This window comes from Citrus sinensis, chromosome 9 (genome assembly GCF_022201045.2).
Source record: "Citrus sinensis cultivar Valencia sweet orange chromosome 9, DVS_A1.0, whole genome shotgun sequence".
Taxonomy (NCBI): domain Eukaryota; kingdom Viridiplantae; phylum Streptophyta; class Magnoliopsida; order Sapindales; family Rutaceae; genus Citrus; species Citrus sinensis.
In genome coordinates this window covers 26012647-26134542 of record NC_068564.1, presented here as the reverse complement: position 1 = coordinate 26134542, position 121896 = coordinate 26012647, and the positions used below count along the sequence as shown (strand labels likewise).

The 121896-nt window shown below is 34.2% G+C and overlaps 11 protein-coding genes, 1 long non-coding RNA gene and 1 other non-coding gene across 21 annotated transcripts in view; 4 read left to right on the top strand and 9 right to left on the bottom strand.

Annotated features, from left to right (window-relative positions):
* Positions 1-432: 432 nt before the first annotated feature.
* On the bottom strand, positions 433-3560 carry LOC102624302 (receptor-like protein EIX1). 3 transcript variants are annotated; one of them, XM_052434341.1, is made up of 2 exons: positions 3152-3553; positions 433-1201 (listed from the first exon to the last, which is right to left on the bottom strand). In XM_052434341.1, the coding sequence occupies exons 1-2, from the start codon at positions 3486-3488 to the stop codon at positions 501-503; spliced, it is 1038 nt and encodes a 345-aa protein (XP_052290301.1). In that variant the 5' UTR covers positions 3489-3553; the 3' UTR covers positions 433-500. The 3 variants fall into 3 exon arrangements, with proteins under 3 accessions (XP_052290301.1, XP_015384764.1, XP_006475195.1); XM_015529278.3 differs by having other exon boundaries at positions 433-1258; positions 3152-3552; XM_006475132.4 differs by having other exon boundaries at positions 433-3560.
* Positions 3561-11735: 8175 nt separating this feature from the next.
* LOC102625061 (receptor-like protein 12) lies at positions 11736-26959 on the bottom strand. Of its 6 annotated transcripts, none has more exons than XM_052433848.1 (2): positions 26560-26959; positions 11736-11921 (listed from the first exon to the last, which is right to left on the bottom strand). In XM_052433848.1, the coding sequence occupies exons 1-2, from the start codon at positions 26881-26883 to the stop codon at positions 11892-11894; spliced, it is 354 nt and encodes a 117-aa protein (XP_052289808.1). In that variant the 5' UTR covers positions 26884-26959; the 3' UTR covers positions 11736-11891. The 6 variants fall into 6 exon arrangements, with proteins under 6 accessions (XP_052289808.1, XP_052289807.1, XP_052289806.1 ...); XM_052433847.1 differs by lacking the exon at positions 26560-26959 and adding an exon at positions 18544-18938; XM_052433846.1 differs by lacking the exons at positions 11736-11921; positions 26560-26959 and adding exons at positions 11928-12173; positions 18544-18938.
* On the top strand, positions 15038-17842 carry LOC112496308 (uncharacterized). Its single transcript, XR_008051815.1, has 2 exons — positions 15038-15169; positions 17643-17842. It is a non-coding gene; the product is annotated as an uncharacterized LOC112496308 (long non-coding RNA).
* A 7948-nt stretch (positions 26960-34907) lies between the features above and the next one.
* Positions 34908-35014, bottom strand: LOC112498051 (small nucleolar RNA R71). The gene has a single exon (XR_003065137.1). It is a non-coding gene; the product is annotated as a small nucleolar RNA R71 (small nucleolar RNA).
* A 12380-nt stretch (positions 35015-47394) lies between these two features.
* LOC102625610 (COBRA-like protein 10) lies at positions 47395-50299 on the bottom strand. The gene is made up of 2 exons (XM_006475136.4): positions 49414-50299; positions 47395-49144 (listed from the first exon to the last, which is right to left on the bottom strand). Exons 1-2 carry the CDS (start codon positions 49985-49987, stop codon positions 47730-47732), a joined length of 1989 nt encoding a protein of 662 aa, XP_006475199.1. The 5' UTR covers positions 49988-50299; the 3' UTR covers positions 47395-47729.
* A 1283-nt stretch (positions 50300-51582) lies between these two features.
* Positions 51583-56062, bottom strand: LOC102625903 (DDRGK domain-containing protein 1). Of its 2 annotated transcripts, none has more exons than XM_006475138.4 (9): positions 55422-56062; positions 55127-55253; positions 54627-54741; positions 54082-54188; positions 53610-53711; positions 53349-53510; positions 52993-53049; positions 52640-52676; positions 51583-52200 (listed from the first exon to the last, which is right to left on the bottom strand). In XM_006475138.4, exons 2-9 carry the CDS (start codon positions 55229-55231, stop codon positions 51995-51997), a joined length of 891 nt encoding a protein of 296 aa, XP_006475201.1. In that variant the 5' UTR covers positions 55232-55253; positions 55422-56062; the 3' UTR covers positions 51583-51994. The 2 variants fall into 2 exon arrangements, with proteins under 2 accessions (XP_006475201.1, XP_006475202.1); XM_006475139.4 differs by having other exon boundaries at positions 55127-55247; positions 55422-55589.
* A 638-nt stretch (positions 56063-56700) lies between these two features.
* On the bottom strand, positions 56701-59424 carry LOC102626594 (thiamine thiazole synthase, chloroplastic-like; the record flags this gene model as incomplete). The annotated part of the gene is given in 4 exon segments (NM_001288854.1): positions 56701-57258; positions 57395-57883; positions 58816-58996; positions 59108-59424. Coding segments are annotated over 4 exon segments (1071 nt in total). The 3' UTR covers positions 56701-57096.
* A 2826-nt stretch (positions 59425-62250) lies between these two features.
* On the bottom strand, positions 62251-64834 carry LOC102626880 (protein translation factor SUI1 homolog 2). The gene is made up of 5 exons (XM_006475142.1): positions 64655-64834; positions 64097-64178; positions 62890-63095; positions 62737-62790; positions 62251-62609 (listed from the first exon to the last, which is right to left on the bottom strand). The coding sequence occupies exons 2-5, from the start codon at positions 64131-64133 to the stop codon at positions 62565-62567; spliced, it is 342 nt and encodes a 113-aa protein (XP_006475205.1). The 5' UTR covers positions 64134-64178; positions 64655-64834; the 3' UTR covers positions 62251-62564.
* A 1448-nt stretch (positions 64835-66282) lies between these two features.
* LOC102609855 (2S seed storage albumin protein-like) lies at positions 66283-67063 on the top strand. The gene has a single exon (XM_006475166.4). The coding sequence runs from the start codon at positions 66327-66329 to the stop codon at positions 66783-66785; it is 459 nt and encodes a 152-aa protein (XP_006475229.1). The 5' UTR covers positions 66283-66326; the 3' UTR covers positions 66786-67063.
* A 3213-nt stretch (positions 67064-70276) lies between these two features.
* Positions 70277-74008, top strand: LOC102627356 (G-type lectin S-receptor-like serine/threonine-protein kinase At4g27290). The gene is made up of 7 exons (XM_006475143.4): positions 70277-71703; positions 71963-72067; positions 72169-72386; positions 72460-72670; positions 72797-73034; positions 73127-73274; positions 73448-74008. Exons 1-7 carry the CDS (start codon positions 70431-70433, stop codon positions 73757-73759), a joined length of 2505 nt encoding a protein of 834 aa, XP_006475206.1. The 5' UTR covers positions 70277-70430; the 3' UTR covers positions 73760-74008.
* A 17895-nt stretch (positions 74009-91903) lies between these two features.
* On the bottom strand, positions 91904-92603 carry LOC102627650 (2S seed storage albumin protein). The gene has a single exon (XM_006475144.3). The coding sequence runs from the start codon at positions 92539-92541 to the stop codon at positions 92125-92127; it is 417 nt and encodes a 138-aa protein (XP_006475207.1). The 5' UTR covers positions 92542-92603; the 3' UTR covers positions 91904-92124.
* A 14990-nt stretch (positions 92604-107593) lies between these two features.
* On the bottom strand, positions 107594-114437 carry LOC102627936 (uncharacterized). Its single transcript, XM_015529274.3, is given in 4 exon segments — positions 107594-109408; positions 112304-113166; positions 113169-113448; positions 114329-114437. Coding segments are annotated over 3 exon segments (2745 nt in total). The 5' UTR covers positions 114329-114437; the 3' UTR covers positions 107594-107806.
* Positions 114438-121482: 7045 nt separating this feature from the next.
* Positions 121483-121896, top strand: part of LOC102628230 (uncharacterized) — a 3411-nt gene continuing 2997 nt past the window's right edge. The window contains exons 1-2 of the mRNA XM_006475145.4: positions 121483-121665; positions 121783-121880. Coding sequence (XP_006475208.1) covers positions 121609-121665; positions 121783-121880 — 155 coding nt within the window. The 5' untranslated portion in view covers positions 121483-121608. The remainder of the gene's footprint in view (positions 121666-121782; positions 121881-121896) is intronic.

Here is a 121896-nt window from a genome sequence, read left to right as displayed (position 1 = left end):
TTTTCTAATTCTCTATCAAAGTTTCATGTTGCTTGTTAATGTGACTTTGTTTGTTACGAGAATATAATATCCCCCCTTGAGTAAATTTTGGATCTGAGACTGCAGAATGGAATGATTATTCCAACAAGCAGATGCACCTGGGAAAAAAAAAAACTGTTGTGATTTATTACGAATATCTTTTTCTCTTTCCATTTTTGTTTTAAATATCGTATTACGAATGAACATTTTGATACCAATGTTGTGATTTATGATCTTTTTTAATCTAGAAATCAATGAGCTTATACGTGGTGAACTGTCCATACAATAAAATCTTTTCACTTTTGATTTATCAGGATTAATTTTTTTGAGTAGGAATGATCTCCTAGGATTTGTAATATCGTCCTGTTTGTTTAAAATTATTTCACACGAGTGTTCTCTTTCAGGCACAAAACAAATAAAAGGCCACTCGTTTATTTCAAATAATACTTGGAAGCAGAACAACTATAAGAAACAGAGAAAACCTAGCAACATTTTCTTATGGCACCAACAAATCTGTCCCCAAGACGATTCAGGGAATGATAATACTTGTACCTCCATCTTCTTCTGACAAGCAAAGGGCCCATAAAACACCAAAATCCCACCACAAATCCAAGTGCCGCGCTTACATACAACCAGTGGTCCACTTCGTCTTCATCTTCATCTCCATTCTCATCTTCAGAAATTGAAACATTCTCAGTACAATTCTTAGGAAGAGGAGCTCCACAGAGATCATTGCCAGCGAAACTAGATACATCAAAGCTCTGCAGTTGAGTGCTTGAAGGAATTTTCCCAGTCAAGTTGTTGTTGGACAAATTCAAATGATTCAAAAACGTCAAACTTGACATGCTCTCTGGAATTTCACCCGAAAGTTGGTTTGCAGAAAAATCAATGGATTCCAATGATCTCATGACACCAATACTTTCAGGAATTCTTCCGGTGAAAGAGTTGTACGAAAAATTCAATGACTGTAGTGCTTTAAGATTTGTCACTTCCAAAGGAATCTTTCCTGAGAAATTATTCCTGGAAATATCTATCATCCTTACCAAATTAAGAATATCTTCATAGTCAACCATTTCCCCTTTGCTCACAACTGAAGCCTTCTCTACAAGAATCACACCCACGTCTATAGGAAGTGGTAGATATTGCTGAACACTGCGTGTAAAAGAGCATGCTGTGACCATGCCTGTGAGATTATTAATGCAATTTGGTATAGCTCCAGAGAGATTGTTGTCCGCAATGTCTAATATTTGAAGAAAAGCTAGATCACATAATCCTGTGGGTAAAGGGCCATGAAACTTATTGGAACGAAGGATGAGTACAACCATTCTTGAAAATCTTTCTCCAATCCACGTCGGAATATTGCCCACAAACTCATTTTCACCAACATCAAGTGACTCTAATGCTGTACAATTTTTAAGAGAAACAAGTATATTCCCAGACAGTCTGTTTTCGCCAAGATGCAACCAAACAAGAGAAGTTAGACTACCCATTGAGTATGGAAGATTACCAGTAAATTTGTTGTTGCTTAGTTTGAGTGTCTTCAAATTTTGATAACTCATCCAACAATCAGGTAATTCTCCATTTAAATAATTATCATTTAGCTGAAGAGCATTTAAGCTCTTCGTCTCATTGATTCTATAACACAAGAAAGGAGAAATTGATCCAGAGAATAAGTTATTAGAAAGATCTAGGAAAACTAGATTGGATGATATGAGGGGTAATGGACCCGACATATTATTCGAATACACGGAAAGAATCAACAGTCCAGTAAACTCGGTTAGATTTGGTATTGGCCCATGAATTTGGTTTTGGCCGAGATCTAAAAACTTTAATTGGGAAGCAGATTTCAAAAATCTAATTGGAAAAATATCTGAAATACTTGAATTGACTAAATATAGAAACTGTAAATGCTTTTGTGAATAAAGCCATAGAGGAAAACGGGATCCTACATAACAATTACGCAATCCTAAGGCAACAAGTTGGAAAGGAGGAATCCAATCATGCTTCACTCCTAACGTCAATTTGTTCCCATCGACCCTGAACCATGACAGTTTTGTTAGATTGGCAAAGTGGATTGCAGAAAGCGTTCCGTTTAACTTATTATCATTTATTCGTAGAACTCTCAAGGTTGAGAGCTGACCCAATGACTCTGGAATAAGACCAACAATAGAATTATTAGCAAAATCAAGAGTGACAATATTTTTAAATTGGCCAAGCTGATCAGTCAAATGACCATATATTGAATCACTTCGTAAATCCAAACTCTCTAATCCATTGGAAACACATCCTGAGAAAATATCTAAAATCTCAGAAATTTCTTGGCTCAAATGGACACCCCGAAGGTTAAGTGACTTTAAATTACAAAGACTTGCCATGGACCTTGGAATTCTCCCTTCAATACCCATATTTAAGGAGAGATCAAGCCAACTGATGGAAGTTAAGTTTCCAAGGGCCTCTGAATCAATTGTACCTTGCAAGCTATTGTTGCTAAGACTAAGGTACTCAAGATGGATAAATCTATACAACCAGTTGGGAATTGAAGAGTTGAAGTGGTTGGAATCTAAACCCAGATGTCTAAGGGAAGTCAAGTTTTGAAGTCCCCTAGGAATCGGACCTTGAAAATTATTAAAACCTAGGTCAAGAAAGAGTAAATGACTGAGACCAAAAACCCAGCTAGGAATAAACCATTTATCAAATTGGTTATCGGAAAGGTCAAGGACTGTGAGAGACGAAAAATTTGCGGTGGCTAGTAGTGAGAAGTGATGGAGTTGACAATTTGCCAATCTCAATTCTACCAAAGAAGGGAGTTTGTTTGTCACCATCAGCCAATCAAAGGCTTTGCTTAGATTCACAGAACGCAAATCAAGGTGTTCCAAGAAAGAAAGACCAGAGAGCCACCAAAAATTATCAACGTATAATAAATAATTCGAACTAAGGTCCAGAAACTGCAGATTGGAGAGATTTCCAAGATGATGAGGTATCATTCCTCCGATTCGAGTTCTAGAAAGGTTAAGATACCGTAGATTTCCCATAGAGCCAAAAAATCTAGGAATTTGAATACCTTGAAAATCATTAAAGCTCAAGTCCAGGTAACTTAAATGCTTTAGATCAAGCAAAGAAGGATTTATCTTACCAACAAGCGCTGTCCTCCGAATAGCTTCATATTCAGACTCCTTGTGATAATTGAAAGGATTTCGAAGGTCGAGGTGAAGGACATGGCCTGTTATGTTGTCACAGAAAACACCAGCCCATGCACAACAATCTCCATTACCACTCCAAGAAGCAAGCCGATTGGAAGGGTCTTTAAGATCTCGCTTGAAACTTAGAAGTGCTTCTTTCTCACTTCCAAGGCAACCCACATGATAAGAACTTCCGTTGCAGAAGCTAATGCTAATGGTTGCTATGGCAAGTATTTCAAAGAGAAGTAAGTCAAAAACAAGGACAGCACTCGTGTTTGGTTTCATTGCCATACGCGGTAACAAAGAAAATGTGAATGAGAAAATATGTTATCAACGGTACTGCGATTTATAATGAAATGAAGGGGTGGCAATAGTCGAACTCATGTAATTATTATTAACAATGCGAATACTCTCTGTTAAGTTTATCTACATCTATTTGAAAGTGGGCCACATAATCCAATTTTAACAATACCCTACTTTCTATGGAAACGATTTTATGTCAATTGGGTAATGGTGGGGCTAATTGAATTTTGAACCCACCAATTCTCTTTCAAAAGTAGGATTATAGGATGTTATGAAAATAAAAATGGAATAGAGGGTAGATAATAATTTTAGGGAAAAATTGACATCCTCTCCATGATTATGAATGATGGTTTTAGTAGAAATGTTGATGTGTGAAAAATGGTATCATATGAGGACATTAATGAAACTTTGTTGTCAAGACGGATGTCATCTAGCAAACAATCTCAATACAGTAAAATTTCTCTATGGTAATAATGTTTGGACCAAATTAATTTTTTACCATGAGAAGGATGTAATTTCATAGAGGAGAAGTTACAAAATTATTGTTGACTTTGTTATTCTTAGTCCAAGGGTATAGAGGTAAAATATGCACTACATTAATAATTTATTAACAAAGCATATTAAATCCAATGTATCCAAAAATTGGTACATGAATCTATGTAGTACTATTATTAAAAATATGTAAAGTTATCTTAAAAATCTCTAATTGTTTGTATTCTCTTTAATAAATTTTCCTCAATCGTGTAATTGTACTATATAGGGGTTAGTTCCTTTAACCTAACATAACATATATTTTCACAATATACAGATAATAATTACTATGTAGAAACAAATTTTTTTAAGATAAAATAAAAAAATTATTACTTATTATAACGTACAATTTATTATTTTTGATAAAAAGTCTAAATTAGAACCAAAATTTTTTATTACTAGATGAAAATTCTTCATCTCTCTCCCTCTCTCTCTGTATGTGTATATATATATATATATATATATATATATATTATATAGGGAAGTTTTACTATATTTATATCTTATTCAGCAATTCAACATCCGTTTTGAATTTGAAAATTTTAATTTGAAAAAATGTAACCAGAATCTTAGCTCTCTGAATAATCGAATTTGCACATGCCCCTCAGAGTGACGTGTTAGAAATCCATGCTGGGCGCGTGTAAGTCAACCCAAATGGGTCCTCGTATTTGGTTGCGGGATTGACCCGTTTTTAGAGTTTTATTCGTTTAGCCTTTTGTCAAAAATTAGAAATTGAAGAATTTATAATGAAATGGACGCACGGCATAACCTCGGTCTGCCAACGAATACTCTTTCATTATCAATCATATTCCGCATTGATTCAATTCTAGTCCTTAGAAAGACTAGTAGATAGACAATTGTATATTATTTGTCGAACAAAAACATTTTAGAATTGAACTTATCTGAAAATATCAGATAATACCAAAAATGTTGATAGCGATGGAAGTATGAAAAATCAAAAGATCCGATAAAGAGTCATTTCAGTAATTTTGTGGGTTATATGACATGCATTTAAGCTAAAAGAGAGAAATTTTGGGGGTTAATTCATGTCATAGCATTACTTCTTCTTCACCTGGCTAATTATGCTAAAAAAATTTCCGGCTTCAAAAAAAAAAAAAAATTCAGGGCCCCAAGCAGCAGGCATAAATAATAAATTATAGCAACTGTAACTTAGTCTGACCAATCAAAACACAGCGTTTTTTGAATTTGGCACTCGGGAACATTTTTGCCACATTTTCTTAGGCAGAGTAGTTTTTTTACACATGTCATAAAGTACACTTCCAATTTCATGAATTTTCTCGTTAGCTTTCTATTCTCCTTCTCATTAGTTGTTTTTTTTTTTTTAATTGTACATCTTCACAAGCGAACGTAGACAAAAAATTGAACCATATATATCGCGGCGTGTGCTCTAGGTGATTATTGTTAATATTGTTCTCTATCTTTTTTCAATTAAATTGAATCAATTTGTCTTAAGTTCATCAGATTTAAAAAGATTTAACATATTTATAAGCTCTGCTCTGGATAGATGTTTTGGTTTTGCAATTGTGCAATTGTCTAATGAAGCAAGATACAGCTAGGATCTATTTCTGAACATTTCAGGAGTTAGGATTTAAGACCATGATACAGCTATTTTACAGTGCCATGAAGATCACCAGAGTTTGATTCACCTCCATTGCAGAGGCAGGCAGTTGATTGATTGATGATATGCAACTGCCACCTCATCTCAGGTGATTACATACTGAGTTGTGTGCAAGTCAATTGTGAACAATTAGTTGAGAAATTAGCTGAGATTAATAAAATTCTCATTTTCTCTCAAATCTCTTACACTTTCTCAGCAACCAAACAACACCAGATCAGTTATTCATTCGTTTTAACTAAGAATAATATTCATCTTTGCCAATAAAATAAGCTTAATTAGATTTAGAATTAATGCTAGCTGTTTTCAAAAGAAGTTCATGGTTAACATTTAACCTTCATAAGGCCACTTGTATGGAGAAATTTAATTTGAGTCTCACAGCAAGACATATGTCATAACTGAACTAGACGAAACAAGAATAAGTTTTACAGAAATATTTCATAGGAATCGTTATATGATTTAATTTTAACGATTTTAATTCGTTAAAAAGTTCAAATTCGTTTGATAGTTTCATGAATATTCGGCAACCTCCCAGGGTTGCTAATAATGCCATTAGTGTTATATGGCAAGGAAAAAATCATTGCATTGCCATGAAACTGCCCTGAGAAATTTCGTTTGGCTATACGCCATTCTGTCCTTCATCTCATTCATTAATTCTCTCTTCTCTTTCCTTTTGTTTCTTTTGTACCTTTTTCAGATATTGAATGACATGACTGGAAATTTGGATGCCAAAGAAGCTTGCAGTACTGGAGCTATGAGACTTCGCAAGAAATATTTCCAAAAAAAAATGTATATTCTGTTAGAAAATTGATGGGTGAAGCAGACACGCAGATAAAATAAAATTAAAAAAAAATAAAGAATAAGCACAAAGAGGAGACAAGGAAATTACGTGGTTCGGTTTTTAACTTATGTCCACGGGCGAAGATAGAAGGAAAATATTTTACTAATGAAAATGAGTTACAAGTATTGTGGTATTTTAGCTCACTACTCAAAATCTCAATACACCCAAACTCTCAAAACACTAATCACTCAAGAATTTATTAAACTCTTAATACTCTCAACTTTCTAAAGGAAGGAAATTTTTCACTCAAGAGTTTATTAAAAAATATTTGGTCATATTTAAAAATGATATTCTCTAAAAGACTCTTCAAATAAAAATAACTTAATATTATTTTAATCAAATAATTATTTTTTTTAAAGAAAAAGTCAATAGAAATTAAAACACTTCTCTCTTTTTCTCCAATGAAAAGTAATAAAATATAAATTGAAGAAGGAGAAATCAACTCTCCAAATTTGAAGAGAGGGAATTATTTTTTATATGAAAAATCTTAATTGGAGTGTCTTTTGCAGCCTTAAATATTGAGGTGGCTTTTCAAATAATTAATAAAATTTTATTTGAAGAGACTTTTGGTGATGCTCTAAGAAATCCTTGTTCTTTAAATAGGAATCCTACAAAAAGAAAAAAATATTAAGAAATTCTTATTGAAAATTAGTACATATTTCTTAACAAAATACAATGAAAATTTGAAAGAAGTCATGGCTGGGCTAGGATGGATCTAAGAAGGTGGACGGTCGAACTTTGACGCTCAAGCTACTGGGGCATGGTCATCGATCAATCTGTTGATTGCATGGCCGAAGTCAAAGAAGATATGGGTGGTGTGGTGGTGATGGAGCAGACAGGCAGTGGAGTTGTCGCAATTTCTTGGTGGTGGTGCAAGAGTGATGTCAATGCCTCAGCGGTGGTTGGTGGCTGGGTGCGGCGCTAAGTATGCATGTGTTGAGCTTGAGAGTTGAGATAAAGAGTGAGTTGTGCATGTATTGTGTTGATATCGAAGAGCTTATTATTATTATTATTATTATTATCATCATCATCATCTTTAAGTTCACTTAAGATCCGATCAGATTTAACCTATCTATAATTATTTTGAAACAATGAAGAAATAAATTACCTAATGATAATTAAGATTTTTATTATGAACGAATTATTTACAACTTAATTTATTTCTTTTCGATGATATTCAAATATAACTAAAATAGCGCGCATTTACTTTTCAGATTGGATTGGAAATCCTGCGGAGTAGAAATCTTGGAATTGGAAGTGTGGAGTGAAAGAGTAGGTTATTTACTTATACTTGAATAAGAATGTGGAATAATAATAAAAATCTCATTTATATGTTTACTTTATCTTGAATTAGAAGTAAATTATTTTAAATTATAGTTTTACCCTTATTGAAAGAATTGTAGTTTTTAATTACAAAGTGAATAAAAAACATATTTCTAAAATAAACTATTTATTTTATAATTAATTTAAATAATGTAAGTTAATAATAATTATTAATATTCTTAATTTTGTAAATCACAAACTTTTATTAATTTTAATTTTAATTATGTGAATTAAAAATTATAGATAACAGCAATACAAATGAAACATTATTATTAATAATATAGTTCAAAATTAATATTTTCTTAGATAAACTATCTATTATTATTAATTATTAATATTAAATAAATATAATACTATAAAAATTAAATAAATATAAAAATAATATATTTTCAAATAAATATATTGTATAGCAATATTATTATATTTATGTGAATATAATAATATTATTATTTTTAAGTAATTTTAATTTAGAATCAATATAAATTATTATTGTTAATAAATGTAATATTATAATAATATTACTTAAATAATATAATAATATTACTTAAATAAATGTAACATTATTTTATTTTAATAAATATAATTATATTCTATAAATATTTTACTTTAATAAGTATAATTATGTTATATTTAAAGAGAATGGTAAAAAGAAAGAGGTGAGAGTGGGAATTTCACTCTTCACTCCAAAAGTGAATGGGACTCACATAATCTCTTAAATAAGCATGTAACCATTAAAGTAGGAGAACTACATACTTCCTACTCCCATTTCAATAAGTAAATACACCCTAAAATTTTATAGTAATTTTTTATCTTTTTTTTGAATTCTTTATTTAGTAGGAAAGAGTCATAAGTACAACAAGTAGGATTTCATAAGAATTTTAAAATAGCCATAAGTATAACAAGTAGGATTTCGTAAGAATCTTTAAATAAGTATAACAAGGAGAATTTCATAAGAGTTTTAAAATGGCTTATATCGTGAAAATAATTCTTGAAAAATAACAAGCTCACGAGAGGGAATTCCACGCGCACAAGACCAAGCCCTCAATAATTCAAGTGCAGGGGCGTAAATCCTCTCAAATGGGCCACGTGTTTGTTTGCCGGATTGGCCCGTTTCTTCACTGTATTAGATTAGCCATTTTGCCAAAAATTAGAAATTGAAAAAGGATAAAAGCTCATTTAGTCCTTACATTTTGAAGTTAGTGTCCGTTTACTCCTTATATTTTTAAAAATATCTTAAATCATCCCTACCATTAAATTATTGACACTTTTACCATTATCGTTTGTTCCTTTTAACTTATTTTTATAATATTACCCTATTATAATAATTTTTTTAAAAATTATTAAAAAGAAAAAATAAATTACTAGTTTAACACCAAAAAATAAAATAAAAATATATATATTAATTTTTGTGGAACACTCTCTTGAGTTAAAATTATTAATTTTTCTAAAAAAATTGATAATGTAATTTTTTACAATATTAATTTTTTAGACATACGTGAGCTTCCACAAAAATTAATATATACCTTTTTTGTTTTTATTTTATTTTTTAGTTTAATTTGATAATCTAATTTTTTATTAATATCCAAAAAAGAAACATTATTGTAAGAGTGTTATATTGTAAAATTAAGTTAAAAGAATAAAAAATAATGGCATGAGTGTCAATATTTAGCAGTAAGGATGTTTTGAGGTGTTTTTAAAAATATAGGGATTAAATGAGCACTAACCTTATAATATAGGGATTAAACAAACTTTTACCCATTGAAAAATTCAAAGTGAAAACCAACACCTTTGTGCATGCAATTCAATTTGAATTGGACATTTACTATTCGACAGGGCCAAATTAATTTTAATATTTTCAAAGAAATGGACCCAAAGGCACAACATAGGTCTGCCAACGATTACTCTCATTATCAATATAATATGCTGCATGATTCAATTATAGTCTTTCAAGTATAAAAAAATTATAATAATAGTCTTTACAAAGATTAATAGATAAACAGTTGTACATTTGCAGAAAAAGAATATTTAAGACTATACTTGATTAAAAATATTACTAAAATATAGACAGTTGTGCAAACTGGATTACGCAGGAAAGCAAACCAGCTTCTGGTTTACCAAGTAAATTAACAATTTCATGAGCGGTTTAGCATGTATTGTAATTTTTACCTTTTTCCTGTAATTAGAATATAGATATTGATTAAAGCTAAGGTCTGTCTTCAATGATAAGAAGCATTCTTTCTAAGGCTCATATCATAATTCGAGCGTACATTTGCATATTAATATTACTTGCTCATCTATTATTAGTCAATTTTGTGGGTTACGATCTCCATTATTTAAGCCAAAAGAGGGAAATTTGGTGGGTTATTTCTGTCATAGCAATCGTTCTACCTTGCCAGGGGAACGGTGCTATAAAGTTTTCCGGGCAGACTAAAGCAAAAACAGCACAATTTTTTTTTTTTTTTACAAAAAAAGTGGCCACCGTAGGGACTTTTTTCTCGCGTTTTTCAGGAGAAAATAACTTTTTCACAAGGACTTAGAATCAGTGAGCTGATCTATGGTTAAGATTTAATTAGTTTTATATTTTTACCTAATAACTACTAATTGTGTATTTCCAAATGATTAGTAAAAAAATCAGCTCGAATTCAAATCCTTTTTACATATCATATGACACACTTTCCAATTTGATGAATTTTCTCCTTAGCCTTTGTTCTTCTTTTAATTGGTGAGAAATTGTCAATTTTCTCCCTACTAAAATCAATATATACCACGTATTTTTTTCTATTTTCATAAAAGCCAATAACTTTCCTGACACCATAATTTATAGTATAATACTTATTTTTATATATATTTTATTTATACTTATTGTTCATTAAATAAATCACTTGGACGGAGATCAAAATAAAAACAAAATTGAAGTACTAAAAATAAGTATAGGTTTGGGTATGAAAAAAAATAATAAGAAGAATTTTTCTTATACAGTTTGTTATTTTTAAATTTTGTATAATAAATATGTATTTTACATTCTTAAGATAAAATATTGAGCACATGACCCTTTTATCCTTTTTTCCTTCAAGTTCTTTATGTCAACGGAGATATTGCTTGTTATAAAATTAAAAGAGAGTAAGTGGTATATATTGATTTTAATTGGAAGGAAACGGTAATCTCTCGTGAAATATTCTCCTTCTAGACATTTTCACAGTAAACATAAGCTAAAAGCCAAACTATATATATCATGGTGTGTACTCTACATTATTATTTTCTCAATACATGAATATTTTATTCTCGTTTTCATATGCGAAATATTTCGCTTTACCCCTGGAGCAATCTTCTCTTGCTAGCTCCCATTGTGGATTTTTACCATCCATGATTTTTTTTATTAAATTGAACCAATTTGTCTTCAGTTCATCAGATTTAAAAAGATTAACATATCTATAACCGCTGTTTCGGACATATATTTTTGGTATTGCAAATATGCAATTGTCTAATTAAGCAAATATGCAATTGCAAATATCCAACATGTTAAGTCCGGGATCCTCATTTTGAACATTTTATGAGTTAGGGCCAAACAACACCAGATCTGTTAATTCATTTATTTATAGAGATATTTTTGAAAGATCTCCTGAAATATAAGGCTGAATGTCAATTATAAGTAATACTTTTATTAATGTACCTTGAACAAGATATCTAACTCCAAAAATAGAAAATCTATGTACATATTCTTACAAAACTAACAATTCTGTCCCCAACGCCATCCAAAAAATTACAATATTTGTACCTCCATCTTCTGCTGCCAAGCAAAGGGCCGATGAAGCACCAAAATCCCACCAGAAATCCAAGTGCCATACTTACAACCAGTAGTCCACATCATTTTCATCTTCGTCTTCTTCTCCATTCACATCTTCAGGAATTGAAACATTCTCATCAGTACAATTCTTTGGAAGTGGGGCTCCACAGAGATTATTGCCAAGAAAACATGATGCATTAAAGCTTTGCAATTGAGTGCTTGAAGGAATTTTTCCGGTCAAATAGTTGTTGGACAAGTTCAAATGATTCAAGAACGTCAAACTTGACATACTCTGTGGAATTTCACCTGTAAATTTGTTTACAGAAAAATCAATGGACTCCAATGATCTCATAGTACCAATAGTTTCTGGAATTCTTCCAGTGAAAATGTTGTAGGACAAATTCAACGATTGTACTGCTTTAAGATTTGTCAATCCCATCGGAAGTGTTCCTGAGAATAAATTCTTTGAAAAGTCTATGATTCTCACCAAATTAAGAATTTCATTGTAGTCGGCTGCTACCCCTTTCGTCACAACCAATTCCTGCTCAGTAACAGTTCCTGGACCAATAGTAGAATTTAAGGGAAAAGAATACTCAATAGCATTGCCTGTAAAAGGATTCACTGTCGCCATGGCAGTTAGATTATGAATACAATTTGGTATGGTTCCCGAGAGGTTGTTGTCCGCAAGGTCTAATATTTGCAGAAAAGCTAGATCACATAATTCTGTGGGTAAAGGCCCATCAAAATTATTGGAACGAAGGATAAGAAGAACCATTCTTGAAAACCTTTCTCCAAACCACGATGGAATATTTCCGAAAACCTCATTCTCGCCAACATCAAGTGTCACTAAGGATGTACAATTTTTAAGCAAAATAGGTATGGTCCCAGACAGTCTGTTTTTACGAAGGTGCAATGACACAAGACTACTTAAACTACCCAATGAGGTTGGAAGATTACCAGTGAATTTGTTGTTACTCAGGTCTAGAGCCATCAAATTTTGATAACTCATCCAACAATCAGGTAACTTTCCTTGTAAAATATTACGATCCAGAAAAAGAAATTTCAATTTCATTGTCTCATTGATTGTATAACACAAAAAATGGAAAATTGGTCCTGAGAGTGAGTTACCGGAAAGCTCTAGGACAGTTAGATTGGATGATATAAGGGGCAATGAACCGGAAAAATTGTTTGCAATCAAGCTAAGATAAGAAAGTTGAGAAGCCTTGGTTAGGTTTGTTAGCTCCCCGTGAATTTGGTTGTGACCGAGGTCTAAAAGATACAACTGGGAAGCAGATTTCAAAAGTCTGTTGGGAAAAGTACCTGAAATTCCTGAGTTGAATAAATCTAAAAATTGTAAATCCTTTTGTGAATAAAGCCATAGAGGAAATCGAGACCCTACATCACAAGAACGCAATCCTAATTCAATAAGTTGGAAAGGAGGAATCCAATCACGTTTCACTTTTAATGTCAATTTGTTTGCGCCGACCAAAAACACAGATAGTTTTGTCAAATTGGCAAAGTGAATTTCAGAAAGAGTTCCATGTAATTTATTAAGATATAATTGTAGTACTCTCTAGGATGACAGTTGACCCAATGACTCCGGAACAGGACCAACAATAGAATTATTACTCAGGTCAAGAGAGTCAAGATTTTTAAATTGGCCAAGTTGGTCGGTCAAATGACCAGAGATTGAACTACTTGCCAAAGCCAAGCTCTCTAATCCATTGGAAACACATCCTGAGAAAATCTCAAGGATCTCGGAAATTTCTTGATTCAATTTAGCACCTCCAAGATAGAGTCTCCTTAAATTACAAAGTCTGGCCATGGATCTTGGAATTCTCCCTTCAAGACTGTTGTACGAGAGACTAAGATGCTCAAGATGAGTAAGTCTATCAAACCATTTAGGGACTGAAGAGCTGAAGTGGTTGAAAGGCAGACCAAGATGTTTAAGGGAAGTCAAGTTTTGAAGCCCCTCAGGAATTGGACCCTGAAAATTATTATAACCAAGATTGAGAAAGTGTAAACGACTCAGACCAAATACCCAAGCAGGAACGAATGAGTTATCAAATTGGTTATGGGAAAGGTCAAGGGTTGTTAGAGTCGAAAAATTTGCAACGGGTAATTGAGGAAAGTGATGGAGTTGACAATTTGACAAATCTAACTCTACCAAAGAAGGAAGCATGTGTGTTACTAACAGCCAGTCAGAAGCTTTGCTAAGATTCACATAACTGCACTACTACAAAAATGACTTTTACTGACACTTGCTCAGTGACACTTTATAAAAAGTGTCAACAATTGCGTACATATGCACCATTTTCCGCTTTTGACAAATAAGTATTACAAATTACTGATACTACTGTATCAGTAAATTAAATATAAAAAATCACTGATACTGAAGTATCAAAGGTAAAAAAAAAATGTTATTATTGTTTGTTTTAATTCCAACTCGAACTTGCGACTTCTAAAACTCAAAATTTTAACGCTTAGACCACAAACCACTTAAACCCACAAAATTAACTTATAAATATATTTGGAAGTTTAAAGAACAAACATATAAAAGAAAAAAAATATAAGAGACAAAAAACCAGAACGCAATCCCTAATTCCCCTTTCTTTTTCGTGGCTTCTTCTTCTCTAATCTCTATTGTGGGTGAGAGAGAACAATACATTTACTTACACAAAGTCACACACCACGTCCACACCGCCACGCCCGCCGCCGCTAAACTACGCCCACGCCCATGCCCACGGTCTAGTTTCTCTAACCCTAAGCTAAGAAACGCCCACGCCCATGCTACTGCCGCTGTCACTTTGGTTCAAGTGTGTCGATGTTGTAGCTTCTAGTCGTTCTCAATTTGCTTCCTTGTTCCCACTACCGTCGTCATCTCTGTCGTCACTGCCTCGACTTCGTTCATGGTCGTCAGCCGCACAAGGAAAGGTTGCACATGCGAATGGTGCATAAATGGCTGTTTGTAATTCAATCTTCTAGACTCATTTTGTTCTTCTTTTTTGTCCTTCATAAACTAATTATCACAAATTAATCTCTCTGACCCCACACCTTCACTAAGATCGTGGAACCATCTAATTCCGAAGAGGTAAGTGAAAGTACTTCCAACTTTTTTTTTCTCAATTTTCCTTTCATTTCCTTCTATAATTAACACGAGACTTATAAAAAAATCCTAATTTTCTCTTAATTTATGTAAATCATCTATAACATTTGTCTTTGAACTTTTAATTTCTTGCAGTTTCATAATTCTTTCTCAAATGAAAGTATTTTCCTCATAATTTCTCTATTTTCACTCGTTAAATTTAATGCAGTCCCAAATTTTAGGTTTTGGTGTATTATTATGAAATTTTGTTTCATGTTCTGTGGATTTGTGCATTTTCCTTGGGTATTTTCTCAAATATTTGATTAACACACTTTCAATTTTAGTTAAAGCTTAACCTTGAAGACAATCAAACACAGAAGTTGATTAAGATATGAAAAGGAGTTGCTTGAAGAAAGTTAAAGTTACTGGACATGGTTAAGTTTCTTTTGTAACTAATTCTTGCTATAGGGTAAGTATATCAATATAATTGTTCTCTCTCTCTCTCTCTCTCTTTTGCTTTATGTCAATTTATGTTGGATTAAATTAAGTTTCATGTGTTTTGTTGACAGACCTAAAAGGTTCTGGTTATCTTGTTAGAAGCAAGAAATTTAGTTACTTCTTTGCCACTTTAGTCGATTTTTTTAGCAATTTTATTCGTATTTTTAATAAAACCTCAATGTGGCCAGTTTCAAAGTGAAGATCCTTTAAGGTTAGCAATTGTATTTTGTTTTTACTCTGTAATGCTCCTAGTTTGTTTTGAACACAATCAAACAATTTGTATTAATGCAAGCATTCCAATTAACTACAAGGAAGTTAAATGCAACTACCATGAGGTTAATATTTATGTTCTATGACTGAGAGCTTGATTTCCTTATTTGCTTATTTTATTTGTATTAAGATGGCATATGGCATAGTCTACGAATTATAAGTTCAATTTTGGTTTTGATTTTGTGCTTTTAGCACATCTTGATTGCTGCCTTGAGAAGATTATTGAATTGATTACACTAGTTTGTTGAACTACTCTAAATTATTATTATAATATTCTAACTTTGGTTTCCTGTAAGCGAATCTTTACTCAAGCTTGGTTATGCAATAACTTTGGATATTATGCACTATTTCAGCATGTCTCTTGAGTAATTAATTATTTGTTTATATACAGAGTTACCCTTTATTTATGACAAACTTGCTTGTCTGTGAGGTTATAGATCATAAATTTTGTAGCTTGTTCAGTTGAAAAAAATTTAGAAAAGTTGCTTGCTCTTGGGGTAGATGCTTATAGATCAGAAAAGTTTCTATTTTTGCTCTTTGAAGCAATAAATAATTTGCTATCAATTATTGAAGTGAATATTTGTGTAGACCTATCTGATTTGTAAGTTATAGGTTGATGTCGCATAAGATTCGAATGAATGAGTTCAAGCAAATCAAATTTTTAGAGTCATCTTGTACTAAGGCGGAAATCAATTGGAGAAAATAAAGAACAATAGGTGATCAATTACTATGAAGCTCTAAATTGAGAGTCTGAGTCATATACCTTGGCCAAATTAAAGTTGTCTCTTGTGTTTTTCATATGATTTTCTAGTTTGTTAGACCATCTTGTGTTTTCTTAATATGATTTTCTAGTTAATTTGTTAGGCTGTGTAATTATGACTTCGTATGTTTTAGCCAATGACTATTAATTTTGTATTGCTGAATTTATAATTTCCACATATTTCTTTCGACAATACAAAACAAGGGAATGTTAATGTATTGTGTTTATGTTTATTCAATTGAAGTATAGCACAATGTTTGATGTTGTTAATTAGACCTATTCAGTAAAGTTCCTGCCCAAAACTGTAAATCTAGAATATGATGGACAAACTGCTAGCTTAAGCCACAAACTAAAGCCACAAGTGGCTTAGTAAATTAAAAGCAGCCAGCTGATTGCTTCATTAAGGTCACATGCAAGCTTCACTTATATGCTTCTCCTGCGTGCTTGAATCGGTGCACATATATATGTTGAAAAGTGAGAGCTGCTTGCTAAAAATAAACTTTATGATTTTCGATGCAATGAATCATTGTTGAATCTGGGCACCATAAGTGCTATAGTGCTTGTTAACTTAATGTCTTTTGTCACCTAGTATAGTATTGTTCACTTTAATTAAATTTAGTTAATGAAATAGATTAAAAAATAAGTACTTGTGCTTGTCAATTTGTAGGCAGGGTGGCATTTTTATCATTACTAATATATTTATTAACTGTTTTCTTTAATATTTTTATTTTCATTAAATTTATCATTAATGATTGGAGGGTCTACCACCCAGTTTTGTTTCACAAATTGTACTATCTTTTGAAGATGAATTGAAAGGTATATCAGTATTAAGTTTAAGTTCTAATTCTCCTTATGGGAATTTTTTAATATTTATTTGACAGACTTTGTTCAATTATTTTGTTTATGATTGTCAAGGTGTATGTGTTTTGTAGTTTACATACCTATGGTAGGCATGAAAATTTGGAGTCTTCTTTTAGTTTAAACATGAAAGCAAATTTGTTGTGGCCCAACGGCATTTAGAATTGGCAATGCCTGCAGATTCATGCATGCCAGAGCAAGAACCAATTAAAATTTAATTATTTAGTTGAATTTTTCAAAATCAATGTGCATGCATTTGATTGTTTCATTATACATTATTTGCATGCAATAATGCAGAGTAGAGCATATTTATTTACAAACACACACACACATACTTAATTACATGGTATATAGCTAGCTATAAATCAAAACAAGAGAATGAGTGTTAAGTAACATTTGGACAGACTTCTTTGGGATACCTATTTGGAAGTGGAAGTGAGAGACGGCAACTAGTAGTACATGTATTACACCATGAAAGAACTTTATGAGTATTTTTGCTTCCAAATATCCAAGACTTATTTTTTGTGGTGTACTAATTGATTTTATGTACTTGTAGGTGGGAAGTAAATGAAGTCGTGGATGGATATTGAATGACCTTCTTGTGCTTCTTTCTGTTGGTTAATGCTTGTTGAAACTTAATTCAGTATTTTATTATTTAGAACTTGCCCCAAACTTAATTTGATACTTATGTTTTTCTTTTCTAAACAGTGTTTTAGTTGAATTATGTTAATTCAAGTGATGTATTTGGGATGTTTATTATGTTAATTGTGTTACGAGATTTGATATATTTAATATATTTTGAGTTTTCTTTTAATTTTAAAACAAACAAGAAAAGTATTATTAAAATAAAAATATACTATTAACCAAAAGTATCATAATATCGCTAAATACTGACATTAAATATTTAAAATGAACTCAATAATTTTTGACATTATTGAGTCAATGTGTTTCTGATACTACAGTCACATAAATTACTGTTATGTAAATAATATCATTGAATACTAATACCATGGTGTCATTATTTTGGTGATACGATAGTGACATAAATTACTGACACAAAAATCACTGACACTAAAAATTAGTGTCAGTGTGTTCTGGCTGGAGCATTATTGACACAATTAACAAGTGTCAGGAAAAGTAATTACTGACACTAATTTAGTGTCAGTAAAGCCCATTTTTCTAGTAGTGCTGAAATCAAGGTGTTCTAGAAAAGAAAGACCAGAGAGCCACCCAAAATTTACAACATACAAGAAATTCCGACTGAGGTCGAGGTATCGTAGACTAGAGAGATTTCCAAGTTGGTGGGGTATCACTCCTCCAAACTGACTTCCCAAGAGATTGAGATACTTCTGATTCCCCATAGAACCAATAAATCTAGGGATTTGGACTCCTTGAAAATCATTAAAGCTCAAGTCCAGATAACTCAAATGTTCTAAATCAAGCAAAGAAGGATTTACCTTACCAACCAGCATTGACCTTGGATTTGCTTCAAACTGATCCGGCTGAACGTAATAATTGAAAGGATTTCGAAGATTAAGCTCAAGGATATGGCCCGTCACGTTGTCACAGATAACACCAGCCCATAAACAACAGTCTCCATCTCCAATCCAAGAAGCAAGCCGATTGGAAGGGTCTTGGAGATCTTGCTTGAACCTTAAAAGTACTTCTCTCTCACTTTCAAGGCAACCCACATGATAGGAATTTCCATTGCAGAGGCTCATGCTAATGGCTGCTATGACAAGTAATTGAAAAAGAAATAAGGTAGAAACAAGGACACCCGTCATGTTTGGTTTCATTGCCATATGCAGTAGTAGTAATAAAGAAAACATGCATGAGACTTATGTTAGCAACGGCATTCCTATTTATAATGAATTGAAGTTAACAAGTCCGGTACTCATGTAAATAATCTTAACTTCTCTTTCAGCAATTACTTATGCATTTGATATTATCAATATAGTGGGCCTCGAATCTAACTAATTTGGAAAATGTAGCAATCACCTTAGAAATCTTCTGTGTCATCATCACACTGGTACCTTCTGTTGGGTCAATCAGCCATTAATTTAAGATACACGTTGGATAAGTGAAAGAAGCTAACTAATATTAACAATAATGGGTCTCATGAGAGAGAATTGCAACCATAAGCACGAGACCGAGCTCTCAAGTCAATAACTCACGGCAGGAACTGTAAGTACACCATAATAGAATATTAGCCCTTGTTGACATATATTAATGTAGCCTTTTGCCAAAAAATTAGAAATTGAAATTGAATAATTTAAAGTGAAATAAAGTCGTCATATTTTGCTAATGTCATAAATCGATCATTATAAAATAAACCAATACAAGGAACTTGAAAAGAGAAACAACAAACTTCTGGAGACCGTAATCAAAATTATATAAACAAAGGAGGCCAACGACGTAATATTTTCAAAAAATAGGTTAAATTTCAATTAATTCCCTTGTGAATTGTTTTTTACCAGAATCCGGCCCTAGCTATTTGGGAATCTATACATGCTGCATTACTCTTTCATTATTGATTGGATGTTGCCATCAATTGGCACCAAACTATAAAGACTAATAAATAGACAGTAGTGAATTTTCAGACCAAATTAAGTACTTGAAAGTGAACTCGACTAAACATATAAGAAAAGATAATGAGTTATACTTTGATGCTTGGATTGGTATGAAATTCTGAAAATCAAAATCCGCGTACACGTCAGTCATCTTTCATTGACTTAAGAGTCAGTTCCGTAAGTAGGAAGTAACAATAGTGGTGACGTGTTAACTTCTCCAAGTGAAAGCTGAATCACTAGGGTATTAATGCAGTGCAATGCAATCCTTACCTAATTCGTGATACTTAATTAGTATAGATACTTAGTGATGCATTACCAATTATTTAATGTCATGTGCATGATACTAATTAAATTTATTATTAATTATTGAAATACTAACTAGGAAACGCAAGAGGGGGGTGAATTGAAATTTTAAATTTTATGCTAAACAATCCACACAACAATTTGATCTATTGCCTTAATGAAATAAAAATAAATAAATTTAATAAAGCACAATAATAAAGAGTAAGGAAAGAGAAAACAAACACAGTGATTTTTTTGTGGTTCAGCAATCACTGCCTACATCCACGCCTCCAAGCTCACCGGGCTTGAGGATTTCACTAAGTAACCCTCCAAGGCTTCAAATGCTTACAATTGACTTCCAAGGTGTCAATGAACTTTCACAACAAAAGATTATCCTCAATCTCTTAACCCAAGTGTATCTCAACACTTACAATCTCTTAACTTAATTTTACAAAAAGGATTATAAATGAATTTCTCTCACACAATGTGTTTGATCACAAATGACAGCTCAATGTGTGAATGAATGAGATGAATACAACGATTTAAAGCTCAATGAAAGTTGTATGCTCAATATTTTGCTCAATGATAATGGTTCGAATTTTGATTGAGCTTATTTGAAGTTGGAGCTGAAATATAGCCGTTATTGACTTTTTGCTCACTATCAGATCGCCATTAACTAGATGTTGGATGGCTGTTTTGACTTTGAGCAAGTTACTGTTGGACAAAATTTCAAATTGTTGGATTACTGTTTTCAAAATTTCGGATCGCCGTTAGTGTCCAGAGGCTACTCTTCAATTCTGTTCGATGTTGGCTAGCCGTTATCAAGATGTCGGTTAGTCATTTGCTACAGTGAACTACTTTTATAAAATTATAGTTCGGCCCCAAAATGTTATAAAATTATACTGTGGCCCACATCTATATGAAACTTTTCACATAAATCCTTCTCCAAAATTCCAAGCAATACTTGTTGATTTCAAAGTTCTCAAAACTCTTTCAATTAAACCATAAACTTGAAAAACAACTAATTTCATAAAATCATTTTTCCATTAAATATAAAACCTTTATAATGTGAAAACAATGATTTTTTAAAAATGTATAAAAAATAATTTGAGCTTTTAAAAACTTAATCATTCTTAATTTTATTTGTTATCATCAAAATCAACATTATGGATATATAAATGTTAACACTCTCCCCCTTTTTGATGATGATAAACTTTTCATGTATTTAAAGAATGATTACACAAATTGCTCCCCCTAAATGTAAGCTCTAATTACAATTTGAGCTTAAAAGATTAATCATTCTTAATATTGTTTGTTATTATCAAAATCAACATTATGGAAACACATTTGTTAACAATTATTAATATACAGTTCTTGTACACTTTAAATTAACCTATATTAATTTTATAACACTGCAACATTAGTTTGTACATTAAATATGTTGCTATTAAAAGGACCTTAATTTTGTTAACAATGTCGATAACATCCTCTAGTGAAAAATATCAACTTATCTTTCAACAATTTTGATGTAAGGAATGACACGACTTAAAAGTATTTAATTTACTCTCAAGTATAAGAGTGTCTAGTTATAATATAACCCGATGAGTCTGAGGCCGATCCACAGAGAAAAGATTTAATTTGTTTATTTTAATTTATCTAAGAAATGAAAATTAGATCTAAATATATGCAACTTAAATTAATTAAAATTATGAAATTAAATTAGTTAGGGTTATGGATCCACTCTTAGTAGTAAATACAATTTAATAAATTATTTTTATTTTTATTTTATTGCCCAAAAGATTAATTATATAAGTTACAATTATTTTCCCATCAATTTTATTAGGGATTAAATATTAGTGCGCGAAAATTTAACTTGTCTATAGTAAGTCAAAAAACTATTTTATCATACTTTATACTAAGATATTAAGAATTTATTATGCCAAACTCCCATGTTTTCTACAATAAATCAAAATTTCAAAATATAAGATATGGCTAAAATTAGATAGAAAATAATTTAATTTATATAATTAAAAATCAAATTTAATTAAATCTTTTTTTTTACTAAGAGTTTCACTTACCCTAACTATTAGTAATTGAAATAAAAGTAATTTATAATTATACATAATTTAAAAAAAAGGTATTGGAGAATTAGAAATGAAACTAGTTTTATTTATTTAAAATATATTACAAAATATTAAAACATAATTAAGATAGAGAGAAGAGGAGGAGAATTTGGAGAGAAAGAAGTGAAGAAAAGTGAAGAATATATATATATATATATATATATTCATGAATTAAATTTGTGCCATGAGTTTTAAATATTAGTCTGCATGATTCGCCTCAAATCCGACATATAGGTTGGGACGGGTCGTGTCAACATTCCTTAAAAAACTATTAAAAATAATTTACATTTCAAACATCATCAATTCTCTCAAATAGTTTCCTATTTTAAATATATTTATTTTTAAAATACAAAAGGATCTATTGTTTTATCACAAAATCATGAAGAATTCTAGAATCACTCTAGACATATATAAAAATCATTCAACCAAATTTCATGATTTTTTAAGAAGTCTAGCTATTGTAAAATAATTTCGTAATCCGTGTTCTTCGCTGAAATCAGAAATTTTTAGATTTTTAGACTTGAATTAAAAATAAATAAATTGAATTCTTATCCGATTAGCTCGAAACAAGTTTCAAGACATTCTTGAACATGTCTAGTTTAACATATCCAAAATCCAGAACCAAAATCAATTTGTACAAATTATTATGATTTTCGAAATAGCTCACTGTCAGCATGTTTTGTGCAAAATCTTAAGTTTCTACTTCTACTATAATTATCTAACCATGTTTCTCCATAATAATCAACAAAAATCAAGAATTGAAATTTACGTTCAATTCTCTCTCAACACGATATCCATTTCAAATAACATAACTTGGTCTCATGTGTTGCTCATTGTCAAACTAAGAAGGAGATTTCGTTCTTCTTCTGCGCTTCTTCTTTTCTCTTTTCTCTTTTCTCACTTCTTCTTTCCTTAGCCAATCTCCCCCCCCCCCCCCCCCCCCCCGCCCCCAACTTCCCCTCTCTTATAATGGGAAAGACATCTTATTTTTTTTATACTAAGTTACAAGGACCACTGAAAAATAAGAAAATATTAAAATACATTTAGAAGATTTGGGGTATTACACCTTTGTGACGATGTTTCTATTTTTCTTATCACCCTCATTAATATTTGCCATATAATGGGGGATTGTCACAACACCAATTAATACTAACCCCACAATAATCAGGACATGGCAATGGCTTTAGAACAGGCAAGTGTTTGAGTCCAGCCCAAGCAGTTACTTCATCTGTTAGTACTGATTGTTGGTGTTATTGTACAGTTAGTCACCAGTCAGTTCTAATGTTCTATCTTGTGAATGAGGTTTGTACGATCAGACCCAGCAATAGGGGACTACACCTCTGTATCTCCTACTTGGCTCGTATCGCAGGATTTGAATTTGATCTTAGTTAGGATCTCTTCCATGTTAAAATCCTGCTCAACAAATGAAACCAAAGGCCAATGTTAATGATCTGACTCGTTAATTTCTTTTCCCTATTTCCAGTTTTGCGTCTTTTATACCTTTCCAGATATTTTGAATAACGTGAGTGAAATTTGATGCCAAAAAAGCTTGCACTGGGGTCATATATGAATCTCCACATGAAAAATAGGGGTTTGTGTCAAGAAGGCATAATTGGGAATAGTTAAGCCTTCCCGTGTTGCGATGTTGCTAGATAAACTAAGAAGCTTTTTACTGAAGGCCAAACAGACCTAGCATTTCATGCACAACATAAATTCTCAATCAAGCAGTAATCAACGTATTATAACACCCTTTCTAAAAAACAAATAAAAGGCCATTCTTTTATTTGAAGTGATACTTTTATTTCATGAGCACAGTACATTAAGCAGTTTATAACTCCAAAACAAAGAAAATCTAGCAACATTTTCTTACAACAAAAACGATTCTGTCCCCAACGCGATCCAGGAAATTATAGTATTTGTACCTCCATCTTCTACTAGCAAGCAAAGGGCCTATAAGACACCAAAACCCCCCCATAAACCCAAGTGCAATGCTTACATACAACCAGTAGTCCAGTTCATCTTCATCTCCATTTTCATCTTCAGGAGTTGAAACATGCTCAGAACAATTCCTAGGAAGAGGAGCTCCACAGAGATCATTGCCAGCGTAACTGGATGCATCAAAGCTCTGCAGTTGAGTGCTTGAAGGAATTTTCCCAGTCAAATTGTTGTTGGACAAGTTCAAATGATTCAAGTACGTCAAACTTGACATGCTCTGTGGAATTTCACCCGAAAGTTGGTTTAAAGAAAAATCTATAGACTCCAATGATCTCATAGCACCTATACTTTCAGGAATTCTTCCCGTGAAAAAATTGTTTGACAAATTGAAAGACTGCAATGCTTTAAGATTTGTCACTTCCAAAGGGATCTTTCCTGAGAAATTATTCTTGGAGAAGTCTATGATTCTCACCAAATTAAGAATGCATTTGTATTCAGCTGCTCGTCCTTTCATCACAACTAATGCATCCTCAAGAAGCATCGCGGTTGAGGGAGCACGAGAAGCATAAAGAAGAAATTGATACTGGATAGCTTTCCCTGCATGAGAGTTCAGTGTCACCATCGCACGAAGGTTATGAATACATCTTGGTACTTCTCCAGAGAGATTGTTGTCAGCAAGGTCTACGATTTGTAGAAAAGCTAGATCACACAATCCTTTAGGTAAAAGGCTATGAAACTTATTTGAACGAAGGATGAGAACAACCATTCTTGAAAATCTTTCTCCAATCCATGTCGGGATATTTTCAACGAACTCATTTTCACCAACATCGAGTGTCAATAAAGCTGTGCAATTTTTAAGTGAATGTATTGTCCCAGAGAGGTTGTTTTTACGAAGGTGCAATGACTGAAGAGAAATTAGACTGCCCAATGAGATTGGAAGATTACCAGTAAATTTGTTGTTACTTAGATCAAGTATCATCAAATTTTGATAATTCATCCAACAGTCAGTTAGCTCTCCTTGCAAAAAGTTACCTCTCAGATAAAGAAATTGTAATTTCTTTAACTCATGGGCTCTATAACAGATAAAATGAAAAATTGATCCCGAGATTGAGTTATTGGAAAAATCTAATTCAATTAGATTGGATGATATAAGAGGTAATGCACCGGAAAAACTATTTGAACCCAAGGAGAGAACTTCAAGTTGAGCAGCGTTGGTTAGATTCGGTATCTGCCCATGAATTTGGTTAAACGAGAGATCTAAAACATAAATTTGGGAAGCAGAGCTCCAAAATATATTGGGAATACTACCTGTAATTCCTGAGTAGGATAAATCTAGATAATTTAAATGCTTTTGTGAATGAAGCCACGAAGGAAATCGGGACCCTAAATGACAATGTCTTAATCCTAAAGTAGCAAGTTGAAAAGGAGGAATCCAATTATCATTCACTTTCAACGTCATTGTGTTTTCACTTATGAAAAAGTAACTTAGTCTTGTGAGATTGACAAAGTGAATTTCAGAAAGACTTCCATTTAATTCATTATAGGAAAGATCTATAAATTGCAAAGTTGATAAGTGTCCTAAAGAGAAGGGTATGGGACCAACAATAGAATTATTACTCAGATCAAGATAGTATAGATTTTTAAATTGGCCAAGTTTGTAAGTCAAATGACCAGAAACTGAACTACCACGCAAAACCAGAATCTCGAGTCCACTGGAAACACATCCTGAGAAAATATCAAAGATCTCGGAAATTTCTTGACTCAATTTGACACATGAAAGCATGACGGATCTTAAATTGCAAAGACTTGCCATGGACCTTATTACTCTCCCTTCAAGACCAATATTTAAGGAGAGATCAAGCCAACTGAGAGAAGTCAAGTTTGCTAGAGCATCTGAATTAACTAAACCTTGCAAGCTATTGTTAGAAACACCAAGGGACTCGAGACGGTTAAATCTGTACAACCAGTTGGGGATTGAAGAGTTGAAGCGGTTGGAATCTAAAAGAAGATGTTTGAGTGAAGTCAAGTTTTGAAGTCCCTCAGGAATGGGACCTTGAAAATTATTACGACGAAGATCAAGAAAGACCAATTGAATGAGACCAAAAACCCAATTAGGAACGAATGAGTTATCGAATTGGTTGTATAAAAGGTCAAGGGTTGTCAGAGTCGAAAAATTTGCAATGGCCAAGGGAGGTAAGTGATGGAGTTGACAACGTGACAACCTCAATTTTACCAAAGAAGGAAGCGTGTTTGTCACCCTCAGCCAGTCAGAGGCTTTGCTGAGATTCACATAACTCAAATCAAGGTCTTTCAAGAAAGAAAGGCCAGGGAGCCACCATAAATTTTCAACATACAAGAAATTCCAACTGAGGTCGAGGTATTGTAGATTAGAGAGATTTCCAAGTTGGGGAGGTATCATTCCTACAAATTGAGTATAAGAGAGATTGAGATACCTTAGATTTCCCATAGAACAAATAAATCTAGGAATTTGGACCCCTTGAAAATCATTATAGCTCAAGTCAAGGTAACTCAAATGCTTCAAATCAAGCAAAGAAGGATTTACCTTACCAACCAGCATTGACCTTGGATTAGCTTTAGACTGAGATAGATCGCAATAAGTGAAAGGATTTCGAAGATTAAGCTCAACGATATGGCCTGTCACGTTGTCACAGACAACACCGGCCCATGCACAACAATCTTCATATCCAATCCAAGAAGCAAGCCGATTGGAAGGATCCTGGAGATCTTGTTTGAACCTTAAAAGTGCTCTTCTCTCACTTTCAAGGCAACCCACATGATAAGAACTTCCATTGCTGAAGCTAACGCTAACGGTTGCTATGGCAAGTAATTCAAAGAGTAAAAAGGCGAAAACAAGGACGCCACTCATGTTTGGTTTCGTTAATTGCTAGCTGTAGGCGGCAGTGGTAAAGGAACTGTGGATGAGGATTATGTTAGTAACGGCATTGCTATTTATAATGAATTGGTAATTAACGAGGCCAATACTCTTTGGGAATAATCTTATCTTTCAGATATTCAGCATCCATTTAATATAATCAATCAAGTGGGCCTGGAATCTAAATTGGAAAAAGTAGCAATAGTCCATATAAATAAATCTTCCGCATAATCCAATTTTAATCCCCTTTCTACGGAAACGACTTCAAGTCTACTAATTAAAGAGGACAATTTATATAGCTAATAATTTGGTAATGTCATAAATAGATGATCGTTGTAGATAATGAACTCATATATGTTTATGACATGATTATCTTATTAACTCCATTTAATGATAAACCAGAATTTAATAAACCAATACTCGAAGGATCTTGAAGAATTAAATTAGGATAGAGATCGACGATGATGTTTTGTTCATAATTTAGTCAATGCATTAGAGTTCGGTGTTATAGCAGTACTCATGGATGGTTTTTTCAGTTTTGTATGTTTATCTATATTCGGGTCAAATGGGGTATCAAAAGTTTTTCTATTTATAAGGAGATTAATTTTGTTAACAAGGCGAATTTCCACGATCTGGCAAGCAATTTCAACTTATCTTTCAGCAATTCAGCATCCGTTTGAAATTTTTAATTTGGAAAAAGTCATCACAATCTCAGTTTTCTGCATAATCCAATTGCACATGCCCCAAAGTAACCTCCGACTTACGGAAGCGACTTTAAGTCAATTAAAGAGAAGTAATAGACACAGCATTCATCTTTTTAACTTCTCAAGTGTTCCAAATATTTTTGCTTTGCATATACGAAGATGTCGTTAATTTATGTTAGGAAATTGATGGGTGAAGAAAACGCGCAACTAAAGTGAAATTGAGAAATATTGAGACACAAAATCACACAGGACACCAGAAATTACGTGGTTCGACTTTTAGCTTACGTCAATGGGCGAAGATAGAAGGAAAATATTTTACTAGTGAAAAAAAGTTACAAGTATTGTAGTATTTTATCTCACTTCCCAAAACCTCAGTACACCCAAACTCTCAAAACACTAAAACAAGAGCTTTATTATTTAAGCTCTACAAAATCTCTCAAGCTCTCTCCTAAATGCAGGAATTGCTTCTCACAAAAACTGAATGCAAAAACCAAAATGGGGGGGGGGGGTTCCTTTATATAGCCAAAATTAGTTATTATTTTAATATTTTCTTTTTTTCTTCTTGTGGCTTTTTCAAAGCCGTGTTCTCTTTTTTTTTTTCTTTCTTTCAATTATGGACGGCACCATTTTTTTCAATATGGTTGGTGCCGCCCTTAGCAAATATCAAAAAAAGGAGATGTGAAGTTCTTGCTCTGCTAGAAAGAGTGGCCCACCTCATTTTACAATTTAGTCTTTCCCTAAGCGTGAATGATGAATTGATGGTGATATTTGATGTCTTCTTTGATTGATATACGATGAAATTATTTGTCAAGAGTAATTGATACGTTCTCAGCCAACAGCTTAATTTATAATTACTTAATCATCGGTGGTCCTTGTTTGTATTTACTTATTCAAGTATTTTGCTTTTTGTTTATACTCTACTGTCAGGCAAAATATCTCCCAAATCTTGGGATTAGTCATGAGCTAATAGTATGACTATATCACGCCAAATTCACCTAAGAATTTAAAAGAGAAATTTGGAATAAAACATTGTAATATTAATTTTATTACTATTCCCAAAAGAAACAATATTATCCACAGGCAAAATAAAATCTCTAAAACAATAAATATAACAATAATCCTTCCAAAAAAAAGAAGAAAAATAATTCAGTTCTAAACAATAACCAAAGTAGTTACAATTTTTTCATAAAAAAAAAGTTAAAGTTTTCAGCTCATAAATCCTCTCCTCCAAAACCAAAAAAGCTTATATCTCTAAAATCAATCTACAAAATGTAGGAGATGGCGGGTGAGCTATCAACTTTGTAAGCAAAATCATATATAAGGTTACCAATAACGAGAAAACACATATTATCATTATAGAGAACCATAAATTGGAAAACAATGATCATTTTACAATCTATAGTAAAGGTACAATAAAACTTATAATGAGTTAAGTCATTACGTAATAATCATTTTCAATATATAATCATTTAAGAAATTATTTAATAATAAAATTTTATTTTATTCAATTGTTCATGCCACATAGTGTCACTTGTACTTTCGTCGAAATCGATATATCACCTATAATATTGGTGATCCAGCCAATTAATCAATCAAGATATTGTACCCGCAATATTTATCAATAGGTGCGCATAATGGTTATACAACTAACTGTTCACTCGTATTAGTAAAAGTAACTACGAATAATGAGTCAAAACCTTAAACAGAGTTTTCAACCTTTCAATATCAATCATTCAATAATATATCAATAAAACACTCTTACGAGACATTTAATTGGCAAAGTTTTTCAAATAATTTTTTAAATATTTTTTCAAATATTTTTAAGTTAAACAATTTATAAAAAAAAATCAAGTATCTTTCAAAGCCACTTAGAAAATAGTTTTGGAAAAGTACAAATTTAAAAGAAGTCATTTGACTATAGAAATGTTCCAGTCCGGAATTTTAAAGTGCGGGAAAGTGTAGGAAAGGTTTAAAAGCACATGGTTTTAAAGGTTTAAAACTGTAAGCCTTTAAAGCCTTGCGGTTTTAAAGCTTTTCCGGATTTTCCCGCACTTTAAAATCCCTGACCAGAAAACTACTATATATATATATATATATATATATATATATAATATTTCACAAGTATTTCATAGTATTAAAACCAAGAATGCTAATTTATCATATAAATAATATTCTTTTCATATGCATAGAATGCTAATTTTTCATATGCTAATTTACCACACCCTTCTCTCGATCTAAAGTAACTAGGGATGGCAATTGTACCCGCAAACCCGTCCAAACCCACCCGCCAAAACCCGTCCACTGCGGGTAATTTTACCCGTTACGGGCGGGTTTAGTATTATAAACTAAAACCCGCACATGGATGCGGGTGGGTTTGGTATTAACCTTATATCCAGTGGATACCCGCATAGATATCCACCAAACCCATAATATTTTTTCCAAATATTTTTAATTTAATTTTAATCTAAAAATGTATAAAGAAAATAATGTCATTATTCAAATTACCAAATAGCCAAAGGTTCAAAGTTGTGTATGTGTGTATGTGACCCATCTCCCATTCTAAAGTCATAACCTAAAGAAAACTAAAGGCATTTCCCTTCGGATTAGTATTTGAAAATATTAATCTTAATTATTATTATAGGCATTGTGTTGGATGGATGCTTATGGTGGTGAATGAAATGAATATCTTCTCTCGGAGCTTGTTTTAAATGATAATATGAAATGTAATTATTATTTTTAGATACTAGTTTGTGTTTTTTAAATGGAATTGTGTAATTTATACTTAAATTTGAGAATTTGTGTTGGATTGATGTTGAAATTTTAATTTTTCATTTACATTGTTTAAATATAAAATTGAGTATGTTATATGGAATTTGAGGTTATTATTATAAATTTATATATTAAACATTTTTTTTATTTTAAATACGGAAACCCGTAAAAAATCCACCGGGTACCATTGCAGGTTTGGTAATTGTTAAAACCCGCTGCGGGTGGATTTTTTTAAAAAAAGTAAAACCCGCTGCGGGTTGCGGGTGGGTTTGGTAATTTAAATTTTGTGCGGGTTTGGGTTTTGGTAATGGCAAACCCGCTGCGGGCGGTGCCCATTGCCATCCCTAAAAGTAACCAAACAATATCCTCAATTACATGAGTTTAGTCTTGGTCTATAATTATCAAGACAAGATTCTTATAAATAACATTACCAATTCTGACCTTGATGGGAAACCTAAACACTTTAAAACCATTAACACTTACTTAAACTTATCAATTCACTAAACTACACAGGACCATCCTACACAAGCTAATTTCTAACAAGTTATAAACATGTTAGAAAACACACAAATACTGCAACTAGATACTATCAACATGTGACATTCAATGTAAAATGTTAGAAAATTAATCAGAGTTCAAAAACATCCCTAAAAATTGATTTTCTAGAAAAATGTCAAAACTATCTAGTGGTGATAAGAACAAATGTACGTTAATTCAAAAATTCATAACTTTAGTTACACACGTCCAAAAATAGTAATTCAAGTTTTGATAATTAGAGGAAACAATAAGAATTAGGAAAAATTTACAAGGCATTTAATGATGAAAAATTAACCCATACTGACTTTGATATCAGCCTCACCAATTTTGGAGAACAGTTTCCAAGATTGCAGCAACCCAACTCAATGATTTTTAATGATTTTTCTATAAGGTTAAAAATTATGAATTTATATGTACATAAAATAGACATATATGTACCACAATAAAAATTCCTATAATTTTCAAAAGTTATTTATGTTTCAAAATAAAATATAGAATTGAGAACTGCCACTGAAAATTGAAATTTTATGGCACTAGTGTTCTGAATTTGAAAAATCATTACAACCAATATATTTTGAATTTTTAAACAATAAATTTATCAATAGAAAGCTAATGATATCTAGTTTAATAAATTATAAAGTTTCATGCATAAGACTCAATGAAAGCAGCAGTTACATAGCACCCAATCCACAGTGTTCATAGTTTCAAAATAAGCAAAAGCATAATTTCCACACACTGACAACATAAAGTCAATACATGATCACGCTTTCACAATTTCATCAATATAACACATAAAGACATTCAGGGCCCATTTGAGATTGATTCTGGGAGGTTCAAAAGTAATTTTAAAAATCTAAAAGATAATTTCAATGTTTGGTAAATTTTTTTAAAAATCACTTTTGGCAAAATCACCCCATCCTACAACAGATTTTGAAAAGTGAGGAATGAATAGGTTTTCAAAATCTGATTTTGAAAATGTAACACCCGTTATTTTTTTATTTTTTTTATTATTGTTATTATTATTATTATTATTGTTGTTGTTGTTGTTGTTGTTGTTGTTGTTGTTGTTGTTGTTTTAGATAATATAGTATTTTAGGCTAATGATTTTAAGGGTTTATTGCTTTGTATTTATTTGATTTGCCAATTTATTAAGTACCTTAAAGAAAATAAATTCCTTAATAGGTAAGGGTATTAAAAGGCTTGGCTTTAGAAAAACTCATCTTACGTTAATTTGTTTTTTAAAACCCTAAAGGCTAATTTGGGGGGGGGGGGGAACAGTAGCACACACAAGAGAAAATTCATGTTTTTTTTTAAGAAGAGGAGAAGATTTTGATTGTATTTTTCTTTTCTATAAATGAAGTTATTGAGTTTTGATTTTGTTTTGAAGGTAGGTAAGAATTTATAATCCTTTAAACTTCTAGTTTTTATTTTTGATTCTATGTGATTGATTGAATAATTTTGCGTGTTATATTGATAAAATTTTAAAAGTATGAACATGTATTGATTTATGTTGTTATTAAATGAAAGTAGTGCTATTATGTTATCCTAAATTCTATGAATAGTATACATTCAATGTTATATGACTACTACTTTCATAAAGTTTCATACATAAAACTTTATAGTTTACTAAACTAGACATTTCATTTTTCTATCCATATGTTTATCATTCACAAACTCATTGCATATTAATTGTTTTGATTTTTTTGAAATTGGAACACTGGTGCTGGAAAATTCTAACTTTTTGCAAGAGTTCTCATTTCTATAATTTATTTGGTAACTCAAACAACTTTTGAAAGTTCTAAGAACTTTTATTATTGTACGTGTATTGATAACTCTATGAAATGAGAATTATCATGACACTTTTAAACTTAAATCAATAATACTTAGAGAGTAAATGATGTGTTTTCATTGCATTTTTGTTATATTTTGCATAAACATTCATCCTAGTTTATTCTTAATAAATTTTGTTTGATTTAAAATAATTTGTGCTTAGATTGTATGCATAATTATAGGTGTCCTGAAGCTCAAATTTCAAGGAAGGAATGCTAATGCAATAGGCTTGAAAAAATAAGGAAAGAACATGGCTACAAAAAAATTGAAACAAATCCGGAACAGTACAATTGCCGTAGTCGTTGCTGTAGCAATCCTGAAACAACGATAGAGAAAATTTCGCTTGGGATACTTGCAGAATTACGATATGCAGTTTCCTAATCTGACTTATGCGCGACCTAGGCTTCCGTTTACTCTAATTTTTAACTATAAAATGAGCACACATCATAAGGAATAAAGGGAGCCGTCACCCAAGGAGAAAAACATAAAAGAAATAAAAGAAAAACAAGATTCAAGAGAAAGATTAAGGGCTGCACAAGAGGAAAAATTGCATAGATCAATTCGGAGCTCAATCCTTCTTACCCTTATCTTGTTTTTGTGTTTTCTATTTATTCATGGGGATGTGTTTCATGGCCGAAACTTTGTTTTTTTATTTTTCTTTTGCAAACCATGAACTAAATTTATTTGTAGTTAAGTGATAAACAATCTTGATGGTTTATTGACTGAAAATATGAGTTGTTGCGTGTTTGCTGTAGCATTTTGTTTTGATAGCATTTATTTTTATTCATTATTTCAGTTGATCACCCATTTAATGATACTAGCTAAGGAAGAGCCACAAAAGGACCTATCTTAGTAGAACATATCAAAGCAATACTTGATCTTAAATTAGATTTTCCGGATTGAGTTTTACTTGAGTCCCAAAAGGCTATATTTGATTTAAGATTAATGATGAACTAGACATAGGGATTTATCTTGTAGGGTAAATAGAACAAAAGCGTCTAATGCTATATCTTATGTTGGCATAACAACTGATCACTGCTAGGTTGCAAATAGATATAAGATATCAAACATGCGATGGCTGAGGATACATAAGGATTCAAAAGGATTCTGCCCAGTGCTGTAGCAAATGTTGTAGCAACCGAGCCAAACATTAGAAAAAATAGTCAAAACTATTAAGAGAGTTTATTCACTCAACTACTCTATATTCCCATTGGTTTTATCCTTGAGCTTGACGTGATAATTTACTTTGTTGCATTTTTATTTTAATTAGTATATTAATTTCATTAATTGTTTTATCTTAATTTAAAACAAAATCTTCACTGTTAAGATTGATGTAGCAAGTCTAATAACATCAATACCTGTGGAAACGATCTTGAATACTCATTACTTTATTACTTGTTACGTACACTTGCACATTGACACTAATAGCGTTAGTATTTATACTCAACAAGTTTTTGGCGCCGTTGCCGGGGATTGATTGTTCATTGTGATTTGTGAAATTATTTTTAACGGTGCTAATTTTTTTTAATTTGTTTATTTTGTTGACACAGGTGATCTATCAACCCTTGCATGCGCAAATACAAATATGTTGAATTCCAGTTTGATCCAGAAATTGAAAGAACTGCAAGAAGATTAAGAAGAGAATATCGGGAATTACAAGTTGTTGTAGCAATGGATGATTTGCAAGATTAGATAAACTTAAACCTTAGGGAGGAGATACAACCAATCAATGTACATGAAGGTCTGAATGGACAATGTGTTCAAAGGCAACCAGGAAACAACAACATTATTCACATGGCGAACAATAGAGATAGAGTCATTCGAGACTATGCAGTGTTGACTCCTCAAGCCATATATCCTGGAATAGTTAGACCCGATGTTCAAGTTGACAATTTTGAGCTCAAACCAGTGATGTTTCAGATGCTGCAAACAGTGGGGCAATTCAATGGGCTGCCATCTGAAGATCCTCATCTACATCTTAAGCTATTTTTGGAAGTGAGTGACGCTTTCAAGATTGTTGGAGTATCGCAGGAAGCATTGAGGCTCAGACTTTTCCCATTTTCTTTGAGAGATCGAGCAAGAGCATAGTTGAATTCTCTACCACCAGATTCTATCACTACATGGAGTGACTTGGCTGACAAATTTTTGATGAAATACTTTCCGCCAACTAAGAATGCAAAATTGAGGAACGAGATCACATCTTTCCATCAACTTGAAGATGAGAGCTTGTGTGATGCATGGGAGAGATTTAAGGAGTTACTCAAAAGATGTCCTCATCATAGTATTTCTTACTGCATACAGTTGGAAACTTTTTATAATGGTCTCAACCAAAGCACTAGATTGATGGTGGACGCTTCAGCAAATGAGGCCTTGTTATCTAAGTCTTATAATGAGGCTTGTGAAATTTTGGAGAGAATAGCCAACAATAACTATCAGTGGCCATAAACCAGACAAGCTGCAGCAAGAGGAACAACAGGAGTTCATAATGTAGATACGTTGACATCATTGTCAGCCCAAGTAACTTCATTAACAAGGATGGTAAAGGCTATGACTACTGCTAACCAAATTTCTGACGTGTCTTGCATTTATTGTGAAGAAGGGCATTTATTTGACAATTGTCCTGAGAATCCAGCTTCAGTCAATTATGTGGGTAGCTTCAATAGACAGAATCAGGACAATCTGTATTCAAACACTTACAACCCTGGATGGAGATAGCATCCGAACTTTTCATGGAGTTATCAGAACCAAACTACTGCAGCACCCAATGGATTTTATCAGCAAAATCAAGAGCAAAGAAGCATCAACAATGATCAACTTAGCTCCCTTGAAGGTTTGATTAAGGATTATATTATGAAGAATGAAGCAGTTGTCCAAATTCATACTGTATCTTTGAGAAACTTGGAAAATCAAATTAGACAGTTTGCTACAACATTAAGTAACAGACCTCAGAGCAGTTTACCTAGTAACACAGAGGACCCAAGAAGAGAAGGAAAAGAGCATTGCAAAGTAATTAACTTGAGATCTGAAAAGGATGTTCATAATCTCGTTGGTGTACCAAAAAGAAGAGCTGAGTCCATTTCAATCCAGAAAGAAACTCAAATTGAAAAAGAGCCACAATCCTCCACTTCACAGCACACTGGTGAGAGCAGTCAAGCTACTACATTTGCCGAAAATGATGATCCAACACATGTGGATAACGAGGCACCAACCCAGAACATGGCAAAAGAGAAGCAGTCTGCAGAACATGTTGCAGCACAACAGTTTAGGCACCCACCACCATTTCCTCAAAGGTTCCAAAGACAACAACAAGACAAGCAATTTAGCAAAATCTTGGGAGTGCTGAAACAGCTACATATCAATATCCCTTTTGTGGAAGCTCTAGAGCAAATGCCGAATTATGTAAAAAATTTTAAGGATATTTTGACAAAGAAAAGAAGACTTGGAGAGTTTGAAATAATTGCTCTAACACAAGAGTGCAGCCGAATGCTTCAGAGTAAGATACCACAAAAGATGAAGGATCCAGAAAGCTCACAATCCCATGCTCCATAGGCACTAAATACAGTGGCAAAGCACTCTGTGATCTTGGGGCTAGCATCAATCTCATGCCTCTATCACTGTTTAAGCAATTGGGAGTTGGTGAATGTAGACCAACAACAGTGACTCTACAACTTGCTAACAAATCTCATGCCTATCCAGAATGGAAAATTGAAGATGTATTAGTAAAGGTGGATAATTTTATTTTTCCAGTAGATTTTATTGTGCTAAACTTTGAGGCAGACAAAGAAGTGTCAATCATTTTAAGGAGACATTTCTTAACCAGGAAAGACTTTAATTGATGTCAAAAGGGAGAATTAACAATGAGGGTGAATGACCAGCAAGTTACATTCAATGTGCTGGATGCCATGAAGAATCCCGATGAGATTGAATATTGTAATTTTATCAGTGTTGTGGACTTTGTTGTAGCAGAGAGATTACACAGTTGCTGCAGTAAGGAAGAAATCAATGTGGTAACATTTGAAGAACTTGATGATGAAGATCGTGGAGCAACTAACATAACATGGTCGGGGGAGAAGCAACGCTTCAGAATTGACGAGCAAATCCAACAAAGGGAACTCACTCCAGACCAACAAGAATTCAAGGTTAACGGGTTGAAAATGAAGCACTATATGGGAGATGATGTGAACAACCTAAAGACGGATTGGTTCTTGAAGGATCTAAGTTGAGCAAACAAGAAAAGTCAGGCTGAAAGACCTAAACTCAAGTGCTAATTGGGAGGCAACCTAATAAGGGAAGTTGTTTCAAGTTTTTAAGGCATTGAATTTAGCTTTTAAATTATTTAATTTGTCTTTTTGTTATTTTAAGTGTGCATCTAATTTTTTGTCTTTGTGTTAAATTACAGCAAGTAAAAAAAATGTGGGCAAAAAGAGCAAGAAGGAATTGCTGCAGCATCACTTACAGCATGACATATAACAGAAAAGTCTCAAACAACAGAGGTATTTCGTACTTTTGCAGCAGCAAATGGATTGGTCAAATTTTATGATAAGGAGCGTTTGAGAAGTGGATCAAAGAAGAAGTGACCCTTTACAACCTGTACTGCAGCAGTGCTTCCAGCAACAAGGGAGTACTCATACCCGCTAGTTTATTTTACTTCTTTCTGCAAAACTTTTCTTTCATTTAGTTTTAATTTTTTGATTCATTCTGCATGTCCTTTTATTTAGTGTATGCATGTCTGGTTTATGTGGTTTTATTTTGTGTGCTTGTGAGGACACAACACCACTCAAGTTTGAGGGGGTTGCGTTTCTGAGTGGATGTGTTTATGCTTGTGTTGTGTGTTGTATGAAGCTCTGATATCTAATATTTGCGTATAGATTTAAAAACTTAATGAAGATAAATTGAGTGTTATTCAATATTTATGAGAATGCTAAGTAGAGATAGTTATAGATGGAGGTTGAAATTCTGTCCCGACACTTAGACTTTGGTTGAGTTTTATAAGAATGCTGTAGCAGAACCAAGAAAACCAAAAAAAAGTAGAAAATATCTCAAGTTTGGAGGAATATTTTTGTTGGACTGTGCTTGTTATGAAATAAATTATGCTCCAATGGTTTAAGTTGCTGAGTAATCAGGGTTGAGTATGCACCTCATATGCAGACTTGAGTCCAAAGACAACAAAAGCCATGAGCAGTGCTGCAGCAATTATATTAAAAAAAATAGTGATGAAGGAATGAAAAATAAAGAGGTCCGCTGCCTAGGATACTGAGTAACCTGGTCTGTTCATGAGCCCCATGTTCAGCCTTGAGTTAAAGGCGTCCAAAGGGAAGACATAGATATAGCATCTTGGATGTGTTACTGCAGCAACTTTGACATGTACTTTGAGTGAGTAATTGGGTGTCATCATTACAAGTGATAGGCATTCACATGAAAGCTCAATGTTGCATTTAAGAGTTTAACTGAAAAAAAAAATTATGTTTGTTGAAGCATAGTTCGAGTTTATTTATGAATTCTGCTCCCCCATATGTGAATATATTTGTGTTCTACCTTTGAATTATAAGCAATGTCTGTGTAATGTTGTAGCACTTCTGGAATTTTATCAAAGTGGCACACACACACTCTGGACAGAATGAAGCCTAAGTCTAAAACTTGAATTGCTATGGCAATTTTGTATGATTAAAAGTGTGATATGAAGGTTGAAGAATCTTTGCAAATTTGATGACAGAGCTAAGTGTTTTCGATAGATTTTGGGGTAGGAAAAACCAAACCTATCTAGAGCAATAAATTTGTATTTTTGGGGGAGACAGGGTACCTCACTAGTTTATTGTGTGCAGTGTATCTAAAATTCGGGGGAGGTGAGAAGGGGAGATGGAGTGGTAACAATGGTGAAAGGTTAGAACCAAGAGAGATGTCCTTCAAAATGAGCTTCACGCCTGCAAAACAGTGAAATAGAGGTTAGAGGTGAAGCTGGGGTACCCCGGCGTTCACACTCCGATGCTCAAGTTAGCAAACTCAAGCTTTTATGACAAAGAGAGTTGGCTAACCCTCTGTAAATTAGGGTTTAAGGTTGAAGAAAACCTATTTTTTGGAGTGTGAGTGTTAATGGTAAGTGAGAGCGTCTCTCGTGAATGAAACCTAGGCGCCTTTATATATGGAGTACCTCAGCTGCCACGTGGCGTACCCTTTTTGGCTAACATCTTTTTACCTTCTTATGATTTTTGAGCCGTTATGTGCATGTTTGTGGCTTATCTCATCCTTTGGAAACGTGGCGCACGCTGGAGAGTGGTCTAGGGTACCTACGCGGTAGCTGTTGGGTAGGCGGCTGAGGACCACTGTCCTTGGGACAATGTCCTTCACTTTTGGCAGAGGTGACAGGCGGTTGTCCTTCATTTTAGCACAACATTTTTTATTCCTAATTCTGACAAAATCGAATAATATCTTTTAAGAAGTGGAGACGTTTCTCATGGCGGATATTTTCGGAGGATTCTCTTGCATTCGATCTGTCAGGTACCTCGAGTTACGTCGGGTACCTCAATTTATGTGGGGTTCCTCTAATTGTGCAGTGTACTTCTATTTATGTGGGGTACCTCTAATTATGCAAGGTACGTCAAATCATGTCGGGTACCTCGGATTGTGCGAGGTATCTCGTATCATGTTGGGTACCTTTATTTGTCCGAGTACCTTGAATTCTGCTAGAGTTATTCTGGGTACCTCAAGTTATTCCGGGTACCTTGAGTTATGCTGGAGTTATTCCAAGTACCTCAAATTATAAGGGGTACCTCAATCTATGCGGGATACCTCGAGTTATTCTGAAGTTATGTAGGGTACCTCGAGTTACTCTAGAGTTATGCGGGATACCTCCGGTTATGTGGGGTACCTCTAATCATGTCGGGTACTTCTAATTGTGCGGGGTACCTCGAATCATGCCGGGTACCTCAGATTACACTGAAACAATTCCACTCGTTGACACGTGGCGTTCTGCTATCTTTCTTATTTTTTCCCCAAATAACATCCTCCTAGTTTCTTTTGGCGAGAAGTTTTTGGAGGCAAAAGAAACTTACATAAAAAGTAGGAGCGACACGTGGCGATATGATGTTTAGCTCGATGGGTAACTGAATAGAGGGCGCCTCTAGGGGTACCCTAAGAACCCAAAAAGGGAAGATGGGCTCCCTTTCATTCGAAATGGCTACCAATTTGGACTTGTTGGAAAGGACAGAGCTGATTGATCAAAAAATTTTCATCTATTTCTGGGGAAGAACACCAAATACGGGTAGAGGGTACCGTTAGGGTACCCCACCATTATCCATAGTTTGTTTTCTAGTGACTGCCATGTATAAATCGCTCTGGTGAAGGCTTCAATGCATTCTTTAGGCATTTAAGAAGCAATTATTTGATTATCTCAGGATCTACCTTATTTAAGGGTACCTTTCCTTCATGTGCTTCGAAGACAAAAATAAAATCACAGGGCTTTCTTCCTTGCAACTTCAGAGGTACCCTCGACAGAAGAACATTGTCGATAATGCTTTTAAGCGCATCATGATCGAGGAATGAAGTGTTGATCTGGGGTTGGTGGTGCCAAGAGTGGAGAAGATGGTAGATGAACCGGTTATCTTGAAGGCGATTGACGATAGCGGGGCTCCCAACACATCTTGGTTTGAAAGCCCATTGAGATCAGCTGAGGTACCTCAGATGAGGTATCTATAAGGTACCCCTAATACTGACCCTTGTGTTTTTGCTACTTTTAGCACTTTTGTTGATCCCCTCATCCTAAGGGATGAAGCTGAAAATAAACATCCTGCTGTGTAACCTTGTTTGGCATTACTGACAAGGTGTATGGGGTACCTCAAGTACCCTAATGCTTGGATATCCCTTGAGCTATCTGTTACTTAATGGTGGAATAACCCAATTTAATCAAACATAAGGCGATTCCTCCAGATATGCTTGTCGCTTATCTTAAGCTTTCTTAGAGTTCCTCCTGGTGTATCTAAGGAATAGCTTTCTGGCATGGGGTACCCTTAATCAGCGTATGGCGATTTTCATAGAAATGTTTGCCGCAAATCTTCACAAAACCTGTGGCAATTCCTTTTGAGAGATGATGGAAAACCTCATGATCGACCATTCACTCTAAATCAAATATGCAAGACAAATAGTAATAAAGGTAGTTGCTCGCCTACCCTTATGCAAAATGGTCGAAAATCTCATGATCCGCCATTCACGTGAAATCAAATAGACAACATAGATTGAGATAAAGGTAGCTGCTCGCCTACCCTTATGCGAGATGGTCGAAAACCTCATGATTCACCATTCGCATGGAATCAAATAAACAATATAGATTGAGATAAAGGTGGCTGCTCGCCTACCCTTAGGCGAGATGGTCGAAACCGCATGATCCACCATTCGCATGGAACCAAATATGGCGAACAAATAATAATAAAGACGGCTACTAGAGTGCCCTTTTGCTGGGTCTACTGTTGAATAGATTATCATGATCGGAGATTGGTTAGGTACACCTCGGGTACCCTAGAATAAGGTACCTCGGGTACCCTGGAATAAGGTGATCTCTGGATACCATCATGCTTCATAATAAACAATGCTCAACGACATATATAGAATTAGTTTAATGGTGAACATATTATTATAGCATTTCAAGTTACTCATCCATACCAAAAAATCGAGAGGCAAATAAAAGAGCACACATTATCAAACTTTGTAAAGAAAATTCATTCACAAATAGTGGCGATATGGATCATTATATGACACTATTTTGTTATCTTAAGGAGAATATGAGGGATCCCGGGACCACTTGTTATTGTCATTAAAGGCTTAGGAAACTGACCAGTTTGGGGTACACTCTGGATACACCACATAGCCAAGCATATATTTCAAACATACAAGCATTAAAGGAAACAAACAAAATAAGCAGAAGGAGGTAGAGTGTTATCACTTTACTAGTAGTATGACTTTTCTTTGTTGTTCTTCTGAAAGGTTGGAGCCTATTTTGACGGTCTTTGTTGGATCGGTGGCGCAAATCGAGACTGAAATTGGGTCTTCAACTGGGGTACCCCGTTTTTCATCTTTGGGTATTCAAGGATCCAAAGGTGTCTCCAATTCACATTTGGGCTTAATCTGGTCCCCTTGGGGTATCCCTGCATAACTCCAGAGTAACTAGTTATAGGGTACTCCACCACCGAGGCCTCGGTGGTGGCTCTTGCTGCTCTGGTGGTGGCGATCTTGGAGGTTGAGGTACCTGTGAGATACCCTGAGTGTTATACCCTCGTCCCCGCGGGGCAGCCCGTAGAGGGCTCCGTGTTCGGGGTACCCTTGGTATCGGGGCTTCGACTTTCTTGGGCTTCTCCTTGTTCTTTATGACTTCGACCTTAACGTCTTGGCGCTTCAAATAGAATTTCTCATCCATCTTCACCTGCTGCAACGCCCGAGAACAGGCTTCCCTATATGAAAAGGGGCGCTTCTTTTGAAAAGAATGTCATAGCTTGCCCAACCGTAAATTTTTCTCAAAATGGGTTAATGTGTGTTAGTTTCTAAATGCTTCGGTTCGCAACATCTCTTGGTGGAAGCGGCTCACATACTCCGCCAAGGGTTCGGCTTCCCCTTGCTTGATAAAGGCAAATTTGGAGGCTGCCCTATCTTGAGTAGAAGCATAAGAAAATTCTTTAGTAAATTTGGATAACAATTGGTGTAGGGAAGATACGTTACCCGCCTTCAAAGACCGAAACCATGACTTCGCGGGGCCCGTGAGTGTGTGTGTAAACATCCTACACATGGCTTTCTCATCTACACCCTTGATAAGCATTTGGTCACGGTATAGCTTAGCATGCTCCGAGGGATCAGTGGTACCCGAATACTGGGGTATCTGAGGCATAGTGAACGCTTCGGGAAGAGCCGCCGTCCGAATCTCCATGGTGAATGGCGATTGGTAGGTTATTGGGAGCACTTGTGATGTTTTGCTTCTCGGAGAGGAGCTTCACTTGAGCTTCCAGGTTCTCCATTTTTTCCACAAAATCGAGGGGTACCCTTAGGGTACTTGACGATGTTGCCGCCATTTGAGAAGCCCTTTTGGCGTTTATCTTTTCACGGAGATCCTCGTGGGTACGTTTTACACGCCTCGTACCCTGGCTGTTGCGGGAATTGCATGAGGCGGTGGAATGCTCATCTCGGGAGCCCACGATTTGAAACTTAGAACGGGTACCCGATGGCCCATGTTTTGGCTTGCTGGCCTTGGGTACCTCTTTTCTAACCATAGCTTGTTGGTCCGTCTGAGGTGGTGGAGAACTTTCGGGTACCCGAAATCCAACCGCCCTAAGTATTGCATGGGCAAGATCCTCGAAACGCTTGTGAGAGATGGGTACGCCACGTGGCAGCTGAGGTACTCCATATATAAAGGCGCCTAGGTTTCATTCTTGAGAGACGCTCTCACTCACCATTAACACTCACACTCCAAAAAATAAGTTTTCTTCAACCTTAAACCCTAATTTACAGAGGGCTAGCCAGCTCTCTTTGCCATAAAAGCTTGAGTTTGCTAACTTGAGCGTCGGAGTGTGAACGTCGGGGTACCCCGGCTTCACCTCTAACCTCTATTTCACTGTTTTGCAGGTGTGAAGCTCATTTTGAAGGACATCTCTCTTGGTTCTGACCTTTCACCATTGTTACCACTCCATCTCCCCTTCTCACCTCCCCCGAATTTCAGATACACCGCACACAACAAACTACTGAGGTACCCCGTCTCCCCCAAAAATACAAATTCATTGCTCTAGATAGGTTTGGTTTTTCCTACCCCAAAATCTATCGAAAACACTAAGTTATTTGTTGCATGATTGTGTGATTGAAGTGTTAGTGTTGTTGTCATTACTTGAGGACAAGTAATGGTTTAAGTTTGCGGGTGTGATAACTCTGTGAAATGAAAGTTATCATGACACTTTTAGACTTAAATCAATAATACTTAGAGAGTAAATGATGTGTTTTCATTGCAGTTTTGTTATATTTTGCATAAACATTCATCCTAGTTTATTCTTAATTAATTTTGTTTGATTTAAAATAATTTGTGCTTAGATTGTATGCATAATTGTAGGTGTCCGGAAGTTCAAATTTCAAGGAAGGAATGCTAATGCAATAGGCTTGAAAAAATAAGGAAAGAACATGGCTACAAAAGAATTGAAACAAATCTAGAACAGTGCAGTTGTTGTAGCTGTTGCTGTAGCAACATTGTTGTAGCAATCCTGGAACAACGACAGAGAAAATTTCGTGTAGAATACTTGCAGAATTGCGATCTGCAGTTTCCTAATCTGACTTATGCGCGATCTAGGCTCCTGTTTACCCTAATTTTCAACTATAAAAGGAGCACACATCATAAGGAATACGGGGAGTCGTCACCCAAGGAGAAAAACATAAAAGAAACAAAAGAAAAACAAGATTCAAGAGAGAGATTAAGGGCTGCATAAGAGAAAAAATTGCAGAGATCAATTGGGAGCTCAATCATTCTTATCCTTCTCTTGTTTTTGTGTTTTCTATTTATTCATGGGGATGTGTTTCATGGCAGAAACTTTGTTCTTTATTTTTCTTTTGCAAACCATGAACTAAATTTATTTGTAGTTGAGTGATAAACAATCTTGATGGTTTATTGACTGAAAATATGAGTTGCTGTGTGTTTGCTGTAGCATTTTATTTTGATAGCATTTATTTTTATTCATTATTTCGGATGATCACTAATTTAATGATACTAGCTAAGGAAGAGCCACAAAAGGGTCTATCTTAGTGAAACATAACAAAGTAATGCTTGATCTTAAATTGGGTTTTCAGGATTGAGTTTTACTTGAGTTTTACTTTATTCACTCAACTACTCTATATTCCTATTGGTTTTATCCTTGAGCTTGACGTGATAATTTACTTTGTTGCATTTTATTTATTGCGTTTTTATTTTAATTAGTATATTAATTTCATTAATTGTTTTATCTTAATTTAAAACAAAATCTGCACTGTTAAGATTGCTGTAGCAAGTCTGATAACATCAATCCCTGTGGAGACGATTTTGAATACTCATCACTTTATTATTTGTTGTGTATACTTGTACATTGACACTAATAGCATTTGAATTCATACCAACATGTATATGTCTAGTTTTTGTATATTTAAGTTCATAATTTTTGGTTTTATATAAAAACCATTAGAAATTATAGAGTTGGGCTACCCTAATCCTTGGAATTGTTTTCCAAAATTGCGAGGGCTGATATTGAAGTCAGTTTGGGTTACATTTTCATTAGTAAATACCATATAAATTTTAGTTATGATTCCTTATTGTTTCCTCTAACTTGAATCACTATTTTTGAATATGTGCAACTAAAGTTATGAATTTTTGAATTAGCAATCTTTTGTTTCTTGTTACCATTGGATAGTTTTGACATTTTTATGAAAAATCAGTTTTCGAAGATATTTATGAACTCTAATTAATCTTGTTAACTTTTATATTGAATGCCAACATGTTCATAGTAGCCTTTTATGATATTTATGATTTTTTCGACACATATATAGCTTGTTAGGAATCAGCTCCTCTAAGATGGTCGAGTATAGTTTAGTGAATTGATATGCACTTATTGACAATTATTGCGGAGTAACCTACCCTAATTAAACTACTGACCGAGGTCATCGGGGTTACAGGTGACTTACTGAACTACCAACCGAGTCATTGGGGTTTCAGGTGACTTAATGAACTACTGGCTAAGTCATCGGGACTACATGTGACACTATGTTGCATGAGCAATTGAACAAATAAAAAAGTTGTATTGGTAAATGAGTATTTATTGACAACGATTATTCACATTATGACTTAAGTAATTATGGGTTCTACCGTACATATGTATTAGATTATCAAATAATTACTGGTTTCTAATTTATGGTACTTTAAAATGATTTTCATGTACTTTATTGTTATTCGTAATCTTATACAAAAGTTTGCTTACCGAGATAACGGCTCATCTCTTGTATCCAACATTTTACGGATTGGTTTTAGAGATGAGGCTTTTTGGTCTAGAGAAGAGGATTTGTTAGTTGAAAAACTTTGACTTTTTAGATGAATAAATTGTTGCCAGTTTGGTTATTGTTTAGAGCTGAATTTTTTGGTTTGGAGGATTATTGTTCTATTTATTATTTAGAGAATACATTTCGACTATAACTAGTATTAATTTTCTTTTGGGAATAACAATAAGAGTAATGTTATGAGGTTTCATTTTAAATTTCTCTTGAGATCCTTGGTGAATTTGGAGTGTTATAGAAAATCACTTTTATACTTGATATAATTAAATATATATATCCTCATATATATTATAAAAATCCAAAATTCTCCTTATTAATTAGGAAATAAAATCAACAACATTAAAGAGATTATTATATTACAATTATATTAAGATAACAAAATGAAAAATAAAAGTAGTATTATAAAATGTTTATTTTAGTTATCAATTACTATTATTATATATACACACAAAAAATTATATACAAGTTTACAAATTGTGTAGATAAATTTTATTTTATATTATGTCTAATTTAGTCATTTATATTCTTGCAACAGTTTGACAGTAAGATTTACTAAACACATACTACTACTTTTAAAACTCACAGTATTTTAGAAATAAATTTTACTAAATTTTTAACTTGTTCTCTTTATCGCTAATTATTTTTATAGCATAGCTAGTAACAATTATTTTAAAAATTACAGCATTACCAAACTAGCCTTCAATCTATCACATAAAATTATAAATAAACCAGAATTTCAAAAGATTATAAATACTTATTGATTTTAATCTTCTTTCTTCAAAACTATATCAAAACTCAAGAACTCTTTTTATCGAAAATAGAAACACCCTAAAATTTTTCTCCTCTGCTTTCTAAAAAGGTATGTGTTTACATTTTTGTAGACTAATGTAAGAAAAGCTTTTATAAAACCAAACTTTTGAATACTAAACTTTTCAATAAGATATTTATTTCTTTTTTTTAAAGAAAATGAATTAATAGGAAATAATATATAAGAGGGTAAAAGATTTGAAATTCAAAATTTAAAACACTTGTAAATATTGTTAACCTAAAATACCATATTTATAAAATAAGTGTAATAAAATAAAAATTAAAAGAAACAAAATACGGGTGTTACAATGACCGTCAATTCATGAGCTAACTTTTCAATATGAGTAAGGTTTATGAGAATTTACACCGACTTTCTTCTCAATAAATTGGTTGGCAGTCTTCCACGATTTCACCTTCAAAGCGCCTCCGGTGGCGTGCCCTCTGCTTGAGCCTTGAGCAATGCATTGAACGAACAGAACATTTGGTCCATTCACACTTGACGATGAGCCACAAAATCATGCCTATCACACGATTAACAGAGGGTAGAGGAAATATATTGAAATCCAAAGAATTCATATTTCATAGGCCATTTCTTTATGTAGAAATAATAAATATTAGGAATTGAAATGAGTGGAAATTTGAAGCAAGCAGAAATCGTTGACCTTGATTGCAATATGAACATACTAACCAAATTAACCCCATAAGATGTCGATTTCAATGAATAATTAACTTTGGAAAAAATTCATGTAAAGTATGCAACGTTTGCTAGCTACAATAGCTGTAAATATGTGTATACGTAACAACTACTAAGTACTTATAAAAATTCTTCTTATACAATAGTATAATTTCTGTTCCAACTTCTTGTTACAAACTTCTCACTGTCTTGAATCACATGGTTTCACCATTCATTGTTCTAAATTCTACCCAAATGCATGCGTAAATAGATGATGAATCTCTCCATTGTGCTGAAGGCAGAACAACCAACTTTGTAGCTCAGAAAAGAATAGTAATTACTTAAAAATCTCACATGAAAGAGTACTTCAAAATGCTTGATGAACAAATATAAGTAATGCAAATTCTTACCAACATAAATTTCCCTACAATAACAGAACTTTTAGAAAGATAGGAACAAAAAAAAGGATCCCCCAATGGCGTGCACTCTCAACGATCTTGGATAAGAACGAATGTCAGAACCGTGATGAAGATAATGAGGACAATGTTGACAGCAGATTTATGTGCGGCATCGCGTTTGGGAAAGTCTTTGGGAAGTGCACATTCCTCACCATTGAAGTAGACCTTTGCAGGGAAACCATCACCTCTCTGAACATCAATGTTAGGGGTCTTTTTCTTAAGGAATGAAATCACGGATTGCTGCTTTCCAGGCACTTGAGGCTCACCAGGCCGAGTGCCATTTGTCAATCCCACCAAATAATTCAAACCCTCTAATCCTTGAAAGAAAAGGGTCTTGTTTTCCTTATTAGGCAGCCTTGTTCCATTGAATGAGTACACATTTTCATACCCATCAAAAGCTTTGTCCATTTTGACGGCAAGGAACCAATCTTCAAAAGGTAAAGTATCCCAATTGAAGAGTGTAACCCTAGCTGTCCATCCATCCTTGTAATCAGTACTTACATGCCAATTAATACTAACCCCACAATTATCGGGACATGGCAATGGCTTAGGAATAGGCAAATGTTTGAGTCCAGCCCAAGCAACTACTTTATTTGTCCTGTTACTGAATGGCACAAGAAGAGCCTCTGAAGGCAGCAACATCGCTTTAGCCTTGGGGTTACATTTTTCAGGATCCGGACATCCGCAAGCACATGTTGGGCAAGGAATGATGGATTCATTGTAATAAGCAGAGAACGAAACGCAGCAACTGGATTGCTTAATCTCTGACTTGGTAATGTTGCAGACAACTTGCCAACTCGCGACAGCTGTGGTCGTAGATTGAAGTCCAGAGGGATCAGGAAATTCAGTTGGTTCTACTCTAATAGGAGGGCCACACCTGTAGTTTGGATTGAGATCACCTCTGATTTGCCATTTCATGGGTGGAACCAGAGCCGTTCTGTTATCATGAGGGGGTAATTTGAAAACAGTCAACTGAAACACTGATGTAGCCTTGCTTTCGTCCATGAGTTTTGGTAAAAGACTGCCATTTCTGCAACAATAAGGCAGCTTGCCAAGTTTTGTATCATTGAAGTAGGTTGCTGGCAGATCAGAAATGATTGGCTTTTTCTCACAATTGACGACTTGAGAGAAATCAAATTCTTTGTAGTATTTACCAGCAGGGCCATAAAGGCATCCGGAAATATCCTTCTTGTGAGTGAAGGCTCCTCTCATTTGGCTAATGAACTCATTATTCTGCCATTCCCACGTTAAATTCCAGTGATCAAGGCGCCCCAAGGGATGCTCATTTTCCATTGTTACTTGTGCGAGATAGTTGTTACCGTAGGCTTGCATCACATCATAACTTAGCAACAGATCGCCGTTCTGCCGCGGTGCGAACTTTGTGCCTTTCACTGGCGGAGCCTTGAATTTGGGATCCTTTTTACAACATGTGTACATGTAGCTTCCTGTATGTAATGTCAAACAGTGGTTAGTTTGCATTGTATATTCAGGAAAATGATCTAGTGAGAAACTTTGTCTATATTATATGGTGAGCATCTAGACATAATGGCTTAATTATGCAACTGTTTGCTAAATACTAAAGCTATAGATCCTAATAATGTACCGCTGCCCATTAGATCATTATTCTATATGCAGTTATATACATATTTTTGTGGTGCGCATATATGATCTGAGAAATAATTCATTAATATAGGAGAGAAATGTATCTAGGTACCATCATTCTTTGCCGCAGGACACAGATAGCCGTCATTGACGAGCTTGAGGGATTTGGGCATCGGAATCGTGGGCGGTTTAACGCCGAACTGAGTGCCTTTAATCTCAATCTGCGCAGAAATCTGAGGATAATCTCCGGCAGTTTCAATGGCGGTCTTCAAGTCTGCCTGTGGATTCCCTACAAACGTCGTTCCATTACCAACAGCAGCCGGAAAATCACCTCCATCGATAATGGTAGCCCCACTAGCGGACACCAAAATCTCTCTGTGACGAAATCCTACAAACAATTTCCAAGCTTTCAACTCGTCAGAGCCAGCATTCACGACTGTGGCCATCGCCTTAAACGCCCAAGCTTGGGCGCTTGCATTCTTGAGATGAGGATATAACAATTCACGTCCCATAAAGTTATACGTCAAGAAGATCCCATTGCATAAGTCTTGGCCCGGAGGAGGCGCCGGAGGAGCCGGAGGTGATTCGGCATCAGGGTAATCTTGTCCATAACAAATCTGAGTCCTTAAGCAAACAAGAATCAATACGACATGTATCAGTATACAAGGTATTTTCAATGCTTTCATGATTAATATTTCTTTTTCTTTTTTTTTTGGGTTAAGGTTGCTAGCTAGATTGGAGGACAAGAAAGAAAACTGAAAATGAAAAGGGCTTTTTGTTTATATTAATTGGGAGAGTGAAATTTTTGCAGGCGCCGCGCGAGAACGCGGCGAGGCAGAGAAGGGGAGTCTGAGGGAAACCCATGTAAGAGTGAGAGGAGAAGGTTATAAGAGGAAGCAGAAATTCGGAGACTGGGTCAAGCTGTGTTCTCTTCCTCTAGTTTTTGCTGTTTCTTCGGAGGACAGAAAGCGCGCGTTTGTTTCATTTTTTCTGTTAAAGACACTATTACGTTTGCATCCTCTTCTATTTTTGCCCAACTTCCTCTTCTAATTTAAGGCATTTTTAACCATCATTTTTTTTCATACCTGATTCTCTAAGAAAAAAAAAACTCCATCACCTTTAGTTTTTAACTTCTTTTTTATGTCCATTATCTTTTTTTTTCTTTCTTTCTTAAATTGTTCTCGTATATAATACAATCTTAACCAATTACAATTTGTAGGGAACTAAAGCAAGTTGTGAAACTATGGTTTTTTTTTTTTTTTTTTTTGCACTTCTAGCTATACTCCAACTGATGTGATGATGTCTACATATATGCTGGTTTTCAGGGCTACTGGGTTATTTTAATTTTTTTTAATTTAAAGAATTAATTTATTTTTGTTATGCCAAAGAAAGAATCAACTATACAATAATGTAATAAGGTGTTTGTATAAACTGTACTGTTAGGAGCGTTATAAATTTTAAGAATTGAATGTATGTGTTTGATAAAATTTACTAATTATTACAAACATAAAATCTTCAAATATTTTACAGCTAAAATCGATTGTTTCTTCATTGAACTTTCATTTGTATATTAATTAGAATATAATTAAATAGCTAAATTATAAACGACATGTCATACAAATCTTTCTTTAAATTTAAAAAAAAAATGTACAAACTATCATCTCTTTAATGAATTTAAAAACGACATGCCATATTTATTATGCTCTAGAATAACATAATAGGATTTGTCATCCATCAACTAACGATATAAAAGACACATTTACTATTTTAAATTACCTTTACGCCATGTCATTAATGTGATGAAATTATAAATGACAAGTCATACATCAATGGCTAAAGATTTTTTTCTCCCCTTTTTGGTCTTCCAACTTAACAAAAAAATTTTGGACCACCATCAAAAAAACCTTAATGTCTACATTTTTAAATTATAACCACTGTAATTATTAGCACAAAGGTCACGGCATTTTCAGCACCTTCATCATCAAACGGTAGAGCGTTAATAACTAATGAGAAATTCTTACAACTTAAACAGTGTGTGCTCCAATGGTAGGAGCTTTGTTTTTTACATTTTAAGTTTATTCCGTTGCATAAGCTGTCGTGGAAAATAACTGCCCTTGGTTCAATCATCAACTGCCCTGAAAAGACTTGGAAATTTTGAAGTTTTATTGTTCCAACAGTTTTTAGCTGAAGCAACCATTACTGTTATCAGTTAAAATTGCGGAAACTCACAATTTGAACAAAATAATAATAATAGTGATGATGGTAAAAATATCAACAGTACTAGAAGAACTATATACTTGTACTCATGTAAAGACAGAATTGGATCGAGTGTATTGATAGCTAATTTTAAAACACTGATCAGGAGTACAGTTAAATATATTCCAATAGATATTTATAATTAAACTAATATCAAGAGGACAAAAAAACAAAAGGAAAAAGAGAGAAATATACAATTTAACTTCCTATCATCTTTTTGTAAAAGTTTTTTAAATAGATGTTCAACACACTTCCTAGGTCAGAAGGGGTCCATGCCCCTACCAGTCTCCAGTGCCACAATGTTCAGTGCCCATGTTTTTCAGTAGCCTATCATGAGAATCTACACGTGAATTTATGGAATTTTTCCATTCTTTCCCATACTCATTTTGTGTTCAAACCCTGTACGTATGTGACATGTATTGAGGGCATACTTGAAGTCAAGCAACAGAAATCTCCTCCACACCGCTGAGATCCTCAACAAACTGTGCTTTTGTTTCCAAATCAATGAACTGGTTGGACTTACTAGCTAAGTGCGATATGCTAACTCTTCCCTGGCGCTTAATGTAGTCGGCTACAGCTTTCATCTCTTCCTGTGAGATGTATATGTATTTTCCTCTATCATCCATGACACCAGAAAGTCGCCCTATTCAAAGAGCAAATTCACAGTTAAATTCCTTAGCAAGCATTTTACAGAACATAGCTCCATATCATAAACCACAAATAGAATGAAAGAACCATTCAAGTTTATCTATGACGAGGTAAAAACATAATCAAAATTACCAAGGATCAGAGACAAAACCTAAACTAAGGTCAACCAGAAGGAAATACAATGACATTCCATTAATCAGGAAGGGCTGCTAATGGTTTCAAGGATAAGAAACTCTAAAGCAAAAAATATATATCGACATAAGACAACTTAGAAAAATTGAAAGTTGAGAGCTTAAATACAAAAGTTGCAGCAATGAGCCATCATTTAGATTTTTTTTTTTTTTGTGGTTTGAGAAGAGCCATCATTTAGTTAAAACAACATATTCATTAAAATAAATAAATAAATAAAATACAAGAAATGGAAGAACACATACCCATATTTTCAAGAGAGGTAATCCGATTGATACACTCCTGCATGGACCAAAAGTTATAACACAACATTAGGAAGCAATATATTGTACAAAACTATGAAACTATGACATGATTAACCACAGTGCATAAACACTATTTGACTGAGAGATGTGTTCATAGAACAGATACTACAAAAACATCAGCTTCTTAATCTCATTGATCAAAATAACAAATAAAGATCTATATGCACATTGGTAGTCATGATTTAAGAATACTCCTTCACTGCAACCAGCTGGGGAGATAAGAGGGAAATATTTTGTTTACGCAGAAAAAATATAACAAACAAAATAAAACAGCTCTACCAGCAAGCATTTACCTGGGTCCGCAACTTAAATTCTGCAGCAAGATCTTCTAAAGGAATACATTTGTGTTTCTGCAAGATCATATTAGGAATAAAAACAATTAGCACCAAAACCTGTACCCAGAAGCAAGAAGCTTCAGTGCCAAGCAACTGTGACTTACATATGCTTGCAAGATTACTCCTAAAGCATTACCAAGTACTTCCTAAAATACTGTTCATCTCAAACGTTCCAATTTACCACAAAGCAAATAAATTGACAATTAAATCTTATTGGAATAGCAATTGCAATTTCTCCCACTCACTAAGTACAGTCAAAACACTATTTTTCAAAGGTAAATCTCCCCGATGATAAGTAGAGAGCTGGGTAGTACCTTTATATACTCCACGAAGTCAGCCAGCAAGTCCCGATCTCCATCTTGCACTTCATTTTCTGTAGTTCCTTCAGCATCAATTGAAAATTCCCCTTTCCACTTCTCAAACTCAAACGCAGCTGCTTCCTCCTCCCTTGCTTTCTGAGCTTTAGCTTCTTCTTCCTTTTAAGTCATGGCAAGGATTTTTAGCCAGAAAATTACTACAAAAACACAACAGACATACAAAATAAAGCACCACCAAAAGAAAAGTGATCAACTCACCAGTGCACTCTCCCGTGCTTCACGCTCCTCATCCTTCCTCCTCCGCATTTCTGCATAACGGTCTTGTTTTGACTGCCTAGACTCACGAGCAGCTTCATCCGCCTTCAAATCAAACATATCAAAAAGCAATGGAAAAGAAAGAAGAAACAGAAACGATGTGCATAGACAGACCAAAATAAGCGGTAAAGAGTTTGCTCTAGTATCTTTCCTAGTTGAAGATTCGTAACCTTCTAATACTCTATGGATATCGAAGATATATGTTTTGAGAATGACTCTGTTACTAAAAATGCCCATTTAAATGAAACCTTCACTATTACATCTAAAGGAAGAAGAAAAGTTTTCTTCAAAAGTTCTAAATAATTTTGTTTAGAATTTCATTTAACTTTAAATGACATTCATTGAAAGGTGGCCTTACTCAAGACAGAAAAGGGGGAAAAAAAGCATGAAAAATAAGAAGAGATAGAAAATGTACCTGCCGTGCTGCTTCCTGCTCTTGCCGTCTTTTCTCCTTCTTCTTTGATGCTTTAGCCTCATAATGTCCACCCGCAACACCTTCATCATCACTTCCTTCAATAGTTTCTGTGTTCAGATGTGTACAACAATTAGTACATTCAATATAACCAGTTTTCAAGATTTTTCAGATTACTCAAATGTAATACATTATTATTCCATCATGACAAGGCTTATGATAGCATATGTTCACTATTCACTCAAAATTTACAAAGCTAAAAATCCAAAAACATCTCAAATACAGGATCTCAGAACAATTCCAAAACAAACCAAAAGGCAAAAATATCATCCACTATACTTGCTTCCAAAAGCTTTCCAAATTACCCTAACAGTTATTAGAAACGCTTCTTTGCATTTTAATGTAACCCATATTTGGCAGAAACCAATCCAAAAATATATATATACCACAATAGCTTGAAAACACAATAGCTTGAAAACACATGAGCAAGAGAGTGAAAAAAAATAATAATAATAATAATCGTATATGCAAAACAGAACACCAATAACCTTCTACTTCTGCAGCTCCAGCTGATGATGTGCTAGCTCCAGCAGCTGGTCTTCGACGCATCCGACGAGCACCAGTTGCACGTACCAAATTCTCCCTCTGATGTACCTGTGGAGCCTGTAATCGATACTACACATTAAGAAACATAAACCAACTCCATCGGACAATGCTCTTAGAACTCAGAACATATTCTTGCAAACCAAAACCACAAACAGCAGTAACCAAAACCATGAACAGCAGTTCATTAGCTTCAACTTAAAAAATACAATAAAAAATTAAAATCTGCTTCAAAATTAAGCATCAGGACAACAGTTACAATCATAACCAGAAAGACACACTTGACTGTCCTCAACAATGCTTTGAAAAAGCTGTTACTAGAAACAGTCTTTGAAGCTCAATCTAACAATTCTAGTTTACATGCTCGAATTCGAGTTAAAATCTTCAAAAAGTTAATCAATTATGTCTTAATCGTAAAATTAAAAAGAAATACAATCTTACAAACCTCCTGTGGCTGTTCTCGAGAATCCGAGCGACGTTTCCACAAATAAATTGGAATCAAAGCGAAAATTAGCAGCATAGACAGAACCAGAGCAAAAATTTCCTCCATCTTTCGATTTATTTAGCTGCCACTAATCACATTACAGTAACCAAAAGTCAAATTATTCAAGTACTCCTCGAATCATTATCCAATAAGAACGTTAAATTTTGAAAATTAGAATAATACAAAATCTAGACTTATAAGGAACGATTTTGGAGAAAAAGCAAAGGGTTAGGGTTTGGGTTAAGAGGAAGCAAACCTGGACAGAACGGCGACGTTTTGCTGATTCTTCAAGGCGCGTGTACGCGTGCAGGAGGTGGTTGTGGTTTTCGTTCCCGGCGTCTTACGGTGAAGGAAAAAGAACGGAGTCCCACTTCTGTCCCCTCTGGCTTTTATTTTGACCTTTTTTTTTTTAATTTGGGTAAATATATTTCCTTTTATAATTGTTAAAAAAGCGAATTGCAATTCAATAAATAACTATATACACACAGGCATAGAGGGTGAATGAACATATCAAAGTCGGTAATAAGTTATATATTAAAATACATTATATTAAAATTTATATTTTTTCCGTGTTTGCTTTTAACTTCAAATATTTTGTGCTACTTTTCGTGCTCATTAGCTATTTCTATACAAACATCATTATACCTGAAACTGACAACCTCAATAAATAAAAAGGAGATAATTTTTTTCTAATAATTTACAATAATAATCCCCTTAGGATTCTTTTACTATTTTAATATAGTTGTTGGTAAATAAAAAAATAAAGATTTTAAAATATAATAAGATAAAATATATTATATTAAATTTTTTATTTTTAATTTACTTTTATTTTAATAAAATAATAAATATTTATTAAAACTTTACTTAACGAACTTAAATAACTTTTACGTACTAATTCCTGCACTAAATGATTACTTTCTTAGGCTAGTAGCCTAATAGGCACATTTATTTACTTGGTTTTGGATTGTAGGATTTTTCCTACACATTATGAGATTTTTTCTTTTAAGAAAAAAAAAATTAGAAGCACATATCAGGATACATTGAGATAGGTCCTAATATGTAATTAAGGATACGATAACCAACGGTTATTAGGCACCAAGGTCACGAGTTATCTTATTTCTCTCTATATTAAAGATTAATCTGACACACACACCACCTATTACAGCAATAGAGCCCACATCCTCTTATTGATATGTTGGAACGTTGCATATTCCAACTCTCAAATTAGAGTTTTAACACGACAAAATAGTTTTCAAAACATTACGGGATTTCAGTAATCTACATTTATTTCCCTTGTGACAAGAAATTCTACCCAGTTTTAGGAGCCTGATTCGGTATCTCAGGCATTATGCTGGGAAATTGAACGAGCTATTGATCTCGGCTTTTCAACAGCCTAACATGGACTGAAACTGGGGTTCTTATATGTACACCATTCAATCACTTAATTTTCACCATAAAAGGTCCTTACGTAATTTCTCAATTACAGCTTATTACTCCGATCATCACAAGATCATATCGAAGTTAATACTTGCCCTAGCAACAAAAACAGAGTAAGCTCAGATCTTCATCATTGATCTTAATCACATCAGCACTTTCCCATTGGCTGATGCCTCAAGTTATAAACATACAAAGCAAAGAAAAGGGAACAGCCCAAGGGCAGTCTTACACATAACACAGATAACAAGGACTAGATACGCAACTGCAAATTCACCTCCGAAAAACTCACAACGGTTTCTTACAAGAGGAGAAAGAAATTAAAATTAAAGGTTCCATGATGGACCGGAAACAAACACTTTATTCACAAAACCTCACAACATTATCTCATTATTCGCATCAACCATCCATCACAACCACCTAAATACAACTACTTTTTTGCCAGAGTTTATTTGCATGCACACAGCTGATGAGTGATGATGCCTGTTATTACCAAATTAAGCATCAGCAGTCTCAGCAGAATCAGCTGCAGCTAAGATCAGCTCAGGGTGAACGCCTCCCACATATGTACCGTCTAATGCATTCGGCTGGCCCAGTGACTTCAACGCCAAATGCGCAGCCTTCTGCCCCGATATCATCATTGCTCCAAATGTTGGCCCCTGCATTCAGATTCTTACGTTTGTTACTTATTTGTACACATTATCAAACATTATATCAAGAAACCGTTTTAAGATTGAAGAGCAGCAACTTTCTTAATCTAAGGCTGCTAAGAAACAGAGTCGTAAGCATATGTACCATTCGAGGAGCACCATCAATCTCGGCAACTTCCATGCCGGTAACTATCATACCAGGCACAACCTCCCTGGTCAGCCTCACAATAGCATCTTCTGCAGAGTTCATGTCCAGTGCCTTCATTCCAGGCACTTCCTCAATCATTCCGATACTCTTCAACCTCTTTACTCCAGTGGCCCCAAAAGGCCCATCATGGCCACAAGAGCTCACAACCACCTTCGCTTCCATTACATTGGGATCCATGCAAGACTGTGTATCGTGATTCATTGACACCAACGCCCAGTTGGTCACCACACCACCAACTCTGCCGCCTTTGACTATCAAGTCCTCGGCTGCCACTGCATTAAAGAGCTTGACGTTGGGGCGGGCCAGGAGCTTGCTCATTATAGTGGAGGTGAACAGCGCTGCATGCTTGATCACAACATAGTTGTCTTGCTCATCGTAGTCGATGCCAAGCTCGTCAAGGAAGATGTGGGCTGGTTTGCGCACAACCTGTTCAAATTACAGGCAATTCAATTAACTCCAATTTAGACCTAGATTGTTTTGTACGAAATCTCGGATACTCTGTTGTGTGGCAGCAATTCTAATGAAGTGATAAAATCAAATCATAAAGGTTTGATTTGTATGAGACATAAATAGAATATTAAGAGTCCAAATATGATACTAATGCGTTACAGGTGACCCAAATTACAAAACTCCTCATTTAACCAAGATATTGTCCCATTTCACTCATCTCAATATTAAAGTGAAGAAATAACTCGATTCCAAATCGGAATTTCCAATAATTAGATAAATAAAAATAAACTTAATTATTTCCTTAATAATGACAAGAGGGACCATCAGACCCACCACCCTCCAGCAAGTCTCTTTTTGACACGAACTGATGTCCTTAACAGAGCTTTTTGGAGATATCTTTAACAGAGCTTTTAGCATATAATTAATTATTATCATAAGCCATATACAGAACTATAAAGCTTACTTAAATAAAATTTTTGGTAGTAGAATTTTTCTAAGTTTTTATTAAAAAAATTTAATTATTTGATTGTTAATAAAAATAATTTTTATTAAAAATTATAACTTTATTTTAATAAATAAATTTTTTACAATCATGTTACGAAAAGAAATAAAATAAAATTATGGAATAAATAAAAAAATTTAAATATATAACATTTTTTAAAAATATTTTAACCTCCAGAACAAAAACTCAAAATTTAAATTTTTACTAATAAAAAGAAAAAATTTAATTAATCTTAAAAATATTATTTAAAAAATAAACAAACAACAACTAAAAAATTTTAAAAAATTATGATATTAAATAAATATTTATGATTATTTGACAAAACATACCAAATAAAAAAATTAACGTTTATTGTTAACAACAAGCATTATGATTGATAACAAAGAAAAATTGCAATTTATTATACCATGGCAGAGAAGAGCTGTCCACCGAGCCACGCGCCACCGCCGGGGCTAACAGACTGTTCGATAATAGCAATCTGAATGTTGGGGTTTTTGCTGAGCTCATAAGCACAAGAGAGGCCAGCAGAGCCAGCACCAACCACTACCACATCAGTGTCAGCATAAGTGATCATGTCCGTCATGTACCTACAGACACATAAGTGCTTTTAAATTTAAGTGTTTCTACAAAATCACTTTTGAACAAAACCTAGCCCTAGTGATTAGTGTGTGTGCGCTTGCTTGCGTGCTTGTATATACCTGCGTGTCATTTCACGAGAAACAATGGATTCTTTGATGGGGTCAAACTTGAAAGTGTTCAAGTCATAAGGAGGAGAAGCAGAAGCAGAAATGGACAAGTTGTTGGGACGAGAAGATTTGATGGGTTGAAGACGTAGAAGAGAAGGTGACATGGGAGCCCCATGAAAGGATGAGTCAAAGAGCTTATTGGTGGTGGACGAAACTGAAGGAGCGAAAGCTGTAGAAGCCATGGCTGCCATGGTTTTTTTTTTTTACCCCTCCTTCCCCTGCTGCTTAGAAGTTTGATAATGAGAAGTAATTTGATTTGCAGCAGTGATGATGACTGGTGAGTCACGGTGGGTGGTAGTGGGATTTTATTATTATATAGAGAGGAGAAAAGCGGCGGTGAAGGAAAATATCTGGGGACACGTGGAAAGAGGATAGGGTTTGAAGGGTCTAGAAACTCGGTAGAGAGGACAAAAATTTTGCACGTTCGAACTGCAAAGCTTTTGGTTAATTGAGGCAGCACTCCCTGTTGTTTAGTAAAATATCAAAATTAGCAATGAGGTTTCAGATTTTCAAACTTGTGTTAGAAAAATGATATTTTAGATAAAAGGACGGAGTATATTTGGTTAAAAAAATTAAAATAAAATACTGATAAAAATAATAGTAAATTAGACTTAATTTACTTATTTAATTACAAACACAATAAATTAGATTCAATCTAACGTTATTTCATTAAAGTAATAAAACAAACCATCATTAATATATTATGAATAATTTTTTTGATTTATTTTTTTTTTGATACACTGATATATAATATATTACAATTAGAGTTCTACTGATATTTACAATAAGAAGTCAGTCGGGACTCTCCTGAATAATCCTATTGTGGCACAGTCTGAATATCAACCCTTCACTTAAAGCTGAAAGGAGGTATGCCCTCATTATTAATACCGGAGAAAAATAAATTCTACCCTAATGTAGGGAGACTATTCAACCCCTATTATAAATTGTTACTTATATGATATTGAGAAGTATTGGTTGATATTTTCATTAACAATCAAACAGTAATTTATACAAATTATTTTATAAAAGTTCACAACACTAAAGATTGGTTGAAGTAAAAATAATACATATTCTCCATTCTTAATCTAAAGATATGAACGGAACTAAATGGCTTGATCATATGAAGCATACTCCGGCAAAATAGTTCCTTTAATAGAAAACTAAATCAATCCTTAATTGAAACATATGATCTTTAACCCTTTTTAGATAATTTGATGCCCTGTCGGAGTGTTTCGTTTAGGCCAAGATTTTGCTTGCCGTTGATGATTCAGTTGATTTGGTGGATTTCCCTGCAGTTTATCATATAGATTTGAATCCAAAATCGGAACAAAGCGCACGAACCGGGTCACAATAAGGAAGACTTGGTTGGATATGAACGAAAACTACTAATCTTTCTTGTAATTTCACAAAAGAAACGGATTCACGTGTCAATTACCCACAGCTTTCTCTGGTTTTCGTGCAAGTGGCGTGCCGGTTCCGGTAAAGCGTAAACTGGACTCCACCGTCCAATTGCGGAGTCCTGCAATTGTCACTCGCTGTCATCTTGTCGTTGTGTTAATATTTGGCTACTTAGGCTTTTGTGATGATTTTGAGTTTTGTGATCTTGGACTGAAGCTTTTGTCGTGTAGTGATTCCGTGAGATATCTTTTGACGGGACAGGTGAATTTATTGTTGGGTAGGCAAATTATCAGCAAACATTAAGAAAAATAAGTAAATTACATATTTTAGGTACATTTTTCATTAATTAAGAAGAAATGGAAAAAAAAAAAACACATATTTCTTTGATTGATTTTGGAAAACATTACTATTTAAACTCAAATAACAGAAATTTTTTGATACATCAGGTACCAGATCCATATAAAAGTCTCAATAATATCATATAATATATGCACTAATTAATTTTAAAAATTACGAGAGCAAGCTAGCAACCACGTTCAATAAATATATGTACGGGCAAATCAGTATTTATTGAGTAATTCTTATTATTTTTCACTAATAAATATATGTACGGTACATCAATATTTTTTGGATAACTCATTTTATTTTTCAGTAATAAAAAACATTCAACGTCAACAAAATTAAGGCTAATTTGTATCCCCTTATAGAACCCCCAAATAGTAAATTTTCTTCTAAAATTATTAATCGAAGTACACATCTCTCTAATTATTAATTAAAAAAAAAGGAAAAAAGAACTATTCCAAGATCAACATGCTAAGTGTTATAAAAAAGGAATCCCACATGTCCTATGTATATATCAACTTGAGCATAAGTAATTGTGTTTGATTTGTCTATGGATGAATGATTAAGAAATGTGGGCGAAATTGGTGAGCGACGGTGGTGATGAAAATGGGGCTCAACCAATGTCCTAAAATGTTTAGTGTTTGCAAGCTAGATTTCAATAGAAATTACGTATGACATAATATTTCTAATGGAAAAAAGATAAGAGAAAACTTGCGATGGTTCTTTTTCACAGCTAATGTCCTGATAACTTCCTTAATATTATTATAAGACATCATAATCATCACCACTACATGAAATCCTTTGTTGAATAAGAAATTTTTTATTTTTTATTTTTTTGATGCATACAACTGGCGACCCAAACAATCGACATCATGTATTTATTATGAAAAGAACTGAGAAATCTGTGCCCTTTGAATGAATTCAAAGCCCTAACAGATAGAATATGAAAAGCTTTTGATGACCCACTTTCAAGAAATTGCATCTCCCATCACAACATTGTAATTGACCCAGCGCGCCCTCATAAACTACTGCAAGTGAACCAGTCGCATCAGAAAAATTAATAAAAACATTTTCCGTTCCAGAAGCCTCTCTGCCTCGTCTCTCAACGACTCTTTTCTTTCGTTCCATTTAAAAGTGTAACCAAACATTTAGATGTACGGTGAATTTACTCCATAAATAAATATCTGCGATGGTTATTTTACTTTCAATTACTCTTAACAAATGACCACTTGCGAGGGAAAAAAAAAATTTGAAGTCTAGGATCAGCTGCCACAGCGAAACCATCTCAAACTTGTACCACAGCCTGAGCAGTTACTCACAGAACATCCATAGTTTTCTATTAAGCACATCCCAACTCTCAGCAAATTATTCCTTCTAGTACCCATTAAAATTAGATGATAACTTTGGATAATAATTTGTACTTACAACATACGAGCAAACTATACTGCATCACATAACCATAATCATCCCACATTACATAAAACCGAGAACTAGGAAACATCAGTGGCACAAAAACAGATAAAACAATACTAAACCAACACAGGAGATGATATAACAGCACCAGCACATACAAATTTTTTTTTTTTTTTTAATAGTATCAATAGCATGTTCTGCACTGCACTGACGAACGCGGGTCACCAAATGTGCAGAAACGGAAGTTGCTGTTTACTTAAAAGCCATGCATTTTGATATGTTCCTTCTTCACAATCCCAGCCTGTTGCCCCAATAAATAAATAAAAAAAAATCAGGAACTTGATTTCGTACCATAACCTTTAGGAATTGGCTCTTGCCTATTGCCTTGAGAGAATATAAATAATGGTAGACTGAGAAAAGAATATTACCTGAACAAGGAACGTAGATACATTCTTCCGCTGGTCACCTTGGAGTTGAATGACCTATATACAAACAGAAGGATAAGAAATCAAATAAAAATAAATAAAATAAAACAAATAATGATAATAATTAATCGCTTAAGCTAGAGATCAAAAGTGCACCTGTCCTAGTTCAGGATCCTGGACCACTGTTCCATTGCAGCAAAATTCCTTTTTGAGGTCCTTGAGGATTTTGTTGTAACTAAATTCTTTCTTCAACCCCTGGACAGTTGTCAGGCTTTTCCTACCATTCCGTTGCTGAACACGGATATGCACATACTCTTTTGAACCAGCACCTGAGTCCTCAGCCTTTGCATCAGCAAACGGGTCTACCACCCACAAAGGAACAGAAAGTTAGATTTTATGAACAAAGGAATGAGGAATTTATAGGTAAAATCATCATCAACAAGGAGAACAACTAAAAAGGGTAAAGTGTTATTGGTCATTTCAACGACCATAAGCTAAATAAGAACCAAATGCAACAAATATCCACTATGATATGAGAAGTCAACAACTGAATACCTCACCAACTATAAATTAGAAGCAAAGGCACCTATATTTTGATTTCCATCTTTGCATATAGGTATGCTTCGAACTGTAACGCAAATTGGCTAAAATTAAGGGTCCTTATAGTTTGATTTACAACCACAAGATTTTAAAGGCAGCATGTGATTTAAGTAAGAAATGAAAAATCATGGCCATTGCCATATATAAATTCCACAACTCAAGAACAGGCAAAAAGGCATTAGAACTAACACTTTTAACCACATAACCTTTCACCAATAAGTTCAAAACTGAACCTCAAATGGAAAGCCGCTTAAGAGCAGCAACTTGCTACCACTGCATACTAGAAGTCAGCTAGGAGAAGCATGCCTGTCATTGGCCAATAGGCCTGAGCCAATAGCCTCTATATCTGGTATCACGCGAAAATACATAAAAGACATACATTGCCATACGTTTACAACCTATATCAACATATCTTTACGGCCTTTATGTTTTTCAAATTTTAATTAATTATTTTGCACATTCAATGACGCTTCATAAACCTGCCAAAATTCCATAAACCTTTCATATGGTGGATGAAGTTACTCAACTCAAAATGTTTTCACAAGTTACTTGGTGGGTCCTACTCCAATTCTATTATAATCTTGTCTGCCACCAAGTCCGATCCTACACCTCTGTTGTTTCACACCCACTAACTCAGAACTTGATTTTTAACAAACATTCGAGTTTGTGCTTGAAAAGACGCTTTCCCTCCCAATTCTCATGCAAAGAGCCAAGAATTGTGCAGACTAAAAATTAAATATGTCATAGATTTAAGCGGACTTACCAAAGGCAGCAGGAACCTGGATATCAAAATCAGACATGAACCTCAGCTGATGCAAGGGGCCCAACAACCGGAATGCTCAGACCTGGATCACAACAAAGACAAAATCAAATCAGAAACTGCTCGAATAAAAACGAATTCAATTGATTCAACACAAGAGCTAGAATCACAATTAATTCCATCCAATTGACAATTGCCTTCTACGCTAAACAACCAGATCCCAAACCTCTCAGTAAAATTTCGGCATCCCCAAATGGCAACACCAATAAAATTTCAAAAGGTAGATCAAGACTAGGCCCAAAAAAAAAAAAAAATCAACTACCCAAATAAAAAATAAAAGGAAAAAATGAGCTCAAATTACAAAACCCAGAAAGATTTGATTTTTGAATTAACCCAATAAAACAATCACCAATATCACATAAGGAAGAGATCTATTAGACTCATACAACACATAAGCAATAATTTCAAGTAATAATAATAACACAAAAACAAAAAAATAATTTAAAAAATAAAAATTCAACGAACAGAATGAAATCGTACAGAATTGGATATTGGGATTACCTGATCCGAAGATTAGGGTTTAATAATCGAGATAGTCCGATCTGATAAGATCAAAAAGAAACCCTAAATCGGATTCGTATAAGTCTGAAGCTCGTTCTTGGTGACAGAGAGTTAGGGAGAAATATCCAGAAAAAAGGAAGCAAATATGTAAATTACAAACAAAGTTCGTTTTTCAGGCTTAGGTTGGTTACTACGCTCGAGAAGGAGCGTTCCATATACGCGCATTTTTGGGAGTAAATTAGCGAAGAACAGAAAGATCACGTGGCGGTGAAACTTGAAGCGAGTGTGTTTTCGTAGTGAGGAGGGGGAGTGGGTGAGAATACTGAGATGAAGGGTAGAATTGTCAATGTAAGTTTTTTTTTTTTATTGGTACTTGGTACGTTTCCTCGTGAAAAACGTTGTGACTTTTCTTCTTCTGAGATCTTCTACGGGCTTTTTTAGCTTGAATTTCCTGAAACGTAACGCTCTCGGTTCTCACGTGTTCCAAATCCAGGTATCAAAATTGTGCACTGGCCCGATCAGGCCCAAGGTGGTGTTTTACTTCACAGCTTGTTTCCATTTTCATTTTCCGACACACAAATTGATTTCATGTATGTTTAACAAAAGTCATGAATGTGTTAAAAAAGTAAATTCATTTTTATTTTCTAACAAACTATTTTAGCCTCATAAAATAATATTTTATTAAAATATGGAATCAACATTTCTCTTAGTAAAAATATGACATTTTTATATTATGTTATCTATAGCAATAATTGGCCGGCCCAATTAGTGTGTACACACACATGCTTTTGCAACAAAATGAATGACCATTTACTTTTTTCACAGGGAATATGGTATTTTCATTTTGACGTTTTTATTTGCTTTTTCATAGGGAATATGGTATTTGGAATTACCCATCCCATATTCACAACAACATCATCTAACATGTCTAGTTTGTCTAAGGATGCCAATAGTTTCTTCCCTATAGTTTCTATTAATTTTTTCTACATTTAGTTTTAAGTTTTTGCAAAGCATATAATTATAAATTGTTTTCTTCCTGGAGATTTTAAATTAAAAAAGAATATATGTCTTGAATGATAAAGTCTCATTACGTCTTCTGACTAGACATCATTTTGTTTTTCATTTAATAAATTTTTCTCCTAATCCATATCATCAAGGAAAATAATAAATTTGTGTATAGAAATTAGGTAAAAGTATGTTACATAAATAAATCAAATCTAGATTCTTTTTTGCTCGGAAAAGAAATCTAAAAGAGTTAAATAGAAACAAATTAAATACATTGGAAATTTATACTTATGAATAAATTGTTATTACTCTCATGTTTCACTCTTGACAATATACAGTATTGGATCTATTTGAAGATTTTGATTCTGTTGCATAAAGAACAAAGCTGTATAAGAGTTCCCAAGCAATTTCCTGCAGTTACCAAAATTTTAAAATCCCAAGGCAGGCAGTTTAATTTTGCATGCATGCACAAACAAAAACCTCAATTGCCAGCAAATTGCATGAAACATCTACGTGTGACAATGAGTTGCAACCATCAAACACCTGCCCTGATTACCACTCCATCTAACACGTATCCGCCATGCATACACCTTCATTTTGCTATAAAGATCCCTTCACCACCACCCCGAACTCTCACCATCGACCTAGAAAGCCCTAACAAGCGGCAATGGCAAATAAGCTCATTCTCCTTCTATCTACTTTCGCTCTCTTCCTCCTCGTTGCCAACTCCTCGATCTACCGCACCACCATTTTCATCGACGAAGAAAACCCCTCCCAGCAGAGCTGCGAGCAGCAGATACAGCAGCAGCAGCAACTCCGCCAGTGCCAGATGCACTTGAGGCAGCAGGTCCGCGACCGGCAGCAGGAAGGGGAGGACGGCCTGTGGGGCAGCAGCCTTGGCGACAATCAACAACAGCAGTATCTTCGACAATGCTGCCAACAACTGCAGCAGCTGGACAACAGATGCCGCTGCCCGGGGCTAGAGCAAGCGTTGAGAAGCCAGCTGCAGCAAGGACAGATACAGGGCGGGATGTTGCGACAAGCTTATGAGTCGGCCAGTCAAATTCCTCGCAAGTGCAACATTTCTCCAAGGCAGGGCTGTGACTTCAGTTCACCTTACTTCTAGATACGTGTTTCTAATAATAATGGCTAGCGTGTGTGCTCTGGTGGTGCCCCCGGGGTGGGGCGGGGGGGTGGGGGGGAGTGCATGATATATGCATGCAAGTTAGTAATAAAATTAAGTTCACTGTTAAAGAGTGACTAGCTTTAGAGTATAATAAATCACGTCGCCGTGTGTCTTTAATTTGCCTGTAGGTGATGAGTAGTGTGTAATTATGTAGACTTAATAGGCTGCAGTGTGGAATCGAAGTCGCTTTATTAAGAAAAGAGTGTTATCTTTGTTAATTTCTTATAGTGTACTTTGTTTTACTCTGGTTTCTACATTTATCACCTGAGCTTGTCCAATTATACCACACTATCATGGCAATGAAAATTAATTAATCTCCTGTTTAGGGAGCTCCATTACAAATGATAATATGTAAAGACTAACATTGAAAAATAGTAATTTATAGAACAGCTGGGGGTGGGCCTTGCGAGGATTCAGTAAATATTGTTTCACCTGCTTAATAAACATAACTTGAACGACCAAAATCTTTTATCTTAATAAGAGGTTCTGGTGGAAGAGACAGTTCTATGTAGTGTTCAATACCGACCGTTACCCCTGCGGATAGTAGTGTGGCAGCGGGCATATTAATTTCTATGCACCTTTTCTTAAAGAAAGAGGAAAAAAAAAATTTACCCTCTTATTTCTAAATTCTTATATCATAGCTTTACTAAAAAGTATGTTAGTTTATCTATTATGGCCCTCCGTACTCATCATTTATCCCAGCCCTCCCAGTTTTATTGTTTGGGTGGTGATATTTTCCACCCATCCCTTTAGAAAAATAGAAAAATAATTATAAAAAAGAAAATTATCTACTGTTCACTATTTTTTTACTGTTTTTTTAAATATATAATTTTTTTTTATTATTTTTCAAAAATGTATAATTTTTTTTGCAGCGCTCCATCTGAAGTTAATATTTTTTTCATTGGTTCACTCTCGTTATAACACTGTTAGAATTTTACTAACATCATAAGGGTAAAATTATTATTTTACAATGACACAGTGGTGCAAAGGTGACAAAAATATAATTTTAAGTGGAGTTTAGAAAAAAAATTAAGAATTGTGTATTTAAAAAAAAACAAAAAAATAAGTGGTCGATGGATAATTTATCTTTTACATTTGAGGGTAAAAAAGTCATTTATATAATATTCCGTTAGTTTTCTTAACGGTCTCCAAATAAAAGTGGAAAAGTAAAAAAAATGTAATTTCAGGTGGATTCCAACAAAAAAAAATTGTGGATTTTTGAAAAAGTTAAAAAAACGGGTGGACGGTGGATAATTTTCCTTATAAAAATTAATACTAGTTTTAAAATTTTAAATAAAGAAGAAACTTGATTAATTAACTAATTAAATTCTCCTTGATTGTTTAAATTTATAACACAAAAAATAAGTGTTTTGGACATCTACAGTAAAATTTTGGAGATCTACAGTAAAGTTCCAAAAGTCTATTAATTTAAAAAATATTAATATATTGATAAATTGATAGTTATTAATTTATTAATTAATAATAAGAAATTTTTTTAAATATATATGCAGTATAATTAGAGAATGTAATGAGTTTGTCAAGAACCTGTATGATAAGATTATGATAAGATTATAGTTATTAATGTAATATTAATTACTAAATTTGAACTTATAGTATTAGAATTTTTTTAATACTTAACAACAATAATAATAATAAAAATTTCTTAAGGGTTAACTTAATTGTTAACTTAAACTTACATAGAGTTATAAATCATAGTTCACAATAATATTAATACATATTTATAAAATCACGATATTTATAATTTTATTCATTAAAATCATGATATCAATTATTTATTTAATAAATTATAAATATAAATCAATTATAGTATTTTTTTAAACTAAGAATTAAATGAATTTAAAAAATTTAATTTCAAGTTATTTGTAAAATCATAAAATTTTAAGTTTACTTTTATTAAAAAATAAAACGTGCTTATTGCAGGCTTTTTTATCGCGTCGTGCTTAGCCCATTTTTAATTATGTTGTGTTTTTAAGGCCCGCATACCTAAAATTCTAAGCCTGGCCCGACCCACATGCGTGCCGTGCCGCGTACTCTGCTGAAACGTGCTCATGTCGTACTGTGCTGTACGAACACCTGTCGTACCACGTGTCATCCGGCCCATTGGCCATCTCTACTTTTAAGTAAGTTGGGACAAAGACAAGATGAGTCAAAAAATGAGATGATGTTTTTAGCTTTGGAGTATTGCTATTGGAAACACCGAGTAAAAAGAAGAATACCCACTTCTATGATACCGATGCACTTACCCTTGGCCATGCAAGTGTCAAGATTTCTCACTTTTTTCTCTTCTTTCTTTTTTGTTCTTTAATCTAGTAAAAATCCTAATAGAAGAAAAAGCTTGATTATTGAAGTGGAAAAGTAAAGAGCTTCCTACATCAGTAGAATCAGTGCGAGAGCTGGCTTATTCATTCAGCATTTGAATGATCTGTTTTGCTTCAGGTATGGAATCTGTGGAGTGATGGTAGAGCCTGGGAACTGAAGGGTCCTATATTGGAAAATGAAGCATCTTATCCAATACTGAAGAGATACATGAACATGGTCCTTCTCTCTGTTGGAGAGAATGCAACAGATAGACCAGCCATGTCAGAACTTGTCTCAATGCATTCAAATGAGGTTGCCAACTTACTTTCTCCCAAACAGCCTGCTTTTTTTATATGTGAGAGTTATGAAATATTCAGTTCTACCCACAAATATGCAGGCTGAAGCTTCTTCAATGAATTGCTTAATCCATCCAGAGATCAAGCTCGATAGCTATTTGAACCCTGCTTTATGTGCTTTAGTTAGGAAAAAAAATCAAATGTTTGATACATTGCTTAGAATCACAGTGTTTTTTTTTTTTTTTTAAAGCTGAGAAACGGAGCTGAATTTCTTTTCTTGTAGACAACAAATGAATGTGTACTACATCACTCTTTATACAATCTTTGGACGTGATGCTTCAGCTAAATCTAATCTTGCAAGTGGTGAATCTGATAGCTTGAACTAACCATTTTATTAGTAGTGTTGTTAACAACTGAGTAACTGACGTTGCTTACACTGATTATTATAAGTTAAGTTTTATTTTTTTAATATTCAAAATAATTTAACATTGTAAATATTTATTATTTTACTGTTGTATGATCAGCAGTGAAGTTTATCTGTAACACTGATGATTATAAGTTAGGATTTTCGACCATTGGATATTGCTATAAATCGCTATCAAAATTTAGTTTAAGAGAATAATTTCTCATCAAAGAAATTTCTCATTTCTTACGTAAGTTTGAAATATCTAGCGATAAAGTCAAGTCGAGTTATGATTTTGGAACCACAAACCATTAGCCTTGAGAAATGGAAGGATACCACGCAGGAAGTCCTGAAGTAATTAAAATAACTCCTTTTTCAACAAGTGAATAATTTTTAACTATTTTACTAAAGTTTTGAAGAGTCTGCAAGACTTCAAAATTCAACACCAGGAGGTCAATTCAATAGACTTGTTCAACACCCCGTTAGGACTGATATTTTAGAAGATGAATATTAATTCTATTTCAATCAATCTCAAAACACTTTGATATTTTTCATCCAGTTTTGAGAATGGAGAACCTTTCTAGCTTCTACATCATCAGTTATTTGACCTCTTTGTTGGCCTTGCAGTTTTCGTTAGCAGCAGACTCAATAACTCCAGCAACATTCATCCGTGATGGTGAGAAGTTGGTTTCACCATCTCAAAGGTTTGAACTAGGCTTCTTCTCTCCTGGTAATTCAAAGAACAGGTACTTGGGAGTATGGTATAAGAAGAGCCCTGACACAGTTGTTTGGGTCGCTAATAGAAATTGCCCAATTCTTGATCCACATGGAATTTTAGCTATTAACAACAATGGGAACCTTGTGCTTCTCAACCAAGCAAATGGCACTATCTGGTCTTCGAACATGTCTAAAGAAGCAAAAAGTCCAGTGGCACAGCTGTTAGATACCGGAAACCTTGTTCTAAGGGAAAATTTTAGCAATAATACTTCTGAAGGTAGCTATCTGTGGCAGAGCTTTGACTTCCCATCAGACACTCTGTTACCGGGCATGAAGGTGGGTTGGGATTTAAAGACTGGTCGGGAACGATATTTAACGTCGTGGAGAACCGCTGATGATCCATCCCCAGGAAAATTCACTTACAGACTTGACATACATGTGTTACCTCAAATTTTTCTTTACAAGGGATCGCTGAAGTTAGCCCGTATTGGACCGTGGAATGGATTTATCTTTGAAGATGGTCCTACATTTATAGACTATCTTTACAAAATAATTTTGGTAGATACGGAAGATGAAATTTATTACAGGTATGAATCCTACAACAATTTAAGCATAATGATGTTAAAAATCAACCCATTAGGCAAGATCCAGCGGCTATTATGGAACGAGGGGAGTTCTGGATGGCAAGTCATGTTCTCAGCCCCCGGTGATGTTTGTCAAAATTATGGGCATTGTGGTGCTAACAGTATTTGCAATGTTGATAATCCACCTAAGTGTGAGTGCTTGAAGGGATTCAAACCCAATTCACAACACAACCAAACATGGGCTACAACATGCGTGAGAAGCCATTTGTCAGATTGCAAAACCGCAAACCAGTTTAAAAGGTTTGATGACATGAAAGTGCCTGACTTGCTAGATGTTTCGCTAAATGAGGGTATGAATCTTGAGGAATGTGGGGCTGAGTGCTTGAATAACTGCACCTGTAGAGCTTATGCCTACTTCAACCTAACCAGAGGAGGCAGTGGCTGTTTAATGTGGTTTGGGGACCTGATTGATATGAGAAAGACACTTGCAAACCTTACCGGACAGTCTATCTACTTACGAGTACCAGCTTCAGAACCAGGTACATTATTGCATTTTTGAAGTTGATATTGCAAAGCTTTCAGCTTCTTTGCTATTGCAAGGCTTCCTTCTAAAAGCTGTGCCTTCCGATTAAATCGAATTACACTTGCCTACTTGTTTCAGGAATTGAATGTTATAAACCACATGAGCCACAATAATACAGAGAGAAACTAAAACAAAGCAGGGGTTATTTGGCTATTTCCCAGTTTTTCCGGCAAAATGAAACTGGGAATTGATAGCAAATATATTTTTGGGTGTAGGAAAGAAGAGGCCACTATGGATAGTGGTACTAGCTGCTCTTCCAGTGGCAATTCTTCCCGCTTTTCTCATATTTTATCGAAGGAAGAAAAAGCTCAAAGAGAAAGGTGACATCCTTTTAAATCACTGTCTTATGTTTTGCGTCCCCATGAGTCTATGAGTGCACATGACAAAACGTATGCTCATATTTTTTATAACCAGCATACAGAAAGAAGAACCGAAGCAAGCCAAGATATGTTATTATTTGAAATAAATATGGGCAATATGAGCAGAGCAAAGGAATTCTGTGAGGGAGATAGCGCTGGAACGGGAAAGAGTAAGGAATCTTGGTTTCTCTTTTTCAGCTTGTCTAGCATATCAGCAGCTACAGATAATTTCTCGGAAGAAAATAAGCTAGGCGAAGGTGGCTTTGGGCCTGTTTATAAGGTAGCATTCTTGTGAACTTTGCTACAATAAACAGAGTATAGAGCGTTATGTTGAAATATGCAATTGGAAACAGGGTAAACTACTTAATGGAGAGGAAGTTGCAGTTAAAAGGCTCTCTAGTAAGTCAGGACAAGGACTAGAAGAGTTTAAAAATGAGATGATGCTGATAGCAAAACTTCAACACAGGAACCTTGTCAGACTCTTCGGCTGCTGTATTGAACAGGGCGAAAAGATTTCGATATATGAGTACATGGCTAACAAAAGCTTGGATTTTTTCATTTTTGGTATTTTTTTTCCATCATTCAAGAAATAAATATTTACAATTTCTCGCTGACTTTTATCTGTACCCATTGTTTTAACCTGTACCATTTCATATTATAAATATTCCTCAAGGTTTGATATTGTAACAGATCCTGCTAGGAAAGATCTATTAGATTGGACAACACGTGTTCGAATCATTGAAGGAGTTGCTCAAGGACTTCTATATCTTCACCAGTATTCAAGATTAAGAGTTATTCACAGAGATCTCAAGGCAAGTAATGTTCTCTTAGATAGTGACATGAATCCAAAAATATCTGATTTTGGCATCGCAAGAACGTTTGGTGGTGATGAGATGCAATCAAATACGAATCGGATAGTTGGAACTTAGTAAGTAAATTTGATTCCTAAGACTATTTAAATCCTCATGCAAATATCATTTGCTTTCATTGTTGAATATTTGATGAAACAATGAATTTCAGTGGTTATATGTCGCCTGAGTACGCTTTGCACGGCCTATTCTCTATCAAATCTGATGTGTTTAGCTTTGGAGTGTTACTGTTGGAAATACTGAGTAGCAAGAAGAATACACGCTTTTATAATACTGATTCCCTTACCCTTCTTGGCCATGTAAGTGAGAATATTTCTCATTTATTTCAGCATATTACAATGAATCTAGCAATAACTGTGAAGGAATAAAGTTTGATTATTGAATTGGAAATGTTAAGAATTTCCTATACGCAGAACTAAAATGATGGCTGACTTATTCATTTAGCATTTTGAATTTTTTTTTTCTACTTCAGGCTTGGAATTTGTGGAAGGATGACAAAGCCTGGAAGTTGATGGATCCGACAATGCAAAATGAAGCACTGTATTCGATGGTGACGAGATACATTAAGGTGGCCCTTTTATGTGTTCAAGAGAATGCAACAGATAGACCAACCATGTTGGAAGTTGTCGCAATGCTAAAAGACGAGATTGTTAATTTGCCTTCCCCACATCAGCCTGCTTTCTCATATGTGCAAATTGTGGAAAGGTCAGTTCTGCTAGCAAATATTAATGCTGAAGCCTCTTTAGGAAACTGCTTAACACTTTCAGTGGTAGATGCTCGATAGCCATATGAGCCTTACTCTATGTTCTCAGTTAGAAAGGAATCAAATGTTTTGATATTTTCCTTAGAACTAGAGTGTTTCTTTGTTAGAACAAGTACAAAATCTGAGAGACATTGAGCTGGACTTTTCTTTTCTTATTAAAAAGAAATGAATTTGTACTACACTATTTATACCATTTGTAATTGTGAAGATTAAGCTATAGCTAATCTTCCAAGTGGCCTAACTAATAGCATGAATTAGGCACTTTATTAACCGTTTGGTTATCAACTCTTTTAATTTACCTTCTCCCAGACAGCTGGCTTTTCTATCTATGAGAATTATAGAAAACTCAGCTATAACTAACTTGTATCATTTACAATTATAGATGTTTGGAGTTAATTTTCTTTGTAAATATTATAAATGATTTTGTGTACAGGTTTTAAGTGTGTTTTCATAATAGGTGTGTAACAGTGTGATAAGGTTTGTATCGTAATTTTTTCATTATCTATTTATTCTCTTTGGTCGTGAAATGACTAAAATATCTCTAAAATACATAAAATATTTAAATTATAATAAAACACACATAATAAAAGCTTAAAGGATTCAAACACGTAAAAATAAAAATGTTAGTGAGACTTAGAGCATAAAATGATAATTTTACCCTGTATAAATATGCATTCTCTGGTACTTTACAATGTTTCTCATGTAAGGGTTTGATATTGTAACAATTCCAAGCAAAAAAGGACTTTTATGTTGGGAAACACAAGTTAGAATCATTAAAGGAAGGGAAATTATCAGTTATATACCCTTAAATGACACCAGTATCAAACGTGCTACAGCACTTTTCAAGTGTATCACTCGTATACCCTAAGTTGACAAAACACTTCTGCCGTCCACCAATCCGTTAACTGCCGTTTGCGAGCGCGGACATCATAAGGGTAATATAGTCTTTTTAAAAAAACGACATGTCATCCCATTTACCTAGTAAAAAACGACATGTCATATGATATATTTTGATAAAAATGACATGTCATCGCATTTATCGGATAATTGTTAATAATTGCTAAAAAAAAAAACTACTTTACAACCGAATTTACTCCTCCAAAATTTAACCTAAATTATTGAAGATCTACTCCTCCAAGCTCAATTTGAATTTTTATGGTATAATATGTATAATTGTAAATAATATGTTGTTAATAATTTTTATGGTATAAGATGAATATTTTTTATGGATAATTGTTAATAATATGTACTATTAATAATTCATATTTTTTTAATAAAAAATGTATTGTTAATAAAAAAAAATTGTGTATTGAAAATTTACATTAATTTTCAAGATAAATTTATTTTTTTACCTCATTTTGAGTTTAAAGGGTAAAATAGTCATTTTGCTCAAATTCTGTTAAGTTCTTAACGGTAGTAAACGGAAAGGTGGACACCAGAACTCTTTTGTCAACTTAGGGTGTACGAGTGATATAAGCGAAAAGTGTTGTAGCACGTTTGATACTGGTGTCATTTAAGGATATATGGCTGATAATTTCCCTTAAAGGAATTGCTCAAGGACTTCTATATTTTCACCACTATCTAAATTAAGAGTTATTCACAAAAATCTCAAGGCATGTAATATTCTCTTATATAGAGAAATAAACCCTAAAATATCACATTTTGGCATGGCAAGAATGCTTGCTAGAGATGAATTGCAATCAAATGTGAAAAGGATAATTGGAACTTAGTGAGTATATTTAAATTGCAGAGATTTTTAAATCCTCATGCAAAATCACTTGCTTGGCCATGTCCATAAATCATTTCAAGATGATTACGTTTGTAATGAAACAATGAATTTCTGTGGTTCTAGGTCACCTGACTATGCTCTTCAAGGCCTCTTCTCTATCAAATTTGATGTCTTTTATGTAGAGCTTTGATTGATAATTAAAACTCTGCCCAAGATCTTTGATTAAGATCAATACAAGTTGCACACAAGCACAAAATTAAACCAAATCAAATCAATATTCTCTAAATAGACTCAACCTTTCAAGAATAGAAATCAGAACAATAGAAAAGATGAATCAGAAGCAAAATCATAGAGAACATAAGAGATAACGTGGTTCAGTCTTTTACAAGAATTACATCCACGAGTGAAACCATCAGAACTTGTTTATTGATTGATTTAATGAGGAAATTATAAGTACACAGAGTTGAGATTTCAGAGCTCAAGAAATAACTTTCCTTCTTTCTAAAGTCTTTCTCAAATACTCTTGAATCAGTTATAGAATGAGATGGAGAACCAGTAATATATTGCAGCAGAGTAATAAACAATGAACCCAGATAGCACAACTTTCTTCCACGTGTCCAAGACTGTTAAAACGAACTTGGAGGCACTTACTTAACCACATGACTTGGCATGAGCAACTCTTGAATCAGTTATGACCAAAACGCAAGCCTTAATGCCGTTTCCCGTTACCCCTTATGTGACTTTATAACTGAATTAATCAATTACTTAATACGTTGACGTTTGCTCTGGTTTGTATTTATATTCATTAACTTTACATTTCTCCACCTTGAATCAAACACTAAATCTGATTCTTTCACCACCCTTATGCAAAGTAAAGATTGCATATCCCAGTCACGTTACCCCTTATGTGACTTCATAACTGAATTAACCAATTACTTAATACGCTGACGTTTGCTCTGGTTTGTATTTATATTCATTAACTCTACATTTATCCACCTTGAATCAAACACCAAATCTGATTCTTTCACCACCCTTATGCAAATTAGAGATTGCATATCCCAGTTAAGCTCAAGCACTTCCTGAACCTTTCCAGATCTTAAGTTAATCACTTTGCAATGCTCTTTTCCTTTTCTTCTGGGATCCTCTGTGTTACTGGGTAAACTACCATGAGGTCTGTTGCTTAATGCTATAGCAAGTTGTCCAATATGATTTTCTAGATTTCTTAAGGATACAGCTTGACTTTGGACCATTGTTTCATTCTTCACAATATAATCTTTAATCAAAGCTTCGAGAGAACTAAGTTAATCATTGCTGGTGTTTCTTTGTCCTTGATTTTGCTGGTGAAATCCAGCTGATTGGGCAGGCTTGTTTTGTCCACTAGATACTGCAGCATGTTGTTTTTGATTGCTCTATAAGAAGTTTGGGTGTTGTCTTCATCCAGGGTTATAAGTGTTTGAATAAGAATTATTCTTATTTTACTTGTTAAACTTGCCCACATAGTTGATCAAAGCTAGATTTCTAGGACAATTGTCAAATAGATGCATTTCTCCACAATAAACACAAAATAAGTCAGCAATTTGGTTGCTAATTGTTGGAGCAGTGGTCATAATTTTCACCATATCTGTTAATGAAGTTACTTGGGCTAATAGAGATGTCAAGGCATTCTAGGTTCCAATTGTCCTACAAGGTAAATTCTTTTGTCTAGTTCACTAATTTTAGATCAAACATGACCCTATTCAAATTGAGATTAACTCAACTTAGGAAACCCAATCTCAAATCAAGTATTGTCTTAATTTGTTCTGCTAAATCAGACTTTTTTTATGCTATTTCTAAGCTAGTATCCACTAAATGGGTGGTCAGCAGAAATAGGAAATTGCAATTAGTAAAATTAAGAAAAATGTTATAGCATGCAATAGACATATATCAGTCAAATAATCATTAAACTTGTTTATCACTCGATCATAACAAAATTTAGTTCATGATTTGCAATACAATAATAAAAAAAATTGTTTTAACCATTAAGTACATTTCCATAAATAAATAAAAACAAGAAAATAAGAAGAAGAGTTAAGTTTCACTTAGTCTTGGTGATTTCTTTTCCATTTTCTCCTTGAATCCTCTGTTGCCGCCCTCAAGTCTCTCTTATTCTCTATTTTCTTTTTGTTTTTCTCTGTTTTTTTTCTTGAGTGACGGCTCTCCCTTTTTCTTTTCATGCATGCTCCTTTTATAACTTGAAATTAGGGCAACCAAAAGTGTGTGGTGCGTATCTTCCATTTTTGGAAACCTTGGATCACAATCTTTCATTTATCGCGCTTGAAATCTAATATGTCGTTGCTACAAGATTGCTGCAGCATCTTCACTGTTTCAGACTTGTTTTAATTCCTCTGCCGCTAAGTTCTTTTGTCATCTCTGCAAGTCTGTTGTAGCATCATTCTATCCATAAAACTTGAGCTTTTTTAGTCCCCTACAATCATGCACATAATCTGAACACAAAATGATCTAAAATAAATTAATTTATTAAAATTGAACTTGAATACATGTTTATGTTGAATGTAACTAAAATGCAATATAAACACATCATTTACTCTCTAAGCAATATTGGTTTGAGTCCAAAAGTGTCATGATAACTCTCATTTCATAGAGTTATTAATGGGCACCATCAATGAGGTCGTCTAGGTAGCGATTCCTTACCAAGTCTTCAACTTGATTTCTAAGGTCACGACACTAAGCTATGGTGTGACCATGAATGTTGTGGAACTCATAAAATCTACTTTTCTCCCATTTGTTGGCCACTTTTGCTAATAAGGTTGAGGGATATAGTAGACCTCTATTATTTATTATGTGGTATAGCTCATTCAGAGGCACTTTCAAGGGGTATATCGCTTGTAAGCCAAGCTCTGGTCGATTATCTGCGTAGTTTTGTCCTTAGCAAAATTATTACGAGTGGTGACAGGCGCTGAGGGTTTGATATGTTTACTTTGGTGTTTTGTATATGGTGATTTGTTAGGGCATCGCAATGAGGATGGTTATATGGGTAGTTGTGATCTCTTCAGTGGTCTCTGTTCGGTGAATGAGCAGAGGGGACTCTCCTGCATTGGAATTAAGGTGGCATTTAATGGGTTTGCTAATGAGTGCTCGACCATTTGCTTTTCTATTTGGAGATGGTCTGTCACTTCGCTTAACGGGCCCGCCTCTTTTCTAGATCTTTTTCTCCTTCCATCTTAAATCTTTAAGTTGCTCACTTCTGATCATCATCGTCTTTTCATCCTTAATTTTGATATCTCTCTTCGCCTATCGTACGCGATAGAGTATGATTTTACGATTGGTCTTCTCAAGTTGTACCACAGTCACCATATTCGCCCTCTCTTTCAGCTTCTTCAATGTTTGAGGATAGTTAAAGGCTCCAAGGTCGAGGACTGCGTAGTCTTATCTCTTCAAGAATTCTATGACGGGCTCATTTTCACCCCGCTTGATCCTAATCAGCTCCATTGTGTCAACCTCAAAACTGCTCTCCAAATTCCTGGCACATTTACTCGAAACTTCTTATACTTCCTCTGGGCATTTTTTGGTACCATTCTCACGCTTGTCCTTCCAAGGTTAGTGGAAATATTCTACACCTCTAGGCTTGCATCAAACCCTACACCCTATCATATTATTAAAACTTTCGATGTGCACCAAAAAGTCATTTTTTGGGTGTATTTGAGATCTAGGAATCAAAAGTCTTATGGGATCACAATGCTCATGATCTCGGGTGAAAGAGAAGACTCACTATCCAGTATAATTCTCCAACTCGGTGCCTTACCCTCACCTTGCATCTCATCTATAACCTAAGCCAGCCTCCATACCTTTCCCTTAAGCTCCATAGCGCGACCAGGGTTTCGTGCAGTGACTGATCGCGTTCCTGTTCGATGTCGCATAAGTGTTGTCTAAGTACCCTCCTTTTAGAATTCTCTTTTATTATTTGTCTAATTATGATTACTACAGAACTGACTCTTCGTTCTAAGACTCTACTCACCACGAAGTTGAATGCCATCCTCCTGATTATGTTCATCCTGAGCTACCCTAGTACTGGGTTCGAAGGTACCTTGATTCTCTGCTGGAGCTCTCCCTTCAAGCCTAACTTGTCATTCGCTTAACTTATGCAACACACTTGTGAGTTTCAATTTGTTTCTGTATTCGCTCTATTCGTTCGTGTATTGCCCTCTCTCCTTCACTTTATTTGCTCCGTAATCAATTTCATGCGCTCTGTTTCCTCATAGTCTCATTTTTCGTACCTTTTTGTCAATTTAATCCATTGGTGGGGGCTTTTCGTTTGCTCCCTACAGACGGCACCAAAAATGTTGATGCTGGAATCTAGTCGAGCTAGTTAGCGACCAGGTGATCACATCAACACTTGGATTTGTAATTTCCAGGGAATATCTCTGCACTTCAACTATATGTACACTAACAAACAACCTTGACTTTGAGTAGACAACACTCCATTAGAGGGCGCCGGATGTTTTTCCAACGATAACCCTCTGACACTCAAGTTAGTAATCAGGTTCCTTCTAGAAAAACTTGTACCACTAACTTGTGGCTTAGTTATATTAGTTCAAAATTAGAAAACATAATTTTCAAAAAGATTAGAAAAAAAAAGAATCCAGAAATAGATCAATGATAGATAATGTATGAAGTCAAAGAAAATTTTGTCTAACCCTTTAACCTTCGACTCTATGTCATTTATACCTATTCAAAATATTCGGCCCTCTCTCCACAATCATTACTGGGTCAATTACACCATCGTGGGTGAGTAGGGACGCAATTGCCTTTGAGTGGATCTCATACTTGGACTCTCAGGGGAAAACCCATGTCCTGATAACTGTCGTTGGCCAAGACTTTGATCCAACTCGACCAGAGTCTCTCGTCGCATAACCCCAACCACGTAAAGTATTTAGGCAACCAGAAGATGGCTCCTGTGAATGAGCTGCCATGATTAGTTGCTTTTGGTTGAAGAGATCATCTTTCTGCCCATGGGTACCTGATCGTCACACTTTTTACCCCAAACAATGACTCTGATTAACATTTTTCCTATAGTCACAACTGAATCTCAAGAATCATTTGGAAGTATATTCAAAGTTTCTGATAAGGAATTTTTGAAAAATTGTGCAAACCATTTGTATTGTTTTGGTTCCTTATTCTGGATATGCTTTGCCCTCTCCCATTAAGGGTTGACACAGATACAAAAGTCTCAATAGTATAAATATTTGGATCACATTGATGAAATATTTTGACAACTTATAATCACATGTAGTTTTAAGAGCGTGGATAGTTTTATGTCACAAACTGCGAAATTACATCAGAGGCAATAGATTGAGATGGTTCATCCCGAAAGATATCTGGCAATACAAGTCTACCAATTTGCATTTATCTCGCAAGTTCTTTGCAATATAGGTAAAAGTGGTCATATTTAAAAGCTACTTACTGATGCCTAACAACATGAACAAAAATAAGTATGAATGGTGTGATACATCGGTAAAGAAACTCATCTCATGGTTCAATCCTTTAACTTTTTATTCTCCCTCTAGTAGCCATTTTATCTACATACCAATAATATATTAGCCAAATCAAACCAATCCAACCTCCAATAATTTCTTTGCCATTTCCTCGAACATAACTACACAATCTTTATTGAAATAAAATCCAAAAAGTTTTTGTACTCAAATCTAGGTACCTAAGCTCTTCTATTCATCACTCTCACCACATTGTAGTTTCTGGTTAGAGATGACCAATAGGCCGTGCCAGCTGTCAAAGGAAAGCCCATGCAAGGCACAGCCCACAATGTACTTCGTGCCATGTCTCTCTCTATTTTTTTTTTTTTTTTTGCTTAAGCCTGGCACAACACATCTGGGCTTGGCATACGTGCCAAGCCCACGCGTGTGTGCCGAGCCGTACCATGGGCCGTGCTTAAGAAAAAAGCGTAACAAGTTTTTTTTTATTTTTTTCTTTTTTTAAGAGACCATGTCAAGTTGTTGGCATGCTATTTTCAATCGCATATAATTTTTTTGGGCTCACATACGTGTAGTCAAATTCAATAAAATCAAAAGTTCAAAACTCAAGACCATATTCAATAATAATGAACTAATAATAACAAAAGAATGTAATACTAATGGCTAAGTTAGAACTTACGTTATTAGGTTTCCTTTTTCATACTTAATAACAATGACTACAACAACAATAATAATTTTTTCTTCAGGGTTAACTTAATTATTAACTTGAACTTACATATATCCATAGATCACAGTCTATAATAATATTAATGCATACATTTATAAAATCATGATATCATCTATTCATTTAATAAATTATAAACATAAAACCAAGGATGGTAATTTTTCCTATTGGGACGAGATCCTTTCTAAACATAAAATTAAGGATGTCAATTTTTTTCGTTAAGATGAGATCCTTCATAATCGCGCTCCGTTTGGGATGGGATTGAAACTTTTTTTACATTCCAAATTAAAGTAGGATGGAACGATGAAAAAAAATAAGTCCTGCCTTTATTTATAGAATGAGAGGAGGACCAACTATAAAATGTCATCCCATCCTATATATCCCATTAATAATATGATTTTAAACTATTCTAGATTTTTAATTATTTTATAATTTTAACTTAAGTAATGTTCAAAGTTGAAACCTAAAGGCCAAAATTAAATAATAAAAGTAATATAATTAGAAAATGAAGTGTCAACCAAAATCCACAACTAGAATTAATAATTTGTAGCATTAGTAACCATTCAGAACTCGGTCACTTTCTTAAATTAAGGTTGCACCATTATGTTGATGTCCCTTGCTCTCACCATAAAAAAATTCATGCTGCCACAAAAGTTCCCAAGCAGCAACCTAAGACCTGCCCACTATGCCTTTACTAGCAGTTCATCCACAAGATTCTCATTTTTTTATAGGGTTGGCAAAAAAGTCTAGGCCGGCCCATCCCAAACCTAAGGGCTTTAAACCCTGCCCTCTACATGAAATCCTGGATATGGGCTCAAAAAATTGAAGCTAGCAACCAATGGGTATGGTCATGGGCTTTTACACAAAGTCTGAGCTTAAGCCTGAGCTTTAATTTAAAAATAAAAAAATCAAAATCAAATTAAAAAAATAAATTTCAAAAATCAAGTCACAAGAAAAACAAACCCTAAATTAAACAAATCAACTGAGCAAGTAAGCAAAAGCCAAATGTTTTCGACACCACCCAACAATTATGGCCATCACATAATTATATTTCACCCACCCAACAAGTGTAGCCATCGCCGATCTAGTAGCCAGCACCACCAGCGAGCGAATCCAGCAGAGCGACACAACAAGCGAAGTAGCAACAACGAACTCAGGACGCGAAGCAGTGGCAACGTGTTAAGGAAGCTCATGTGAGCAGAGTGGTCAGTGAAGCAGAAGATTGCAACACCTGCAACTTACTGTTACAAGTTGATGACATGGCTTGCCAACTGGAGCCTGGTGGTTATATAGTCTATTCCACACATGAAGATTAGTGAAGTTTGTTATAGTATTTCTTGTGCTTGTAAAATTAGTTTTAGTTAGTTATAATCAGCTGATTAGCAATTGTAATTAGTTTGAGAATTAGTTAAATCACTACTCATGTATATAAATAGAATCATGTATAGATTCAGAGTAGTTATGATTTGGAATAATAAAAACAAAATAGAGTTTCAGAATTCTCTTGTTTTTCTCTTAAGCTTCTCTGCTTCCAAACATTATTGATTTTCAACTTGGTATCAGAGCCAATAATGTCGTCTACTTTTTCTTCCTCACGTCTAACTCAGAATCCTGCTGCAAATTCATCAACTGGTTCATTTACCTTTAACACACCAGTCAAGCTTGATCAATCCAATTATCTTATATGGCGATCTCAAGTTCTAGCTTCAATTCGTGGAAATAGGCTCGAAAAGTTTATTGATGATTTAGTTACTCCACCTCCATCTCATATAGCTCAAAGAGTTGATGATGAACTCAGATCTGTGGAGAATCCAGAATTCATAACATGGAGATCTCAAGATCAGGTGCTGCTTGGATGGCTGCTCTCTTCACTTAGTGAAGGAATCATTAGTCTAGTGTTCAACCTGGAAACATCACTTGAAGTGTAGGAGCACTGAAGTACTGACTAAACTTATGCACTGAATATGCAATATCTTGTCTAGTTAGGATTAAATATTGCAACCCTCTAACAATACTTCTATAAAGGGTTGGATTCTCAAATTCTGCACCCAATGAACCTTTTGTTAATCTTTCCAACTTGTAGCCTGTGTTGAAAGGAGTGTCAGTTCCTTTGCAGTCTTGCATTGAGGCTTTAGACAGCAGATCCTTGATATATTTGGTTTCCTGAGTCTTCAAAAAAGCAAGCCATTGTAGCAAAATCTAATACTGATAGTGAATACAGAGCCTTGTTAGTAGCCAGTTCTGAACTCTCTTGGCTGCAATCGTTATTCTCTTAGCTCAACATCACAAAATTACCAACTTTTGTTCTGTGGTGTGATAACCAGAGTGATGGAGATCTAGCTAGAAATCCAGTTTTTCATTCAAAATCAAAACACATAGAGCTAGATGTTCATTATATTAGAGACAAGGTTCTTAACAAAGAATTGGAAGTGAGGTACATTCTCACTGAAGAGCAAGTTGCAAATGTCCTTACTAAGCCCCTGTCATTTCCTCAGTTTAGTTATTTTCGTTCCAAGCTCAATGTGATTAGCAGACCCTTGAGCTTGAGAGGGGATGTTAAGGAAGCTCATGTGAGCAGAGTGGTCAGTGAAGTAGAGGATTGCAACACCTGCAACTTACTGTTACAAGTTGATGACATGGCTTGCCAGCTGGAGCCTGGTGTTTATATAGTCTCTTGCACACGTGAAGATTAGTGAAGTTTGTTATAGTATTTCTTGTGCTTGTAAAATTAGTTTTAGTTAGTTATAATCAGCTGATTAGCAATTGTAATTAGTTTGAGAATTAGTTAAATCACCACTCATGTATATAAATAGAATCATGTACAGATTCAGAGTAGTTATGATTTGGAATAATAAAAACAAAAAAAAAATTTGCGACGAAGATTTATCCTACTCCCATCTCGTTAAATATCCATTCCTATCCCATTGTCATGAACAATCCCAAATGTAAATAAATAAATTTTAACTTTTTTTCTTTTAAAGATCATCATAATTCAATATAACAAAAATCTTGAATAAATACAAAATAGAATAATCAAATCATAGTTTTATTTTGACTACATGCATGTTTGAATACAATTTTATACTAACATTTTTTAATTGCCTATTTGCTTCTACTACACATTAATGTTAAGATTTATTGTGTGGAGGCTAAAAAGTAGGGTTGGCAAATTATGGGCTTGGGCCGGGCTTTTTGAAGCCCAAGCCCAAACACATGTTGTTGTTAACAAGCCCATGCCCTTTAAAAGTCCGTCCAATCTTAGACGGGCTGAGCCTAAATGGACCTAGGTCAGGCTTGGGCTTCTAGTAATTATTTTTAATAAAGTAAAAAAATGCAAATAAAAAAGGATTATCTAATATATAATAGGATAGCTACTGTTAATGTCATATAAAAATAATAAAAAATTAATTTAATTATAAAAATTAAAGCATGTAACACAATACAGTAATGTAACACAACATATAATAACTTAATAACCAAAACCAAAAGTCTTCAAAGAGGAGTGATTGTAATTCAATTGTCCTATATTTTGTTTTTTTAATTGGTGACGGATGCATATGGCATCTTTATTTGTACATGGAAGCTTCTTCCACACCATAATCAATTATCCACCAAATCTCAACAACCAATTGTTTGTCAACTAGCAACATTTTGACTAAACAATCTCAGAATTTCTACAAAAAGGGAAAAAGAAAATAAAGCTCACTTGAGTTGAGGTGGAGTTGGTGATGATTTGCTGCTAGTCATGGGTGTTGGTTCGAGTTGCGTGGATTCGTTGCTGCTTCTGGTGGGTTCATTGCAGTGGTGTCCTGATTTCGCTGCTGTTGTTTCGCGTTCTGATTTCGTTGAGTTGAAAATCAATAATGTTTGGAAGCAGAGAAACTTAAGAGAAAAACAAGAGAATTCTGAACTCATCCCATCTCATTGTCAACCCTACAGAAAATAATTTCGAGTTTTATATCTAAAACTAAGAATTAAATGAATTTAAAAAAAAGAATTAAATGAATTTTAAAAACTTACACTCATAAAATACATTAAAAGATTTTATTTCAAATTATTTATAAAATCATAAAATGTTAAGTTTACTTTCAAGTTTTATTTTAATACTTCGGATCATGTGCTATTGATGGCTCATAGGCCACATGCTAACCCACTAGTAAAACTTATTTATTGCGGGTCTTTTTCATGTGTTGTGCTTTAACTCATCTTTAATTGTGTTGTGCTTTTAAGGCCATGTGTCTAAAATTCTCAGCCCAACCCAATTCAGCCTGCATACATGCCGTGTTGTGCTATATACTCTACAAACATGTGCTTGTACCATGCCACCTAACCCGTTAGCCATCTCTACTTCTAATTATGTCGCTGCAAGCATGGTCTCAAAGTTCACAGGTGGGTCAATTACTTTCTTCTATTTATTATGTCTATGAATATTTGTGTTGCTTCCTTGCCATTGTCAACCTTAAAAGCCCCTTTGTCAATCCATAATACTGACTAACATCTGGCTTTTCAATCTTTTCCAAAACCTCGTCAGTCGCTCACACTCTACCCCTTGCCAAAAGCTCGTAGAATATGGATAATAAGGCTAAATTATTAGCTTCAATCCCTCACTTGAGCATTTCCTGGAACATCATGTATGTTTGAGAGACCATAAAGAATAGTTTATAGTACTATAACAAACCATAGCTAAATTTACATAATTGAAAAAATTTAATGAAAAATCAGCATTTCATCTATAGTAAATTCAACTGATAGTTAGAAATTAACATTTATGTAGAAGTTCATGAAGAGCCTTTTTATTGTCTCTCCAAAACCCTTCTATAATTGCAAGCACACGTAAACCAATTAACATTGAGTCATCAACGATGAAAAGGAAACATAAAGATAGAAAAGATAGAGAAACATAAGTTTCTGTAAATCTGGATATTATTAATGAAAGTTTGAATGACAAAAATAGGTTTTATGACCCTTTTATATTAACCCTAAATAACACGAATTTATCAAAATAGGCTAACCCAAATTATAATTATGTAATAAAATTCTAATAATGGAATAACGAAAATAAAACATATGACACTTAAATCTAATATCTAATTAAAAAGATAAAAATCTTAAAAGCAATAGGAAAAATAGAAAAATAATAAAACTTGCAAAATAACCCTGAAATAAATGGAATTTTCAAAGACCAATACGGCAAAATGGTATTGGATTAGATTGTCTAGTCACAGGCTTCAAAAATGTATGGTATATATGTCAAGAAGACATTTGTGGCTAAAATTATGTCCCTAGAAAAATAATCTACCTATCCTACACAATCATCTTGCATCAACCTAGGTCAAACTAAAAGGTGAAAATTAACATTTATCTCATTTTCCATTAATCTCATTTCATTGTATTCCAAAAATTGCATATAGTCACATGACAAAGGACACGAAACTGTAGTATAACTCAAGAATCCTAAAGTCAATATAGATTTTCAAAATCCTAAATGCAAAGCCATATGAGATCCACAAATCACGATCATATACAACAGACGATCCCTAATTCAATATCAAACCCCCATAGTTATCATAAAATCCAAACATTAATGATTGAAATCTACAGTCACCTATCCAGGCCATAATTGATTAGCAAATGGGAGTTGGTTATCCAAAGGCCTAATCTCGAAATAATAGGACCTAGTAATTCACTTAAAATCGAGAAGTGTAGATAGAATTAAAGCTCAATTACATTGATTATATAATCACACCATTGTTTAAGTTCCCAATTAGCAATCAAGCAGCTAAACTCAAGCCAACTCAAGTGAAAAGTAATGTAATCAAAAGTTTTTTAGTGTTGAATGTACGTTTCAAGTCAAACACTGTGGGCAGCAAGTTAAAATAAACCATCTCTATAATCAAGGTTCCTTTGGTTTCGATGTAAAATTAATTTTCGAAATAATCCCTTTCTCCAGATTCAAGTAGCAGCCTTGAATAAAAAGAAAAAGGAAAAAAAATTACTTCAAATTTGAATTAGTTTGTTCACATAATTTTAGCCAAAGAATAGTTTCTGATGATAATGCTACTGTGCTCAGTGGATCGTCACCATCAACGAGGACGATGTCGGCAATTGACACTCAATTATTGATAAGTTGGTTTTATACCAACTTATTGAATGGTTAAGACTTGATAATTTGTTAGTATATGAGCAATTTTGCAGCTTTTGTTGTGTTTTGTGCGCTATTTGCAGTTGTAGGCAAATTCAGGATATATGATGATACGAGTGCGTAATTGGGCATAAAAAAAGAGATCAAAATATGCAAGAGACACTTCTAGCACTGTGGCTTAATGCCACGGCCTTGGTCCGAAAATTTTGGTAGAAACTTGGTGCCATGGTGCTAGGATCGAGATCGATATTGTGCCACGTAATTGAGCCAATATTCAGCAGTATGAAAGGAAAAGAAACCTGGGATAAGGGGAACTTTCGACATAAAGATTTTGGCGATAGAAAGGATGGAAAACCAAGGGAGAAAAGGGACAAAAGTACCATGATTCAATCAAGAGAAGGAGACGCAAGGATTTAATTATCTAAATTGGTTCTATTTCTCAACTCTATCATTATGTTTAAGACAGTTGTTAGGGTTTATTTCCATTTTATCATGAACTAGACTTTTCATTCTAGGGCTACGATGTAGCTGGATTATGAACATTTGAAATTTCAGTTATTCCAATTATATTAAGGTCTATTCACTCATGTTGTGTTGAGTATTGCAGTATGTTTTAATGCTTGTGATTGCTTGATCAACAATTACATGAGTAGGTTTTGATTTGAGACTAAGAAGTGAGAATCGAATAAGCCATTGTATTGCAATGGCATGAGATTATCATAGGATAGAGATATCTATGAAACTTGTGCAATTGTGGCAGAGTTCTTGAATGTGAATAATTTCAATAGGGTAGAATTTTCATAAAGATATAGAAAGTTTGTTCATTGGAATATATTGTTAACGCTTGAGAGAGGTTACAATGACTTTAGAGAATTCTACTGTCAACAAAGGATGGACAACAATGGGTTAAAATTGAGAATTTGTGTGGGATTAATCTTGGTAAATCGGAAACCCTAGAGTCTTAAATTATTGATTGTTTCTTAGATAAAACCTCCATAGTGATTAAGTGCATTGTGTTATTTTAGTTTTATTTTCATTTCAATTTTGACTCTTGTTTCAACTAATTTAAATTAAATTAAAGTTAGATTAATTTTGGTAGTTAATACAGTATGGGAACAATACTCTACTTATCACTTTATTACTTGTTAACGATACGTGCACTTGCATTACCTTTTCGTACAACAAATATTCTCTTGGGTTCATTTTTTATTATTATTTAAAACTAAAGCCATAAAAGAAATACTAATACCGAATCATGTATAATGATTTTTAACATTGGGGTTATCACCATCGCAGGAGCTGTCGTATAAGACCTCTTTCTTGCATTCAAAGTTCCAACCAGTGAGAAACAGAGACTAGTTAGAACGCCAAATATCTTAATTAATATATATACACACAGAATGGTGCTCATGTACAAACGTATGAATTCTACAAATTTGAATTAGAGTTGAGTTGTTTAGGTAATCAACCATCCATCACTGAAAGTGTTAAGCAATTCCCCAAATAAATTTCAATCTTAACTGAATTTTTCAGCTTGAAAAGCATGCTGATAGGGAGAAGTAAATTAACAATCTCGTTGTCAGCATTGAGACGACTTCTGATATTGTTGGCCTATATACTGCTTTTTCTTGAACACAAAGAATGGCCAAGTAAATGTATCTTTTCACTATTGAATAAGATGTTTGACATTGTAATATCGTATCCATGAGTTCCCAAGCTCTATCATCTTTCTACACATCCCAAGCCTGGAGAACACAAAAAAATAATATTCAAATGCTTGTCCAATACAATGATTAAAAGTAAACTTAGTTCATTTAGGAGTATTACTAGACTTAGTTCATCTAGTGTTATTTCTAGTTCATTTAGGAGTATGACATATAACCACCAAAATTTATTGTTTCACCACATAGTTAACCATCTTGCAAGAATTTATGATCAAGAGCAACCAAGTGAGATTTGCATGAGGATTTAAATAACCTGTGCAATTCAAATATACTTACTAAGTTCCAACTATTTGTTTTGTATTTGACTGCAATTCATCACCAGCAAACATTCTTTCCATGCCAAAATCTAATGTTTTGAGGTTCATGTCTTTATCAAAGACATTATTACTTCTTTGAGATCTCTGTGAATAATTCTTAATCTAAAATACTAGTAAAGACATAGAAGTCCTTGGACAATTCCTTTAATGATTCTAACACGTAGTCCTCAATTTGAGAGGCCATTTCTGGCAGGATCTGTTATAATATTAAACCTTGAGGAATATCTTTAATCTGAAGTGGTAAAAGTTAAAAGAAAGGCTACTGGTAAAAGGTAGTGAAAATGTTTTTTTTATTTTCTGAAATGATGGAAAAAGAAACACAAACACACGAAAAAGGAAAATGCCCAAGATTTTGTTAGGCATATACTCATATATGCCAAGGAAAAAGGAAAATGTTTTTTTCTGAAATGATGGAAAAAAAAAAAAACACAAACACACGAAAGAGGAAAATGTCCAAGCTTTTGTTAGGCATATACTCATATATCAAAATATTTTCGCCTTATTCAATACAGCAACCATAGAGTCTGACAGGGTTTGTGTTGAATTTTTGCTATAAGCATTATCTCAATTTTAAACTTTCATGTCCTTGTTAACTGCAAATTCCTCTCCATTAATTAGTTTTTCCTACTTTCAATTTAGTTTCAATAGTTTTAAATAAAGAACAATCTTGATTAATTCACTAATAAAATTCTCCTTGATTGTTTAAATTTATGACACAAGAAGTACGTGTTTTGGAGATCTACAGTAAAATTTCGGATATCTACAGTAAAGTTCCAATAAAGATCATGAAAAGTCTATTAATTTAATGAATATTAATAAATTGATAGTTATTAATTTATTAATTCATAATAGAAATTTTTCTAAAATATATATCTAGTATAATTAGAGAATGTAATGAGTCTGTCAAGAAGCTATGTGATAAGATTATGATTTGATTTTTGATTTAAGAATCAGTCACTTATCAATTGGTTGGTGAGATAATACAATTAATTCATTTGGATCTTGTAAAGAATTATCAACTACTCAATTAATGACACATCATTTGAGATAACTTTTTGGGATAAAAAATTTGGGATGTTTAGCACTACTGATAATCTTTTGGTTGGAGTGAATAGGTAGATCACGATCACATGGTACCCGATAGAGAAAACTTTTTAAGATAATATATTAAGTAAATTTCTTTTTATTTCTCTTAACATAAAACATAGAATAAAACAATGACTTCACATCTAAAATGTATAAAGAAAGAAAATCATAAACATATCATATATATTTAGTTTTAAATTAATTAATTATTAACTTACGTATTAATTATTTTCCAATATTATTATCTAATGAATTATCAAAATTTTAAATTATCACATTGACTTTAAATTGGGATAGACAAAAATTAATATTTAATAAAAGTCATCAACTCATCGAGCACTAATTTTATTAATCTAACGACATAAAAATTAATATTTAATTAAAATTATTAATTCATCGAGTATTAATTTTATTAATTTAATGAAATTCTACTGTAGATAACAAAAGAATATATATAAAAAAATTAATAAAATATTTATTTAAAATTTTCTTTTATTCTAAATTTTAAAAAATAATATAAATTTTTTAGTAACATTTGAGTTTAAAAAATTATATGAATTTTTTTTAAGAAAATACATTTTTATAATGGGGTGAAGTTATAATGTGGAAGCTCATAATTTTTGCATTATAACCCCAAAACTAAAATCTTGTTCCGTCAGTAATGTGTATCGAGAATCAACCTAACAAAAATGGTGTACTGAATTCTTTCCATGTGCATCAAAGTAGATTTTTTTTTTTTAAGTTTAATGGAGAATTACTGCAGTACAAGCAAAAAAATGCATGGACGTTCTAGTCAAAACAAGAAAATACACTCAATCTTAAAGTTCCTTATTTTTTTTCTTTAAAAAACTTGCATCTATTGCTCACGAAACGCACACAAGTTGATAATGATATTTTAACCATGAAGGAAATGTAAGTACACCAAAATTAACCAGAAGCAAGCTTGAAGACATGTAATTAGAAAACTAGAAACTTTTATTAAAGATGCTTAGATTATTACATACATTCACTCACCAAATCTTGTTATTAGATACTGGCCAGCTAATCACGCAAATCTCCAGCCAAAATGCTAGAGCACAAGTGATCAGCTTTATTGCTATCTACACATAAGACTCTATACACCTCTTCATCATCTCTAAGCGCCGGCCATCACACGATCACCTTATAATTAATCTACTTCAAAAGGACGTGTAAAGTGAGCGGAAGTCACAACCCCTCAAGGGCTGCATTTGGCACATGCGAGGGATTTCACTTGCCGTTTCAAACATTTCCTGCTGTTCGCCGAACGGTCCCTGTTGCTGCTGGCGTCTCACGGCTTGCTCAAGTCCCGGGCAGCGGCATCTGGTTTCCAATTGCTGCAACTGCCTGCAGCATTCACGAAGGTGTTGCTGCTGGTTGTCCCATGCTCCCCCCTGGCTCTGCTGCCTCAAGAACATTTGGCAGTGCCTAAGCTGCTGCTGCTGCTGGAACTGCTCCTGGCAGCTCTGTCCCCGAGGGTTTTCTTCGTCGACTTCGACGGTGGTGCGATAAATGGAGGCGCTGGCAATGAGGAAGAGGAGTGTAAAGGTAGCTAGAAGGAGAGCGAGCTTTGCCATTGCTTACTATTAGGGTTTTTTATTTTCTTTTTGCTGATTGATGGTGAGAATTGGTGTGGTGATAGGGTATTTTTATAGTAAAATTTGGGCATGCATGGCTTAAACGTGTAAGATGGCTTGGTGAGGGTTAGGTGTTCGATGCTTGTGATTCATGATCACACGTAGGCTTTACATGCAATTTGCTGGCATAAATTGTTTTTGTTTGTTTACGGAATTTTCTTTATATAACTCGAGTAAAAAATATCCCCTTAGGAGATCATGAGAGGATAGATTTTATGGCGCAATCAATTTACTAGAATAATCTAAGTTAGATAGTATTGCTTTTTCTAAAAAAATTTGACGTTTGATTATAGGTAGTAAGTTGTTTGTTAAACTCAAAACATCTTAAATTTAACATTTTAACACTTATGACGTTGAAAGTTTTATATATGCCTGAAGTTTAAATAGATATATATTTACAATGTTATCTAGTACAATAGTTTACATAAGTATTTATAAGGTAAGCATTTGATATATAATTGATGAAAAATAATTTTGAAAACATTATTCTTTACAATTCAACATAAAATTTATGCATAAAAAAGTTGTTATCTAATAATAAAAGAATTTATTTAGAAATCAAATTAAATGTATGTTAAGTATTTAATACCAAGTAAAAATGGAGATTAAAAGAAATTCTAATACGACATCTAATAGTTAAGTAGGAAATAAATACATTTAATGAGGGTATTTTTGAGAGAAAAAATTGATTTTCCGTTTAAACATTTTATCATTTAGATAAAAGTAAGGAAATTTTATTTTTTTTCATTCAGATAAAAATGTCTTATTATAAAACTTCAGATAAAAAAAAAACAAGATAAAATATCAAAACATCTTAAACTAAATTAGGATATCAGACATTAAAACAAACAACCCCTTAGTTTTATGATGGAATAGTTCAATTCTAATTGGACCCACGACAAGCCGTATTTATTTTTCTATATGTTGTGTTGTGAAGCAAATCAGGATGTTTGAAACGACCAGCTGGTATTGCGTTTTGAAGAGTAGCATTCTCTTGTCTCTGGAACGACTAATCCGAATGTCGTTTTGGTTTAAGTAAAGCACGAGAGAATCACGTGCTTGAATAAGCTGCTTCAAGATCGTTATGAATCTATTATAGCGCATGCCAATCACGTGAGTTTTTAGGTTCATCCTAGTTCGTTAAAGAAGTTGTTATAAACAGCTGGTTCTGGTTGCAACAGAAAGGCGTGTATGAGAGCTAATGTGGGTTTAGAAGTTTTAGGAGAAAGCTTCTTGAAAAGCTCTGTTATTAGCTCTTGAGGTTCTCTGTAATCGTCTTTGATAAATCAATAAACTTGGTCCTATTTTTCCCGTGGATGTAAGCTAGTGGAAGCTAGCTGAACCACGTTAATTTCTTTTGTCTTGCTTCTAGGTTCTTTAAGTTCTTATAGTTCTAGTTCCTTTGTGATTAGTTCTGGATTGATTCTTTTTGCATCTTGGTTGTTTGATTTGCGATCTTGACAAGTGTTTTGAGTTGATCACTAACTAATCTGTCACTCCAAAACACTACAATTGATATCAGAGCCTGGACTACAAACTAGACACAAGTATGGCTGGTTCAAAGATCGATCTGGAAAAGTTCACAGGGAAGAATGACTTCAACATGTAGAAGGTCAAGATGGAGGCATTACTGATCACTCAGCGGCTGGGTGATGCTTTGGAACCAATCACCAAGAAAGAAGGAATAGAAGCCTCATCATCATCATCATCACTAACGATACAGCAAGTTGTTGAAATTGACAAGAAATGAAGGAGTACCATAATCTTGAGTCTTGGGGACTCTATGATCAGGGAAGTTGCCAAAGAAAAAACAATTGCTGATCTGTGGGCAAAGCTTAAAAGGGTGTATATGACTAAATCTCTAACCAATAGGCTTTACATCAAGAAAATGATGTTTACGCTAAAAATGGCTGAGGGATCATCTCTTGAAAACCACATAGATGAATTGAACAAAGTCAGTGATACACTGGAAATCATTGATGAAGGTTTAGATGATGAAGGTAAAGCATTGCTTCTAATGAGTTCTCTTCCATCATCATATTCAAACTTTGTTGATGCACTCATGTATGGGAGACAAACTTTGTCATTGAATGAAGTTAAGGCTACTCTAAATACTAGAGGGCTGCAAGAAAAGTCAGGGAATATGAACTATGGAGAAGTGTTGGCTGTTAAAGCAAAAACTGATAAGAATGATGGAAAGAAAAAAAAGCAAGGGAATAACAAATAAAAGACTAAAAGCAAAAAGTGCTTTCAGTGTTAGAAAGAAGGGCATTTCAAGAAAGATTGCCCAAAAATAAAGAATAAGAAAATGGAGCAAAATGGAGATGCAACTACTGCTGTGGAAGAGAGGTATGAGTCAGCAAGAGTATGTGTGGCTATAGAGCATGTGCAAAAAGGTACCTTGATTCTAGACTCAGGTTGTACATTTCATATGTGTCCTTTTAAAAATTACGTATTAAACTATCATGAGACTGATGGAAGAAGGGTAATGACGGGTAACAATGTTGTTTGTAAAATTGTTGGGATAAGAAATGTAAACCTAAAGTTGCATGATGGTACAATAAGGGAATTAAGGGAAGTTAGATATGTTCCTGAACTCAAAAGAAACTTAATATATTTAGGTATGCTTGACCAGATGGGGCTTAGCATTTAGCTTGAATCTAGTGAGCTGAGGATTTCAAATGGTGATGGGGTTGTTATGATAGGTTACAAATGAAATAGGGTATATGTCTTGGATGGTGAGGCCATAACTGGTTTGTCAGGAGTGTCAATTAGCTCAAGTAATGATAATACTTTGTTGTGGCACCTTAGATTAGGACATATGAGTTTAAAAGAACTGAAAGAATTTCAAAAGCAAGGGGTTCTGGGCACTAGTCAAATCTCAGAATTGGATTTTTGTGAAGACTGTGTATTAGGCAAAGCAACTAGAAATAACTTTAACAAATCAGTTCATTCAACCAAATGCATCCTTGAATGCATACACTCAAACCTATGGGGACCTACACAGAAAATGTCACTAGGTGGTAACACCTATTTTTTTGTCTCTAATTGATTATTATTCAAGGAGAGTATGGGTTTATGTCTTAAAGCATAAGGATCAAGTATTTGGAAAGTTCAGAGAGTGGAAATCCCTAATTGAAAATCAAACTGGACTGAAGGTAAAGAAACTCAGGGCTGACAATGGCCTTGAGTTTTGCAATCATGAGTTTGATAGCTATTGTGCAGATCATGGCATTGCAAGGCATAGAACTGTGAGGTTGACACCTCAACAAAATGGTTTAGCCGAAAAAATGAACAGAACCCTGATGGACAAAGTAAAGAGCATGCTAATTCAGTCACAATTTCCAAAAGGGTTGTGGGCTGAGATTCTGTTAACAACAAGCTACCTAGTAAATCTGAGTCCTTCTGTACCACTTGATTTCAAAACCCCATTTAAAAAATGGCATGGGAAACCAGTAAATTATGACAGCCTCAAAGTATTTGGATGTCCAGCATATGCACATGTAAGCCAAGGGAAGTTGGCTCCAAGAGCTGTCAAAGGAAAATTAATTTGGTATCCTGAAGGTGTTAAGGCGTTCAAACTGTGGTGTACAGACCTTAATCCTCCTAGGTACATAATCAGTAGGGATGTAGTATTTAATAAAAAAGTTGTACTGGATGTGAAGAAACCTACAAATACAGATGCACTAAAGGATAAGGATAAGACCAAAGTTCAGTTTGAGGTGGAGCCTTACAACAAAGAAGCTTTAGGAGATGAAAATGACATTAATCAAGGATTTGATGACCATGAAAATGATTGAGTAAGGCAGATTGAAGCTCAGTATCATGAATACCAACTGACAAGAGACAAAGAAAAAAGAAAAATAAAAGCACCACTCAAATATGGATATGCAGATCTGATAGCATATGCACTAACAGCATCTCATCAAATTGATGATGATAAACCCAAGAACTACAAGGAGGCTATCCAAGGTCTATACAAAGATGAATGGCAAATGGCTATGGATAAAGAAATCTCCTCACTGAAGAAAAACAATACATGGGAGCTTGTTAAAAGGCCTGCAAACAGCAGAACAATAAGATGTAAATGGATTTACAGAGTCAAAGATGGATTAACAACTACTGAACCTAAAAGATTCAAAGCGAGGTTAGTAGCTAAGGGGTATACTCAGAGGGCTGGAGTGGATTTTTCAAGGAGGTTTTCCCACCAGTAATCAGGCATGCATCAATTAGAGTATTACTAACTTTAACAGATGTAAAAGACATTAAGCTTGATCAACTTGATGTCAAGACAACCTTTCTGCATGTAAGACTACATGAGGATATCCTGATGACACATCATGAAGGGTATATTAATCCAGAGTCTGTTGATTGTGTGTGTCTGCTAAAGAAGTCATTGTATGGGCTGAAGCAATCACCCAAGCAGTGGTACCTTAGATTTAATGAGTTTATGGTTACTCATGGATATCTAAGGTATAGCTATGATGTATGTGTTTGCTACAAGATGATAAAATCAGTCAACTACATATATCTACTGTTATATGTAGATTATATACTGATTGCTTGTAGTGAAAGATGAGAGATTGAGGCCTTGAAGTAGCTGCTCAATTCAGAATTTGATATGAAGGATTTGAGTCCAGCAAAGAAGATTTTGGGCATAGAAATAATAAGGAACAGAAAGAAGGGTACTATGATTCTTTCCCAAAGGAAGTATCTGGAGAAGGTACTTGAAAGTTTTGGGATGTCAAGCAGCAAATCAGTAGTAACCCCTCTAGCATCTCACTTTAAGTTGTCTTGTTCACAATATCCCAGAACAGATGAAGAAAAAGGTGAAATGACAAAAGTCCCTTATGTAAATGTTATTGGTTGCATGATGTATGCAAAGGAACACTGGAAGGCTGTAAAATGGGTGTTGAGGTATTTGAAAGATACACAATGGTATGGTCTGGTATATGGAAAATCAGCTGGAAATGATGCAAGACTCTGTGGTTATGTTGATTCAGACTTTGCTGGGGACTTAGACAGGAGAAGATCTCTAACAGGTTATCTGTTTTTCTTGGATGGTTGCCTTATTAACTGGAAGGCAAGTTTGCAGTATGTTGTTGCCTTGTCAACAACAGAGGTAAAATACATTGCTGCAACAGAAGCTGTCAGAGAGTCTTTATGGCTGAGAGGGTTGATAGCAGAACTGGGAATAAACTGGAGATTGTTGAAGTTCATTGTGACAGCTCAAGTGCAATTTACTTGAGTAAGAACTCAGCACACCATGAGAAAACTAAACACATAGATATCAAGTTACATTTCATCAGAAATGCAATATCGAAAGGTGTGATTAGTATGGAGAAAGTGCACACTGAAAATAACCCTGCTGACATGCTTACTAGGGTCGTTCCTACAGTTAAGTTCAAGAGTTGCTTGGACAAAGCTGGGTTTAGAAGTTTTAGGAGAAAGCTTCTTGAAAAGCTCTGTTATTAGCTCTTGAGGTTCTTTGTAATCGTCTTTGATAAATCAATAAACTTGGTCCAGTTTTTCTTGTGAATGTAAGCTAGTGGAAGCTAGCTGAACCACGTTAATTTCTTTTGTTTTGCTGCTAGGTTCTTTAAGTTCTTATAGTTCTAGTTCTTTTGTGATTTGTTCTGGATTGATTCTTTTTGCATCTTGGTTGTCTGATTTGCGATCTTGGCAAGTGTTTCGAGTTGATCATTAACTAATCTGTCACTCCAAAACACTGCACTATATTTTAAAAAAATCAAATTTCCATCATATATACACTTTAATGTGGCAAAATTATCGGTAACATAATGGGCGAATGATGATTTTGAGTAATTTTCGAATCATTGTTTGTTCTTCATATAGTGATAGTCACATAAATTGATTTGCCTTTTTTGACATAAATTCTAAGTAACATCGAGGAGTTAAGATATACTTTGCCGCTCACAGTCACATCCAATAATTAAGGATGCATTTGGAATTAAGGTACTGTAACTTTTAAGCTGCAGCTGTTGTGGAAAAAAAACTGTAACTATGAAATATAAATTAATAATATATAGTAAATATAAATTTTAAATAATAATTTTGACAAAATTATTAAAAATATAATAGATTATCCATTATACAAGTGAAAAATTATGTCGACATAGCTTTCAAGCTATAGTTGTTAGTGTTTACTAAGCACTTTACTGATGGAGCTTAAAAGTTACAGCTGTTTAACCTCAATTTCAAACACATCTTAAGATTAGTATGTATAAAAATCAATGCGGAAATATTATCTCATTACTACACATATTTAGGACATTTTTAATAAATAACAAAAATAAATAATATTAAGACATTAATTATCATGATACAAAACTGCGTACGATAATAAGAAGTAAAAAATAAACAAGTACTTTGATATAAACAGTGTTATTATTTTATATGTAACAATAATATAATAAGGGAAATTATCACCGGTATACCCTTAAATGTCACCGATATCAAACGTGCTACAACACTTTTCACTTATATCACTCGTATACCCTAAGTTGACAAAAGAGTTCTGGCGTCCACCTTTCCGTTTACTACCGTTAAGACATGCTGACGTCATAGGGGTAATATAGTCTTTTAATAAAGAAGAGGCTGCAAAGGAAGACGGCATCGTTTTAATACCTCGAAAACACTGCCGTTTCACTGTAATTGAAAATAAAATAAAAAATCCGACGTCGTTTTTTTATTTTGGTTAAAAAAAAATTACAAAGAAACGACATCGTTTCACTGTCAAAGACAAAAAGAGAGAAGTGGTCCATCCTCCTCATTCTTTATTCACATCGAGAGAAGTTTGCATGCATATGAACAACCGGTGCAAGACTGTATGCATGCCTGCCTGCCATCTTTTTACTAAAAACCCTCAAAATCTGACCATCAAACAAGTTTAAGTGATAGCTGTGGAGATTGATTTGGACCTTGACAGAAGAGTAAGCTAATTTCGATCGAATCCAGCGAGCAAAGCATCAAGTTGTTAGGTATGTTCATATATAATTTTTTTTTCATGCAATATATCTCTTATCTCTTATTTAGTCAATAGATATAAGAAATAATTTGAAATTATCCGAATTTATGAGAATTTAATTTTTGTTACAAACCCTAGAATGTAGAAAACGAAGAAATAAGCAGTGGTTATTTTTTGGGTTATTTATATTCTTATGTAATCAATGTTTTAGGTTTATAGAAGTGCATTTAGATGGTAAATGATATCGGTTCTGGTTTTTGCATATTGAGGGTCTGTTTGTTGTTACATGTATTTCGTTAAAACTAATTGGGGCTTTTTTCAACTTACGGACTGTTGAGTATTGTATGATATTTATTTCCTACACTGTGTTTGAAAAGCTTAAAGGGTCCATATTTAAGCACATTGTGTTATTTTTTGGATTACAGTAGACATGTCAATAATGGAGCTAGTGATTTCTTTCAAAGGAGAAAAGGGTTGTTGAATGCAATTCCGAACACATGGCCTACTGCCTATCATAGGGCATGTTGTAGGCATGTGTATGCTAATTTTGTGAAAGAACATGCTGGTGCCAACTTGTGGACTCTTTTTTGGAAGGCAGCAAAAAGTAGTAACAACCATGATTATAAGGAGGCAATGGCACAGATCAAAGAGGAAAAGTTAGCAGCATATAATTGGTTGGAAAGAGAGCTGTAGGGATACACTTGGTCTATACATACATACGACAGAAACTGCAAGGTAGAAAGGACTGACAACAATGCCTTTGAGTGCTTCAACAGTTGGATTCTGCCTTATAAAGATAGACCTGTTTTGTCAATGCTTGAGGAAATTAGATGCAGACTGATGAAAAGATTTACAAAGAAAGAAATGAGGGAAATACTTGGCAAAAAACTATAGCTCCTAGGATTTACAAAAAGTCGGATCAAACTTTCAAGAAAGGAGAAAAAATGATTGTGCAACCCTCGGGAGACTTGAATTTTCAAGTCATGGATAAATCTTATTATCCAGCTAGGAGGTTTATAGTGAAATTAGAGGACAAGACGTGCGATTGTGGGTATTGGGAAATTGCTGGCTTACCTTGCTCTCATGTTATGGCTGCCATAGGCTATGCAAGGCATGAAATTGAGGAGTATATTCCATTTTGCTTTACCAAGCAGGCCTACATTAATACATATTCAGTTATGTTTAATCCAATTCCCGATGAGCGGACATGGGAGCGTGGTGATAGGCCCCTAATTGATCCCCCAATTGTACGGAAAAATATTGGAAGGCCAAAAAAATGCAGGAAGAGAGCAGCCACTGAACCTAAAAAACGCAGCAGGAGATTCTTTGTCAATTGCTCGGTTTGTGGTGGCTCAAACCACAATGTAAGATCTTGTCCATTGAGACCATCGGTTGCAAGGGCAACCAAAGCTACAAGCACTAATTCTCAGGTATCTATTTAGTCCATCAGTTTTATTCATTTATGTTTATTGTTTATATTGTCATCTAACACAGAAGTTACGTTTTTTCAGCTGTCAATTGGAAATTCTTCAGGCCAGTCAGCAGATCCTTTAAGGCAGCCATCAAAGCCAACCAGAACGAGAAATAAAGCGAGGAGAGACCATGTACCAAGTGATCGAAGTAAAAGCTCTAGTGCTGAATCGATGAAAAGAAAAAGCGCAAATGTTGTTGGAGTTGCTGGAACAAGCAAAAAAAGAGGTTGAATTTCGTTTCTTTTTGTTCATATTTCATAATTGCATATAAGGAGCTTAATTTATTTTCTTTTCTGTAATATAGGAAAGACTTCACATGTCAACCTATCCCAAGTCAGCCAATCACAGAATCCATCACAAGCGTCCACTGTCACAGGTGCTTTGTAATGAGTCCACTGTCACAAGTGCTTTGTAATGAGTTTGATGCTCATGTTGCATTGTTTTGTTGGAAACTATCTATCAACTTCAATTTCCTTAACTATTATGCTAGTTATGTGATTTCAACTGAACTTAATTATGCTCTTGTATGAGCTAAGCTATTGAAATGGTTTTTGGAATATGTATTTGAAGGAGATATGTTGCTATCTGCATCTTTTGGATATGTTATGATTAGATTAATGATGTTTTAGTTGATAATTATGACTGTTGAATATTTCTTGAATACAAACTTTGTGTGTTACATTACTTTCTCATAAGGACAATTACAAAGACACACACTAGCACAATTAGGATCCATTTAAGCTTTCCTTCGATGCTTTTTAGCCTTTTCTTTATCTTAACCAAATCAACATTCAGCTTCAAGTTTTGCCCTGCCATCACGCCATTAGTACTAGGATATATGAGAGATTCCACAGTGAACTATTCCCAAAATCCACAATGCCTCGCTCCACAATGTTTCCACCTGCATGACCAAAACATTGCATTAGGGTTTTGCAATGTAGTTGACACCATAGCCACTGCTTGCACGTCACACTTGCAGTATTTTGGTTGACATTTTACTTTATCATATTTGGTATGTCCACTGTCAGCAGAACTTGATGCTTCACTGGAGGCCATTTTCATATGAATTGCTTGGTATGTGATGGATCAATGATTTGTTAATGTGCTTCTGGTTTTTAGTTGGAAAAGAGTAGCAAATTGATTGAATTTAAAGAGATTATCAGGTGTGTGGTGGCTGATTTCTTGTTGGAAATTGGTTGAATGTTGTAAGCTTTTTTTGTTGTGTTTTAGGTCATTATATAGTTGAAAATGTAACCGTTATTGGCTCCCAACGGTTACATTTTCAATTGCTTCAATTTCGGGATAAATTTGTCTTTTTCAGTTTATTTGAGTTTAAAGGGTAAAATAGTCATTTTGCTCAAATTCTGTTAAGTTGTTAACGGGAGTAAACGGAAAAGTGGATGCCAGAACTCTTTTGTCAACTTAGGGTATACAAGTGATATAAGTAAAAAATGTTGTAGCACATTTGATATCGGTGACATTTAAAGGTATACCGGTGATAATTTCCCATATAATAATACTGTATAATAAACAGTTTTTGTTATTATTATTTTTTCCTCTTACTGCCGTTCCAATGGCAGTTTCCTAATAATAGTAATGGCTTTCAGATGATTCCAAGAAAAAACAAACAGTATAAGTTTTTGTGCAATTCGTGCGTAGAACTAATCTACGAGGAAGCACGCATGCAGCAACTCGAGCACGCAAGCAGCAACTCGAGCACGCAACCCGCCAACAAGATGAATGAAATATGAAAAACAAAAAAAACGACGTCGATTTGTAGCAGGCTCTGCATAACCGTCCATTTGTAAGCAAGTTTCGTCAGCAAACAATGCAGAGCCACACCATCAAAATCCATCTTCCAAACTGTCCACGTAGCAATCACATGCAATTAATTTATACTCACAAATTCCGTAATAAATGAGTTGAATCTATCTGACTGTCGGGAATTTTTGTATTGTAGCATCAGACCACTCGAAGAAAACCAGCCACAGTGCAAACAAAAGCAAGCTGAAATATCTAATAACCACCATAGGAATCATTTCAAGGCAGCATTTTCATGAAACACTTCGTGTAAGTAAGCCGAAATTCAAGCATCAAACCATTCATAGACTGAAAATTTTAGAAATTTTTAATTCATTTGAAAGGATTTAGCGACACATATATATACATTTAAATATGATCATGAGGATAAGGAAGTAGAGAACGAATCCTGCCAACTTGGTGTACCAGGAGAGCACGTGAATCAAGTGCTGGCAGGCAAAATGATCATGCATAAGGCAGCCTTCTCCTGTCTTCCGGATTGAGGTTGTTGCGGCTGAGAATGAGTTCTTGAATTCAGATATTAGGTTAATACAAGTATACGATTCTCAATTCTGAATTAGCTAGTTTTTCGATATTAGTTATGTTCAGGGGTTTATATGGTTTGAGAGTCAAATTCCCTTATGAGTAAGCTAGCCTACTCTAATTTCTGAAGTAATCACACAGAAAGACTGGTTTATATGCGACGAAGGGTCGAAGAGATTTTATATTGGCTGAGAATGAACCTTAAGGTCTGTGTATAAACTTAATGGAATCCTCAACTCAAACTAAATTTTAAATATAAGTTAAGCTCATAAACTTAATTTTTACGTAACATTAGAGCGAGACTCATGCACCAATGATCCTACACTAATTTATATAGTAAGCAATTTTCTAGAATGGTGATAACTAATTAGTTCAGATTTTCTTTCTTTCTTAAAACGAATTAAGACTCTGATGTTACATTGACTAAATTTTTCTCCTCCACAATATACATATATAACTCTTTGAGTAGTTTTTTTTTTTTAATAACTCTTTGAGTAGTTTTTTTTTTTAATAAGGAGCAGTTAATTTCATAAAACTTCATTAAGATATTCTTTTTTTATTTATTTAAAACGCCGTTAGAAGCATTTGTGTGACACTGATTTCTTGCGCAATTACTATATTAGTTCCAATTTAAAAAACATTTTAAATTGTAAACGAAAATGACACATCGGTCCCTCTTAAAATATTGATGTTAACGGAAGAAATGGAACAGTGGAGGTATTTTTAGCTTTTAGGGTTTTGTAAATGTGGTAGGGATTTAAATTTGAGGGCTTTATAATAGAAAATTTTTAAAAATTGAAGAAAAAACAGGTTGAAAGAAGAAAATTTTGTTTTCGTAAGAGATTTCACCTTCAACCAGACTGAATTTTTAACGATTGTAACAGAAAAGTAACAAATGTTATACCTCCATATATTGCGGTAATGATTCAATCCTTGGTAATAACCCACCCATTTATTGAAAAGATGTTTATTAATTTACATAGCCTCTCAAGTCTACATGCACTCACTCGCCAAAAACACACGATGACGTGCTTAATTAATTACTATTACTAGACCAACAAGCACGGAGATCAGCTGGTATGAGGTTGTTCTAACTTAACCAAGGTCCTCAAGGTTTGGGAGTGCAGTTGTGTTAAATAGTTGTTGGAAGAGCTTTGCCGTACTAATAGTTCTACCCGGCTCGAATCTGGATTAGTCAAAACCTAATGTGGTCTTTCAATACCAAATGGTCTCTTGTACCAAAAAAAAAAAAAAATTACTACTACTAAGTAGCTATAATCACTCAAACCTCCAGCTAATTAAATACTAGAGCACAAGTGATTAGCTTAATTTATTCCTACTACGCATAAAGCTCTTCATCATCTCTACGCATGGGCTGCATTTGGCACATGCGAGGCGTTTCACTTGCCGTTTCATACATTTCCTGCTGGCCGCCGTGCGCTCCCTGTTGCTGCTGGCATCTCAAGGCTTGCGCAAGTCTCAGGCAGCGGCATCTGGTATCCAATTGCTGCAATTGCCTGCAGCTTTCGTGGAGGTGTTAGTGCTGGTTGTCCCATCCTCCCCCCTGGCTCTGCTGCCTCAAAAACATTTGGCAGTGCCTAAGACGCTGCTGCTGGCAATGCTGGCCCTGAGGGTCAACATTTTCATCGATCTCGACGGTGGTTTGGTACATTGAGGCGTTGGCAACAAGGAGGAAGAGTGCAAAGGCAGCTAGAAGGGGAGCGAGCTTCGCCATTTGCTTGCTGTTGGAGATTTGAGTATTAGGGTTAATATGTTCTGTGTTGGTTGATGGTGAGAACTGGGGTGGTGACGGGGTGCATTAGTAATAAAATTTGGGCATTGCATGGCTTAAACGTGTGAGATGGCTTGGTAACACGCAGGCTCAACATACAAATTGATTGCGTATATTAGTGGTTTTTGTTTGTCCATGGACTTATGTATGCTTAGGGATTTTGCTTCTTTTGAAATTAATATCGTACTAGAGTACTTCCTTTCAAAAGAAATTCGTCCTATAGTTGATGGTAATCACTCCTTGCTAGCTTCTTTATTTGAAGTTTATCTCAATTTCAAAAGAGATTTTATGTAATGAGATATTTATTAATTTTTGAATTTGCTGCATTTTATATAAAAATGACAACGGGCAGTCTATTACGAGTATAAATCTACATATTTATTGCACATTTTAAAATTCTACTTAATATAACCTACTAAATATAATATTTTACCTCTCACACCTCAGAAGATATATTGAATAAGGTATTTATTGAATAATAGTAATTTTTAAAAATAATAGATAATTTTGTATTATGTTTTATAAAATAACTTATTCATCTTCCATAGAAGCTTTAAAAAATATATATTATCTTTTGGATTAGAATCAAATAATTAATTAAGAAATATTTATTCTTTCAAACATGGAATGGACTATGGAGAGAGTAGAGTAGAGTAGAGTAGGACTGGCAATCGGTCAGCCCGAGCCCGAGCCCGAACCCGATCAGATCAAAAAAATTTAAAGCCCGACTGTAAATGAACTCAACCTTTTGATCGACCTGGCCCAAATTGGATCAACGTCGGGTTGAGCCCAACCTAACCCTACAAAAATTGTATTTCATGATTCAATAATTTGAGCAACTCAATTTACTAAAGCTAATGCTGGTGGCAGAATGTGTGGGTGGCTAAGTATGATGGTCGTTGGCTGGAAGGTGGATGTGGCAAGACGGCGACAATGCGCGGCTGGTTCACATTGCGGTGTCGCGTGGCTGATTGCGATCAGAGATGGAGCAAGCTATAGGTGAGACCGAGACAAATGGAGAGTGGAGACAGTTCGCGGCTGATTGGATGGTTGTTGGCTAGCTGGTGCGAGGCGAACGATGACGATGTTGGCTGACAAGACAACGACTAAGTGAATGACGTGGGGTTTACCGGTTTGTCACTGATTGCTTTTGCAAATTGTGATTCTGTGTAAGTGTATGTGGTATGTGATTTACTGAAGAGTGAAGCGTAGGTGCGTGTGTGATGCACTGATCTGTGTCCTATGATTTGTGTGTTTGATGTTGTGATGTGTGCGTGTACTGTGTTTAGTTTTTTTTTTTAAATGGTGTCGGGTTGGCTTAAAGCCTGAACCTGATCCAAAATTTGATCGGGCGTTAAAATTTTGGCCGAACCCGATTGGAAACCCAAAAATTCAAGTCAAAGTCTGAAAAATTAAAGTCGGGTAAGTCGGACAAAAAATAGAGTCAAATTAAATTGCCAAGACTAGAGTAATATTAGAGTAATACAAATAAAAATCATGTAGCCATATTATCTTATTTCTACATGCATTTAACATATTTTTAAATTAAGAACAACAATAATTCAATGTATAGGACGATAATTTTTTTTTTGGTCTTAACCATGAGGTATCCTGGGAAGGACCTCAACTGTAGGAGGTACCTTTAAGCCCATACCACAACCCAGACTAGAAGTCCCCACTCGAACCGGGAGGCACGGGTTCTCCTAACAAATGTGACTTCCCTGCGACTTAAATTGGGGAATAAACCTAGTCAAATTATTTAAAAGGACTCAATTATCAGTGGAGCTAATACTTTGTTGGTATGTATAGGACGATAATAAGGATACCTATAACATAGTCTTTTCGTGATTCCAGGGCGATCACGTGATTCATAAACAAACAAAGTCAGGTTTATGGCAATTCGCGCGTAGAGGCTAGCAGGCCTGCAGCCCACCAACAAGATGAATGAAAACAATTTTATTATCAAACTAACGATGTCGTATTGCAGCATGCCATTACATGACTGAGACCGTCCGTCGTGTGTAGGCACAAGTTTGATCAACATCAAAACCCAACCATCCAATCGTCCATGTACTTAATTACTTGCAGAATGTACATTTTCAGATCATGTAAATTTACACAGTCCATAATAGAGCTAGTAGCCTAGTTGTAAATGATAGCATTAGTTGTCAAACCACCTCTATAAGCCAGCTTAAAATTTCCGTCTGCATTATTATTTGAAACAGAGCTTGTTTCAATACCAATTTAGAAATCAAACAAGCTAATTATCAAAGGATCAAAACCTCACCAAGACCCCGTGCAGGAACACTACCTTGCCTATAGAATCACACAGTAAATCCAGGCTAAATCCAAAGCAACTGCCAACAGAATTAAAACAGACGAACAAAACATAGCATATATACACACACAAGACAATTTATTCATGAATCAGAAAACCATAGCCTTATTAGAGGCCATTTCAGAGTACGACAACAGATAACAAAAGCTTATTATAAGCATACCATAAAACAACATTTTGCAGCTTAATCTAAGTCATTAAGGCCACAAACGAAACAGAAAAAAGAAAGCAAACCCAAAGAACACAGACACTGGCAGTGGACCAGAGTGCCATTAAAAACCACCACGCAGGCGAAGGACAAGATGTAAAGTAGACTCCTTCTGGATATTGTAGTCAGCCAAAGTACGCCCATCCTCCAGCTGCTTCCCGGCAAAAATCAACCTCTGCTGATCTGGAGGAATCCCTTCCTTGTCCTGGATTTTAGCCTTCACATTATCAATGGTGTCTGAACTCTCAACCTCCAGGGTAATGGTTTTTCCCGTCAATGTCTTCACGAAAATCTGCATTCCTCCACGCAGTCTCAACACCAAATGCAGTGTGGATTCCTTCTGAATGTTGTAATCTGCAAGGGTCCTCCCATCTTCAAGCTGCTTGCCTGCAAAAATCAACCTCTGCTGGTCTGGTGGAATGCCCTCCTTATCTTGGATCTTGGCCTTCACATTATCAATAGTGTCCGAACTCTCTACCTCCAGAGTGATTGTTTTTCCAGTGAGAGTCTTCACAAAAATTTGCATGCCACCACGAAGGCGGAGAACCAAGTGAAGGGTGGACTCCTTCTGAATGTTATAATCTGCAAGGGTCCTACCATCTTCAAGCTGCTTGCCAGCAAAAATCAACCTCTGCTGGTCGGGAGGAATGCCCTCCTTATCTTGGATCTTGGCCTTCACATTATCTATGGTGTCTGAACTTTCCACCTCCAAAGTGATGGTCTTCCCAGTCAAAGTCTTCACAAAGATCTGCATACCTCCACGAAGGCGAAGGACCAAGTGAAGAGTGGACTCCTTCTGAATATTGTAGTCGGCGAGGGTCCTTCCATCTTCAAGCTGCTTACCAGCAAAGATAAGCCTCTGCTGGTCAGGCGGGATGCCTTCCTTGTCTTGAATCTTAGCTTTAACATTGTCAATAGTATCCGAACTCTCAACTTCTAAGGTAATGGTCTTGCCAGTAAGAGTCTTAACAAAGATTTGCATACCACCACGAAGGCGAAGCACCAAGTGAAGGGTAGATTCCTTCTGAATGTTGTAGTCAGCAAGGGTACGGCCATCTTCTAGCTGCTTTCCAGCAAAAATCAGTCTCTGCTGATCAGGAGGGATTCCCTCCTTGTCCTGAATCTTAGCCTTGACATTGTCGATTGTATCAGAACTCTCAACTTCCAAGGTGATAGTTTTACCAGTCAGGGTTTTCACAAATATCTGCATTCCACCTCTTAGACGGAGGACCAGGTGGAGGGTGGACTCCTTCTGAATGTTATAGTCGGCAAGGGTGCGGCCATCCTCAAGTTGTTTGCCAGCAAAAATAAGCCTTTGCTGGTCTGGTGGGATCCCTTCCTTGTCCTGAATCTTGGCTTTGACATTGTCAATAGTGTCGGAGCTTTCCACCTCAAGGGTGATAGTTTTTCCAGTGAGGGTCTTTACAAAGATCTGCATACCACCCCTGAGACGAAGGACCAAGTGAAGGGTGGACTCCTTCTGGATGTTATAGTCAGCAAGAGTGCGGCCATCCTCGAGTTGTTTGCCAGCAAAGATGAGCCTTTGCTGGTCTGGTGGGATCCCTTCCTTATCCTGGATCTTGGCTTTTACATTATCAATGGTGTCAGAGCTTTCGACCTCAAGGGTTATGGTCTTGCCGGTGAGAGTCTTCACAAAGATTTGCATCTGTTAGAACCAAAAGAACATAACATCAGATTTGCTAATAAAAATCATTTACCTCCTCACTGAAACATGAGTCATACTATCAATTTCAAAAATATGAGTCAAAATTCTCAATGAAGGGTTTTTGATATTTGATTAGTTTCATAATTACCAAAGAATTCCCAAGAACCAATATATTATCAAGGGAAAAGAAACAAGACAATCATAAAGAGCCTTCCGTGGTAATACTTTGTGTTGACATGCATTAAATTTGATATACATAATATATCAAATTGTTAATCACATAATATAACAATTGGGTCTTCAAATCACATAAAGAAAAACTATATATATCTGGGTTTTAAAAGAAAACAAATCAAAGACTGTACTGATAAATCTAATACTACAAAAGCGCTATAGGACTCAAGAACAGCCACAATTCCACAGAACGATAATAAAATTTTTTATGTAATTCACAATATGTCAACAAACAAATTACTTTCTATGGATAAAAAAATACCTAACCTCGTAAATAAATAAAAAAACGCAATATACGAAAAATTCAATCTAATCAAGAATCCACTTTTAACAAATTAAATAAAAATTTATGAAGAATCGGGCGAATTATTGAAAAAAAAAATTACCTTGAAAGGCTTGAAAGCAAAGTGAACAAGATGATACTTCGTAAATTCAGAGGAGAGAAATTTTGATAAATGAAGGCTCTAGTGAATGGGCTCGTTATTTATAGCGGAGATTAACGACTTTGGCAGCGGTAAAGTAGTTGATAGAAACAAATCGTAACGTGCCACGTGTTACATCAATACACACACGGCACGCTTTCTTTTCGTGATGACCGGGCGTGAGCTGGACTTTACGACCGTCTAATAAAGCAAGTGTAAAACGGATTTGCTCTTTTGTTCCCATACGGCAAGTGGTTTTGTAGGATTACAAGTTGAACAACTAGGAGATGTTTTGTTTTATTTTATGTCTTTATTTTTTTCAATTAAAAATAATCTCCTAGTTGTTATAACTTTTTATATATTCCTTACTGTTAAAACGGCTAACAAAAATGCCAAAAATGAATCAACACATAAAATAATTATTTGTTTAGACAATTTGCGTGGCTTTTTAAAATTATTCAATACATTCTTACTTAATAAATGTCAGTTTTAAACTATATTAAACACAGCCACTATTTAAAAACAAAAAAATAGTCCAACAATGATGAAAAGTATTTCAAGTAATGATAAATATATCGTTTCACCAAAAAAATTATGAACATATTTTAAATAATTTTATAAATAAAATGGCAAATTGGCAATCGATCCAAAGCCTAAGGATTAAAATGAAATTTACCCCTTCTGGAGTTTATCAAAGTTTGATTACCAAGACATTCCGTATCAGAGTTTTTTTATTTGTTCAAAGTTTGAGCTTGGACGCTACGGAAGAAAGTAATGAGATGAATTTGCTTTTTAATCCAATTGATGGAAAATCAACGATAGGGATGGCAATGGGGCAGGGTGGGGGTAGGGATGCCTACTCTATTTCTCACCCTATTCTCCAATAAATTTAGTGGGTTGGGGATGGGAAATCCTCACGTGGAGAATGATTCTCTCATTCCCACCCCATTTTTCATTTACTTATTTTTATAATAGATATAAAAATATGATTTCAGTAAATTAAAAATAAGAGACTTAAAATAAAATCATTACCATATTATAAAGTATTGAAATTTTTAAAAAAAATCTCTAAAAATTTGAAACAATATCTTAAAATGATATTAAAAGTGAAAAATATTTAAAGAGAGCAAATCCTTAAAAGAGAAAAAAAATATAATAATGTTTTAAAGTTGAAAAATATTGTAGGATTTTCTTTTATTCATAATCTATTTATATTACATAAAAATTAAAAAAATTATTAATTGACATTATAGTTGATAAAATAAAAATTATTAAATAAGAATTAAAAACATATTTATATATAATGGGGATTGGGGTGGGGGTGAGGAGTGCAATACCAAATCTCACCCCGTTAACAATTTGGGATTACTTTTCCTCCACTTCCCATCTCATTCCCTAAAAATTATTAAAAATTTTCCTCATTTGGGGTGGGGCTCCATGGGACCCCAAACCCGTGGAGGATTTTGACATCCCTAATCAACGACGCGAGTTTTCTTGTTTTCAATTGCTGTGTTTCCAACTAATCCACCCAAAAAAAAAAGTCACAAGATCAAACGTTTCATCCACATATTTGATCATCTTCAAATAATAAGATAGCAGTTTGATCATCTTCGAGTCCAGCCGCCGAAACACTGCTTCAGGCTTTATTTTATTTTATTTTTTAAAATAGACCAGGGACGGAAAAGTTTTTTAGGTGCCCGTAAACTGGATGAAAATAGGCGAAAATATCCCATTTCCAATTCAGTCCCCCAGCGCAGTCACATTCATGCAACTTTAGAGCCCTCATGATTTGCATTTTTTGGAAATTTTCTAACACAAAATTCTTTAACTGCTTCATTTGGAAAATAAAACCACATATTATTGGAGTCTTCACCTGCTTCCCTAATTCCAATAGAAATTTAGGAGAAAATGCTGATGCATTTAGGCTATGTTCAACTGGAACCAACGGCCTATAAAAATAAAATAAAATGTTGAACAAATGGAACCCCACAGCAAAGAAATCAAAATAAATCCAACATGTTAATTAAACATGTATTTATTCAAGAAAGAAATTCTTAGAAATGATAATGTGACATTAAATCCAACATAACAAACATAGTTCAACAACCGATATTAACTTCAAACGGTTTTCACAAACTTAAATAAAAGTCATTTTACCAATGGCAAGCAAACATTGACCAACCAGCTTAAACATGAGAGACTGAAAGCAAATAAAAAACACACACTCAGATGACCAAACTCAGAAACCTCCACGAAGACGGAGCAAAAGATGCAGAGTGGACTCCTTCTGGATGTTGTAATCAGCAAGAGTCCTTCCATCCTCAAGTTGCTTTCCAGCAAAGATCAACCTCTGCTGGTCCGGTGGAATCCCCTCCTTATCCTGGATCTTAGCCTTAACATTGTCAATTGTGTCCGAACTCTCAACCTCCAATGTGATGGTTTTCCCAGTGAGTGTCTTCACAAAAATCTGCATACCACCACGGAGGCGAAGAACCAAGTGAAGAGTGGATTCTTTCTGGATGTTATAGTCTGCAAGAGTCCTTCCATCTTCAAGCTGCTTTCCAGCAAAAATGAGCCTCTGCTGATCTGGTGGGATACCCTCCTTGTCTTGAATTTTTGCTTTCACGTTGTCGATGGTGTCAGAACTTTCAACCTCAAGAGTAATTGTTTTTCCGGTGAGGGTTTTCACAAAGATCTGCATGCCACCACGGAGACGAAGCACCAAATGGAGGGTTGACTCCTTCTGGATGTTGTAGTCAGCAAGAGTACGACCATCTTCAAGTTGTTTGCCGGCAAAGATTAACCTCTGTTGATCAGGTGGGATGCCCTCCTTGTCCTGGATCTTGGCCTTGACATTGTCGATCGTGTCAGAGCTTTCAACCTCCAAAGTTATAGTCTTACCAGTCAGGGTTTTCACAAAAATCTGCATGCCACCCCTGAGACGGAGGACCAAATGAAGGGTTGATTCCTTCTGGATGTTGTAGTCTGCAAGTGTGCGTCCATCCTCAAGTTGTTTGCCAGCAAATATGAGCCTTTGCTGGTCTGGTGGGATCCCTTCCTTATCCTGAATTTTGGCTTTGACATTGTCAATGGTGTCCGAGCTTCCACCTCAAGGGTAATGGTCTTTCCAGTGAGGGTCTTTACAAAGATTTGCATGCCACCCCTAAGACGAAGAACCAAGTGCAGGGTCGACTCCTTCTGGATGTTATAATCGGCGAGTGTGCGCCCATCCTCAAGCTGTTTACCAGCAAAGATAAGCCTCTGCTGATCTGGTGGAATCCCTTCCTTGTCCTGGATCTTAGCTTTGACATTATCAATGGTATCGGAGCTTTCAACCTCAAGGGTTATGGTTTTTCCAGTGAGAGTCTTCACAAAGATTTGCATCTATTGGATAAAAAAAACACCACATCAGTATATATTCATACAGAACAACCAAATGAAACAAGCAAAACTAAATACTATACATGTACACTCTATTTACGATTCAAAAGAGGCAAATATATAACAACATCTAGCATAACCAATAACACTGAGTTGAAGAAGATGCCGTCACTACATAATTCAAAGACACTTTATGCTTCCCATCAATGTGCAGGTTTCTCAGAGCAAAAATTGACTATAAATGGACAAAGGTAAAAGGACGAAATGCTATTTTCAAGAACAATCAACCACCATAATGAAAGATTTAACGATTTCACTTTTTTTTTTAAGGACGAAATGCTATTTTCAAGAACTATCAACCACCATAATGAAAGATTTTGTAATTTTGCCTTTTTTTTTTTAAAGGACGAAATGCTATTTTCAAGAACAATCAACCACCATAACAAAAGATTTCGCAATTTCGCCTTTTTTTTTTTTAAAGACAGAACCATATTAAACACCAGACTTGAGTTGATCTTTTTTTACCTCACAAATCTTATAGAATTACAAAGTATGCCCATATTAAACACCTAAAATTTTAAGATTATCTCAGAAAGAGCACTAAAACTCCACCAATCAAAACCTAAATAAAACCCACAAAGCTGATTATTAAGTGTCACCTGGCCATAATTATCAATTCAAACGACAAATAAGCGATCCCTATCCACAGCTTATCAAAAGAAAATAATTAACATATCACCATATGAAGATGAACAACAAAAGATCAAACCCTAATTCACAAATTAATCGACAAAACATCGCATCATGGCAACCAAATCAATCATTAAACTAAATATTAATAAGAAAAGATAAACCAAAACACAAGGAGAGTAATTACTATTACTTTGACAAAGAGATTCAAAGAAGGCCTTAATCAAATTGAAGGTGAAGATTATCTGAGAAACTGTGAGGAAAAACGAGACCCGAGGTCCTTAATTTATCGACGCGATTGACAATGCAATGACGATATTGCCCAAAATCAATCCAATAGAATAATGCCACGTGTTCAACATTGAAGTGTCCTTTCCTGGCCCACACGCCGAGATGAGTTGTACAGATTTATTTTGTACAAACTGACGTGTCATTAATTTATTAATTTAATAAAAATATAAATTAATAAAAACAAATCATGTGGGGCAAGTGATATTTAATTTAATCAATCTTATTATACTACGTCAGTACAAAATAAATTTATATAAAAATTTATAACTGTATCATTTCTCTTTTTTATATTCCTTGCTTGGCTGACAGCGGAAGCGGACATCTTCAGAAGACTGTTTGGCATATGGTTTTATTGTCTACCACACACGCTTGATACGAGTGTGCCATGCTGGCTTGTTTCTCATGGTTTTTTTTTCATCATTTAAGTTTAAAGATTTATTTAAATTTATTTTAAAAACGATTAAAAATAAGTTAATTTGAAAAGAAAAATGTAACTTTTGATGTGTTTATTAACTGTATTAATATAATGAACCAAACTACCGAGATTCTGGAGTACGAAAAATTTCAATTACGAAAAGAACATGGGATTGAAAATTCTTGATTAGATTAATAATTTATGTTGAGAATTTTTTATAAAATTAAAAAAAAACCATTGAGATTTATTGATCATGCAAAAAAGTTAGTCCATTAGAGTTAGAGAATTTTCAATAGTATCATATGCTGTGTTAGTTTGTGCATTATTCTTGTATTTAAGAAGTTTGACACACAAGTCACTTTTTGATATTTCATTTTGTATGTTACTTTAAACATAGAAAATAAATCTCATTACTATCCAAATGTATAATGGAACAATGTTATCCTTATATAGTCGCATGTACAATCAAATTATAGGAATTCATTATAGTACACCAATTGTAACTTATGTTGAAAAGTCAAAAAAAAAAAGTTTTTTGACATGCATGACCTTCTAGCCTCAATATTGGAAGTATTGATGAAGCATGTAGCTGGATCATTGAAATTGAAGCCAAATGAGTTGGTGAAGCATGTGACAATTTAACAAATTCACAATAACTTTGACAATTTAGCAAATTGTTGGTGAGTGTCGAATTTGTAATAGTGCAAATTATTTCCTATAAATAGAGAGTTTTTCATTTGTAAAGCATCCTAAAATTTGAGAGAATAACAATTCAATTATAGAATTGTTAAGAGAATGAGCAATTGGAGAGTGTGCATATATTTAAGATATTTGTCCTTTTAATTTTCTGTGAAAGTACTAAGTGTATTTGGGTTTTGGAAGTAAGGTTTCTTTACTCAAATATTATGCTCTAATAATTGTTAGTAATACAATTATTTTTCTCTTGCTCTCGTGGATATAGGTAAAATTATCAAACCACGTTAAATCTTGTGTCATTTATTTTCTGTGATTATTTGGTGTGCTTCATTCTGTATTTCCTCGCACAACAACTTACTAATGTGCACAAAATAAATTTGTGCACTTGAGGCATAAACAAAAGATATCTCCACTCAATATGTGTATAATAAATTCGAGCTCCATTCAAGATGATTGTCAACTTGTTTAATGCACCCTCCTCATCAAAGTCAGCTCCACCACATGGTATAGTAGTAAATCTACTACAATGATCAATCTATAGCATGAGACTATCTAATCTGAAAGTTATAAATTGTATATATAAAAGGATTAATTTTGGATTACCCTTATCATGACTTGACTATCTTTATATCACCTCATCTCATATTTTAAAACCATAATTTACCTTGTTAAGAATATCAAAAAAAAAAAAATCATCAACTCAATCCCAGTTTCCCCTAATCTTTATAATAAAAATAAGGGCAATTATCCACTGTCCACCTTTTTTTTCGTACTTTTTCAAAAATACACAATTCTTAATTTTTTTGTTGAGTTCCACTTGAAGTTATATTTTTTTGCACTTGTCCACTGCCGTCTTCAAACCGTTAAGACTTTTCTGAGGTCATAAGGGTATAATGGTAATTTCACTTATGTAATTTGGATAATATTCCATTAGTTTTCTTAACGGTTTAAAGATGGCAGTGGATATGTGCAAAAAAATATAACTTCAAGTGGAGCTCAGCAAAAAAAATTAAGAATTGTGTATTTTTAAAAAATTACAAAAAAACAGGTGGACAGTAGATAATTACCCTAAAAAAATTTTAAAAAAGGGAAATTATCAACCATATATCCTTAAATGACATCCGTATCAAACGTGCTATAACATTTTTAACGTATATCACCCATATACCCTAAGTTGACAAAAGACGTCTGCCGTCCACCAAATTATTTTATGCCGTTAAGTAAGTAATAGAATTTTAGCAAAATGATTATTTTACCCTTTAAACTCAAATCAACTTAAAAAGACAAATTTACCCCAAAAATTAAGCAAGCCAAAATGTAACCATTGGAGCCAATAATGTTTTTACAACCACTTTTCTATAATTAATGACATTTTTCTCTTTTTGTCTTTTGAGTTATAGTGAAACGATGTCGTTTCTCTGTAAATTTTTTGTTTGTAAAGATCGAGTGCAATGACGTCTTTTTTTTTAATTTTAATTACAGTGAAACGACAAAGTCTAATGTTTTTGGGGAAAATCCAATTAAAACGACATCATTTCGCCCAACAAAAATGACACTGTCTTTCTTTACAGCCTCTCCTATATTAAAAGACTATATTACCCCTATGACGTCAGCATGTTCTAACGGCAGTAAACGGTTTGGTGGACGGCAGACGTCTTTTGTCAACTTAGAGTATACGAATGATATACGTTAAAAGTGTTGTAGCACGTTTGATACATGTGTTATTTAAGGGTATATGGTTGATAATTTTCCTTCTAAAAATAATGTTTAAAAATAATTAATTCACTAAAAATAATATGAAATTTAGGCTATCCAAAATTATCACTTTTTCAGCGTATAAGAAGTTAGGTATAGTTCTATTTTATTTATTTTTTCTAAGTCAACTAGGTGTGTGAATACGAATAGTCAAATACTCAAATAATATAAGATGCTTATTGCATGATATTCTGAAATACTAGTTTCATGTCTTTCACTCTTTATGGCGAAACGAAATCAAATTAGCATGCGGCCATGCTTCATACTTGAGCGTGGGTTTGTCACCATCCACTTAGCAATTAATCAATTATATCCTCCTATTTTCTCCCAAAAAAAAAATCAATAACTTTATCCAATTAACACCTTTACATCTTTTGCCATTAAAGAGAGTTAGAATTTACGGTGCCTTTACTATTACATAATCGAATGGATTAAAATCAAAATTAATTTGAATCAGAATTAAAATAAATTATTTTTTTAAATCATGGGTCTTGAAATGACAGAATGATAATAATCTGTATTCTAATTATTATGTTTTTCTTTAATTAATTATTATCGTTATCATTATTCAAAAAATTATTGTTAATAATACTAATGACATAATAAATCATTTTAAAAATAATAGCAAATGATTAACAACAATAATAATGACTAAAAACAATAGCAATAGTTAGATAACTAAAAGAATAATAACAACAACAACAACAAGAAGAACGATGATGATAATTGTTTTGTTATTCGATTCTATTAAGTTCCCACATCTATTAGGTAAGGTACTAGTTGGTAGTTTATTAATCGTAAAGCACTCTCCTAGAAGTCGATTTTTAAGAGTGAGGTCTACCTTATGGGTTCGTAACAATTGGTATCAAAGTAGTTCGATTCTCTGAAGTTGGCTCTTACCATAGCGGTACTGGCTTTGTGACCTAGAGGTGTGACTTAGTCAGGGTGCGTGAAATGATGTAGACGTCAATCCTAAAAGATGGTGGAATGTTAGGATCCTATATCAATTAGGTATGTGATTAGTTAGTAGTTTATTATCTCTATGACAACCTCCTCTTACAATCCAATTTTTAAGAGTGAGTTCTATGTTGAATTCTACCTTTTGGGTTTGTAATATATTACGTTTTTGGTTTGATCGGATTAGCTATTCAAATCAAATCAATCGGATTGGCTATTCAAATCAAATTAATCACAATCCATATTTCGATCATATTAGCTATTATAATCAAATCAATCACAATCTAAATTCTAGCATTATTTGGTATTCAGTAGCAACAATGACCGATGATGATTTGCTTTGGTGTGAGGTTGACGACTACCAATGCAATAGCAATGAGTGGCTCTGTGAAGGCAATGCGATTCTAATGTTGCAATCAACAGCAGTTGCTAGTTAGATTTTGTGTTCAAATGGATTAGGGGGATTTGGTGATTCTCATTCCATTTTTTTTCATTTTATATTTTTGTATTTCAATTGAGGACAAGTTGGGATTTGAAAATTTAGTTGAGGGTATCTTAGCCGGCTCTAAGAATGGGGTTCTAATTCCTAACCCCTTAGGAATCGTTAGATTCTAAGAGTACATAATTTATGTTATGCCTTTTAATATGAAGATATTTCATTTTTGCTATTGGGATATTATTACTTGATTGATTGTGGATACATCAATGGAATGAGTTTTCTTTCACCATCTAAAGGACAATGTTACCATTTAAGTGACTTTAAGAATGAACACCAACCTTCTACACCTGAAGAGTTCTTTAATATGAAGCACTCAAGTGCTCGTAATGTGATTGAATGATGTTTTGGGTTATTAAAGAAGCAATAGGCAATACTAAGAAATCTTGTCTTTTATGATATAAAAGTATAAAGACGTATAGTATATGTTTGTTGTATGCTACATAACTTCATTAGAACGGAAATGCCTATTGATGATATAAAAGTGGAAATAAATAATGAACCAACTCCCAATATTGATTATAATTTGGAGGTAATTGATATCGTTGAGCCCTCAAATAAATGGACTATTTGGAGACAAAATTTAACTTAAAAGATGTGGAAGACATGGTAAGGAGTTAGTTTATTACTGTTTGTTATTGTATTGTTATTTGACTTTGGATATTGTTGTTTGGTTTGGATATTGTATTTGTTGGCTGACATTTAGATATTGTATTATTATTTGAATTTAGATATTGTATTTCTTGATTGACTTTAGATATTGCATTTGTTGGTTGACATTTGGATATTGTATTGTTGATGGACATTTGTTATATACATATTATTTGACATTTAATTTTTATTATTGTATTTGAATATATAGATTGACTGACATACCAACTCCAACTCCTAGAGGACGAGGTATGAACAAACATTATTGGACAACAACTAAAGATAATGCGTTGATTGACTCGTTGTTTGAGTTAAGTCAAAATCCTAAGTGGCGATCAGATTGTGGATTCAAGAATGGGCACTTAGAACAATTGAAAAATAAAATGGAAGCAAAATAGTTGGGTTGTGGTTTGAAAGCATCTCCTAACATCAAATCAAGAGTGAAATAGTTTAAATAGCAGTGGTGTGTTATGTCTTATTTGTTATCTATGAGTGGGTTTAATTTTGATAACAACAAGATGATGATCTTGTGTGAAAAGAATGTTTTCGATGAGTTTGCAGAAGTGATCTTTGAATTGTATGGTGTTAATTTCATTACTTGTCTTGATTTTATGTTATTAGCAACATTTTTCAACAAAAAAGGAAGAATGAAAATGGTTTGTTTAACAAACCATTCTCGCATATTACACTTTCACTTTGACATATGGTCAAGATCGAGCAACTGGAGCAAATGCGGGAAATGCAGATGACGACAAGGATGAGGTATGCGAAGAGGACAATGTTGATGTGAATGTAGGAAGTCATTTAGTTAATGAGCCTATAATGGATGATTTTATTGATGATATGTCTCTTACCCCTCAATCACATGTTGTTCCTCAAAAAGTAGAAAATGCTCTAAGTAGTTCAACCAATAGGTATAGGAAAAGAAAAAAAATGAGAGAACAATTGATTGTATGTGTTCAAGTATTGAGACAATTATTGAAACTGTGGTAGCGATGGTACCTAAGATAGACAGGTTGGTTAATGTGCTTTCTACGGCAGACAAGGATGTGACTAACTTTCAGGTTAAGTTGTATAATGAGATGACGACAATTGAAGGTTTAACTGAGGACGAGATGTATGATTCGACTACTATGATGACCACGAAGCACGATCTACTACGTGTATTCTTTACTATGCCTAATCACCATAGGAAGCGGTATATCTTGCAAATGCTTCGTCATGGGATATAATCTGGTATCAGTTTGTGCTGCTCTATGTTAGAATTTTAAACCTCTATTTCTATTATCTGTAGCTATTAGATGGGAATTTTTAACTGTATATTTGTATTATGTGTTACTAGAACAAATGTTGTACTAGACAATATTTTGAAATTATATTTGCAAAGCGGTTGCATCATTTTGAATTTAGGATGTCACAGGAGTCAGTAATTTCTAGTGCTCAATCTCAATCAACATATGTGCTGGAAACATGGTAAAAGAAAGTGTTAAATGGCAAAAGATAAAATGTTTAAGTTTTATGAAGTCAATAATTATTTTTTTATTATGCTGATTCAAACAAGCTTCGATTGAATTGAAATATTGATTAATAATAATATTATTGTTATTATTTTCATTGTTAATTTTATTATTAATAGTATTTTTAATAATGTTTATCAGTATTAATATGAATTATTATTATTATTATCATTAACAATCATTTTTATAATAAAAAAATAGTAGTAGTTATTACTATAAGTAACTAAGGACATTTTAATAACTTGAAATAATTCAGTTTTTTTTTATTTTGATTTTAAGGTAAAGTAAATATATTAATAGGATTTCAACTCATTTCGATTCAACAACTAAAGTAAATAATTTATTTTAATTCTAAATTATTCTTATTCTAATCTATTTTAATTGTATTTCATTATATTTACTCACAAGTAAGCGCATTAAATTAATAGTGGCGTGGGTTTGGTTTGGTATTTGAAAACCGAAATAAGGCGTGAGCGGATCCAGATTTAAACCGGATTCCCGATTAGCGGCGATTAGCGGGTGGGTCAAACCCGAACTCGTACATTTTGAGGAGAAAATGATATTTTCACACAAGATACTTTCGGTCGAGTCATTGGTATTGCACTGGGACATTGAGGCGAGCTAAGGAGGAAGAAGATAAAAAACCTATAAATTCTGGTGATCAAATTTAGTTATCGCTTTGCAGAGATCTCATAATGGCTCCCGTTGGTCCTCGATCCGGTGACGCAATCTTCGCCAACGTGGAACGCGTGGTAACCGTTTGATTTAATTCTTCTTAAAATCTCTGAATTTATTTATTTTTTTTCATTTTCGAAAATGATTGTGTTGAATTAACAACTGTTCGTATTTTGAAATTCCGATTTCTGCAGAATGCTGAGCTGTTTACATTAACTTACGGCGCCACTGTGCGTCAGCTGCTCACGGATCTGGAGGAGGTTGAGGAAGTTAACAAACAGCTTGATCAAATGTGCGCATTTTCAATT

Bases quoted from the DNA above. Each gene is read 5' to 3' on its own strand.
- LOC102624302 (XM_006475132.4), bottom strand. From the start codon at position 3,488: ATGGCAATGAAACCAAACACGAGTGCTGTCCTTGTTTTTGACTTACTT.
- LOC102625061 (XM_006475134.4), bottom strand. From the start codon at position 18,915: ATGTTTTCTTTATTACTACTACTGCATATGGCAATGAAACCAAACATG. The intron at 13,603-18,543 runs GTAAATCCTTCT...AATAATTTTCAG, and splicing joins GGTCAATGCTGGTTGGTAAG to GGTCCAATTCCTGAGGGGCT.
- LOC102625610 (XM_006475136.4), bottom strand. From the start codon at position 49,987: ATGAAAGCATTGAAAATACCTTGTATACTGATACATGTCGTATTGATT. The intron at 49,145-49,413 runs GTACCTAGATAC...CATTACATACAG, and splicing joins TCCTGCGGCAAAGAATGATG to GAAGCTACATGTACACATGT.
- LOC102625903 (XM_006475138.4), bottom strand. From the start codon at position 55,231: ATGGAGGAAATTTTTGCTCTGGTTCTGTCTATGCTGCTAATTTTCGCT. The intron at 54,189-54,626 runs GTTATTGGTGTT...ATCTGAACACAG, and splicing joins TGGAGCTGCAGAAGTAGAAG to AAACTATTGAAGGAAGTGAT. The intron at 53,511-53,609 runs GTGAGTTGATCA...ATGACTTAAAAG, and splicing joins AAGCACGGGAGAGTGCACTG to GAAGAAGAAGCTAAAGCTCA.
- LOC102626880 (XM_006475142.1), bottom strand. From the start codon at position 64,133: ATGTCTGATTTTGATATCCAGGTTCCTGCTGCCTTTG. The intron at 63,096-64,096 runs GTAAGTCCGCTT...TGTGGGTGGTAG, and splicing joins CCAGGTTCCTGCTGCCTTTG to ACCCGTTTGCTGATGCAAAG. The intron at 62,610-62,736 runs GTAATATTCTTT...TTGGGGCAACAG, and splicing joins TATCTACGTTCCTTGTTCAG to GCTGGGATTGTGAAGAAGGA.
- LOC102609855 (XM_006475166.4), top strand. From the start codon at position 66,327: ATGGCAAATAAGCTCATTCTCCTTCTATCTACTTTCGCTCTCTTCCTC.
- LOC102627356 (XM_006475143.4), top strand. From the start codon at position 70,431: ATGGAGAACCTTTCTAGCTTCTACATCATCAGTTATTTGACCTCTTTG. The intron at 73,035-73,126 runs GTAAGTAAATTT...AATGAATTTCAG, and splicing joins AATCGGATAGTTGGAACTTA to TGGTTATATGTCGCCTGAGT. The intron at 73,275-73,447 runs GTAAGTGAGAAT...TTTCTACTTCAG, and splicing joins CCCTTACCCTTCTTGGCCAT to GCTTGGAATTTGTGGAAGGA.
- LOC102627650 (XM_006475144.3), bottom strand. From the start codon at position 92,541: ATGGCAAAGCTCGCTCTCCTTCTAGCTACCTTTACACTCCTCTTCCTC.